Source organism: Chionomys nivalis, chromosome 8, assembly GCF_950005125.1.
Source record: "Chionomys nivalis chromosome 8, mChiNiv1.1, whole genome shotgun sequence".
In the NCBI taxonomy this organism is placed as follows: domain Eukaryota; kingdom Metazoa; phylum Chordata; class Mammalia; order Rodentia; family Cricetidae; genus Chionomys; species Chionomys nivalis.
Window position 1 is genome coordinate 12,872,861 of NC_080093.1, and position 109,640 is coordinate 12,982,500.

General features: G+C 44.1%; 3 protein-coding genes across 5 annotated transcripts; 2 read left to right on the forward strand and 1 right to left on the reverse strand.

Annotated features, from left to right (window-relative positions):
- The first annotated feature begins 2,438 nt into the window (after positions 1–2,438).
- On the forward strand, positions 2,439–41,919 carry Col17a1 (collagen type XVII alpha 1 chain). Of its 2 annotated transcripts, XM_057777887.1 has the most exons (53): positions 2,439–2,490; positions 5,537–5,581; positions 6,746–6,850; positions 7,984–8,115; positions 9,233–9,280; positions 10,178–10,213; positions 11,116–11,163; positions 11,682–11,825; positions 13,023–13,181; positions 13,844–13,915; positions 15,208–15,279; positions 15,977–16,045; positions 17,030–17,191; positions 17,557–17,637; positions 18,006–18,050; positions 19,031–19,264; positions 19,815–20,030; positions 20,262–20,291; positions 20,631–20,657; positions 22,073–22,099; positions 22,207–22,269; positions 22,808–22,912; positions 23,703–23,765; positions 24,356–24,391; positions 24,541–24,594; positions 24,809–24,844; positions 25,396–25,431; positions 25,946–26,008; positions 26,933–26,968; positions 27,185–27,256; positions 28,446–28,472; positions 29,288–29,323; positions 31,007–31,042; positions 31,338–31,418; positions 32,319–32,354; positions 32,656–32,733; positions 33,477–33,530; positions 33,648–33,689; positions 33,867–33,920; positions 34,576–34,635; positions 35,307–35,357; positions 35,844–35,966; positions 36,666–36,803; positions 37,290–37,352; positions 37,681–37,821; positions 38,234–38,323; positions 38,421–38,531; positions 39,050–39,196; positions 39,423–39,761; positions 40,291–40,428; positions 40,661–40,723; positions 40,848–40,928; positions 41,236–41,919. In XM_057777887.1, exons 1-53 carry the CDS (start codon positions 2,439–2,441, stop codon positions 41,286–41,288), a joined length of 4,410 nt encoding a protein of 1,469 aa, XP_057633870.1. In that variant the 3' UTR covers positions 41,289–41,919. The 2 variants fall into 2 exon arrangements, with proteins under 2 accessions (XP_057633870.1, XP_057633871.1); XM_057777888.1 differs by lacking the exon at positions 38,421–38,531.
- On the forward strand, positions 21,186–21,736 carry LOC130879400 (ATP synthase F(0) complex subunit C1, mitochondrial). The gene has a single exon (XM_057777890.1). The coding sequence runs from the start codon at positions 21,215–21,217 to the stop codon at positions 21,632–21,634; it is 420 nt and encodes a 139-aa protein (XP_057633873.1). The 5' UTR covers positions 21,186–21,214; the 3' UTR covers positions 21,635–21,736.
- Positions 41,920–43,407: 1,488 nt separating the features above from the next.
- Slk (STE20 like kinase) lies at positions 43,408–97,361 on the reverse strand. 2 transcript variants are annotated; one of them, XM_057777663.1, is made up of 19 exons: positions 96,646–97,361; positions 77,993–78,157; positions 75,470–75,518; positions 74,634–74,783; positions 73,553–73,625; positions 73,218–73,412; positions 71,618–71,699; positions 70,212–70,340; positions 68,572–69,888; positions 66,882–67,012; positions 66,548–66,671; positions 61,692–61,871; positions 59,446–59,538; positions 53,100–53,229; positions 52,312–52,436; positions 51,673–51,861; positions 51,036–51,161; positions 50,090–50,203; positions 43,408–47,181 (listed from the first exon to the last, which is right to left on the reverse strand). In XM_057777663.1, exons 1-19 carry the CDS (start codon positions 96,793–96,795, stop codon positions 47,035–47,037), a joined length of 3,669 nt encoding a protein of 1,222 aa, XP_057633646.1. In that variant the 5' UTR covers positions 96,796–97,361; the 3' UTR covers positions 43,408–47,034. The 2 variants fall into 2 exon arrangements, with proteins under 2 accessions (XP_057633646.1, XP_057633645.1); XM_057777662.1 differs by lacking the exon at positions 59,446–59,538 and having other exon boundaries at positions 96,646–97,360.
- Positions 97,362–109,640: the final 12,279 nt, after the last annotated feature.

The window sequence follows — 109,640 nt, forward strand, 5'->3', positions numbered from 1 at the left end:
GGAAATTGGTACAATTTTGGAGTTAAGAACTTGAGCTACAAACTCTGCCTTCGTGCTAGTGAAGCAGCCCATACATCGAGGAAGTTAAGAATTATGTTAGACGACAAAGCTCCCATTAAGTGGTACTTTGGGAACTCCAGAGCCCAGCCAAGGACTGCCAGGGATGGCAGGCTCGGGCACGAACCTGACCAAACTTTCTTTTCCCTGATGTTACACTTTAAAAAACAACTACCAGCTTGGAATGATTCAAACAGAAGTTCTGTGAGGAAAACCTCTCTCCCGTGGGACAATGCTAACCCAGGTCTGTGCCTACCACAGCACACTTCCTCAGAGGAACTCAGAGGAAGTGCTAAGAAATGGCTCAAAATCACAAAAGTCAGGAAGCCACAAAAAGATCTGCTTTCATAGCAGGGTGTCTACCTCTTTGTGCCTCTGGACGATGGGGAACCTGTGGCTTTCTGCTATAGAAACAGAAAGTTCTTCCTTAGAAGAAGCCACAGGGCCTGGGAAAGCCTGTTACTGTGTGGATACAGAAACCCCAGCAGAATTGAGGCCTTTGTCGCTCAGGAGACTGAACCCTCACAGAGCTGTTACCCACCTGCCTTCAGTCAGTTCCATCAGTACCACTCTGGAAGTATCAAAATGATACCTCAGAGAGTAAAAGATTCAGACATTTTAGTAATGTGTAAATGATCTCAGGGTAATATTTCCTATTGATCAAGTACCATTCTAGACAGCCAGTCACTGCCCCAGCCAGCATCTGGCTCTACTGAAATGTTTAATCTCCTCAAATCCACCCCCCACCCCGGCTCTTGGTAATGGTCAATTCGAAGAAAAATAATGATGATGGCAGTGATAATAACACAAGAGAGAATGCCAGTGGTCCTGAGATGATTAATTCTTAAGCTAAGGATTTCAAAGAGGGTGTCCAGGTCCACACAGACTGGCATGCACAGTCCTATAGGGCACAGCCAGCCTTCTGGCGTGGTCACCAGCCAGGTTTGGCCTTTAATGAGGCTAGATTTCCTTATTAAGCTGTTTCTGGAGCTATTCCTCTTAGTCCCAGAAAAGACATTTGATGGCATCCCAGATGCAGCTACGTTTTTTCCATGACGCCACATTCCTTTTCTAGAGCTAGGTTTAAGAAACACCCGTGAACAAGGAGCTGGCATATCCAGTCAGGCCCTGAAGCGAACTCTCGCCAGTCTTGGCTAAGTCCAACAAACTGCTGATCTGGTCTTATTTCGTCAGTGTCTCACCAAGGAAGTCACCTCAGGCTATATTACGACTTGCATGGATGAGTCTTAGACATGTTTACATTTGTTCGTTCCTTCCTCCATTACAAACAAAACCAAAAACCTCCTAAGAAAAATATAATCCAGATTAAAGTGTATTTATTTCCCTTCTGATTTTAAAAGAAATTAAAATAACTTTATGATTCCCAATCAACACACACGCACACACACACATACACACACACACACCACAAACAAACAAACCAAAACCATGGTGTGAGGCTGGGAAGACAGTTCATCAGTTAAGAGCATTGGCTGCTCTTCCAGAGGACCCAGGTTTGTTTCCCAGCACCCACATGGCAACTCACAGGCATCTGTAACTCCAGTTCCAAGGGATCTGATGTCCTCTTCTGACCTTCACGGGCACCGGGCATGCATATATGCACACACATATATGCAGATAAAATACCCATCCACAACGTTAAAAATAAACAAGCAAACACATCGTAGATGTAGTCCGCCGTCCATGTGCCAAATCAGTAGGACAGCAGCATGAAGCCCAAAGGCTGATGAAGCGTGCAGGAGAAGGCTCTGTAGGGGGCACCTGGGCAGAAATGGCCTCGCGTCTACAATCAAGACAGCACTGCACCAAAAGATAACACTGAGAAGGGAAGGTTAGCAGAAGAGAGGCCCAGGGAAAAGCCTGGCTCTGAGTCCTCCCACAGTAGCCCCTAGTCCACCACCATATCTGTCAGCTCTGCCTGGCTTTTATAAGGGCTCTGGGGGAATCTACCCTCTGGTCCTTACAATTGTCTCACCAGTATTTGATCCGTGGAGCCATCTCCCAGCCCTAGAACACAGTACACTACAAGGCTCATTAAAATGCCATAGTCAATACGACTTCAGCACACATGCTGTGGTCCCCCATCACCCTACCATATAGTTAGACAAAGGTCAGGGTGACTAGGCTGCTGAAGCCGAGGGCAGGCTGTCCTACCAGATTCTAAAAGGGATAGACTGTACTGGGGAACTGTTGGATTTTGTCTGTTACAATCGATGACCAGATGGGGACTGGTGCCTGTACAAGGTATACAGTTAGGCTTTGAGTGCTAAAGACGGGTTTTTGGCTATTAGCTTGAACGTGTGTCGTCCGGGCTAGGCATGCTAAAAGCAGTGACTTCTGTTCCTGCAGGTGGCTATGGGATGGATGTGACCAAGAAAAACAAGCGCGAAGGCACTGAAGTCACTGAAAGACGTAAGACTCTTTGGATTTCTTTTACTCAGAACTGTTTTAGCTCATTTGGGAACAGCAGCTCTAAGTCCCCTGCCACCGTGGTCTCTCCAAAGGTCTCAGCAGGCAGACTCCACTCCTTCGCCTGGGAGCCATCTTCTCGATTTTTGCTTTCATGTGCTTGTAACCAAAGGAGTTCTGTATCTTGTTCCAGGATGAAAATCTCCATTTCTGAGCCAGGCTCAGGGCACTATCCCCAGTCCGACAGAAAACAAAAGAGAAATAAAGAAAGGAAAGGAGGAAGGGGAGGGAGAAGGGAGGAGGGAAAGAAGGGTTTTCTTTTCCCCATAGTTTCCATGAGCAGAATTTCAACAACTGCCCAGGACTCTGTGATGACTACCTGATTCTCTGTGGTCTGTTTAACTCCTTTATTTAACCCTTCTCTACGCAGGGGTATAGGACAACAGACATCTAAAAGTAGAATGTCTTACTTATTTGGGGGACTAGGTTGAAATAACACTGGTGTCATGCTCCAAATCCAACCTAAAACTTGAAATCACATGCATTTACTCTGTGGAACTGTCTAAATGATAAATTCGGGGGCGTTTAGACTGTCTCTCCAGCAACTCTAATTTAGGAAACTTTTTCATTTATTGTGTGACTTCCATTTATTTCCAACAACAATGAAAAATTCTGGCTCCACAGACTTAGAACTTTAGGCTAGAAATAATTTATTTTTATGCATCAGAAAATCCCTAAGGTCGGTGCAGCAAGAGGTTACTGGGAGCTCAAGGACCATTATTCAAATGGAGCTGTCACCTTCCTATGACAAGCCCTTCCCTTTAATGTCCGGAGTGCGGTCTCCACAGCATTCATAACCCTGTGCTCCTGGGAGGGTGAGAGAACTAATTAGAAACACGCCATGTGACGGACAGGGATGATGGGCAGCAAGGCTGGAATCCCAGCAGCAGCTGACTCCATGCGGCACACAGTGGTCTGGATCATCTCCTTCCACCTGCTCTTTCACCCCTCTTTCCGACAAGCATGCATGCACGCACTCCTGCAAGCTGTTCTCTGATTTCCATACACATGCCATGGCACACGCATGCCCACACACACGTGCCATGACACACACATGCCCTCACACACATGCCCTCACACACATGCCCCACACACACGCCATGGCACACACATGCCCACACACACGTGCAATGGCACACACATGCCCTCACACACATGCCCTCACACACATGCCCCCCACACACGCCATGGCACATACATGCCCTCACACACATGCCCACACACATGCCCACACACACATGCCCCCCACGTGCCATGACACATGCATGCCCTCACACACATGCCCTCACACACATGTCCCCCCACATGCCATGGCACATGCATGCCCCCACATACATCCCCCACACACATGCCCCACACACATGCCATAGCACACGCATGCCCCCACACACGGTCCATGGCACATGCATGCCCCCACATACATCCCCCACACACATGCCCTCACACACATGCCATGGCACACACATGCCCCCACACACAGGGGCTCCAGCCAGATGAGGCCGAAAGTGAGGGAAGCAGTGTGTTGATAGCCACAGTCAGACAAAAAGTTGACCCTGTTATGGCTTTGGGAATCCACCCAAGCCTCATGCTACTTCAGGGGACTGACTTCTAAAGAAAGAGTCCTACTTCTGAACAGTGTTTTCCCAGATGCAGGAAGCTGTTAGTGTCTCCGTAAGCTTGCCACTGGAGAAACTCGTGGTTGTGTGGTATAAGGGGATGTTCCTCAAAGTCTACCTCTGGGGTTCGTTGATGGCTCATTTTACTGACCTCCCAAAGTGGCTTACTCAGGCTTCCTTCCTCTCTCTGCCCTCCATACTCACACACATCCTTGAGGGTTCCAGAATGAATCATGGTATACCAGAGACACCTCCAACTTCATCAGGGCAAAAAGAGTGAGATCAGCCAGGGTGCTGGCCCCAGCTGACCCAGGCATCTCTGGGAAGGGACAGAGCAGGGGTAGTGTATGTGACTGTAAGAAAGGAGAGCTGGCCTTCTTCCAGACTCAGACTCGGGCCTGGACTGGAGTGGTCAGTGAGAGGCCTTGGTGCCAAGACAACCCATTCTAACAATTGGGGGGGAACTTCTTTTGGTGCTGTCTTAGTTAGGGTTTTCGTGCTGTGAAGAGACGCCATGACCACAGTAACTCTTACAGAGGAAACATTTAATTGAATGGCTTACAGTTCAGAGGTTTAGTCCATTGTCACCATGGTGAGGAGCCTAGCAGCACGCAGGCAGACACGGTGCTGGAGATGGCGTTGTAAGTTCTACATCTGGATCTGCAGACAGCAGGAAAAGAATGCCACACTGGGCATGACTTGAGCATCTGAGACGTTAAAGCCCACCCTCAGTGACGCAATTCCTCCAACAAGGCCACACCTACTCCAACAAGGCCACACCTACTCCAACAAGGCCACACCTACTCCAACAAGGCCACACCTACTCCAACAAGGCCACACCTACTCCAACAAGGCCACACCTACTCCAACAAGGCCACACCTACTCCAACAAGGCCACACCTACTCCAACAATGCCACACCTACTCCAACAAGGCCACACCTACTCCAACATGGCCACACCTATTCCAACAATGCCACACCTACTCCAACATGGCCACACCTACTCCAACAAGGCCACACCTACTCCAACAAGGCCACATCTACTCCAATAAGGCCACACCTACTCCAACAAGGCCACACCTACTCCAATAAGGCCACACCTACTCCAACAAGGCCGAATAATCCTACTCCCTATGGGCCTATGGGAGGCCATTTTTATTCAAACCACCATAGGCACCAAAGAGAAAATTTATAGTCTAGGTACATTGACCCTCATTGTTACTGCTCAGATTTCTTTTCATAAAACACAGCTACGTAAAAAAGCTTTGTTGAGCCCAACAATGGGCTTAATGTATGACAGACACCAGGCCCTGCCAAAACCCAGTAATGTCAGTAAAAGCTACAGCATCTCCTCTTTTCCTTGTCTTTTCCAGTTATCACGGAAACAGTAACTACAAGACTCACATCTTTACCACCAAGTAAGTAGCTTTGTCCCAGTAGGTCCCATGTGAAGGCTCCGTGCTGTGATCTTGAACACAATAGTGTTCCCACTGAGAAAATCCAAACTTTCTGGAATATATTCTTGTGGGGGGGTGGGGGGAGTGGATTGAGACAGGATTTCTCTGTGTGGCCCTAGCTGTCCTGGAACTAATTCTGTCTGTTGACCAGGCTGGCCTTGAACTCACAGAGATGCACCTGCCTCTGCCCCCTAGTGCTGGGATTGAAGGTGTGCGCCTCCACCGCCTGGCTTGGGAGATGGCCTTTTGCTAGCAGTTAGGCTGATGTTGGATTAAACACCACAACTGCTACCAGCCCGAGTCATGTGATTCGCTGCGGAAGTGCGCAGCAACTGCTTGTTTCTGTCTAATTTGAGGACATTCCTATCACTCCCTGCAATAAACCTCCTTGTGTATTGGTAGTTACGTCCCACTCCCCTCTGCTCCCCCTGGCCCCTAGGAACTCCGTCTGCCGGGAATCGTGTCTGCGTCTGTCTTTATGGATTTGCTAGTATAGTCAGTAAAATATGGGGAATCCTATACTCCCTGAGCATTTGGTTTCACTCCACTTTTGTTCGGGAGCTCTTAAGTGGATTCTAATCTTCCTGGTGGATTCTAACAACAGAGATCCCAACACTACCCCTGAGCCCTCGTGGGCCGTCGGATGGGGAGAACCCACCCATCCGTGGCCAAGCCCACGTGGGTTGTGGGGTGGGGAGAACCCACCCATCCATGGCCACAGCAGGGTGACAGAAGCAAGTCAAGTGGAACCCAGAGCCACCCCTCATCCTCCTAGCACCTCTCGCGGCTGCGGCTGCTGAGTCTGGGTCCCAGCTTCCAACTGAGATGGGGGCGGGGCTTCGCGTCACTCAGCGGCCTGGTCTGTCTGGTCTATTTTTCCTGCGGGATAACTTTCCGTGCTCCACCAGAAAGCTCTCCTTCACATCAAGCAGGTTATTCTTTCCAGACCTCTGTACTGAAAATGAGGAGTGGGGAAAGGGCCGCTTGGAATTTGGAGCGTGGTAGGCGAGGCATCCCAACCAGCGGGAGCCTGACGAGAAAGGGGGCGGGGAAGGCTCCACAGAGCAGAGGATGAGGAGACCCTCTGGATTGGCTCCACCTTGAGACTGCCACCTGCTTTGACAGAAGGGAGCACCAGCAATGGATACGCTAAGACTGGCTCTCTCGGTGGAGGAAGTCGGCTAGAGAAACAAAGTCTGACTCACGGCAGCAGCGGCTACATCAACTCAAGTAAGTGGCGCCTGGCCTGAGGGTCAGGGTGATAAGCCGAGATGAGAAACAGTGGAAATCCACGGTCTGCAGTCATTGCATGAGGGGGACCATTGCCCTCTCTGTCGTTCATTCCACATGCCCCAAGAGTCACCCAAATGACAAGGGAGGGCTTGGCTCTCAAATCACCAGCTTTGGACACCTACAGCAAATGGATTCGATTTTCACTAAGTCTCCAGGGCAGGTGTCACTCACCAGTTAGGAAGCCTGCGAGGGAGGTTGTCGCTTCCGGATTGAGTCCCTCTACCTAAGCTGCATCATATAGCAAAGGCTGTGTGTGTTTGAGGTTTACAGTCGGACTAACAAGGAGTGAAAGGTGAAGTCTGATTTGCTCTGCTGAGAAACTCGAATGCAGTTCCCAACCTGTGGGTCACAACCCCCTCTAGAGACTGAATGACCCTTTCACAGGGTCACATATCAGATATCCTGCCTATCAGGTATCAATGTGATAATTCATGACAGTAGCAAATTATAGTTATGAAGTAACAATGAGAATAATTTTATGTTGGGGTCATCACAACATGAAGAACTGTATTAAGGGGTCTCGGCATTAGGAAGGCTGAGAACTGCCGCCCTAATGACACACAGCTCCGAGCTGCAGTATCCTGCTGGGTAAGCACCCACTGTGACCCTCTCGCTCCCTGTGAGGCCATCTTCCATGTGAAAACAAAATACAGCAAAAGTATGACAAACAAACAAACAAACAAACAAACCACATAACCAACGCTGGAAGCCATTAAGAGGTGGCAGGGGAAATGAAAAGGAAACCTAACACTCAGGAGAGCCTGCCCTCGTCCCTCTGAGCAGGAGTCTGTGGTCCAGCATCAAGTCCTCAAGAAAACTCTAAGCATCCTTACAACCCCCACGCACTCTGTGTCTGAGGGCATCCTTACCTCTCAGTGTCTGCCCGAAAAGGCAGGAACAGCAACCCTGCCTTCCTTCTCCTGTGTCCCCTGGAGTCCCCCTGCCCCTCTCTCAGGGTCCTCGCTTAGTAGCCTGGAGATTATTTGGCTGATAGAACCGTGTTTGGATGTTGAGGAAGCATCTCTGGTGAGGTGGTGCCACTAGCATTTACAAACATTTCCCCATGGCAGGCGGGAGCATCCGGGGCAACGCTTCCACCTCCAGCTACAGGAGAGCTCACTCGCCCGCCTCTACCCTGCCCAACTCTCCCGGCTCCACCTTTGAGAGGAAAACTCACATGACCCGCCATGGAACTTACGAAGGTATCTGCAGAAGAGAGCGGCTCTCTTCCTGGTGTAAAGCCGCTCATCCTCGGCATGTTGGCTTCTTGGCTTCTCTTGTGTCCACACTCCACCCATCTTCCTCCTCACTGCATGGCTGCTCTTACTGATCGCATTATTGGAATAGCCTTGCATTCATTTATCTCTCTCATTCTTTTTTTTTTTTATTTACCTAATCGCTTTCCAACTAACATGTTACCGTGTTTTACGCTACGCGAAATGCCTTACGGATCTTGTCTTCAGGGGACCTATAGTCTATAGACGACCTAAGATGACAGGAAGAAGCAGTAATACCGAGTAGAAGGAGGTTCCTACTTTCCACTGAGGAAATCAAGGATGACTCCATGAAGGTGGTCTTGGCCTTGGCCTCGTGGTTACACTCATAGATGGAAGGACAAGACAAGGACGGTCCAGGGCTAAAGAGGGATTGGGAGGCCCAGATTCTGTACTAGGCTTAGATTTTAGTCTCTGCATAAGAACACACAGAGGTTTTTGAGGCAAACAGATGATCAAATTTGAGGCCCAGAAAGCCATGAACAGGTGACAGTTTTTTTGTTTTTTGTTTTTTTTTTTTCTTTTGGTTTTTCAAGACAGGGTTTCTCTGTGGCTTTGGAGCCTGTCCTGGAACTAGCTCTTGTAGACCAGGCTGGTCTCGAACTCACAGAGATCCACCTGCCTCTGCCTCCCGAGTGCTGGGATTAAAGGCGTGTGCCACCAAGTGACAGTTTAAAAGGAAATCTTCAATGGTTGAGAAGAGAGAAATCTGGGCTACGAGTGGCTTCTAGCAGTGAAAGGGGGCTGGGAGGTGCGAGATAAAAGAGACAGAATTGGCAGGCTTTGCCACCAATGTGAAATGTAAGAACCTGGAAACAGCTGTGCCCCTGAGGTTCCAAATACAGACTGGGCACAAAGTGATGCCAACAGTTTGGACAGGAAAGCAGGAGGAAGGCCCCTGCTTGAGTGAATTCTGCTACGAGAATGACCCATTGCCTCCTGAAACACCTCCAGCTATGGGACATAGTAGCTGGCACCCCTGTCCTGTAGGAAGCCTTGTGGAGGTAAGCAGCCTTTTGTACTAAGTGTCCCATCTTCTCTCCAGGTAGCTCCAGCGGCAACTCCTCCCCTGAGTACCCACGGAAGGAACTTGGTAAGTCGTCTCCTTATTTGCTGGCGAAATGCTCTAACAGGGCACCGGGGAAATGCCTGAATGATGGATACTGGCCAGGGGATACCAGGAGCCAAATGGTTTCTTCTCAGAGTTTGGCTTCCGTTGACTTGCTTCCCATTCACCCTGATGCATCCTTGCCAGTTTATTAACTTATGTCGTCAGCATTTGCTCATGACACTGATAAGATGGTAACCTGTGTACACGGTTCATGCTAGGACACATGAGCCCCCAAGGCCAAGCAACAGCTGTAGGGATTCTTCTTTCCACGGTCTTCACAGAGACCTGCCACCAAGGAGGAGCACCAGTCGCAATGTTCAAATGCTGGACGTCTCTCTACAGCTCCCTCCCAAGGGCCACGTCAGACACCTGTGCCACACTGAGCTGTGTGTTCACTTGACCTTAAGTGTTTCTCTTGACCTTAAGTCTTTGGTCTGTATTCTTAGAATCTCAATGTACAAATGAACTGAGGTTAGGACCAGTGGTTCCATAATGATTATAATTTTCTATATTTGCTTATGTTGGGAAAGCCAAGGCAGGCCTTAATAAACTTAAAGATTTAGCAGTCTTTTGGTCCATTTGACAGTGTTTCCACTTGTCCAAATGCATCATGCAAACACACACACACACACACACACACACCTCCGACACAATGCTCTAAGCATCAGCTAGCTCAACATTTGCTCAACTAAATTGCATAAAGGTGTTGCAAGAACATTACTTGCCCTTCAGCCTCCGGGCATTGTTTATTTAGCATCTTCTATACAGTAAAAAATACATACATCTGGATTTAGACACTGTGAAAATATCCCCGAGTTCAAAAATATTCAGCATACCAAATCTTATCTGTGCCTGAGGTTACTTTTCTCTCTTCCTCAGCATCTTCTGCAACCAGAGGACGAAGCCAAACGCGAGGTGAGTACCATCACTAAATCCGGTTCAATTCACTCTGAGGAAATAGTGCTTGTCAACCTGTAGCCAGGAAGCAGAGCACAGAAGCTCCTCATCTTGAGGAGCCTGGAGCACTGCAGAGTCTCAGACAACTCCGTGAGCATAGGAGTGGGCATCTGAGAACGACCCACAAAGCTCCATGGGCAGGAACCAAACACAGTGGCAATCTGAGGGATACGGATGCCACATTTGTCTTCACAGATGGTCTCCCAGATGCACTCTGATTTCCTTTGTAAATCAAGACAAGCAAAAGCCCTTCTTTGACAAATTATTGCAAGGGACAGTTCTTTAAACTCGTCATCTAAAAAGATAGAGGAGAAAAAGACTCTAGAAAAGCCACCCTAGCAGAGGCCTGCGCAACCGTGGGAGTCTTGTGTCAGGCTGCACTGAAGGCAGAGTCCTCCGCAGGCTCCACGTGTTCTTCGTGACCAGGCTAGGCTCCCACCGTGTGTCATTGGGAGCTGTATCAGCCACCCGCAGCTTTAGGAAGAGAGTTAAAAGTCTCCCACTCCCTAGCTGAAGCTAGCTCTACGCTGCCATCTTACCGACTTCCTGTTAGATGACAAAGTGAACATCAGAGGTTTTCGAGTTCTCCTGTCCCCATCTCGGGGGCTCTCAGAGGCAGAAAGATGCTGGCAGCAGTGAGGTGGGTGGTGAAAAGCGGGGCCTCCTTGCTCAGCCTGGGATTTGTGAAGTCTCAGGTACCTAGGAGTCAGCTGGCAAGTGCTGAGGCAGAGAGGACATCCCTTCTGTAGCCACACAGAGTAGCCCCAATAAGTCACACTCTTCTCAGAACTCGGGGTGCAGGACAGTGATGCAGACTCCTTCATCCGCAGCCTCTCCTTCTCTTCTCTCCCCTTGTACAGAGAGTGAAATTCGGGTTCGACTGCAGAGTGCATCGCCATCCACCAGATGTAAGTGGTCACTGTCCTTCTTCAATGGCAGCACCCAGGAAAGTCTCAGAATAAATCAGAAGCAGAGGAACAGCAGAGCTGAGGAGTTAGGGGATAACGTGTGCTACCCTGAATCTCTTTCAACACTGGCAGGCATACCAGGTCACCCATATTCAAGGGAAAGCCAATTGTCAAGCCAGTTTCTTAAAAGAGCCTAACCCTCTATCTGCCCTATCCCAGATGACGGTGTCTTCCAGGCGCAGTCACCCCAATGAGTCTGGGGAGGAAATACCTCCAAGGACTCTGAGTTGTGTGTCTGAAGCCCTGTACTTATAAGGCTATCCCAGCAGCAAACTGGCAGGTTCATAGGAGCTGCATATTGTCAAAATTCAAAAACTACAGCGCTAATGGGAAATGTCCCCACTTATGGGGCAGATACCAACTTCTCTGTTATCAGAATGCCATCGGCATTCCTTCCCTGAACTTTGGACTTAGGAAAGGGTCCAGGGCCTGATGGGAAAGTCTGGGGTTCTTCGCAGGGACAGAACTGGATGAAGTCAAGCGTTTGCTTAAGGGGAGCCGATCTGCAAGCGCAAGTCCCACCAGGAACACCTCCAACACGCTCCCCATCCCCAAGAAAGGCACCGTAGAGACCAAAACAGTGACTGCGAGCTCCCACTCAGGTAAGCGCAACAGCCCAGGCTGTCACGGGGAGTTGGGGACAATGTGAAAGATATGCCTCTTCAGCTTTACCAAAGTTGGGAAAGCACCAAGTGTCTGCTCTTCCACACCGTGAATGTCTGAGCGGGGCTTTCTAATCCTCAGCTGTCTTCCGAGGATGTGGTACCCAGATAAATTTCTAAGAGTCTCCCCAGAGAGTTCTGAGAGCTCTGGATGTGTGGTCCACGAGAAGAGTGGGGGCAAAGTTGAAGTGCTTTCACCATCACAGATGAAGTATTTATTTTATGCTGCTCTGTGTCAAGCCCTGAGAAAAAAATGGACAAGGGAGGCATAGCCAATGCCCTGGTCGGGGAGGGTCGCTGGGGGAATTGAGCAGGAAACCAAGAGACATAGAACGAGTGGAACTCAGCAGCCTCGTGGAGCGTGTCATGTGTCTTCCATGAGGGAAATACTTCTTCAGGTGACAGGAAGAGAAGTTAGCAGGGACATAGGCAGAGGGAAGAGGCCACATCTATGGATGAACATCTCCTGCTGTTTCTGGAAAGTCTTGATACCATGACCTTCCTCATGTGACTTCCGTGTAAAGCCAAGCCTCCAAGCACGCTAGCAGCTGTTGGCCAGCACCCTCTCATGGAGTGCATGACATCAGATTGGAAGAGGCATGAAAAGCCCTGTTAGGACAGAATGCCTGACTGACTGAGTCTGGTTGACTCGCAGAGATGATTTAGTGAGGGTCTAACTAAGAAGGCTGCTGTGTCCAAGGGGTTATTACATCTGAGCACTCCTCCTCTGATGCATACCCCGCATTTGCTAGGGCGACCAAAAGCAGCTCCTGACTGAACTACCCCTGGGCATCTTTAAAAAAGGCAGAGCAATAAAGGATTGTCCTCATTGGTGGGGAGAGGCCTGAAAGATATAGAAAGAAATGCTAAGAAGATACAACTAGTGGACACTAAAGTAAAATTATTTTCATATTTCACCAAGAACTAGCAAGAATTTTGTGATCGAAGAAATCAATGACTTCTGTCAAAAAAATGGAATGACTAAGTGCCTTAGGCTATCCCGAACTGAGGGAGTTCCTGGGATAGGGACCTTCAGTACTAAGTTCAGGGAAGCTCCAGGGAGCCAAGCAACCAAGCTCCCCCAGCAGGAGCGTCCATCTCTCTCGTGGTGAGGTACACGTGTGTTTCTCTTTCCAGTATCAGGAACCTATGACGCGACAGCACTGGGCACCAACCTCCCCTCCCACATGTGGTCGTCCACCTTGCCCGCAGGGTCCTCCATGGGGACCTATCACAACAACATGACAGCCCAGAGCTCCTCCCTTCTCAACACCAACGCCTACTCAGCAGGATCGGGTAAGGTGTGGGCTGCACCTGGCTTCTCCCTCCCCGAATGGGGACCAATGGGGACCAATGGGGACCGCTGCAGCTCTACTCAGTCACTGAAGAGCTCCCTCGGTGGGCGCCATCCCCAGGGCCTCCTGGGAAGGTTTTGTTTTTGTTTTGTTTTTTTATGCCCAAATGTCCAAAGCATTTCCCACTGGAACATTGTTCATTTCAATTTAACCCAGAAGGTATTTTTTTTATAGAATGAACATATAAGACTTAGTATCAGAAGAAATATAATGTAAAAGAACACTAAAAATAGATGCAGACGCCATATATCAATGAGTGTGAATTGACAGGGGGACCCTTGAGCCATCAAATAATTTTTAGAGACCCCACTCTATAAAATGGGGACACTAAGAAGAGAACCTTTAACTGGACTCACTTGTCTACTCCGGGTCTAGCTACCCAAGATCGCCTTTGGCGAGGACCTAGGGTGCCACAAGCTGATGTCTGGTTCTCTGCAGCAAAGAGAAAGAATTGAATAGTAAGGGTTTTTTTTTTCCCCAAAACCAAAAATGTAACAGAATGCTGGAGCCAGCTTCCAGCATTTGTTCTGGCGTATGCACAGCATGTGGGCTTCCGCCTTGCCTGGGCCTTGCTGTCAACTGTCTTCTCTTTCCCCACTGTAGTCTTTGGAGTGCCGAATAACATGGCATCATGCTCCCCCACCCTGCTCCCCGGACTCAGCAGCTGCTCCTCAGGTCAGTGCCACCACCTTGTCACCTCTTCCTCTTTTTGGAATTTATTTTTTTATTTTTCTATTGCGTGAGCGAGCATTCTGTCTGCATGGATGTTTGTTCATCATGAGTGTGAAGCGCCTGCAGGGGGCAGAAGAGGGCATGGGATCACCTGGAACCGAAGTTTTCGCATAGGCTCTGGGAACCACATCAGTAAGGCAATCTTCCACAGACATGTCAGCAGGCCAGCTCAAGGGAGACAATCCCTCACTGAGAGCCTTCCCAGATGATTCTAGGCTATGTCAAGTTGACATTTAAGTCAACAATCACAAGCCTAGGAATCAAAATTGGGGCAAGGATTTAGCAGGTGCACACCTTTAACCCCAGAATTCCAGAGGTAGAGATGGGTAGCTCTCTGGGTTCGAGACCATACTGATCTGTGTGGTGAGTTGCAGGGTTGCACAGAGGTGTGCTGTCTCAAAAGGGGATCTTCAAATAAACCACTTCAAACAGAGCTCAGTGGTTATTTTATGTTGTACTGCCCAGGCCACTGTGCCTGCGCAGACCTCGGGGTTAGAGCAGGGGAAGGGGCGTGATGATGCTCGGCTCAGCATTCAACCTGCCAACCTTAGTCAGAGCAGAACACCCAACCCACAGGAAGCAATAAGGATCCAGTAAAACAGCAGGGATTAAGTGAAGAGCGAGGTCAAAGAGGACTTCCTGAAGGAAGTGGGTCGAGGAACTAGGAAAAGACACAGGAAAGTAAGCCCTCCACCCCCACTGCTGGAGAGAGCTGATTTCCTGTGTCCAGCTGATCACAGGGCTCCCGAGCCGTGGAAGCCATCTTCACATGCTGGCCCAGCTCATTGGTGCTTTCTCTCCTGCAGCATATGGCTTGAAGAAGATACGCTGCCTCAAAGGAAGGGGAGACCAGGGAGTTTATGTGTTAGTGTCAGAAGAAAGAGTTCAAAAGAAAGGGAGAGAAATGCTGTGTTCGCGCTTCTAGGCTCAGTGTGTCTGCATCCGGTCTCCACACAGCGAACCTACTAGCCTAGAGGGCAACAGGGACAGGATATTCAGGGGAGGCGGTAGTGTTTGTCAGCCCTATGTGACATACTGCTATTTAGTCACATGGCCCTTACTCTGAAACAATCATAGATAAAGTTTATTCTGGTGGAAGATGACTGCATTTCTAAGAGCATGCCCCTGGTAAAAGCAGTTTTCCGGGAAATGATCCGGCAGCTTCAGGATGCTTGCGGCATCCCGAGGGCGTCCTCCCACTCACGACTCTCGCCCGTTCTCGGTTTCTCTCGCAGTGTTTGGCATGCAGAACAATCTGGCCCCCAGCTCTTCTGTCCTAGCCCACGGCACAACCACCACTTCCACAGGTTGGTAGCCCACGTGTGGGGCTCAGGAACTGGGAATGGGCACCCCTTAGACGCTACAACTCACGACACACCTTTTCACAAAGAGTTAAAAGGACCAAAAGAACTTTCCCACCAGTAAACCAGCCCCCACCCCACCCCCACCCCCACAGCCTAAGATGTCAACCCTCATCCCTTACTGTCTCCCTCTGTGAGTTAACTACACAGGGGAGCCTGTAAAGTCAGCACGTCCACCCTGAGACAACTCGTTCCCATGTGTCTCTCAGCCCAGCTGGTCAGGTGGTCTCTCCAGCTCATTAGTCAATCTTTTGCAGCCCCTGTCACTTCAGATAAAGCTCCATGGTTGTTTTTATGTTGTTCCTCCCAAGCTGTTGTGCCTGTGCAGACCTGGGGGTTAGAGCAGGGGAAGGGATCGCGGTGATGCTCTGCTCCTACGTTCAACCTGCCTACTCCTTAGCTGGAGTAGAACGCCCAACCCACGGGAAGCTATAACAATCCTGTAAAACAGCAGGGATTAAGTGAAGAGTGAGGCCAAAGAGGAAGTGGGCTTACGAACTAGGAAGAGACACAGCAAATTAAGCCACCCCACCACACCCCCGCTGGAGAGAATTGATTCCATGTGCTTTCTCTCAGCTGATCAGACGGCTCCCACGCCACCGTACCACATTAGCCCAACTCCTTGGCTCTTTCTCTCTTGCAGCGTATGGTGTGAAGAAAAACGTACCGCAGCCCCCCACGGTCACCAGCACCGGTGTGTCCACCTCTGCTAGTGAGTGCTATTACCAACATCTAGGGCCCCGGTTGGCGCATGGGAGAGGTGCCATTACGACACACGGTGTCCTGGGAAAGATCTCAACCCGTGCATGGGTGATCTGAGACCCACAAACACAGCTCCTCTCGAAGGTCTCAGGGATGTTTCTACGGGGATGAGCTGGCTTGATCTTCCTCCCTGGAGCAGAAAGTTCCACCCACCCCCCTTACACCTACCTGCTGTTATCTTCCAGCCACCATACTTATCTGGAAACTCTTGGCTTTCTGTTACCTGGGATCTCTGAGAAGCTGGGAGCCCCTCTGAAGCTACTTCCTATAGACTCTAGGGATGTGGGTTCACCCCATGCAATGAGCTATTTCCTCCAGTGCTTAGGTCCTGCTGTGTCTCCTTCCAGTCAGCAATTCATTCATTTAAAATAAAACGTTACCAAGCACCCATTTAGTATCAGACAGGCAGTTTGGTTTTCCAGGTGAACAAGAGAGGGCAGAGTCGTGTAGTGTCGCGGTGAGAGCAAGACAGTGCCAATGGGGCAGCGGGTGACAATCACAAAGACAAAGTGCACCAGACAATGTCAGAAAATGACATGATTCCTAAGCAAGCAAGCCATGTGGTGGACATGGGGCCTGTGTATGAGAGGGCAGAGCTTTAGGGGGGCGGTCAGAAAAAGCCTCCCCAGTATGGTAAAACCAATTTATTATTATAGTTAAGTAAGGGCCTGGCTGATGAAAGAGACCTTGGCAAGGTCAATGAAGACCCTGTGTCTTCAGATAGAGGTGGCCCCATAGACCAGTTCCCAATACGTCCATCATTGTCCCAACCTCGTGATGGCCAGACCTAGCCGGTCCCCAAGGTACTTCACAGCACTGCTGTCTAAAAGAGGAGCCCCCCCAACACACTGGGGAACCCTCTTTCCTTCCTCCGGCTTCCTCTCCTTTCCTTGGCATCCTTCCCTTCCCCCTCACCCATGGCTTTCCTCTACAGCCTGCACCACCAGTGTCCAGAGTGATGACCTCCTGCATAAAGACTGCAAGTTCCTGATTCTGGAGAAAGACAATGTACCTGCCAAGAAGGAGATGGAGCTCTTGATCATGACCAAGGACAGTGGGAAGGTCTTCACTGCCTCCCCTGCCAGCATCTCTTCAAGTAAGTCAGAGCTCGGGTGCCATGGGCTTCAGAAGGGCAGACTGTACAGGAGGCCCAGGGCCCTCACAAGGTGGTTGGAGCCGAGTTAGTGAGTTAGTCATAAGCCACCGGGATTCCATTTTGATGAAAAATACCTGCTTGGACCTGCCTTGAATGCAGATAAGCTAGGAAAACCGGGAGTCTGTGCACAGTGGGAGTCTAGCCACAGCCCCAGAGAAGGAGATTAGCCCAGCAACACCGGACTAGCTTCCTATCAGGCTAACCTGGGTCTTCCCAGGATGGAGGGGATACGAGCAGGCAGGGAGAGTGAAGAGACAGGCAGGGGGTGGGGGGTTAGACCAGGTTATCACTGGTTCTGCGCACAGCTTCTTTTTCAGAGGACACCCTGAAAAAAGAAAAGCAAGCTGCATATGTGGCTGACACCTGCCTAAAGGCAGATATAAATGGTAAGAGAAATCCGACCCTGCCCACCTAGCGAAATAAAACCACACCTCATTTTTCCGTCTTCTGGGACCACAATGCTCAGAGTCCACTGGCAGCCCCAAGAATGTGTTAGGAACATAGGATCCAGCCTTCCTCGGACTTGCTGGGTGGGAGGTTGCAGCTTTTATGTGGAAGTGTGTGTGGTATACCATGTGGGGTACACTGTGTGGGTTCATGTGTGGAGGGTGCATGTGTGGGGGTGCCGTGTGTGGGGATTCACATGTGTGTGGGTGCACACGTATGGTTGCATGTGTGTGGGAGTACATGTATGTGTGCTTGTGTGCTTTTCCAGTCCTCAAGTCCAACTCCCAACTTGTGTTTGTACTTTTAGGAGACCTAAATGCTGCATCCACAAAGAGCAAGGTCACCTCAGTAGGTGAGTAAGATTGGGGGACCCTGCTGTGAAAGATCCGCGTGGTTGGCCATAGTTAGCGGGACAGAGATGGCCCTTGCCGGAGCCTGTACACACACGAGCTACCCAGATCTGGCCTCCTACAGGCTCGAAAGGGAGAAAGATGGAAAATGGGAGTGACAGGCTGGGGTCACAAAGATGATGCTCCAGGGCCCCCCAGCTCCTAATGGCCAGCCGCCACGCTCTCTGAGGCCCAGAGTCTCCCACCAGGGCGGGCACAGCACGACAGGCCCAGGATGATCATCCCGTGATTGCTCCAGCCCTCCGCCCCTTCCTCCCCTCCTCCCCCGCCTTGTGAGAGAAGTGCATGACGTCCCCACCTCCAAGACAACTGCCGGCCCTTACCTTTAAAATACAATTTTAGGTTTGGGTAATAAGTGAGAACCACCAAAGGTGAGCTGTGTCAAGTGAGGCTTAGTGACCCGATATGGGGGTTTAGGCCTAATCAGAGGTAGGCATCGTGCGTGCATGCATGCGACACCCCTAACAATGAAGATGTTTTAAAGCCCGCTGGGGTCTGCGTCCTCCACTCCTTAAGAATCTCATTTCACAGCCGGGCGGTGGTGGCGCACACCTTTAATCCCAGCACTCGGGAGGCAGAGGCAGGCGGATCTCTGTGAGTTCGAGACCAGCCTGGTCTACAGAGCTAGTTCCAGGACAGGCTCCAAAGCCACAGAGAAACCCTGTCTCGAAAAAAAAAAAAAGAATCTCATTTCACTGTTTAAGGAAGCAGTTTGACCTCATTTTATAAAAACTCTTGTCAAGAGTCACACAGCCAAATCCCGGGGTTTTCAGACTTCCTTTTTAGTCATATCTCTATGCTCATGAAAAGCCTCACACAAACTCAAACCCTCTGGAACTGACCGACCTGACGTCACCAATTTTGAAGGGAGACAGACAGGAGGCCTCCTGAATTCAACTCATCCTCCTTATTTTTTCCACAGAAAACCACAGCTATGACCGAGGTGGCGGTGGTGGTGGAGGCAAAGGCGGCGGTGGAGGCGCCATACATGGTGGTGGTGGTGGCGGCGGTGGTGGCGCCGGTGGCGGAGGAACATGGGGGGCTGCGCCTGCCTGGTGCCCCTGTGGCTCCTGCTGCAGCTGGTGGAAGTGGCTGCTGGGCCTGCTGCTTACCTGGCTGCTGTTGCTGGGTCTGCTCTTCGGCCTCATCGCTCTGGGTACGTGCCAAGGCCACAGAGCCTGAACGAAGTGCCCAGCCCTCCTCCCCCTTCTTAGAGTTAGGAAATCACAAGCAGCCCTGAGTGTTAGGGCCCAGGAGCTGACGGTTGCTAGCCAGTGCAAAGGCTGTTTTTCTACAGAGAGGAAACAGCCCCTGGAGGCATCTGGTCCAAGTCTCAAGCAGGACACTGGGAATCTAAGGTCCTGGCTCCTCCCTAGGCTCCTGCACTGATGGCCTTTAGGGCCTCACTGCCTCAGGGTCCTTTCAACCTTTATCTTTCCTGAGCATCTACCTCCTTTTCCCTGTTTTTTCTCTCTCTCCACCTCCCAGAAGAAGGAGAGCCACCCTTGTATTCAGCTTGGGTAGTGACAGAGCCAGGCTTCTGGAAGCTCAGGGGATGTTAGCTCCTATTGGCCACAGGATTATCTCTGCATGAGTATTCTTGAATTGTGTGCCCCGGAGTGTGCAGAAGCCCCTTCCCCAGCCCAGGGCCCCAGGGCAAGAGGCAGACCCAGTCCTCACGGACGGTCCCCGTGTGTCCATCACAGCGGAGGAGGTGAGGAAGCTCAAAGCCCGGGTGGATGAGCTGGAGAAGATCAGGGTGCAATATTCTGAAGACAAGGTGGAGAGAAGTAGCAAGGACCGCCTTCTGAGTGAGGCGCCTGGCCTGGGACCTGGGTTAGGCAAAGCTGAGCTGGATGGCCGCAGCCAGGAGGTGATCTGGCTCTTCGTGAGGGACAAGCTGATGAAAGAACAGGAAAACGGTGAGAGCAGGCCAGAAACAAGGCCAGCAAGCCCAGAACTGGGGGCCTGGGTGGCCTTACACCTGTCCCGGGGACACTCCTCAGCCTTTCTTCTCCTCCCATCCTATCCTCCATCACCCTAAGAGACAAGATGGAGCTGGGCTGGGATCCCCACTTTCGTTTGGGTGGTGGTGGTGTGTGTGTGTGTGTGTGTGACTGACTGACTGACTCAAGGTCTGTTCTTTTTTGTAGGAAATCTCAGAGGAAATCCCGGTCCAAAAGGTATTGGGGTGACCCAAACTTTCCCTTGCCCTCATATCTGCAGGGAAGGCATGATTCCCTGGGACTGGAATCCTTTTCTCTTTGTGCAAATGGGAGAATGCAGATACCACCTGTCTGTCAGGAAGCTGGGAGTTAACTTTCCAGTCAGACATCACAGCAGGGTTGGGAGCCTGGGCACTGTCCAGGAGAAGCCTAGTGGTCTGCCCCGAGGGCCCTAACAGGGCCCCATCTTCTTACCATGATATGTGGTTCCCATGTTGGAAATGACTGTGAAACACGGGTGAGAAAGCAGGTCTTGGTTAATATACCATCTCACAGTGTCTGTCTTTCTGGTTTTAGGTGACATGGGAAGTCAAGGCCCTAAAGGTAACTATTCCAAAGACGATTTACCTTAAGCCCTGGGGAGGGGGCAGTTAAAGCAAGCAGGAAAACCCTCAGGCTGAGAAAGGCCTTTTAATAAACGGTAGTCCGCACCTGTCTGAGGAGGAGCCTGCCTGTCCTGTTGCCCCTGGCTGGACCCAAAGCAACTTTCCCTGAATCACATCACTGAGCGTCTTGTTACCTCTAGAGTGGGAAGGAACTACATAAAGACCCTGGCCCCTCCCAGAGCCTCTGATTAAGTGGATATGGAGGCTCAGGAACCTTCCGTCTTCATCACCCCAAGGGATCCTGCACCCAGGGGTACCTTCCCTATGAAAGGCTCACCTCCATCCTTGGCTCCGTTCTAACTCACTTGAATAGATGAGACCCCAGGCAGGAAGTGGGTTCCTCCATTTGCCTGCCTTTCTCCCCTGCGTATCTCCTTCATGCTTCCCACACTCTTCCAACCTCAGCACACACACCCCTGGATCCCTACCTAAGTCCACCTTCCAAGATTTACAATTCGAGGCTGAGACCAAGGGCTAAAGCTGGGAGATTGAAAAATGCAGACCACCAAGGCACTGCTCGTTACTCCAGTTCTGATCCGCTCCTGTACCAGGGGTCTAATCAGGCCTGTGTCTGCCTCCCTCTTGAGTAGACCAGAGGCCCCATCTAAACAGGTTAAACAGCCTTCCTGCAGCAGCTCCCCTCTCCAGGTGGCCAGACGGGAATTCCAGACCAGTGTTGTTTCCCGGGACATTGACACAGCTGCCAAGTTTATTGGTGCTGGGGCTGCCACAGTTGGTGTGGCCGGATCCGGGGCTGGCATCGGAACAGTGTTTGGTAGCTTGATTATTGGCTATGCCAGGAACCCGTCTCTCAAGCAACAGCTCTTCTCCTATGCCATTCTGGGCTTTGCCCTGTCTGAGGCCATGGGGCTCTTCTGTTTGATGGTCGCCTTCCTCATCCTCTTCGCCATGTGAGGCTCCATGGGGTCACCCAGCCGTCCCTGCTGCTTCGACTCCATGCCGGTCCTGGTGCTGGAGTGTGCTGAGCTTTACCATTAAACAACAACGTTTCTCTAACAAAAAAAAAAAAAAAAAAGATTTACAATTCGACACCCGTCCTGATCCTGTTTAGGATGGGAGCTGGTGGTTCTGGAGCCCCAGCCTGATGAGTCAGGTAACGTATAGGACTTCCGCATACCGCAGAACTCAGGAAAACATTGTATTTCCACTCTAATTATGTCCCAAACAACTCACGGAGACTAATGATGGAAAAATGTATTTGTGGGTTTAGCAACGATTTGAACGTAACTGGATGCATTTGCTCCCTGGAAGGCCAACTGAACCTTCTAGCGGCTCCTTAGGGGACCAGGCCGCGTTCTCTATCTGATGTGTCCTTTTCTTTCATCCCAACAGGAGACCGAGGCCTCCCTGGGTTGCCAGGTAGGTAACCTGCAGTGATTACACACCTCTCATGTTGGGTTGGGTATGTTCAGTCGTAGCTGCCAACTCTGGAGGAAATACACACTGGGGTCTTCTTATATCCGCAGGTATTTCTGGGCCCCTAGGCCACCCAGGCCCAGAAGGACCAAAGGGACAAAAGGGCAGCATTGGTGAGAGCTCCATTTCTAGTTGTTTGTTTCCTCTTCGTCCTTTTTTTAAGTATTAAGGAGATCTTGTTTTAGAAGTCAACAATGACCACAACAGAGAAAGGAGGGAAGTTAAATAGGGAATTTGAAGAGGTAGAGGCTATGGCCGGCATAAGACCTAAGGACACATTCTGAGCAGAGGGGGTAGCCAAAGCCAAGGCCCCAACAGCAAGTTCAAAGAACACCGGGTGAATAAGGAAGCTGGATGCTAAAGAGGCAGAGGGGCAGCCTCAGGCAGCAAGTCACGCGGGGCCTCAGGGCAAAGCCCACATAAAGATGGCTTTTACTCCTGGTGTACTGAGGAGCTGCTTGCAGATTCGGGACAAAGGCAGGGGAATTTTATGTACTCACTGGGTCACTCTGGTCCTGGGTTAAGCGAGGCTGCAGGGAGACAAGCAACAGAGGCCTAGAAGAGGCTCTGGGCCATCCCTCGGCTGCGGAGGGGCTGTCCGTGGCCCTGGCATGGGATTCTAACTGTGAGGCTGGCCATGTCCATCTTTAGGAGATCCTGGCATGGAAGGACCCATAGGCCAGAGAGGACTAGAAGGCCCCATGGGACCTCGTGGTGAACCTGGGCCTCCAGGGTCTGGAGAGAAAGGGGACCGAGGTAAGAGGTGACACCTTCGCCTAGAGGACCAGCTGCAACCTTCCTTCCTTCTGCACGCATTGGGGTGGCATGGGCCAAGCACCTGCAGAGGTGGATGGTGGAGAAGCTCTGTACTAAACCCTGTCGAGACATCACTAACAATGAAGTATGGCCAGGCTAAGAAACAGGCTGTGGTCTGGGGACTTAACCAGAGAAAGAGGTCTCAGGGATGTGACCTTTCCAGAGAGGGTGAGGAGCAGAGCCAAGTCAAGGCAGAGAACAGAGGGCAGCAGAGCCGGGAGCATAGCCAGGTGTGGGTGAAGGTGAAGCTCCCTGGCCTCTGAGGGCCGAGACTCAGCGGCCAAAGGCAGAAGGCCTGAGTCAGAAGCCTAGCACCTCAGAGGGCTGGGGAGGTTTGGAACTCAGCTCCTTAATCATAAGATTGACTTTATGGGGAAACTGAGAAGGGCACCAGGAGTTGTTTGGTGCCAGAACGCTGAAGGGAAGCTTTCAGAGTCACATTCTCCTAAAAGAAATAAAAGGGTCGCTCAAGTAAAGTCACTGCTGGATCCTCTAATGTGCAGTCCTGGCAAAGACCCAAACGGCCCTTAGAATGAGCCAGTATTTGTTGAGCGCTCGCTATGTGCGAAACTTCTCTGGGCGGGAAATGAAGGTTGTGACTGAAGAGTGACCTCACAGAGGTACCAAATGGTCCCCAGCTCATTGGCAGAGTGGGAAATCTCGCTTCCAAACCTGACTGCCAAACTGGGGGTTGGGGCTTTCTCAACAAGTTTCTTCTATCTCTCCTCAGGAATTGCTGGAGAACAAGGCCCTCGGGGCCTTCCGGGTGTCCCAGGTTCTGTGGGTCCCAGAGGTATGTCAGAAAGACCACCCCAAGCTTGCAGGGAGGGTCCACATTCAGAGGAACAGGTCCTGGGCTCTCCAAGAGTGCTGCTTGACAGCCCCAGATTTGTACAGGATAGCCACAAAGTTTTCTTCCAAAAGGGACTTCTGAGTGTCAAGACTCTGGACTACGATTCTGACTTTATAGTGGAGCTTGGGACACATTTCTGTTTCTGTTCAGTGGCCACATTAAGTGGTGTCTAAGCAACTGGACAGATTATACCAGGGCCCAGAACCAGATGATGCCCTGCTGACTGGGACCCAGATACACACACAAAATGCAGCAAGGGCTTGATGGCCAGCTGCGGCCCTTCTCTTCACCTCGGATCTCCCCTCAGGATCTTAGGAAGAAGTGAAGGTCTCTGGACCCTGCCAGGCTCTGGCCTCCCCTAAAGGGAGAACATGGTACTAGCGTTAGCACCGAACCCTCTGGTGTACTGCCCTAGCAAGGACCCCCAAGGCCCTTAGAATGAGTTCCTCATACTTCACCTGCCCTTGACACTAGGGTAAGTTGTCCCAGCCAGTCCTTGGCCTTCTGATCATCTCTCCCCTGTTTCTCAGGTCCCAATGGCTCTCCTGGTCCCCAGGGACCCCCAGGTAAGTGTGCTGCTTCTTGTGAAAATCCTCTGCTTCTGTGGTAAAGAAAGGGCTGTGCATCTGTGTGTGCACGCACAAGTATACATGTGTGTCCATCCCTTCCAAAGATGGGACACTCATCTGATTGTCTGTTTTCCTCTGTGGGGCAGGCTCTGTGGGTCCCCAAGGACTCCGAGGTGAAGTGGGACTCCCTGGTGTCAAAGGTAAGCTGGGGGAGGGGCAGGGAGTCAAAGGACTCTATAGAGAAGTCGGGGTTCAGGGCTCAGAAAGATCTGATGGACATGACCCACAATCTACGAAGTGCAAGAGGGGAGGAGAAACCAAGATGGACGGGAAACTGTCCTCAGAGTCAGGCACTGACCCTTCCTGGTCATCCCCACACGAACTTCGCCACCAAGGTATCTGTTTCCCTTGCAGGTGACAAAGGACTTATGGGACCACCAGGCACCAAAGGTATACTGTTCCCACTGCTGCTCACTCTGCTCCCAGACACCCAGACACAACCTGTGCACAGGATCCAAGAGCACACATGACTCTGGCTCCTGGGCCCTGGGGATGAGAGGGAGCTGAGAGTTCATTCTTCTCCTCAGAAAAGGAAACTGAGGCACAAAGAGGGGAAACACAGTACCCATATCACATAGGCAGGGTTGGGTGCTCTCCACGGTGGTGAGGCGGCACATTGCCAGGTGTCTGCCCTCTGGTCTTGTCCTCCTTGTGCCCAGGACACCTGTGTGTGCCCACAGCAGAGGTTGTGGGGAAATCAGTTGGTGGATGGAGGGTGGGTGGAGGGTAGGTGGATGGAAGGTGGGGGGCGGGTGGTGGGTGGGTGGAGGGTGGGTGGAGGGTGGGTGGGTGGAGGGTGGATGGCTCCTCCAGCTCCGTCAGTGCAGGGACTTCAAACCAGCAGCCTGCTGCAGCTGCCTCACAGGGCCCCAGTCATGGGGGAAGATGGCTTCCGTTGCTTTCAGCTAATTCTTCCTCTCTCATCCCCACATTTGTTTTAGGTGACCAGGGTGAGAAAGGACCCAGAGGCCTCACAGGTCAGTACAACCCAGGAATTTAACTCATCCGCGATCTGTTAAGGTCTAGCAGTCACCAGAAGTGGGACAAATACAAAAAGAAGGGGGTTGAGTATGAACCCAGATGGACTCCATCCGCCTCGATCCGTGTCTGTTTGGTGCAGGGGTTATACCTGTCTTAGGTTCTTTGGAAATCTAACTGGGAAAACTAAGAATCAATTCCCAAAGCAGCACAAAGCGTACCCCGCTCACCCCCTCAACTGCTCACCTCCTGTCCACTGCATGGAAGTCATAATACTTTCACCACAAGGGGTAGCTTGCTGTTTCCAGGGATATCAGACTTATACATGAGCTTCTGAACCAGTCTGAGCCTGCTGCCCACGGGGTGGAGGAGATAGGTGGTCCCGACCACGGCATCAAGGCGAGGGTGCCTCTCTCAGCTCCTCTGGAGGAGAAGCCGGCATATGCATTCTACCAAAGGTGGAAGCACGCATAGCTTGTTAGCCTCCAGCAGCAGCTCCTTTGTCCTTTGCAGGGGAACCTGGCATGCGAGGTTTGCCTGGAGCCGTGGGTGAGCCCGGAGCCAAAGGCGCAATGGGTAAGTTCCACAAAGGCGGCTGACAGTTTTGAGCTGGACACCCTGCTGGGCTCTCTAGCCATAGTTTTCTGGGAATTTCTCCCCGCTCTGGAATAAGCAAGGTCCTTCCTTCCTGGTGACTTTCTGTCTGCTAAGAACTGACAGGGGCCGAAGTTTGGTGAACCCCCCAGTAGCCCACCTCAGGGGTAGTGTCAAAGCCAGATCCAGACCGCCACCTTTTGACTAGCCATTACTGAGGTCCCTATGCCAGGAGAGGGAAGCACCAGGAAGCCTGACCCCAGGCTTGAATCCTAGGGAAGCTCAAGCCCCGCCAATGAGGATGTGGCCCTCACACCTCCATTCACTTAAGGAGACATTAGTAAGTGCTTACTGTCCACAGGACAAGTAAACTACTAGCAAGGGGCACAGCTCGCCCCCTCAAGTTACCACAAAGCTTGTGATGGGTGACAGGGACCGTGAGAGGCACAGAGAACGAGGATACAATCAGAAAAGAGATTATGGAAGACAAAGGAATGGCATTTCAGATGTTCCTAAACATTTAGGAAGCATTTCATTGTGGCCACTTTGGAAAACTATCCCTGCGGAGGAGACAGAGGTGTGGCTAATGAGACCAGTCTCAGAGGGCTCTACTTTAGAAGGTCAACGGTTAGAACTATGCTTAGAGCAGGGATGACAAGGGCCTAAAGGACCCCGGGTAACAGGGCCAGGGTGTCCTGGACCACTCCCAGCAGGGGAATGCTGTGAGGAGGAGGCTGTACCCGGCGGACCCCACAACAAAGCTTCTGAGATTGACAGCCACAGTGATAGCTGCATAAGCCTTCCAGCTAGGAGACCGTGTGCTCCAGGCTTACTGGGACAGGAGAGAGAGGGTCGCAGAACTACCCCCAAGAGTGCCTGACAGACTTTGCTTTTCTGCTTTACCAGGTCCTTCTGGCCCTGATGGACAGCAAGGCCCCAGAGGTTAGTCCCTGCTCGGTGGTCTTCAGTCTCACCAGCCGCCCATGTCTGCCCCTCCCTGCCCTGCCTTTACCCCCACATGCATAGCTGGGCCCTCCATCCTAATAACAAAGAGGCATGCACCATGTGGAGATGAACACAGTCTTGGTCACCATGTCTCCTCCTGCCTATCTGCCAGCATGTCACTCAGGAAAACCCGCTGACTCATGCTCTCTGCAGGTGAGCAAGGCCTGACAGGGATGCCTGGGACCCGAGGCCCACCAGGACCCTCTGGAGACCCAGGAAAGCCAGGTAACGGGGCAGAAAATGGAAGCCACAGTCTTTTGAGTGTGTGTGTGCAACTCAGGCATGCTCGGGTGTGTATGTGCACTCTCGAGGATGCGGTAGGCTCATGGGTGCTTCATCGCGCGTGTGTGCATAAGCCTTATCCCATCACCCTCCGCAGCTCAGCAGAGGACTCTAACAGCAAGTTATGCTAACTGATGTGGGCCCAGCATCAGTCACTGAGTCTGGACATTTGGAAAAAAGAGACTAGCAGATGAAAGGGGTGGGGGCTCTAGGAAGGGACGAGGGTGCGCTTAAAGTTGCAGACTTGAGCAGCCGGGCAGTGGTGGCGCACACCTTTAATCCCAGCACTCGGAAGGTAGAGGCAGGCCTATTTCTGTGAGTTCAAGGGAAGCCTGATCTACAAAACAAGTTCCAGGACAACCAGAACTGTTACGCAGAGAAACCCTGTCTCAAAATACAAAAAACAAACAAACAAAAAATTGCAGACTTGAACTCATCCTCATATCTTGCCCAAGCTTTTCCCTGTCTCCTCTCCTGGGACTGTGCCTAGGCCTTCACCAGTATCTATCAATCGAGAGAAGCCTTCTTAGTGTCTCCACTGAGCGTCAGACAGCAGGATTCTCAGGTCTGTGGGAAGAGCAAATCAGAAGCAGGCAAGGCAACCATTTCCCCAGGCTCTGAAAACACAGGACCCCTGACTCCTTGGCTGGTGCCTAGGTGAACTGTAATGGAGGGGATGGTGGTGTGTGTGTGTGTGTGTGTGTGTGTGTGTGTGTGTGTGTATGTGTGTGCAGCTTTCTAGGTTCCTGGCTCTCTATATTCCTGAAACAATCTATGAACCCAAATGGGCTTATATCAGATATTTACATGACGATTCATAGCAGTAGTAAAATTACAGTTATGAAGTAGCAGCGGAAATAGTTTTGCGGTTGGGGGTCAGCACGGCATGAGGAGCTGTGTTAAAGGGATGCAGCGTTAGGAAGGTTGAGAACCGCTGGCTTAGGAGCATTTCACAGCAAAACTCACAGAGTTGCTCTCTGCCAAGTGACGAGGAGTCTGGATTATACCACTGTGAGGCTTGTCCTCCTGTGTCCTCTGTCCCCTTTGGCTGTCATGCCCACCAGCTCCTGCGGGCAAGGCTGTGACTCCTGGGGGCACTCCTAACCCTTCGGCCCTGGCTTCTTTTCTGCAGGTCTCACAGGACCCCAAGGACCCCAGGGTGAGTCATGCAGGCCCCCCCCCAGCTGCCACCTCCCCCCAGGCCAGACACTTTGGCCAGTGCCTCTAGTCACGTGAGCCTGGCTTCCCGCTCACAACTCCAGCAACACAGGCTCAGGTTCTGTCATAGTGAGTTCTGAGAAGCACCATAAAGAGAAAAGCACACAGAGAACAATCTAGACGGCTTCTGGTGTAGTGATGTCAGATCCTGTTCGTGCTGGGTTCTGTTCCCATCTGGTGCAGAAATGCCCAGGAGAAGACCCAAGCCTCAAGGACCCTGCTGGCCAGGAATTCTGTTAGCACTGGCTCCCGGGGTTCCCTTGGGGACGATGACTGTGTTAAAGCCCCTGCTGTAAAACCTGCTTGGTTTTTATTATCTTCAACACGCCCAGGCCCTAATTTTCTAAAGGCAACTGGACAAAGATTCACAGTGAAATCGAGTCCAGGCTACCCAAAGGCCCTCAGCTGCTGCTGCTCTGCACAGCATGGGTCCTGCCCCAGACAGGGAGAGGGACAGTGGCAGCTTTGTAACCCAGGGGGTCGGAATCCCCCAGAGCTTATGCCTGCTTCAACCCATGCCTGCTGTGCCTCCATTGCCCAGACACAGACAGGGCTCTGGGTGAGAGGCCCTCACTCTCACTCTGGGTGACTCAAAGCAAGACCTGAGTCCCGCTGCCCCGATCAGGCAGCCGGGGTGGCCTGGCTGAGATGCAGAACGCTGGCTACTGCCAGAGAGAAGAGAGGGAGGAGGGCAGACACTCACATCTGCCTGCCAGGCTTTGGTCATCCTGACTGACTTGTGTTTAATCACATTAGGACTTCCTGGTAGCCCTGGCCGACCGGGGACTAAAGGTATGTGACTTTTCCCAAGAAGGTTTTTTTTGGGGGGGAGGGGGGAGTTTCTTTTCATCAGCCATTTTAACAGCAGGGAGGGGTTGGCAAGAGGGAGGGCTGCTCTGACCAGAGCCTGGACCAACAGTGGCATCTAGTGGCTCCTACTGAAGGCAGGACGGTGGGAGCTCTGAGATTTGTGCAGAGTCCTCCAGGCCCTGAGTCCTCAGGCGCCTGCTCTAGCCAGCTAGCCATTCTCAGACTAAGACTCATCTCTGTGTTCCCAGGCCCTTGTGGCAGGAAGATAGGACAGGAAGCTGCTGGTCCCCAAGTTTTCCAAGCCCTTGTTTGCCGCTAAAATACCCTGTCACCTAGGCTCCATCCCCACTGACCTGATGTTTTCTGAGACTAGAGCCTCCATTGGTCTCATCCTCCACCCTGTGCCAGGTGTGGCCAAGGACATCAGATCTGAAGAAACAGCTGTCTACACAGGAAGGAAGGACTGACAGGGGTCTGGTTAGCGCAGTGCAGTACCGGGCACATGGTGACACTCTGCCCATCAGACCCCAGCCCTGAGCAAGGCCAGGCATGCAGGGACTCAGGGACACAAACTGTCTCCACGCTCCTGAACCCTGACACTCTGGCCACAAGCACTCATGGTCACCTTAGAAAAAAAAAAATTAAAAACACTATTATTTCCAATGAGCAGTTGAACCAAAAAGTCATTTTGAGGATAAATGAATGTAACCCAAGAAAAATGACAGTTGAGTTCATACTTCCTAGGACAATAAGTTTCTGGTGGCTCCAGTAGACCTCATAGGTTTAGGGATGGCACCACGGACTTCCTCGGTAACTTCCTGTCCAGGGGGGCTTCAGGGCCTCTTTGAAGGAGATGCAGAACAGAGAAAGTTATCAATCGCTAGGCTGTGTTCTCAGAACAAACTCAAGTACTTTCTCCTGCTGTGACCTTGACACCCTGCTGGAGGACATCAGCAAAGCACTGAGAGGAGACCAAAGCCACTAAGAGTCCCTGGGAGGACCCTGGTCAATGGAGCTACATTCTTTAGCTCTTTGAGTAAAACTTGAGACCTCTCACACTAAGCCTGGCTCCAGCCCCAGGATCTCTCCCGCGCCCTACCTACTCCTCTGCTGTCTCCAGTCGAGAGGGGCACGAGTGGTGGACATGCTTGGGGACACAGAATCCCATGTCCTGTCCCTGAAAGACCTTCACTCGCACTTACATTTTCTTCACCTTGTATGTAACTCGGGATCACCCAGTGGGCCAATCGCCAGAACCCTTCTCATGCTGCCCAGTCCATCCCCTCGTCCCAGGCCAGTCCGTCCCCTCGCTCCAGGAACTAGAATGTACATACGAGATCATGGCTTTTATGTACCCTTTGACCTTTAGAAAAATTCTCCACCTATGGCCATTCCAGGAAGAAAAGGTGGGCAGAGGTGTTGAGAATGAGTCTCCTGTTAGCCCCATGCCAGCCTCATGGAAGGGTGAATTCTCCATAGCCTCTCAGGAGACTCTTCTCTGAGAGACAAGTGATGCTCTGGACCCTGGGCTCCCATCACTATTAAAATCCTGTTAGCCTGAGAGCCAGAGGACCACAGGTGGCTCTCCAACACAATCAGGAACTTGGAGAGTGATTTATCAAGCCACTGATTGATCCTCTTGTCTACTCTTCTCGTCCTCCCCAGGTGAACCCGGCGCTCCAGGCAGAGTCATGACTGCAGGTAAGCAGCCCTGGAGAGCCCCTCCCTGAGTTTTATTTGCCTGGCCTACCTGGGCCATCCGGCCTAGTTGGGCCCCCATGTCAGCCACCAGCAGGTGGGTGGTGTTTAGGAAGGGACAGAGGTGAGCTCTGTGGGTTAACATGAGGAAGCAGGGGGGAGGGAGGGAGAGGCGGAGGGGGGGTGCCAGAGGGGTGAGAGGCAGAGTCTGGCCTGCCACACCTGCCCCCCACTGGGGTGCTGGCACTGCTGAAGGGCAGGAATGGGGCTCAGTGTTCCATGTCCCTTCTGTTTCCAGAGGGCTCATCAACAATCACTGTCCCTGGACCTCCCGGACCTCCCGGTGCCATGGGACCCCCAGGACCTCCAGGGACTCCAGGTCAGTCTGTCTTCTTGCTCTGTCCCCAGTCAACAGCAGGTTATAGATGCAATGGATTCTAGCCACATTTGTTCAAATCCTGACAGCAAGGGCAGGACTAGGGGAAGAGAGAAAAGGGGGCTCCAGAAAGCCCATGCTCATAACCCGGGGACCCTGATGCTACAGCATCTGCAGATGAGAAGCTGAGACCAGAGTGGGTGAATTACATGCCTAAGGTCACACAGCAACCAACAGCAGCGGAGGGTGTCTGCCCCAGAGCTTGGACCAATCAGAAGGAAGGCTCTTGAACTCTTTGTTTCTTAGAAACACAAATGCCAGTGCTCTGTGAGGGGGAAGTACCCCCAAATCCTCCATCAGCATGAGACGGCTGCAGAAATGTGGGGAAAGCCGTGAGGGGTGGCAGCATTATTGGAGAGTCCCGCTGTCAGGGGCCTGTGAGAGCGCGTGGTTACAGCTACATAATCTTATAAAATAGATGATTAAAAACCCTGCGGAAATGAAACAAAGCAAAATGCTTGGGAGCCAAGCACTTGAGATTCGTTTCTGTTTTCCCAAAACCCTTGCTATCTTGTTATGTGTCTTAATTATTTAAAATACTCATATCTAAATTAAGTACATGATTCATACCCAATGCAAGTATGCTCCAGTGAGCGGGGGGCATTTGAGATAATGTCCCCAGCCAATAAAGAGACAGCTCTGCCCACCTCAGGGTCCCCTTCCTGTCATATAGTCTTACAGGACTGACCTGGGGTCACTGATCCATCCCAACACAGCCAGCTAGTCCACGCTCCTGGAGGATGCCTGTGGATCCCCAAATCCCTGCCCCTTCCTCCACTTCTCCTGTGACCCCCAGAGTGGGGGTGGGATTTAGCATTTTTTGTAATTCATAACTGTTTCCAGGTCCCGCTGGCCCTGCTGGTCTCCCAGGACAACAAGGTATGTCCCATCCTGTAAAATCACAGGCTGTGGGCTGAGTCACAGGGACATTCTTCCCAGGTGGGGTTGAGGCCCCTGAATGTTAGATAAAGAGGGAGATGTGTGCTTTGGAAGAAATAGCAGGGCCTTTCAGGCTCTTCACCGTGGCGGAAGCAGGGCCTCCACCATGGTGGAAGCCACTCCTCTCATCTCTCCCCATTTCTCTGAGAGGGTCTGCACTTCCTTGACTAGGCTCTACCCTGTATCTGGTCCCACCCCGGAGGAGGGCAGTGGGCACCCTAACTCTGTGTCCTCCCCACAGGCCCACGAGGGGAGCCAGGACTTGCTGGTGACTCATTCATAAGCAGTGGTAGCTCCATCTCCGAGGTCCTCTCTGCCCGTGAGTGCAACCGCTGTCCAGGGCAGGTGTCGTGGGGGAGGGGATGGAAGAGATGACAGTGGTGTCAGGGCCTGGGCAGCTGCACAGTGAAGTCATTGCAAAGTCTCATGTCACAATGATCATGTTCCCTGCTCTGCCATGGAAGCTGGGAAGAACGGCAGGGTCTGTCTGGCGTGAGAGGCACAGTCACACGGATAGGGCAGCTGACAGGCTCTGGGCTTCCAGCAGGACCAGGGTCAGATCAGCCAGACCTCGGGAGTGAGTATGGTTGGCAGGAGTCACCTGACTCAGAGAACTATGATGAGGAGACTTGGGTTCTCAGTCACAGGAGGTCTGACACTTATGGCCTCCCGTCCACAAAGCTCTTTCAAGAGCCCAAGGGGGATTGCAGCTGCGCCACCCCCTGAACACTTATGTTGTCGATACACAAGGGGCTCAGTGTTTGGTGGCATCTTGCTGACCTGCGGTGCAGGTCTCAGTGACCCTGGTTTCTGGGGGAAACAGACTGAGAGAGAGTGACAAGTTGCCTGAGGTTGCCAGCTGGCTCGACAGAAGTGGGGCCTGAGCTCTGGTTGGCTGATATAGAAGTCCACTCCCCTGCTTCTACCTGGGGGCGTCTCAGCAGATGGGGTCCTAGGGGTGTTGTGCAGCCAGGGCCTGGGCGGCAGCCCCAAGACTCGCCATCCTGGCGAGAGATCAAGCATGGTGAAGAGCCTTTGGTTTCTATCCGCCTCCCTCTACAGAAGGTGTTGACTTACGGGGTCCCCCCGGTCCACCTGGCCCACGAGGGCCACCAGGTAAGATCTTGTTGATCTTTGGGAGGGGGGGACATGAACATTTTATGAGGAAGCTCAGACCCTGCTATTAGGAGTTAAGCAGCCCTCTAAGGCCAGCACTTTCTCTGCCTTCTACAGGGCCTTCCATCCCAGGCCCACCAGGACCCAGAGGCCCTCCGGGTGAGAACTGAAGCCCTTGTTGGGAGGGGACAAGGACAGGGGAAGTGGGAGACAAGGAGACCCAGACAGAGCCTTGCCCTTCTGGCTCTCAGGAAGAGCGTCCCTGCCTCCTCCCCCAGACAGAGGGCAGCTGACTCACCCCCTGGCTCTACTGAGTCTTGGGCTTCTTTTCCCTAGGGGAAGGTGTGCCAGGCCCACCGGGACCACCAGGATCTTTCCTGGCTGATTCAGGTAAGTTTGGGACATCCAGTCACACCCATTCGTCCCTCAGACACAGCCTGACTGTGGTCTCAGCAGTGCGACCGACCTTCCTGACTGGCTCCCCAGGCTGCCCCATTCTGAATTTTGAGGGGAGAATCAATACAGACTCCCCCCCTCTATCTGCTGCATGTAGGAAATATGTTCCGTCAGCGCAGCTACACTGGGAACTTGATTAGCAGGGAGAGCCAGGACTACTCTTGGGAGACCCTGGGGTGAGCAGGAGGCCTGGTTCCTGCCCTCAGAGAGTAGAGAGTTGATAAAGCAGGAAAGGTGCCCACACACAAATATGAGCAACAATATTAACAAAGATGTATGGAAATAACCTAAGATTAAGCACTAGGTCAGAACAAGACCCCCGGAGAAGATCCGTCCACCCAGAACATCCACTAGGCCAGAACAAGGCCCCGGAGAAGATCCATCCACCCATCATCCCCTCCTACCCGCCTGTCTACCTAGTCATCTTTTCATCCATTCGCATGCCAACCTTTTGAGCATGCAAATATATTACAAACCCACACACGTAGGACAGGGGTTGACTGAGCATCTACGGCGTGCCCAGTACTGTGCCAGCTGCTGCTTCCCCAGAAGCGCCTCATCCACATTCCTACTATTTCTTTCCTCGCAGAAACCCTCTTCTCTGGCCGTCCGGGTCCACCTGGCCCCCCGGGTCCCAAGGGAGACCAAGGTAAGATCAGTGTCTCAGGGATCCCAGAGACCAGTGGGATCTGCTCATCTGCCTGGTGGCCAAAGCATTTAGACGAGGCTGGACAGGCAAGGGCACTTCTGCCAGGCTCAGCATCCTGCAGTGTGGGATGGGAGTAGGAGAGTGGCAGGGTGGTCAAAAACTCTGCCAGCAGTCTCCACCCGATGGAGATACCCCAGGTTGTCTACTCCAACGCCAGCCTCCATCCCTTCTCACAGTGTCTGGTGTCCTTCTGCAAGACCCTCCAGGCCTCAGAGGACATCAGCAAACATCAAACACAACCTGGGGTGGGGGCGAGGTAACCAGAGCTGAACCCCGAGAATTCTGAGCTTCTTCAGAGTGCATTTGGTCCACACAAGTAGATCAGAGTCCCTGTGAATAGCTAAGTATGTACAAGCCTGAATGCAGTGCTGGTGTGTGTACAAGTGTGTGTGCATGCGTGCGTGATGCGTGTATGTGTGTGTTACTACTCAGGGAGGGAGGCAGGCCCAGCAACTGTGGATTTTAGGGTGCCTCCCCATAGGGAAAAATGGTATTTTTGCAAGTAAGATTGTAGTAGACAAGGAATGATTGCTGAGCCACCCACGAAGGGTGCTGAACTTACTAGGCCTGGAGGAGGTGGTACAAACAGGGCTTCTCGGTTTGGATTGCAGGTGATCCTGGTGTCCCAGGTACTCCTGGCATCCCTGGTGGTCACTCTCATGGTAAGAACTAAAAGAGAATAAAGTTCTTCCATCTCCAAGTGAGACTGGGGGTCCCAGTGAGGATGTTGATCCCTCCGTTCATCTCCTCGTCTCTGATTTCCATGGTAACTCGGTAGCTCCTCAGAGGCTCTACATGAGCTACCTTTAAGGAGGCCACAAGCTTGTGGGGGATGGAAGAAAAGGTGCATGCGCATCTGTAGGTAGCGGACTGTGCCTGGGGACCAAAGCTGAGAATGCAGCAGGCCCTGAGAGCTACAGGTGGTCTGAGAGAAGGGAGACTGTGAGGCGGTGAGAGACTGCGGAAGGAAAGGGCAGGTCTGCCCTGGGTCAGCACCCAGCTCTGCACCCTTAAAGATGTGGCCCTTCTGTTTGCTAGTCTCCTGTCTTCTCTCCAGAGAAAGCCCAAGGCCAGGCAGGGACACAATGCCTGGACCCAACCAATGCCGAGTAAAGAAACCTAGTCAGAACCCTTTCTCCTCCCCGCAGGTGGATCATCCAGTACTACGTACATGCAGGGCCCGCCTGGGCCTCCTGGGCCCCCTGGGCCTCCAGGCTCCCTCCGTAGCTCTGGCCAGGACATCCAGCACTACATCGCAGAGTACATGCAGAGTGAGTACCCGACACCCACCTTGGGAAGGAGACTGAGGGAGAAGGAGAAGGGGTGTTTGGGTAGTCATCTATGTGGCAGGCCCATGTCTTCCACCCGTGAAGACTTGCCTGCAGGTCCGAGAGCTGGCCAACATACCTGTCCATAAACATGCTGCGTCTTCATCCTATCTGGAGATCTATATACGCATACTACACAATGCACGGAAGTGATACACATATGCACGTGCACACATTTTCAAAAGTGCTCATGCCCCTCCCATCGCTGTGTTTGAGCGATATATCACATGGATGGCTGACTATAGAGTCTTGTCAGCCCAAACCCTTATGGACAGCACAGGCCTCAGCCTCAGGTTCTCTATCAATAGCAAAGCAGTCCAGGCCACTAGGAGAGACTTACATAGATCTAATCTACATGGGAAGTAGAAAGTAGAAAAGGACAAGATCTCCTGAGGAAATTGGGAGCATGGGGACCTTGGGGGAGGGTTGGAGGGTGCGGGAGAGGCAGGGAGGGGAGCAGAGAAAAAATGTAGAACTCAATAAATACCAATTAAAAAAAAAAAAACAAGCAGTCCAGGCTCCCTGCTGGCCATGGCTCAGGCCCTATGTGGACCAGGACAGACTTTCTCTCCTCCGCCTGTGACCACAGGGAGACCGGATGCTCTTGGCCGCAAACTAGACTGTTCGTTCCTTTGTTGGCAGGTGACAGCATCAGGTCTTATCTCTCTGGAGTTCAGGGTCCTCCAGGCCCACCAGGGCCTCCAGGGCCTGCCATCACCGTCACAGGAGAGACTTTCGACTACTCCCAGCTGGCAAGCCAGGTGGTGAGCTACTTGCGAAGTAAGTGTCAGCCTTCAGTGCTCTGATACCCTCCTCCTAAAGCGTCCCCCGGATCCCCAGAACCTCATCTCTCAATTCACTGGCTGTCGCACCCCTCCCCTGACTATATAACCTTTGATTTCACATTCGTCATAGTTGGGTCACAGGGCCCAGCTTCAGCAAACATTGTATTGCTGGGAACAGGCATGATGGGGCAGGCATGAAACGCATTTGACTAGCATGCTCCCAAGTACAGGCCCATCTCTGCTCACAAGAAGAGACCCTTGCTTGACAGAGTCAAGTAGGAGTCAGGCTAAAGCATATTCTAGAACATGGCATTCCCTACAAAAAGCCAGAGTCTCCACCCGGCCTCTTCTGGCCTCCCAAGTAGCCTGAAATGCTGTTCATTTTGCAAAGACCACAACAAGCTGACTTGACTTTCAGAGTTTGGACATTAGGGGGTCAGCTCTGAGACCAAGGGGGTAACCTGAGGTCTTCTTCCCACAGCGTCTGGCTATGGAGTCAGCTTGTCCTCTGCCTCCTCCGAAGAGATCCTGGCCATGCTGCGACGTGAGTCACCCACCGTGGGCTAGAGTGGGGCCTCTTTATTCTATTCTGACCTCACTTGGTGGGCACCAGTCCCAGGCTGAGCTCTGTAAGGCCTGCAAGTCCTTAGTGACACTCACTGTCCCACCTCACGTGCTGGGTCACAAATGCATCATGGGAAAGTGAATCTCCCATCTTCCTCCACTGCAGACACCCAGAAGTAGGCTGATTACCCCCAGCCTGTGTGTGTGTGTGTCCCAAGGACCAAGATCCAATACTGGGAGCCAGGCAGAGCAGGTGGACCTGACTGGGCTTCTGGGTTGATCCATAAAGCATACCCTCTCCTTTCCAGGGAATGATGTGTGGCAGTTCCTACGTCAGCACCTGGCGGGTCCCCCGGGTCCCCCCGGGCCACCAGGAGTCCGCGGAGATGGGTCCCTCCTGTCCTTGGACTATGGAGAACTTAGCAGACACATTCTCAACTATATGTCAAGTGAGTGGTCAGAAGGGTACAGGATGAGGACTAGGGTATCCAGTGTCACTAAGACACTGACCCCTCCTCACCCCCATGCCAGCTGCACTGACCCCTGCAGGGACTGCAGTCTCCAGGGTTGCTCAGAGCAAGTCTGAGCCACGAGCACACTTGTTTATGCGTGAACATTCCACACCCAGCAGCCATCAAGCAGTGTGGCCCTATGCTCTGCTCAGTGCCCTCCCCATTGGGCGTCACTGCCCAGACTGTCTGCATCTCTCTCCTATTCATCTTCTTTCCGACCCCCTTCTCTCCCTTCCTCAGACCCCACTTCAGTCCAGATTGCTATCTGCTCTCCTCCCCGACAGGCCATTTGTATCTGAGCTCCCCTGTCCCACATGAGTCCCCAACAACTTGAGACCTTGTTCCCCAGGTTCTGGAATCAGTTTTGGGCATCCTGGCCCACCAGGTCCCCCTGGCCTTCCAGGGACATCCTATGAGGAGCTACTCACCATGCTCCGAGGTAAGGCCAAACAGGGACTCCATCTATAGGTTTGGGATGGAAACTGAACCTTTGGCTCAGGCTGTGACTGACTCCTTACTGCCCATCGATGTCCCAGGGTCTGACTATAGGGACATCATTGGGCCTCCAGGACCACCCGGGCCACCAGGGATGCCAGGCAGCGCGTGGTCCAGCATCAGCGTGGAGGACCTCTCATCCTACTTGCACAGTAGGACACTGGGGAGCAGGGGGAGGAGGGCAGAGGGCTGCGGCCTGACCCCGCGGGCATCCCTAATCCTCGCTAGGGCCACCATAGAGAACTGAATCAATGTGCCATTCCCCGAAGGAGCATGCTCAGGGATGGAGCCTGGGGCTTGAGGGGGGCCATGAGCCATGGCAGGGGGAAGAAAAAGGGCTCTTAACTGTAGCCCTTGCAGAACTCATGAGCCGTGTGATCAGTCAAGGAATAAGGGTTCTAACGCCTGGTAGTGAAGGTCTAGGAGAACAGGATGTGGGTTGTGGGGTAGAAGGGCCCCTTGGAAGCAGCTATCCCCAAATGATGTCAGAAAGGGGCCACCTGGTCCTTTCTCCTCCTGCATACAAGGGGCCCAGTAAGCATCCCCCACCCTCCACTTCCCATCTCCTTCCCTCCATCCATGGAGGGCCCACAGTAGGCCAAGGGAACTGAGCATCTAGTTGTCTCTGCCCAGGATCCTGACCTTCCTCATTCCCTCTCCTCCCACCCAGCTGCTGGCTTGTCCTCCATCGCAGGCCCTCCAGGCCCTCCTGGACCCCCAGGTCCTCGAGGGCCCCCAGGTGTCTCAGCAGCTCTGGCTACCTATGCAGCTGAAAACAGCGATAACTTCCGCAGCGAGCTGATTAACTACCTCACAAGTAGGTGCCTTGACACTGGTCGCCTCCTGTCCCCCCATCTCTACACTTCATTACTCCTGTAAGTGGCGCAGTAGGCACAAGATTGTCAACCAGTTTCTCTACTCAACTGTATTCTTCTGTACATGTACTCTGTCACTAAGGGATTTTATTCAAACCCCAGAGACCCCCTAGCTCCCAAGTCTTTTGTCCATCGCAATCCGGGCTAATGCATCTTTCTACCCAACAGGTCCTGATGTCCGTAGCTTCATCGTTGGCCCTCCAGGCCCTCCAGGCCCCCAGGGACCACCTGGAAATGGTCACTTAAGAGAGAACTACAGCTGGGGTAGCAGCTCCTCTGACAGACGAGGCACTTCCTACAGCTCTTCCACAGGAGGCTCCCTGGGTGAAGGCGGAGCCTTTGGTGCAGGAGATGGGGGTCCCTATGGTACTGATATCGGACCAGGCGGAGGTTATGGGGCAGCTGCAGGTGGCTTATATGGCACCAATGGCGATTCGCTCCGGGCTGGCTTCACTGGAGACCTGGATTATAACAAGCTGGCAGTGCGGGTGTCGGAGAGCATGCAGCGTAAGTCAGAACCCTTGGACCTCAGAGGGGGAGGAGCATGGGTGTTTCTTGGCACATAGTTCTCACAAACTGGCCCTTGTTTTTAATGAATGTGAAGATAGAAACTCTAGAATCAGATGAGCAGGGATCGAAAGAGAGGAGACTTCATCCTAAGTCTCCACCATCTCAGTGCAAGGAAGCCCAGTATTGACACCGAGCTGTGGGGGAACAGGGAACACCAAAGGGCTTGGTATTCTGCTCAGAGCAAGTCTGACAGTAACAGAGATGCAACTTGTCAGTTGTTAGCCAAGAAGTCCTTTCTCCCTCTAGTTATCAGCACAGGTCTGTGGCCAAATGCCCCCGAGGAATGTCACAACAGGCTAGGCCAGTCTTGAAGAACAGAGAAGGAAGCTGCAGGGCTTCTTCCTCAGGGCAGCTTCCTCAGGTTTAGCTGCTTTGAGCGAGGCTGTCTGAGGATACTACCCTTCTGCTGCAGCTTACCACTGTGAGTGGTATCTGCTTCCTATACCTGCATCCTGGTGTTCTGCAGGTCAAGGCCTGCTACAAGGGATGGCCTACACTGTCCAGGGCCCACCAGGCGTGCCTGGGCCCCAGGGCCCTCCTGGCATCAGCAAGGTCTTCTCTGCCTACAGCAATGTGACACAGGACCTCATGGACTTCTTCCGGAGTAAGCATGCCCTCACGGCTTCCCCAGCCCTAGCCTGCTGCTTAGTCTCACAAGGGACCTGACACACAAATGCCTCCTTCTCCCTGTAGCTGAGATTCCAGAACCATGAAGCCAGCTCCACTTCCCTCTACATGCCCAGATTCCACTCTCTGTGTCGCTCTGAACAAACCGCTCGACCTCCCAAACCTCCGGCAACCTCTAGTCTAAAACCAGATTCTTTCCTTCCTTGCAGCTTATGGAGCTATTCCAGGCCCACCTGGGCAAAAGGGAGAGGCGGGCGCCCCAGGACCCAAAGGTAAGTGGCAATGGGAATCGTGTGTAATGACCACCTCTTACTGAAAAGTAGTAGCACCTTTGCTGGTACCACACTGTGCCACACCATACATGTCATACATGTTACATCTTCTCTGTGCTTCTAGGTGACAGGGGCCTTGCTGGACAACGAGGTCCTCCTGGGCCACCTGGCCCTCGAGGGCAAAAAGGAGAGAAAGGAGACAAGGGTAAGTCCGAATCTTGTGGCTTCTGAGGTTCTGGGGCTCAGCAGAGAAACAGTAATTTGCTTCCAAGCTAGTCTGAGAAATTCAAACAAAAACTTATGCATAAAAAGGTATTTAGCACAGATGAGGAGGAAGACCAGAGCTGCTGCAGAGTGAGAAAGAACCTGGCAACAAAATAGGGCAAATAACTTGAAAATAAGTTGTTTTACAAAGGATTAACTATTCAAGCCACTTTTAGCCATCATTGTTGGTATCACTGGTCCTCATAGGTCATGACATACTTAACTCCTACTCATCTTTGGACTTTCAGGCGACCAAGTCTACACTGGGAGGAGGAGGAGAAGTATTGCCGTCAAGCCATAAGTTGCACTTGGCAGAACCACCGAGTTCTTGGACCAGTTCTTGAAATATGCTCAGGTGTCTGTGTCCAAGTATCCCCTGTGGGTGAAAACTAGAACTGGTTCACATCTTGTTGAGACCAAGTCACCTAGCAACACTTGTTCTAGTTGGAACAAAATATATACATACAGAAAGTTCAACGACACACAGTTGGAAACAGCTTCATTGATTGGGTGGGCCTTCAGAATAGCTGCAAAATTTAATATGAGATTTAACCTCTCTGCTATATAGATCTGAGCTCCCTGGCTTCTTTAGCTCCCTGGCTTCTTAACTCAGGCCTAAACCTCAGAAGCCAGGTACATAAATGTTGGGTGGGGAGTCTTGGCGCTTTGCCTAAAAAATGAGCCCAGAAAAATGGAGAACGGGAATGGGGGCCTTGGCGGGGGTGACACTTGATGGTTTCTGGTCACTGTTCCAAGGCTGTGCTTCCAGTTCCTTCCCTGATCACTCTGCACTCTCCAGAAGTTCCCCTCCTTCGAGGATAGTTATCACAGCAGAGATGCCAACCACCTCCCACTGGAGCTATGGCCTGTGTTCCTGTGCATGCCGGAAGTCACGATATGACACCACACTAGACTACAGCGGACAGCACAGGAGGGGCAGCAGACAAGGAAAGGAAACATGGCCTCCATACCCCATTCTGCACATAGGAAAGGGCATGGGTGCAGCTGGTTTTTAAGCACTTTTCACTGTCTAAAAGTATTTGTATGTAAGCTGTAAGATGAAAAATAATTTCAATTGTAAAATTTTCAATTAAAGGTTTTTTTTCCTTTTTTAGTATGTTTACTATGAATCATGTGAAAAAGAAAGTTTAAAAAAAAAGAATTTGGGTTACCTGGGTCTGACTCTAATGCTGTTTATTACAAACATTAGCAGAGAAGACTGGTTACATTTTAGGCCCTGCCTTTTAACATTTTATCCCTGAGAGCTCTAAAGCAGAATTTTATCTGAAGCTACTAGCTCAACCTGGACACACCGGACAAAGAAGTTTGTTTTTTCTAAGTTCCTTGAAATAGAAACACTTACACAACAAATTAGCAAGTTTCTTTGCAATTAATGCATGACTGGAGGCCAAATATATAAACCACAAAAATGTCTACTAAGGAAAATGTGCACATATCAGAGACCCCAAAGAAATGCATGGTAAGATCAGAAGAGCCTGCACTTGGGCAACGGCCATTTGTTAATTTGTTACAAGCTGTGTCTCTCAATTGCTGGGTAGTCAAGCATGGGATTAACATAAATTCACTTCTGCATCTCTGTGTAGACCAGGCTGTCCTCAAACTCAGAGATCTGCCTGCCTCTGCCTCCTAAGTTCTGGGATGACTTTCCTTACTTTTCTATGCTCTCTCCTGAATATCTTACATATCCTAGAGAAAGGACACGATTTAGTTTCACTCCCACAAGCAGCTGCAGCAGCACCAATGCAAGCACATCATCAGAACATTGTGTGGTCTTCTGGCCTGGATGTTATAACCTGATGGCTACCCGTAAAAATCAACATGGGGATCTCTGCACATGAATTCATATAGCCTTCACAATTTCAGATAACTTGCTTTATCACCCACAGGGAACAATACCCACTGTGGATAACAATGATTGCAATGTATCTTTTAAAGAATTTATCAGTTTCATAATGAAAACCTTTTGAAACAGTACTTTTTACTTTGGGGCTCAAGTATTACATGTTAATGATTGCTACCGTGATTAATCAGACCTAGGAAATGTCCCCTTGTTATTAGACTTTACGAAGACACCCAAGTCTTCACAGAGTTCTGCACTCAGAAGAAATGGGAGGGAAGTCCCAACTGTGCAGCTTTCTTCAGACAAAACCCAGAGAGGATAGACACACACAAGCCACACTTCAGCTGGACAGCTGTGTATCTGAGCCTCTTTTGTTTCACTGGGAAAGGGGGGCAGTGGTTCAGGAATGAGCTCAGTAGTGCACAGCACTCTGAGATTAGAAAATGACATCACAGCCTCCCTCTAGCCAAGCTGCACACCTGCCAAGCAGGGTTGCCAATGTCCACTGAGTGGTGTTGAACAAATCAATTGACAATAACAAGAAGGCTTTTTAGCATATGATTTTTCATTGGATTTGAAACACTTGGTGAAACAAATACTCCATCCCAATAAGAGGAAATTAAAGCACACACACACTTTATGTGAACACAGACATTGGAAGTTCCTCCCAGAGGAGTCTGCATATTGGAAGGTACTTATCAGCAAGTCAAAAATTACATTTGTCAGGAGGGAGAGATTACCACAGATGACTAGGATCGATGATAAACACAGAATGTCAGAAGACTAAGAAAAGTGCAAGTTTAAAAAATGTAAGTAGGACCAAAAGGGCAGGGGGGACAGACCTGCAAAGTGTCTCAGCAGGACAATCTCATTCCTAAGATTTTCTTTTAATTTAAAAAAATGTTTCCCAAAATAGATTAAGAAATAACTTTATTGTTTGACAATCCCGTGATTGAAAAGGCATGTTTCTAATCCCAAGTATACAAGAAGCATAACGTGAAATGAAATTCTCTTCAAAAATTTAGCTTGTGAACTTATTACACTGCAAAGAATCAAATTTTTAAGCTGCAGCCAACATTTGAAACTGGTCAACTCTATTCCAAGCTTTGTAGCAGAAATTTTAAAGCATTATTAAAACTACGTCAGCCAAAGAACAGCAACAGCAGAGGCAATAACTGCTGCCTCTGACGTAAGAGAACACTGAAAATATCACCCGTGTCCTACAAGACCGTTCCCCGAAAGGACCAGAAGGCCATTAAAGCTGACACCTCTTCAGCTGCAGTTCCCGTGCCGGGCGGTCTGCAGTATCTCTAGCTATGAATTTGGCCAAGTTTGGCTTCTTAGAAGAGTCTCTGTCTTATAATTAGCACAGTGTGGAATGGGGAAAGTATGAGGGTACAGGGGACCTGGAAGAGCACAAAAAAAAGTTACTTCTGAGACGTGCTGATGCTCAAGAAATCAGAGAAGCCTCTACGGGGAAGGTCTCACGTGCCTGAGAGCGTGTGCTTGAGAAACACTGCTTAGAGGTAGCTCCGGTTCTGCTTCTTACTTAGTTACAATCTGCCATGTCCTGGCATGTGGGAAGGTTCCAATATTTTCAACAAAATAAAAGCACTCTAAATTTGCTCCTCACCCACAGAAAAGGGTAAGAAAGAGCTTACTGTGACTCCAACTAAAACAGCAGCTAATTCAGCGACCCACAGCCTGGGGGTCAACAGGTCTGCGGAAACCCTGCGCTTGAGCTCTAGGAGCTGGACCTGAAGAAGTGTGGTGGGTGGAGGTGTGGTGTGGCCAAAGCATGCAGGGAAAGGGGAGGTGACTGCATGGAGAATTTCCTTTATGCACTGAATGGGGCATTCTGCCACAGCAACCAAACAACTTCATCAGCAGATGGACTGACTGCACTCTCAGATTCAAAGAAGGCAATGCCCTTAGCCACTCCCCACCTATACTTCACCCAGCAAAGAATGATCACTGTTATCTACTGGCATATGGTCTTAAAGGAAGCACAAGTTTAGAAACAGCATGTTCTGTAACAAAACACTTTCTATATATAACCTGAAGTGTGGAGAGGAGTGTCCCCTCTACAAGTGTACCACAGGGCAGTCCCTGCACCCACAGGAATAAACTCAAGGAGGAGCGGGGAATCCAAAGAGCAGGCTTCAGGTAGACAACCCCTCCAGCCTGCATTCCAGATACAATGCTCTAAATGTCAAGCTGAATAGAAACAGAAAGGAAAGATACTCAGACTAAATCGTGTCTACAATTACCTAAATGATACTGAAAATAAAGCCCACTGACTGGAGTATTCATTTGTAAAAATCCAATAAGCTGAAAAATTCAAAGGAGAAAGTGGTGTATAAGAGCTTTCCTCCCCTCTCCCTCTTCAAATAAATCATTAAATACACTGGGCAACATAATTCTGTCTTTTATCATAACAATATAAACAATCTCCATCATCATCCTGAATATTACTTTATAAAGATATATTTAAAGGCTTTCAAACAGTTTTCAACCCAGCATCTGAAAATAAAGCATTAAGAATTCTGTATACAGTAACACATTCATGTGCTAAGTGTATGAATTTACAACCATACATTATAATATATACGTATATATATTTATATAAAAAACAAAATTGGCTGAAAGTTAAGGCTACCTACAAGGTTGTCCAAGAAAATTAAGCTTGTCAAAATAATTATAAAGTTAAAATTACACATGCATTTTTAAACCAGATAAAATCCAGCATCCAAAGTTTTCAAATAAACGTCAACAAAGTACTACAGACGTCTGCATTTCCTTAACATGAACTGGTGTTTCCACATTACACTGACAGTTCTACTTTTCCACCAACCTCAAAATATAACTAAAAACTGAAACGTTTACAGTTTGGTACCTAGCACTCTTAGAAGAGAACAGGTTGCCAATGGCAGGCAGCAAGCATCATTCACAAATGTGCTGTTTATAATACTGTTGACCTGACGCGGCTGAGATTCTGAGCTTCAGAAGGAACCAAAAGTGAACACTTCATTAATGAGCACATGTACCAGCAACCACATGATAAAGGTTTCAGGCTTTTCCGACTCAAAGAAATTAATTTAAACATGGAACAAAATAAAACCGAAATGCACTTGAATAACCTCATTCGAAACTTTACAATGTCACTTTGCATGTGTGTCTGATACTGAATGAAAATCCTTTGCGGACAACGCTTCTTCTAAGACTAGCTTCAGAACTGTAGCTGTGACTGCAGCTAGGGGCACAGAGGCCCTTAAGCATCACTCAGAAATAGAACTTCTGAGATGGAGGCTTCTGATGTGGGCGAGCTCAGTCTGTGATATGACAGTGTGGTGAGCTCTGTTAAGTTCAATCTGCACATTTTAAAGCTAGTTCATTCATCTTTCCATACTTTGTACAACCTTTGTTTTAGGATGAATATTAAATGGCAATATAAACACGTTTTTAAAACAGTAATGTCCACCAATGAGAAGGGTATTTTGTTCCTGCTGATCAAAACGAAAACCCCATTTTATATATGATTAAAATTTAGTGTTTTAGGCACTATCTTAATAAAATTAGCACCTCAATTATTGTTCCTGCCCACACAGGCTAATGTTTGTGACAAATTACTGAAATAACCTTTCTCTTTTAAAAGACTTTGATCCTGCTTAATGATAAAAAATATATCTATGTATTGAATCAATAAACATATTTCTGTAGCTCATGGCTTTTTAATAATAGTTGGTTTACCAAAAGAAAATCACTCCAATTCTACAGCATAATCTTAACTATAGAATTTAGCATCATTGAGAAATCAAGTAAAACAATATTTATTAATACTTACTGATGTAACAGGTTTGGTTTTTTTTTATCCCCCAAATAACTTTAAACATTTCTCTGGCAGTTTTTCAGTACTATGTCTAAAGAATACAATATTTAAGGTCAATATACAAAATCACCTTAGGGAATTACTGCAAGATGCCAACATGGCCTAGCATCTGTCTTAGTTCATTTGCCCTTCATCTTTGCTTAACAACAACAAAAAAAAAATCCAAGGAACCAATTTTCAAAACCACCGAGAAGATGGACAGGTGATTGTCTTTGTGAGTCACATGTGCTGTGGAAGATGAAGAGAACATAAGGATGCACTTAGAAGCCAAATCCAGACAGAGAATGCTTGCTGTCGCTATGACCCAGTGGAATGCAAGGTGGGAATAGGGTAGAATTTGGAGATACGGCTCTGTGCTGATGGATTAAGACATTCGGACTCCCCAGTCATTTTAAAAAACACTTCCTGCTCCTGCAGTTTCCTGGCAAACTCTTCTTCCAGTGTCTTAAAAAAGAAGAGATAAACAATTATGCACCGCTTTACACTGTACATGGAAATCAGGATTTACTCTGATAGCCAAGATTAAACCTACTAACCCCAAACATTTTATTCAATAGTTAAGACCACATACTTCCCACGGTCACAGGTTCTAGACTCAGTTCAGTTAGTCCTCTGCTATAGAAGAAGGGCACTGCCTAACTTATCTTGTTAGCATGCTATGTGAACATCAAACATAACAAGTGACAACTATTAGTAACTGTCACCTACTTTTTGTGTCAAGTTACTGACATAGTTTTTTTCTGCACTGAACTACAAGCCATATAAACCTCAGATCTAAACTATACTCATCTTATAGCCCTACAATACGCAGCAAAAATACTTGCTGTGGAATTCCCCTCTGTACACTATGAATATGTTTTATTACCATTGGTTAATAAAGAAGTTGCTTCAGCCTATGGCAGGGTAGAATAAAGCCAGGCAGAAAATCCAAACAGAGATATATGAAGAGAGTAGGCAGAGTCAAAGAGACACCATGTTAGTTGCTGAAGGACACAGATGCGAGCACCTTGCCCAGTAAGCCACAGCCTTGTGGTGATACAGAGATTAATAGAAATGGGTTAATGTAAGATATAAGAGTTGGCTAGAAATCCAACTAAGATATTGGCCAAACAGTGTTGTAATTAATATAGTTTCTGTGTGATTATTCAGGTCTGGGCGGCCGGGAAAGCAACGAGTAGTCTGAATTTATTGAAACCTAACCCTGATAGTTTCCTGAGGTTAATCTTTTGAGTGGTGATTAGGGTCACAAGACGGGAGCCCTCTAAATGGGACTACTATTCTTTTAAGGGACATGCAGAGAGTTCTTTCCTAAAGAAGGTGGTCCTCGCCAGAACCTGACCATGACAGAACTCTGGACATGGCCTCCTCAGGCCTCCATTTTATAATATTTTGTTTTAATGAACTGAATGGACAGGCATCAGCGATTATAGATAAGTCATTTAAAGTGCTATTGCTTAGGTTGAAACAAAGCACAAGACGGTTTCTCAGAAATAAAACATGAACTTAACCATGAAGCAGTGTCAGGAACTGACAGGCAAGACAGAGCAGGTAAAACTGACACAAAGAAGGAACAGTTACCCTACCCACACGGCAGCACATGAGAACGAAGTGTCTAGTGGGTGGGAAAGTCAGAAAGGCTACAGCCCATGTGTATCACTGTGAAGGCTTCAGAGTCAAATCGCAGGATTTATGTTATACTTGATGGAACTGAAACTTATCAACACCTCTATGACATCTTCAGATGTTCATGAGGATAACTGGCAACAGCCAGCAAGTAAGAATAAGGAGGGAACTAGGGTCAGTAGATACATGAGGACATGGTTGAGCAAGCTCGGCAATAGGAAAGAGAACACACTAAAAATGAGTCACAATTAATATCTGGTTGAATGCTGAGTGCCACAGATTAAGGTTCTAACCTGGATGTCAATTAAGAGAGAGGATGTGGGAACACGTCATGCTGGTGGGGCTACTGGAGAAAGGAAAGGTGACATCAATACTGAGTTCACTCTGAAGTCTGCTGAGCTGACGTTCTCCATCAGCTTCAACGGCTGTGCACTAGTCACTCAGAGCATTCCAAGAACTCCCCTAACACCAAGATACAGATCAGCGAACAAAGAGAGAAATTCCCTGCTTTCTAAGCAGTTTATATTCTCATGAAATAAGACAAGAAATATATCTGGTGATGAAGACTATAACAACGAAAAATAAAATAAGCCAGGATAAAGAATATTTGAGATGGGAATCAAGTGAAGAAACAAGGACCTCAGAGATACAACGACACTGGAAAAGAGGCCTAGATGAAATGAGGAAGACTAGAACACCTAGAAAATGAAATGAGTGAAAAGTTCAAACTGACAGTAAGGAAACCAATGAGCTGGATGTAATGGGCATGCCTGTAGTCTCAGTGCCCGGGAGCATAAGGCAGGAACACAGCAAGCTTGAAGCCAGCATGGGATACAAGCAAACCCTGATTCAGAATAGCAACAGTCATGGCACTAATGAACAGCCATGGCAACATAACCACCTATGGCCTCACGTGCCAAGACCCTGCTATATGAACATCACCTCTTTTAACTTGTTTTTTCTCCTTCTTTTTGAGACTGGGTTTCATGTAGCCCAGGCTAACCTCAAATTCATCATGTAACTGAGGAGGACCTTGGACTTAAGGCATGTACCACCATCACTGAGATGTACAGCAGGAAGAAAGCTCACAAAAAGAAATGTTGATGTCTTAAGGGTTAACAAAGGGAAGTGGACAATAGAGTAACAGCCAGAGATACAGTGGTTAATTCATGAAATCAGGCCAGCAGGGAAACTGGTTACAAACAAGAGAAATGGGAGAAAAGATGAAATAAGCCATTCCTATGCTTAATTCAAGAGTCATGTTACTGTAACTTCAGCTGCACCGGATAGACTCAGCCCTCACTGCACTCCTCCCTGACTACTCTGCAAGGGGAAAGAACTATTCATAATTTTCCACATGCAGTATTTTTGCTCATTCTACTTTCTCTGCTTGTCCTATTCCTTTCCAATCTACCCACCTGCCAGCAAGTTATTATTAATCATAGCCCACCCAGTTTTTACCTCTTTAGCCTCCTCACAGAGATTTTAGCCCTCCTTCTCCTGTGTGCTCATGCACTCTGCTCCCCTGCGTCATGCTCTAACCTATTCCCCAGCAAGGGTCCCCCCAACTCGCAATCACTTCTCACAGATACTGGACTTTGGGAATAGGGATATTGTCTTTTCATCTCCGTATCCATCAGGTCACTGCACCTGATACAAAGAAAGTACAGAACAGTAGGCAGGGAATGGGTGAACCACACACAGAGCTGTAGGACAGTTTTTAAGTCACCTTCTTCCTCGGTCTCAGTCTCTCTCTCCACTCCTTTAACTCTTGGCTGTGCTCCTCATCCAACTCCTTCAGTTTCTGAGTCTCATGTTCAACCAACAGGTGGCATTTTTCATTCTGAAAATAAAGTTGGTAATAAAGTTTTTTTCGGGTCAATGGAGCAATTTTTAACAGATATATGTTCCTCCAAAGTAGCAAATTATTGATTAGATACCATGCTGTTATGGAAGTTCAAATTCTCCTTTAAAAACTAAGTGCCAAGAGTTATGAAATCATCTGTTTTATAAGTGTATAAATACCTTCACTGTTTTTGAAACTTTTATATCTTCTTGCAAAAAAAAAAAAAAAACTAAACATCATATATAAAAAAAAAAAACTTAAGTAGAAATACATTGGGTTTTTGCTTTTCCAGTTGGTAAAAGATTTGGAATTAGTAAGTATTCTACTCCAGTAAATTAACCAAGTATACAGAACATCAAAGTTACCTCTGAAAGTGTAAACATTTCGGGCACTCACTAGATGGACTGTGCATTTCAAATGAATTCCAAGAACAGTCCTCTCTAAGGTCTAATTTCCTACTGAAAAAGTTTCCCAATGTTTACCTTTTTTTTCTCAAAACCAGAAAAAAAAAATCAGCCAAATTCTTTTAAATTAAAAAATAAATAAAGTCAGAATCTTAAACACACCATGATTTAATAATAAAAAGGATATTTGATGATGCTTTCTCAGGTTTTAATTTAGCTCATGCTTACATTCACCTTAATCACATGGAATAAAAACAAGGGTCCACGGCACTGCACGGCTTTCCCTTGAGCCCATGCAGCAGCCAGGTATTCAATGCTCTGTCCCTTTCCTACGCAGCAAATTCTTGTTGGTCTTATTTTCTCCACATCAGTGGAATAAGCTACCCGGCCACCATGCATTCCGTTGTCAGGCTCCAGAACCTAACCTGCAGCTGATGTAGTTCTCGGACATTGGCTTCACACTGCAACTGGAGATCCCGCATTTGGCTCTCATGTTTTTGATGCTGAGCCATTCTCTCATTTTTCTGCCTCTTTTCTTCTTGTGCAGCAAACTATAAATAAGAAAAACAAAAAATTAGATAGGAAGCAGGGTAATCTGTACATACTCTAGAGGTATCATTAATCGATTTAACAAAGCTTAAAAAACAGTAAACTAAAGCTGTAATCCTACACTGTAACTCAAACCTCTAAGACCTAGGTAAAGGGAGAGGAAATGACCTCTGGTCTAAGGCCTCCGTGCGCTAATGGCTTAATGATCTCCAGTGGCAGAAGATCATTTGCTGCCGCAGAAGTGCCACAGCCGGACATGGTTCCTACTTCAAAGATGTCCAAGTTATCTCACTCCCATGGTCTAAGATCTGTCAAGGGAGAGATGACTTTGCCCTCTATGGTCCCAAACAGGGAAGACTAAGTTGGTACATAACAAGTACCCTGCCCCATCTCAGAAAGTTAAAATAACAATCCCGAGGTGAGACTAAATGTTTAAACCCAATTATGAGGTACTTTTAAAGGTCATTCAACTTTGTTAAACCCTGAAAAAGAAGAGAATTATCTCTTAAGTACCTGTTTAATTTTTTCACGATCCTGATCTGGTGTGGCTGTTGAGTTAATTCTTAGACTTTTCTTAAACATGGCCATTCGTGTCTTGGCTTCACTTCGTTGAATCTTGGGCAGTCTCGCTCGTTCCTGAGTCTGTCTGTTTTTCAATTCCTCAATAAGCCGTTGATTATAACGTTGCATTTGTTCTGTTTCCTAAGAAGATTTAAACAGACTTGGACAGTTGCAGATACAACCTAACTCTCAGCACCCACAGACATGTTCCAAGATGGCATCTGTTACTGTTTCTCATAGGTACCCTCTAGCTGTACAATGAACAACAAAATATTAGGCAAAAATAATTTATAAGAAAAGTTATTAATGACAGCAGTGTTCAGGAAAGAAATGTTACTAAGATACTTGAATCACATTGGAACCAGAAAAACACAAGATGAATATGACAATTTATAAGGTCTTAAAAACACTGTAATTGATAGAAAAGTTTACAATCAACATAAAGATTATAATCAAGTACTCAAACTCAAAAAAATTTAAGGTAAAAAAAATAAAGCAAAGAATCTATTCTCTAAAAAATTAAGCTACAAAACTGAATAACTTTGTAAAGTAAAACGAACAAACAACTGAAGAAATTTCCCTTTCGTTCACCTTCTCATGGCGTTTAAGCAGCTGGTGTCTCTGCATGAAATACTGATCCTTAAGCTGCTGTTTAAGCAGCTGGTGCTTTTCCTGTAAGTGTCGCTCTTCAAGCTCCCAAATCGCAGCTTCTCGAGCTACAAGGAAGTGGTTTTCAAAATGTCACTTAGCTCTTTTAACTAATGTCCAATGCTCTTCATTTTAATGCTTACAGCAAAGCGTTTTATGTATTAATTTACACAAATAGATATTCTAAGGTATAAATAAAAGGTTACCAATGCAAAATAGCATTTATTATCATTTTTGTTTTAATGCCCTAAACTAAGAATGTCCTACCAGGAATGCCAAAATCCCACCTTAAAAAGAAAGAAATAAATTAATCTGTTAGGAGGAATAAGGGCTTAAAATCCCATCCTATCATCTTCTCACTATGTTATTATATTCAGATAGATTAAATATTTTAATTTTTAGGTAGGGTTATTTGTTTTTTTTTTTTTTAAGGGGGGGGGAGTTTTGTTTTTGAAGTGCTGAGAATTGAGCCAGGCCCCTATATCCGGGGCTCCATGTACACACTAAGTACATATTCTACCACTAAGCTGCGTCTCCAGTCCATGTTTAAGTGTACTTTTAGAGACACTTCTGCTATATCTCACAGTATTTCTCAACTTTAAAAAAGAGAACCTCTTATTTTATCTTTTCCTTGGCCACCCCAGCAAAGAAAAAGCACTCTGCAATGCACACCTCAGGCAATGTTTGAGGCATTTTTGTTATGTACACACACAGTGTGGACTCTCACATACCTCTCATGAGCTGTTGCTTGTTATTCAAGCACTCTCTCTCGATATTAGCCAACTCTGCCTTCTGTTGTTGGATGATCTTTTTCAGAGAGCCATCTAATTCTTGTTGCTGCTTCTGAACAAATTCTTGTTCCTAACAGACACAGTTAACCATCTGTTAATACATATCTACTAAATTAAATATTCAGTTATCTAGTGCTTATGTATTAGTGGTTAGTGAAGCTTCTTCCTCTCTGCAGGGGAAGAGTGATGGAGACTGAACCAGGGCCTTGTACCTGCAGGACAAGTACTCTAGCACTGAACTGCATCTCTGGTACTTATGAAGATTGCTAAGTGAAGTTTATAAAGCTGGTGTGGTTTTAAAAAAATCACTAAAATTATATTGTACAGATACAGCACAAATGTACTGGTCACCCAAATCTAGAAATGTGTTAGAATGTACAACATCTATTCACTATTAAGAATGATACACATAAAAAGTACACATCCATTCACAATTAAAATGTCCTTTTTCATTAACAGCTTTGGAAAAATAACAAATTATAACTTCTGAAGCTGACCATTTGTTCCACTATGGTATAACTAAAACAAAAGTAAATAAGAACTTCCTTTTAAGAATAGAGGCAACTAAAAAAAAAGAGATCATCACAATGTTTAACCCTAATTTTCTAAGAAACAGACAGGTAGAAAGACTTTGCCTGAACTAACAGTGGAGGACAGTGCTCATCGTCTATAGCATGTGCCTAAAAAACACCAGTCTGGAGACGTAGTGAGAAACAATGCACGGCTAGAGAGATTTAAGTTAGGGCTGGGAAAGTGACACTATGAATCTACACACAAAATTCATACAATGAAGGCATTCTATCAACACATTTGAGACTCACTAATTCACTTAATAAATATTTGTTGAATGCCTACCATTTGCCAAATTTGTGCTTTTAAAAAGGAACAAATTATATTAAATTAAAAATGTATGCATCTCTATCCCCCTTTGGCAGTAACAGAAGAAAGTGTTTAGTTCAAAGGATATACAAATAAAAACTTTAGGTTTACATTTTAGGGCTGAAACAACACTTAACCTACAGTCCTTTTCTCTTATGATCCAGTGGACAGTCAAGTCCGAGCTCTATTTCAAAACTGTTCCTTGGGATTTGAACAGAGTCAGACAAGATCTGGACCACTTCCAGCCTGGTCCTTAGTGCACACAGGCCAAGAAAGCTCCTCTAAGAGTTGACCTATGGCAGTGCCTCTGGAGTTGGTCATTTCAGGCTGTTGTGAGGGAGTAATGTGGAGCTGCAAATGTTACCATCATTTCATCTGCATAATCATGTATGTTTTACTATAAATCCAAATACACAGAGCAGAAAGAAAGGCCAGTGAACAGTCACTATAAAATACAGCTAGTAGTAGGCAGTAGTAGCATACACATTTAATCCCAGTAACTGGGAGGCAGAGGCAGGGAGATCTCGGTGGGTTTGGGGACAGCCTGGTCTACAGAATGAATTCCAGGACAGCCAGGGTTGCTATACATAGAAACCATATCTCAAAAACAAACCAACAAAAACCTACTTATTTATTCATCTAGAATAAAGAAGTCTTTTATATTTTACTCAAGAGATGCAAAATCTCCATGCCACCTTTTAAGCAGTTAAATAAGGCGACATACACTCCTCTTTTTCCTACAGCAAATATTTGTAATAAAAATATTGTTCCTTTTAACCTCAGATACAAAGTTTCTATTTGAAACGTTGTTCAATAAATGTTTAACCTGGAGATACAGTTAAGAGTTTCTTGTGGTTAACAATTTTATCATTGGGTTACATCATAGATTTTTAAAATATCTGTGCAAACAGCTTAACTAGTATATATGTCGACTTTATATTTAGACTCAGAAGTCAAATATCAATAGTATAAACTCAAGTCAATAAATATGTGAAACAAAAAAAGGTAAATAGAAGCTATGCCACTAAGTACATATGATTTCTGTCCATGCCATCTGTGGGTATGTCACTGTCCTTAAGATCTGGATTACACAAGGTGGGAGTTCAGTTCAAAGAGAAGTTTCTTGAGGTACTCAGTACATGCCGGGACTGCTAGATACAGTGCCACTAAAATCAATAAAAACAGCCCCAGAAGACAAACTAGGCATCGACAAATCAGAGTCAGTAGGCAGTGATAGACTAGTGTGGGAATGCTTCCTGACAGGAGCTAGCAAGGAACACGGTTGCCACACAGCTGAACAAGCAAGCAGAGTTTAAATGACTATATAATTGGTGGGCACCACACAAATAGTTTATATTAAAGTTAAATTAATATATATTAATTACCTGAAAAAGACTCTTATACACAAATTAGTATACTTTTTTACTTCAAATGAATGTGATTTTAATATTATTGCCCATTCATTAAATTTCTCAACTTCAAAAGGCAAATACAATATGTTCACAATGGAATTTGTTAGTAGAAATTGCTCTTAGGAACAGAAACTAAGAGAAATTTCACGTTCTAAAAAGTCTGCATGGATTACATTCTGCCTTTAAAAAACCTATGTGCTTATCAGAAGACGTCACAAAAATGAACAACGAAAGAACCCAAACTAAGAAAGCCAAAAGTCATTTTTAAAAATGGCCTCATACTCTATGAAGTCAATGACCTTTAAAAGTACAAATTCAAATTCTGGTAAGTAATTTTATCATATCAGTTAACTAACTGTAAGTATTAAAACTGCAGATTTGCATTCAAAAAACTATCAGAAAAGGTTATGACAAGTTGAACTATTTGTATGAAAATTGATCACTTACTCAACAGATTTATTCAACAATGGTAATGATCAGAAAAGATTATAAATCATAATTTCTTGTTTAAAAAAAGTATCTGCCAATTGCTTTTTAAATCTAATTTGGAAATGTGGGAACCAGAAATGGCTGAAATCAAGTAGTTTATATCAAATATCACAAACAAAAATTACCATGTTATATTGGCTAGCTGTTTCTATGGGAACTGTGAGAAGGAATACAGTTTGGAATTTCAGACATAATTTCAAACTACAATGGAAATAACAACACCTCAATATTTACTACTGACAATTTAAATAAACGGGGACAAATTAAACCAAAGTAAAATCACTACTTTTACCATGGCTTTTCTGACCATATCCATAATTAAGACATCTAAAATTATATGTAATCAAAATGTCACTTCACACACAGGTAAAAATCTAATCACAGCATTCAATTTCTCACATGTGCAAAGTTTATAAAACTCTACCAGGAAGATATTTTACTTTTCTTAAAAATCATGAAAATTTCAAGTTAAAAATCTATGGTGGGGAGGCAGAAAAATAGAGCCTTCCACTACAAGTGTTCTGCTTCCAGCTCTTCTGCTGATGCCACAGAGACCACGGGTCTGGAGCAGATCACAAGCCTCCTGTGCCCACATACTGCATCTGGAGAAAGAATATACTCCATCCCTATGTGAGGATGGTGCCAGTGAGAACCAGATGTAAAAACTCTGAAGAACACTGTTAATACTAAGTTTGTGCCAAACTATTATTACTGTTATTATTGGCATCAGCTCTCAATATTCTATAATTGAGTCAATGAAGTTAACAATGAAAGGCACATGTGAGTCAAAGAAGGCACAAGTAAAACAGAAGGCACCTCCCACAGCACGCGGACTTACGTCCTGCATTTGGGCGTTGAACACTGCACAAGATGACAACTGAAAAGACTGAATCATGACCTGAGCAACACCCTGTGGATCAGAATACAATGCACCTCCCAGGTGAGAAAAGAGACATCTGATGACTTTGTGTAAATGGAAACAATAACTGCACAAGGTCAAGTCAAGTAACAGAGGGACCTATTGCCCATCTGCAGAACAAAAGGTGAGAATTAGGTCAGTGATTTCCAAATTCTAATGTGTTACTTACTTCTAAATCAGTGGAACTCCTTTTTAAAAGCCTATCCATGATGGATGGATGGAAGGATGGATGGATGAACGGAGGGACAGATGATAGATAGACAGACAGATTTTAGACTACAAGGAGACTTGAGTGGGTACAACACCTGCTTAAGCCCCACGTGTTTGGAAAGAGGAAAGACTCTCAAAAAATGCTGCCCTCTAACAAACCACGGACAAATGACATATGAAAGAAACAAAGGGAGGGAAGGAGAGAGGAAAAAAGGGAAGAAAAAGAGAGGAGGGCAAAGGTGGAACAGGAGGAAAAGAAAAAGTCCTCTTTTCCGCACAGAAGTAACACCTCCAGCCCCATAGCCCTTGCCTGGAATAAGAGCTCCTAGGGAGACAGTCTGAAAGCCTGAGGACTAGGTGTCAAATATGTACAAGCTCCATGGCTACACAGTCTAAGACAAACTGTAAAATTATCAAATTTTAGCAAATTTATCAAAGGAATAAATACTTTTGAAGTGTGACATCTAAATTTACAAAAAGAATTTACCAGTAATTTTAACTTTTATGGGAAAACAAAAAACTCCTCCAAATTACATGGAGTCATTTTTTAAAAAAAAAAAGTAAACTAAATTTATAGTATAGGATCACTCAATTCATTCAACAATAAATTCTTATTCTCAACTCTTATGTTTAATATACTTTTGAAACTAAAAACCATCTGTTACAGTCCTTAAGGTAAAACTATATTGCTATTACTTAGTATCTAGTTTGAAATCTAAACTAACCAAAAGCAAAGGTGGAGCCGGGAAAGACTCCCTTTCACTTGTTCACAATGAACGGTAGGCCAGATGACGAGCACCCAGACCAGGCAGAGTGAGCAGTCTTGACACGAGGCAGCATGGTATGCTGTCTGGCAATCCAGTATTTGAATGTGAAGCTGAAACTGTCTGGGCAACAATTCTGATTTTACATTTCCCTTTCTGTGCTTGTTCCCACACTGCTAAGACAGGGGTGATGCTCAGTGTGAGGCTGAGCTGTGATATGTGGAGCATCAGAAAAAGAGATAGCCACACAGCAAATGCTCTGTCACCATGTCTTCAACTAGTCATTCCCACACCAGGACAAGACACAATGTCTCAGTGCCTTACAGCAAGAAAAATACTAATTTTATTCAATTAAACTGGAATGAATTAAAACTGGAAATTCTAGATCAGTTTCCTTCTTTTTCATAGTACTAAAATGTTATCAGCTCTGAAATAACAATAGGCAAACAGTTTTAAAATATATTTACTGCACGCGTGCACATACACACAAACACACACACACACTTCAATTGCAGTAAATGCCATGGTCCCTAATGGATTTTTGTTACTTCTGTTTCTTTTCAGAGCCTATAAGCCTAAAAGTTTAGGAATCATTTTTTGTTATTACATAAAAATCACATTAAAAGGATAATACATTGCAGTAACTGGAAAATTCTGTTAAAATATTCATTTATCTAGTTAATTCATTCTTCTTGTAAAAATATTCTGTTCATTTAGCTGTTGGATTCTAAATAAAAAAATGAATATATGAAAAATTTGTCTTTGAAGTTGATTATGTTTTTGATCTTAAAAGTAATTAAATGATGCCAGATGGTAGTGGCACGCCTTTAATCCCAGCATGTGGGAGATAAAGACAGGCAGATCTCTGTGAGTTCGAGACCAGCCTGATCTACAGCGCAAGTTCCAGGACAAGCTCCAAAGCTACACAGAGAAACCTTGTCCCAAAAAACCTAAAAACAGTAATTAAAAGTATGATCTACCATTGAATAATAAAATTTACCATTTTTATTCTAAATGGTTTCTTAATAGGCATTCTTTATCTAAGCACAAACTTATATATCTATCCCCAACTCTGCCCTAAAGGTCTTCCAGCAAGCATTGGCACCATTTCTTAAAAACATGGGCTTCCAAGTCAGGCGGTAGTGGTGGTGCATGCCTTTAATCCCAGCACTCAGGAAGCAGAGACAGGAGGATCTCTGTGAGTTCAAGGCTAGTCTGGTCTACAGAAAGAGTTCCAGGACAAGCTCTAAAGCTACACAGAGAAACCCGGTCTTGGAAAAAAAAAAAAAAGACAAAAACCAAAAACATAGCCTTCCATCATGATAAAAATCAGATAACAGTAGCCATTATATTAAGACGTTTGTTTCTTTTATCTGGAATCAACTTTCTAAACATTTCATCTACTTTCATTATTAGCAATTTAAACATCATCAAGTATAAATACAACATTATTTAAAAACAAAACAAAACAAAGATCCTGGGTATCTATAGATGGGGAAAAGTTTAACATTAAATAATAATTACAATTATAATCTCCTCTTTCAACCATGGCTTCCTGAGCCAAGAGAAAAGTCAGCTTTCTGGTTTTAGTAGCATTACGCTGCTGCTGTTACCTGAGCATGCTGGCTTTGTGCAAGCTCCTCTTTCCTGCGTTTCATAAACTCTTTTCTCAGCTCTTTGGGTGCTTTCTCCACTTCATTCATAACCTAAGTGTATGAGCATGCAGGAGGTGGGGAAATAATACTTTCTCCACAGAAAGCATATGCATATGTGAGCAGAAAGCTACAAGTCAAAATTAAAGTTGTTAAGATTCCTTTCAACATGCATTAGCACAAGCGTGGATAAAGAGAGAGCAAGCAGAAAGGGAAACACAGCATGCAAAGGCTCACTCATTGCTTGACTATCCCCACGTACCAATCAGTGAAGGAATGCTCAGAGCATTCAACTGCCTTCTTGAGGGGTCAAAAATTACAAACATACCTATCGATAGTCTTTGAAATGCTAAACACATAAAAAGCTAACTCCATTTATAAAGTGCAAACTTTACAACTGACTTGACGACACCAAAGGAACAGTTCCAGATGAGTCACTTCATGACAACAGAGGAGGAAAGGGAAGGGAAGTGGGACTTCAAATGGGCAAGAGAAAAATAAATAAACACTAAACTTTTTTCATAAAGCATGCCATTTTATATATGGTGTGATAAAAACGAATATAGCTGATGACCTACTATAGGATTGGGTAATATTCTCTTTGGTGAAAATTGAAGCCAAGCTGGACAACTTTCAAATCAGTAATCTAAGCACTCTTTAAAATTTAGTAAACTATGATTTCTTACATTAAACAAAGTATGTTTTTAAATGAAGTATATCTTTAAATTCCTTTTTTTTTTAAACCAAAAGTCTAAATATGACCTTCACCCACCAAAAGATCTATAGTCCAGATCTGAAAAACAAGCATGTGTATACAAGTAAAAGCACCAAAAGAGCCCGGATTCCAAATCACCACATGCCACTGGCACCCAAGAAAGAGACTGATTTTGATTTAACAGTGTCCTTAGTTCCCATCAGTAACTCCTCATGAAACCAAATCACCAGTAAAAGCAAGAAACTCCCCCAAATGCAAGAAGTTTAGCAGTAAGGAAAAAATACACAATAAGATTATTCAATACAAACACATCATGATCTCAAACGTAACTAGATAAAATTCAAAACAGTAACTACAGACTTATTCATCTAGAATTAAATCTTTTAATTTAATCTAATACAAAGATTAGTTTCTCAACAATCAGAATTTTTTAAAAAATTGACAAAGATCTTTATCATAGTATATGAAGCAACTCTATAAAAGACATAACAACAATAAAAACAACCCTCTAGAAATGGTGGCTATAGGAAATAAAGCTAGCTGCACACCAGTATGCACATCTGACCTAAGGAAAACATCAAGTACTTGCTATTATTGTTTAGTCCTACTTGAACACATCCTTAAGATTCAATAATATGATGTTCTGTTTTCTTCCTAATTAAATACTAAACTCAAATGCTAAAATAATGGTAACTGAAATATGTAACAAAAGTGAAACTACATTTCCCAATCTGGCTGAGATATTTTCTTCCAATCCTAATAGAACTGATCATAATTATTTTTCCCCTGGGGTTGTTTATTTATTTTCTGAAAATGTAACTCCTTCTCCTGCACTGAAGATAAGAACAAGTTGTAAATTATCACTGAGAATTGCTTGGATGTATTTTATTTTACGCTAGGTACAAAAAGACAACATATGGGAAGCCTCTTTATGAGATGATGACAATCAGCTCTATAGCAACATGGAAGCAGCGCAGAAAAGCCAAACCTTTTTATAATCACATGGTTTGTGCTATTTTGCATATCAAGCTATTCAATTCCTGCTTGGCAAAATGTCTAAGAAAACGAATAAATCTAATTGAGAAAAATTCAAACATCAAGTAATTCATAAATGATAATTCTTGTTGCTACTAGTAAATACCAATGATGTTAAGTTCTCTTGAAAAAATACTTCTAAATAAAGCCCTAAATAGTTCATTAATAAGAAGTAAATGGCAGAATGAAATACAGCTTGGATTTTATTTGAAGATTTGGCTCAAAGTTAAGGGAGACAGGCCACTGAAACCTCTTTTATTCCCTGTTTTCTTGGCAGTAAAATGAGGATAATATCTGAAGTCATTAACTGCCAGCCTATCACTGTTTGGAATAAAGAACAAAGGCATGAATGAATGAGTGCTATTCAGTTACTAGCTATTATTCCTGATTCCTCAGACAGTCTTCAATTTGTATTTTAAAAACATCTGTGATAATTAACAACCGTAGCTACATTTACCTCCTTCTTGCGGTTTCTTAGCATATTCTGGAATTTGGACAGCTCCTTCTCTTGCTCTCCTTTGATTCGTTTGGCTTCATCTCTCAAGCGGTTTGTATGCTCTTGTTCTAATCGTTCAATTGTCTGTTTCTGCTGCTTCTCTAGATTCTCAATTTCTTGGTCATATTGTCGCTTCTTACTCTGTAAAACAATGCAGTCTATTACTATGCTAATTCATCAAATAGTCAAGTAATTATGTAATTCTGAATACAGAAATACATATTATAAAGTATGAAAGGAAGAAAAGAAAGAGGTTAGAGCTAGGTATAACAACAGCACATGCCTATAATTCTACCACCTGAGAAATGAAGGTTGGAATGTATAGAGGGAGACTATAAGGGAGACACTGTCTCAAAACAACAACAACAAACCCTTAAAAATAAAAGAATTTGAAAAGGGAAACATTTCAGATAAATCTATGGAAAGCAAAGACACAATTTCTAAAATTCTGGAAAACAGAATGAAAAGAATGCAAAAGCAGTCAGTGAGAGCATCCCTCTCGGTTTCCTTGGGAACCTGTGGTAGTGACTGAACACAAAATCAACAACGCCACACAATGCATACAACAGTCCTCAACACTTGCATTACAAAACTGCAAAGGATTATAATTTAAACTTCAATATTATTTTAAATTATCCTTTTTTTCTAACATACTTTAAGCTAGATATTCAACTTAAATTTTGTAATACATTCCTAAATTCCCTTCCCAACAGTGGACATAAGTGAAAACTGAAGGCCTCAGACTTAACCGCAAAAGCCAGTGAAGAAAGTAACCTGTGAAAAGCCGCCAACAAGTTCTAACATTCAGTCAGGTGATGTGGGATTCCCCTCTGTATGCTGTGAATACTATTAGTTAATAAAGAAACTGCCTTGGGCCTGCGCAAGGAATAGAGGTAGGTGGGGAAAACTAAACTGAAAGGAGGTGGAATAAAAGAGAGAAGCCAAGGCGCTGCCACCGGAGACAGATGCGCTGAAACTTTGCTGGTAAGCCATGACCTCGTGGTAATGCAGAAATTAATGGAGATGGGTTAAATTAAGATGTAAGAGCCAATAAGAAGCTAGAGCTAATGGGCCAAGCAATGATTTAAATAATATAGTTTCTGTGTGATTATCTTGGGGCTGAGCAGCTGAGAACAAAATAAGCAGCCTCCTCCAACAGTCAGGCTTGGAAACAACTGTTCTAGATGACCTGGAAACTTCAGAATCTAGATAACACAGGCAGTGTGTTCTCGAGAAAGGGTGTGGGGAAGGACTTTCTGAGAAGGACCCCATTTGCCCACAAATTAAGGCCAACAATTGACTAGTGGGATTTCATAAAACTAAAAAGCCTCTGAACAGCTAAAGAAACAATCAACCAGCTGAAGAAGCAGCCCACGGAATGGGAAGAATCCTTGCCAGTTCTAACTTTGACAGAGGATTAATATACAGAATATATAAAGAACTCAAAAGAAAAGAGTTAAAATAACAAACAACCCATTCAAATGAGAGCCTGAGACCAGAGTTCTCAAAAAAAAAAAAAAATAGCTAAAATATTTCAAAAAATGTTCATCAGCCCTAGCAATTAAGAGAATGCAACTCAAAACAATTTTGAGATATTTCATCTTACCCCAATCAGAATGGAAAAGACCAATGGAATAACTGGCAACAAATGCTGGAAGGAATGCGAAGGAAAAGGAAACCCTCATTCACTGTGGATGGGACTGCAAACTACTGCAGCTACTATGGAAATAAGTGTGGAGAATCCTCAAAAAGCTACAATAATCACCCAGAGGACTCAGCTCCACCACTCCACTTGATAGATCCTACCCAGATACTTGCTCAGCCACGTTCATTGCTGCTCTACTCACAACTGCTAGGAATGGAACCATCCTAAATGTCCTTCAGCTGAGAAATGAATAATGAAAATGTGGTACATATACACTATAGAATACTATACAGCTATAAAGAAAAGTGAAATCATAGAATTTGCAGGAAAATGGATGGAAATAGAAAATACTGTATGAGTGAGTTAACCCAGTCCCAGAAAAAGAAACACAAAATGTTTTTTTTTTCTTTTCTTTTCTGTTTCATTATGGCTTTTAACTTCAAATCTTCAGATTTGAGTGAAGCCAGGAAAGTATTAAGGGACCATGGGAAAAGGAAAGATGTTACAGAGAGAAGAATAGCAGTGCAAATGTAATTGGAATGGGAAATGGGAGAAATGGGGCTGAGGAAGGATTGGGAGGTGGGAGAAAGGTCAACACAGAAGAGGGAGGATAACAGTAAGAATGTCTCAAAAAGCTGTAAGAAATCATTATTACCTATTTACCTAAAATTACACATATAATACATCTAAACCTATGTATATACATATACATATATAGTCTAAAAGAAATTTTCCCACGTGGGTTGACAAAGTTTGCTGCAAAAGTAACAGACAATCTAGCAAAAACCCCCAATACCAGGTCTCAGAAACCCCCTGATAAGCTGTTGGTAAAGGGAGGCCAAGAGACTCCCAAAACATTATAGGTTATTGCTGTTGCCTTTGGTTACCTCTAGAGACTGAAGATGAGCTCCTGCTGTTGAAGACCAAGAAAATCCAAGCTGGATCTAACTAAAAGCCTCCTCCCTAAGAGACTAACTTTCATAGTACCAGAAGGGTCCATGCAAGCTTATTCCCTGTCCTATCAAGCTATGACACCTATGAACCACAACAACCAGCATGGCAAAATAACCACAGTGGCACTCATATTTTGGTGGTAAACAACAACTCTATAATTGGATTTAAGACTCACTCAACAAGAGAAAAACCATGCCTAATTCTAGAAACTTGGACAACCTACCTAGTCATGGATCTTGGAGGACCTATAACCACCACTTTACAAACATAATTCCAGGTTACACACTAAATATTTATATTTATACCTACATGTAACTTTAGCTCTCACCCCTCAGCAACAACAAACACACAAACAAAAATCTCTTTGCAACAGATGGAGACCACTACAAAAAATAAACAATTAATTAAAACGCAGAGAATAAGGAATCATGTGATCCCAGCCCCAAGTGAGACATCTATAACACAACTCCTCCACCTAAGGCTCAGAGAACACTGCAGAAGAGGGGCAGAAAGATGGTAAAATCCAGAGGACTAAGATGTCTTCTGTGAGACTGAGTCTTGCAGAAATGTTGGGAAAACTACACCCACAAAGTCTCAACAATACAGTTGCCGGGCTGGAGAGATGGCTCAGGGGTTAAGAGCACTGACTGCTCTTCCAGAGGTCCTGAGTTCATTTCCCAGCAGCCACATGGTGGCTCACAGCCATCTGTAATGAGGTCTGGTGTCCTCTTCTGGCCTGCAGGCATACATGCAGGCAGAACACCGTATACATAATAAATAAATAAATAAATAAATAAATAAATAAATAAATAAGCAATACAGTTGCCAAAACAATTCCTGAAGGACCACAACATCAATAGATAATGCTAACACGGAAGGGAAAATCTCATAGGGCCCCAACCCTAAACAAAGAACTACAGGCAATGAAGAAATGCTGAGAGTGGGAGAAACAGTCTTTCCCAGGGATAAGCCCTCCAATTAGTTATCTACAAAAATAGTTAGACCTGAAATCATATACATATAAGCAACATTATACAAACTGAACATGCTGTATTTATATATTTAGGAATACACACACAAATCAGCAATTAAAGAAAAATTAAGTGAGGCCATAAATTGCTGTGGGACAATGGTCTGTACCCTGTCACTTGTATTTTACATAAACGCTGACTGGCCAGTAAGCCAGGCATAAAGTATAGGTGGGGCAATCAGGCAGGCAGTAGATGTGAGGCAAGGAGAATTATGGGAGGAGGGAAGTTTCAGTTTGCAGTCATCACCCAGAGAGAGAGAGAGAAAGCCATACACAGAGCAAGCAAGATATGACTGCCTCGCCAAAAAAGGTACCAAGCCACGTGGCTAACACAGACAAGAATTATGGGCTAACATAAGTTATAAAATTAATAAGAAGCCTGAGATACTAGGCCAATCAGTTTATAATTAATGTAGACCTCTGTGTGATTTCTTTGGGAACCAGGCAGGACAGAAACCTCAATCAACAATGAATATAAAGGGGGAGAAGGGTGCATGGGAGGAGGACTTGGAAAGAAGAAAGGGAAAAAGGGAAATTATGTAATATTTTAATCATAATATTTAAAAAAAACTCTTAATATTGTAAGCTGAAAGATGAAACTCCAACACTGAAGCAGCTTTCAGTGACGGAAATATCTAAAAACCTGGTAAACAATCTACCAGTCTCCTAATACTAACTTCTCATGACAGATTTCAAATGAAACTATAAAATCGGTAATAAGACTGGGATTGGAGATCCCTTTCAACAAGTTTTTGCTTATAAGAAGCACCCAAAACACCCCAGAAACAGTGGCTACAGTAATAGACCACAAAACCATGAAAAATCTTATCATCAGAGAGAAAATTTAATAGCCTACTCCAGGGCTGTTTCTTTCTTTCTTTCTTTCTTTCTTTCTTTCTTTCTTTCTTTCTTTCTTTCTTTCTTTCTTTCTTTTCTTTCTTAAAGATTCATCTCTTTATTATGTATAAAACATTCTGCCTCCATGTATGCCTACTGAACAGAAGAGGGCGCCAGATCTCACTACAGATGGCTGTGAACCACTATGTGGTTGCTGGGAATTGAACTCAGGACCTCTGGAAGAGCAGCAGTGCTCTTAACCTCTGAGCCATCTCTTCAGCCCTCCAGGACTGTTTCTAAAACACTAGATTTCATTTATTGACAAAAATAACACAAAATCAAAGACTTCACCATCATTTCTTGCTCAAAGCGCCTGAAAATCTGCTCTCGCTGCTGCTGAAGTTTCCCATTGAGCTGCTGCTGGGCCCTCTGCTCTTCTTTCTGAAGAAATCTCAGCTCTCGAAGTTCCTGACGCCTGACAAAGTATAACAAAAAGAAGCAAATTATACTCTGGAGTAATACTTTTAAATAAGCTTTAGCCATAAGATTTTAAACTTTAAAAACAAATTTTCAAATAATCCAAAATTAACCAAGAATTTACTCTTGTTTCTCTATTCTACATAATTTTCAGAAACAGCAATAAACTCAATTAAACTCACAATAATTACACAGTTTCTCTACTCACCTGAGAAACCGCAATTCCTCAGTTTTGGAGTCACTATCTGTAACTATCTTTGACGTTGTTACACTCACTTCTACGCCATCAACAATAAATTTGCGTGTTTTCTTCAATGTTTTCTTCTGTCTTCTTGTTTCCTGAATAAGATTTCATTTGGGTTAGGTTTTGTATACTATATGTGGAAGACATTTTCCTCTTTAAAAATAAAAATGCCTGGACAGCCATCAAGACCGCACATATAAAGCAGCAGGAGTCATCTGTACATCAGTTATATCATAGTTAACGCTGAGAACGCAAGTTTACAGGTGAAAAAAAAAAACAAACATCTTTTTAAAGTGAAATTAGGCATTCTGGCCATGAGCATACACAATCTTTGTGACACTAATAATTAGGTACATCAGTAATAAAATTCCATAGATGACTTTTACTATTAAGCTTCTCTTCATCTTTTACTGTTGTGGGTTCTCACCACTACGCTTTATACCAGTAAACAGATTAAATAGGGAGACAATTACTTGGTTTACTGGGCGACAGGGTGGAGGTGCAGAAAACCAAGGGAGCCCAGCATTCAGAAGTTTGGGGACTCTACAACTAGACTCTGGGAAGTAAGGAAGGGAATGGGGGAGAGAAAAAGTGTGAAAGAAGGGAGGATGAAGGGGAAGGGAAACAGGGAAGAGCAGGGGACCAAGGAAAAAGAGAAAAGGAATACAGAAAATACGAAGTCCAAGAAAAGGCACTAAACTAAAAATGTGTTAGAATTCAAGTTTGCTCTGGCACCTGTGAGCATCCCCTTACTTCCCCATCCTCCAGCTCCAGGGTCCTCATGTTCGCCTAAACCTGAACCATGGCTGCTTCCCTAGCATTTCTCTAAAGTCTAACACTGACATGGTTTTATATATATACCTTCCTTAACCTACAAACGTCACAAATTTCTTCAGCTTCTACAATAAGGTATCTACAATTAACATTCCCTTAGCTGTCACAGAAGCACTTACCATGGAAGAAAGGAACTCACTCCCACAAGTTACCTCTAACCTCCAGACGCTTGCTATGGCACACATGAGTCCCTACACATAAACTTTCAAAGTAATAAATAAAATATAATTTAAAAAAATACTACCTTTTACTACATTACTGACCCGCAGGAGCCTCCTAGGTTTCTACAAAACTGCCCATGTGAATCCTAAGTACCCAAGATTTGAGAATTATGCTCTAATGGCTCCAAGTGCAGAGTGATATTTTGGGGTTTGATTTCCCCATCATGGCAGTATTAATTACTAGGAATAAAGAAACAAAGGTGGACATCTACAGGAGCCAGTGGTTAAGGATTACTCATACCTTAAAACACTTTTCAAAAGGAGACAATTCTTTCAGCTTCTCGTTCTTTGGTATAGCAGTAATGCTTGCTAAGATTGCATCCAGATATGTGCAAGAAACACTAAATGAGACCAAGAAACTATCCTGTCCTGTTTATCTACCCATGTACCCATATTTGCAAAATTGAGTAGGTACTATCAAAAATCTTTAAAGATAAATCCCAGAATCTCTCTCTCCAGTTCTTTTTGATTACCTTATAATCCCAAAAGAATTCATATGGTTAATATTATACAGATTTAATAGTGTTTTAAGATAGCAATGAACTAGAAATTACCAAAATGGGAAAGCAAAACCCAAGCAAGGCCCCAGGCACACTTACTTGTAGAGACATTGACCCACTATCTTTCGTTTTGCTTAGGAAGCTGGAGATGGACAAATTCAAGTCACTGCTGCTGTTCTCCACAGTGGACCCAGTCCCTGAGTCAGTGTCATTTTCCTTTTCATTGTCAGGCTCATGTGACAGTATGGTTTCAGTTTTTGGGAAAGCATTCATTTCTCCTTTATTTTCTGTGTTTTCAGAGTTAATATTGATACTAGGTATTAGGACAGGATGAGGCTCGTTGGGCTGCGAGGTTGCAGGGGCTTGGGGCTCTGTTTTAACCAGCACTTCCTGTACAGTTTCTTTTCTCTCCAATTCTACCTCAGTAGCAGTGGCCTCAGCTTCACTTCCGAGAGCCGGTTCCTCAGCACCACCAGTCAAGGCACTCCTCTCTGTCTCCTCAATGCTACGTGACTCACTGACTTGCTCAACCTCATCTGTCCCTGGTTCCTCAATGGTTGCCTGTGTGGTGTCTGACACTTCAGACTGTTGACCTAGCTCCTTCTCCTCAACTCTTTCTTGAACAGAAGGCTTTTCCTTAGCACCATCAGCCTCAGGGCCCTCCGTGGGCTTCCCTGCTGACTTGGGGGCTCCTTCCACTACGCCCTTCCCATCAGCACTCTGTACATCCTGGTTGCCGCCTTCAGCAGCCGTCTCGGCAGCATCTAGTGCCTCGTTTGTCCCTGCCTTGCTGACCACAACTCTTTGAGCTTTATCATCTTCTCCCCATTTCTCTTGGGTGTCTTCTGTCAACCCAACTGCATTGTCAATGGCCCGAAAATCAGCCTCTGTTTCTCCAGTCTCTTGAGACACCAAGTCCATTGTTTGAATATGCATATCTTTAATTACTTCAGGCTGTGTAAGTTTATTCTCAGGTATCTCCTGGTTTTCTTTACTCCTGTCGTCCTCTGGTTTCAGATGGTTAGTATTAACTTCTGAAGTTACCCTATCACCCTCATTTCCTCCACAAATTGAATTAACACCCACAGTTTGTTGGTCTTCTGTGTCAGGTAGATTTTCCAGCTTGGGTCTCTTCTCTCTCCCATTCTCATGGATTCCTACTGTCTGATCACTGAGTTCAGCCATCGTCTCTATGGTAGAATCACCTGCATGCTCATTAACATCCTCCACAGCCTTCTCAGGTTCCTCAATGGCAGGTCTTTCATTAACAACTCTGCTGCTAAATTTATCACCAGGAGTACTGTGTTCTACTCTTTCTGATACAGATTCCAAAATACAAGCATTCTGTGAAAGTTTATCTTCTTCAGAGCTGGCAATACTGAGGTCAGAGGAGGCACGTTTATTTGCAGGTATTGGCTAAAAAAGATTTTATACATCATTAGTATTAAAACGTGACCACAAGATGATCATCAAAATGGCTTTATATATCTATACTCACATGTGTAAAATTTAATTGCTATATTCTATAAAACTTGAAATTATGAAAGTAACTTTAAAAAGTGACAATCTTCAATAATAAAGAGAATGAAAATAGGTGACAAGATAAACTTAGTTACCCACTTCACTTCTAAAGCTGAAGGTTTTGTACTGCCTCATTTGTTCCCCTCGGACACATGTGCAACCACATCTCAAACCTATCTCTAAAACTCTACTAAGGAAACACCCTTAGTGACACTAACCAGAGCATTTTCTGTTTCCTCATCATCATCTTCCTCTTTGCCATCTTCAACTTCTTCTGTTACTTCAGCCTTTGCCTCAGCAATCAATTCTCGAACTGGTTTGTTGGAATCAACAGTAACAAAGGGATGCTGTTAATCACACAAAAAAAGCATGTTCAATGACAACTGAAATGCTTGTAAATTTGAACACATAAATAGATCCTTCTGTGTCAAAAAATGAATTGTGGATATGAAAAACATACACAAGAAAAAGGGAGAGGAAAGTGAGCAAAAGTAAAGACTATTCGAACTGGATTTTATTTTGTTTTGTACAATTTAGCTTTTAGTTATTCAGTGTGTGTAAGTGTGCATGTGGAGTCAGACTTTGGCAGTCAGTTTTCTCTACTCTGTGGATCGTGGAGATCAAACTCAGTTTACCAAGCTTGTTTGCAGGTCCCTTTACTGAGCCCTCTTGAAGAAGCTATATTTTGTCTCATTTTAGTAATTTGAAGGAATTTGTCAAAAATTAAAGCAACTTATTATGGCTGAGTAGAAATTACAATTTGGTTTTTCTGTATGTTTGAAAAGTTTCACAAATAATTTTTAAATTAAAATTTAAAGCAAGTTGTAAGTTTAAGCATCACTTCATTAAAAATAACTAAAAAAGGCCAATGGAGATGGCTCTGTGGGTAAAGGTGCTTGCTGCCAAACTAAAGACCTGAGTTCAGTCAGCACCCACATAGTGGAAGGAGAAAACCAACTTCTGAAAGTCACCCCAGGCCCATTCCTTCACTAGCATTAAAGTCTACTTCTGGGAGATTCTAGCACACACTGAAGACAGCTGAGACACCCAGCCTTGTGGACTGAACAACTACTTGATTCTTGGACATGCCATCAGGAGACAACCGTTGATGGAATAGTCAGACCACTCTAGCAAAAGCTGTTTATATATACAGAGATTAGTTCTATTAATTTGATTTCTCTAGAGAACCCTGACTAACAGTCTGTTATAGGCTAAGATCTTCAACTACAGGAGTAAGGAAATAACTGGGAAAAGTGTTTTAGGGACATAGAGATATACTTGTTGAACAAAGAAAGGCAATTTTCCCCACAACTTCTCCTTAGATAAACACATCAGCTTAAAACACTACCATACTGGCATTACACAACACACACCCTTACAGCAACTACCCTAAGATTTGTTATTTTATTTACTTATAATATGATGTGACACATTTTTATTTCAAATATAAGGAACAGACCCTGTTTTAAAGTAAAATCAAATTTATCTAACCACCTTATATCATTTGTGTGCATGCGTGTGTAGTGTTCGCGTATGTGCAGTGCACATGTGCATGCAGAGGTTTTCTTTTAGACACAATGTTAAAACAGTCTGACCTGCTGGTGTCACACTCTCCTCATCTTACCTCTAATAGCTGAGCTGTGGTCCACCGGGCATCTACATTCTTTTCCAAGCACTTCTTTAAAAAGTCCTTAAAATTTGAAGACCTGAAGAATAAAATGTGAACAATGGCATTTTATTTTACTTTATAATTATTAAAAAAAATCAAACTAAATTCTTTAATAGATCATGCTTAGTAGCCAGGCAGTGGTAGCGTATGCCTTTAATCCCAGCACTCAAGAGGCAGGCAGATACCTGTAAATTTGAGGCCAGCCTGGTCTACAGAGCGAGTTCCAGGACACACTCCAAAGCTACACAGAGAAACCCTGTCTTGAAAACCCTCCCTCCCGCCAAAAGAAGATTATGTTTAGCTTCATTATGCTTAGTATAGATTTAGTATAATGATAAGAGAACTAATGAGAGTAAGATTTTTACGCAAAGTATTCTGTAAATACATGTTAGACATACATGTAATAAGGCACACAGCTGATTGGAGGCAGAGTTTTCCTGTCCTGACCGCTTGCTCCCAAATAACTGACAACTGCTTCACAAACAACTGACTTGGAGGCTTAATATAAATTATAAATGATTGGTCAATAACTCAGGGTTATTACTAACTAACTAGCTCTTACAACTCAACCCATTTCTATTAATCTATGTGTTGCCCCAAGGTTCATGGCTTTTACCACTATCCCATTTTGTGTGTCTGACTTGTTCTCCATTGGGGTGGCAACTCTTCTGACTCTGCCCTCCTTCATCCCACCATTCTCAGTTTGGCTTTCCCACCTAACTTTATTCTGTTCAGCTATTGGCCAGTCAGCTTGTTTATTAAACCAACCATAGCAACATATATTCATACAGTGTACATGATTATTCCACAGCAGGTAATCAATGAGAGGCAGCCATATCTTTACAAGTTATCAAAATGTTACAATAATTGTTACACTAAGTTCCACAAATGCACATCACCTGAACATGGCCTGACTGTTTATAGTACAGAAAACGTCTTCTCCACGCAGACCCAGTTCACTCACACTGTCTAACACAGGGAAAATAATTTACAATAGTTTCCATGATCCTCAAGTCTTGTATTTGTACTTTATGTACAGATGTGAGCACCTGCCATTTATATATCAAGTGTGTGCCTAGTACTCACAGAGGCCAGAAGAGGGCATAAGCTCCCAAGAGACCGGAAGTATGGCCAGCTGTGAGTCATCATGTGGGTGCTGGTAACTGAACCCTGGTCCTCACAAGCAGTAGAGGTGCCAGTGCTCTTAATCACCAAGCCACCTCCCCAGGTCCTTAAATCTTGGGAACACACCTACCTCAGTTTCCTCATTCAGTCTTCATGCCTCATCTCCAAACTTAAACTTACCCTTAGCAAACTAAAAGAACAGAACAGCAAGCTGGGCAATGGTGCCGCACGCTTTTAATCCCAGCACTTGGGAGGCAGAGGCAGGCAGATTTCTGTGAGTTCAAGGCCAGCCTGGTCTACAAGAGCTAGTTCCAGGACAGGCTCCAAAGCTACACAGAAACCCTGTAAACAAAACAAAACAAAACGAACAAACAAACAAAAACAAAATATCAAGCTTTGGTTCTTTAAAAACTTTGTTAAAAGAGCTTACCATTTTGATGGCTGTGCTAATGTTGGGGGCTCAGATTTTGCTATTTTTAGCAATACTCGCATTGGATTTAACTCATGGTGAGGTGGCTCTATCTCAGCCATTTCTATTAAAGTAATACCCAGGGACCAAACATCAGCTTTATAGTCATAAGGTCTGTCCTTTGATGTCTCACACATGACTACTTCAGGAGCCATCCTATGAAGATAGAAAAATGAAAAGTTAAGATGTTTAATTAACAGTTATTGTAAACTATAGTCAGTATAATGAATATGTGTGGACAAAGTAATAACTGCAGACCCAACTAATAATATAGATTCATAAAAATGAATACCTACCAATATGGAGTGCCAATAAAGGAATCCCTCCTTTGAATTGTCCTGGTATTTTTAGCCGATACTCCAAAATCCGCTTGAAATAAATAATCATACAATAACATTAATGACAGCTTTTAAGCATGGCAAATTGTGTTTAATGGAGTGGGAGAAGGGAGCATTTCAAGTCTTTAGTAAGGTCAACCTTATTAAAAGTTAAGCACATCAGAAAGAGAAATGATTTCTCTGTCATTCTAATTATTTTTTAATGTTTGTGTGTACTGTGTAGTACATACATGTGTTCATGTGTGCATGGCGGGGGTTGTGAATATAAGCTCATGGACTTCAGAGGTCAATGTCAGGTGTCTTCCTCTACTGCTCTTAACTTTTTGAGACATTACGTCTTAGTGAACTTGGAGCTTACCATGTTGGCAAGACTAGCTAGCTAGGGAACAATAGAATTCCTCCTGTCTCTGGCAAGCCAGAACTAGGGTGACAAGCATCCATCACCAAGCCCAGCTTTTACACAGGTTCTTGGGAACCAAAATCAGGGCCCCATGTCAGCAGGCACTTCACTCACTGAGCCATCTCTCCAGCCCCTACCATGCTAATCTTAACCATCATCCTTCTACCATCTTTCAAAAAAGTGGCCAACATTTTATCACAAATACACTGACCACCATCTAGATACATCTTAAATTACAGTAAAAATGACAAATCCTCAGTGACAAAAAAACTGTCACTTTAAATTAAAATCTTATATACACTTCAAAATAAATGCCAAACATTGTATGCTGCAATTAACTCAAAAGAATCAGCCGGGTGGTGGTGGCGCACGCCTTTAATCCCAGCACTTGGGAGGCAGAGGCAGGCGGATCTCTGTGAGTTCAAGACCAGCCTGGTCTACAAGAGCTAGTTCCAGGACAGGCTCCAAAACCACAGAGAAACCCTGTCTCGAAAAATAAAAAAAATAAATAAAATAAATACAAGTGCAGCTGGGAGTAATTCTCCCTGTTTTACATGTTTGTGTAGGCCAAAACAGCATCAAGTCACTACATTCCACAGTAAATCCCAGAGCACAAATTCAAATGTTTGAATAACTTACCCAACTTAATGTCTCCATCTAAGGTAAAAAGAATATTGCCAGCTTTTAGATCTCTGTGGATGATTTTATTGTCATGTAAGTAGCTCAACGCTTCTAAAGTCTGCTTGCAAACTACTTGGATTTGGGACTCAGTTAACGGTCTCTCAAGTTCTATAAGGAGAAAGTGAAAAATATATACATGTATGTATTTTTATGCAATGAAAACATAAAGCTAATTAAATATTTTCAGTACAGTCTACCACTGTGATCTTATCAAAGATCATTTACTGTAAAAGAGCTAAATTTCTACAAAGATTAATTTCTTGACATAGAATATTCAACATTACATCTCAGAACTATACTTATCTAAAATACAATTGATTTCTTAATGCACTAGACTCTAATATTACATATGTACACATATAGTTGAGATTCTTTGGTGTGGGAGGTCCTTCTGTCTATGTATTGCTTCTATTGGTTAATGAATAAAGAAACTGCCTTGGCCTGATAGGGCAGAACTTAGGTAGGTGGGGAAGGCAGAATTGAATACTGGGAGGAAGAAGAGAGGCGGAGAGACACCATGGATCCTCAGCCTGAGATGGACGCTGGTAAGAATCTTGCCAGTAAGCCACAGTCACATGGCGATACACAGATTAATGAAAATGGGTTAAATTAAGATGCAAGAGTTAGCAAATAAGAAGTTAGAGCTAATGGGCCAAGAGTGACTTAATTAATACAGTTTCTGTGTGGTTATTTCGGTTCTGGGGGGCGGGGGGCCGGGATGAACAAGCAGCTCCTTCTACAATCCTTCTATCTGAGACAATCTAAGAAGCAAACACAGGAACAGAAGTACTTACCAAGCATCACAGCATCTACTGCTCCCCCTGCACAAAATTCAATGAGGATCTGCACATAAACAAAAACATGTATCTGTAATTACACCAACTGTCAGAAACTTAGCAAGACAGATAAATGAAAAGCTACTGGTTTATCTAGGCTCTAGGAACAGTGTCATGCTAAACAAGGATTCCCTGCCGTCAGTTACAAGTCTTAAGTGATGTTCTTCTGCACACACGCAGATGATAGAAGTACATACTATTTCCCCTTTTCCTTTTCTTCATTTTTTTTTTTTTTTGAGTCAGGTTTTCCTTTAGAACAAGATAGATTCAAATCTGCAATCCTCCTGCCTCCACCTCCCAAATGCTGATGACAGGTATGTTTCACCACACCTAACCATGCCCAATTTTATAAATAACAATTTTTAGTAACCTTTTCTAAAATTACCAAATATAGGTTGTTCAATTATTACAATATTTACACATTTAAAAGATTTTATTACTGAAATATCTTACTACCTTCATCTTTCAAGTAACTATTGCAATGTTAAGTGACCAAATATATTGTTTAACTTTCAATAAAAAAAACTTAAAAAAAAAGAAGGTTTATTTTAAAGACTCATTTTATTTTTAATTATGCTAATGTTCATGTACTTCTGCAGTGGTATGTGCACATGAGTGCAAGTGCTCTCGAAGGCCAGAAGAGAGTGTCAGGTCACCAGGAGCTACGGTTACAAGCACATTATTACCTAATGTGGTGTTTAAAACCAAACGGGTCCTCTGCAAGAGCAGTACATGCTTTTAAGCACTAAGCCACCTCTCCAGCCATTTTAATTTAAAAAAGAGAGAGAGAGAAAAGAAGGGAGAAGCAGGCAGACAGGCAAGCAAAATAACACACAGATTCAAACTCAATTATCACCATCATGTACCCATTCTTCTTCACTTTACTGTTATAATTTTGTACTATGATTATTCTATTTATATCTATGTCTCCCATTAAATTGTACCTCATAGTAAACCAAATTTTTATTTTGCAACAGTGTCAAGTAAAGGCATATCTGTTAATGTCGAGGAGTTTTTCTTATAGTTCAGACTAGAGCCCTGAACAATTATTTTAAGAGACATTAGACCAATAATAACTATACTTTTAAAAAATAATATTTTAATAAGTAGTGTAATTCTATACATCTTCCCTCTTGCTAAAAAATTTTTTGTTTTGTTTTGTTTTTGTTTTTACTTTTCGAGACAGGATCTCTCTATATACCACTGGCTGTTCTGGAACTCACTATGCAGACCAAACTGGTCTCAAACTCACTGAAATCCGCCTGTCTCTGCCTCCTGAGGGCTTCAATTAAGGTGTGTATCACCACACCAGGCTACTACAATATTTTTATAAGTGTTTGCTGATTACAATTTATTTTCAAGTGAAAAATAATTCGGGAGCTAATTCTTTTTTCATCCTTCAGAGAAACAAAGGCTCGAGAATGAGCTTACTCAACCAAGGTCCTAACTGGCAGCAGCCACATCTCAAAGAACAGACTTTTGATTTCAAGCCAGATAGTCATTATTTTAAGAAAAACATCTAAAACTCTATTTTATAAGAAGCTGTCAGCTTTCTTGAGAGGCTGGAGAGACCACGCAACAGTTAAAAGCACTCACTGACTGCTCTTCCAGAGGACCCAGGTTCAATTCCCAAGACCCACATGAAAGTTCACACCCATCTGTAACTCCAGTCCCAGATCTGATATCCTCTTCCAGCCTCCACAGGAACCAGGAATGCACATGGTATACAGATATACATACAGATAAAACACACACATAAATCACTATTTTTTAATTTATAAAAAAGCTCTTGATAAAACTGTTAGTTCAAGTAAAAATTAAAATATTATTGCTTTACCTATTTATTCCTATTTTCTTAAAAATAAACAAAATGTATACAATTTTAACCATTTCATCATGCAGGAAGGCTGAGCCTAATGTGAAATTTAACATTCTCACAGTTTATAGTATTGCATGATTTATAAAAACTTTAGGATAAAAATTATAAATAACACAGAAAAAAGAACCGTCAGTGGGCAATGGTGGCACACTCCTTTAATCTTAGCACTCAGGAGGCAGGACAAGTGGTCTCTGAGTTCGAGGCAAGCCTGGTTCACAGAGTGAGTTCTAAGCCAGTCAGGGCTTGACAGAGAAACCGTCTCAAAAAACCAAGAAGAAAAAAAAAAGAAAGAAAAATAATCCTTCAAAAATATTTAATACTTAGATTACTGAAATTACAAACACAGACATATTTTAGAAATTTATCTCTCCCACCTAGATCCAGTGTCAAACAATGGTATGAAATGGTATAATCTGAAACTAAAGCTGAACATCCATTGAAGTGAGAATCGTTATCTTGTTACTGACTCTCATTAGCAGATCAACCCTCAATCAAGTTTGCAAGTAACTAAATAGAAGGGGTAATGTACAAAATATGTTTTCACGACCTTTTAGTACAATTAACTCATTTCGGCTACCAGTAAAGGAACAAAAAGTACGTACCCAAAGATTGTTCTCGTAATAGAAGGCATCTAGAAGCTTGACTATGTTTGGGTGATCACAAGATGCTAATATGTCGATCTCAACCATATAATCTTCAAGTTCTTCTTCAGATTTGGTGTCAATCACCTTTGCAGCAGCTAAAACATTGGTCTCTTTATTCTGGGCCTGAAAATAAAAGTATCAGAAATGTCTGTCGCACTTTAAATGCTTACTTTTAATTTTTTTAAAAAAAGAAAATGTTTAGGTTCAAAACAATATTGAGCAGAAGCACAAAGTTCCTTTGTATCCCCCAGAGCTCCACCTCACAGTCTACACCAGCCTGGCACATTTGCTGGAACCAAAGAGCCTACATTAACATACCACTACCACTTCTACACACAGCTTACATTATGGTTCAGTCCTGGTGCTTCACATTCTAAGGGATCTAACAAATGTGTAATGAAATGTAGCCACCATTTGATCATACAGACAGGTTTTATTGCCCTAAAAATACTATGTACCCAGCTATTCTTCTCTATCTCCCCTGACAACCACTTATCTTTTGCTACCTTTTCTTTTAACCTTTTCCAGAATAACATAGAATTACAGACTTTTTTTGTGATGATTTCAATTTTTTATTACTTTATAAATGAATTACAGACTTTTCAGATTGGCTTTTATTTAGTTATATATATATGTAATGTTCCAGTAGCTCTTCTCAGGGTTTGAGAGTTCATTTCTTTTCAGTACTAAATACTCTTCCACTCAGGAAGTACCAGTTTGTTTACTCTCTCACCTAATTAATGATATATGCTGTTTCCAAGTTTGGAAACTATGAATTACCCATGTGGGTAAAGACACCAGTATAGATAGTTTTCAACTTATTGAGTAAAGACCAAACAGCCTAGCTGCTGGAACAGTTGGCTGAGTTTTGCAGAAAACCACCACACTGGATTCCAAAGTGGCTGTGTCATTTTGCATCCCTACTAGCAATGAATGAGAATACTGCTCCACATCCCAGAGCTGCCTGTGTAATTACCAAAAGACTTATGGGTGTGCTTCAAATCATAATTCCCTTTAGACATATGTGGGACATCTCTATATATCCTCTTTGGTGAGGCAGCTGTTCATGTTTTGTTTTGGTTTTTGTAATTTCTAAATATTGGGTTTTAAGAGTTTTCAAACCGTTAGCTTATGTTCTCCCAGTCTGTGGTTTCTCATTCTCTTAAACACTATTTTTAAAAAGTAACTTAAACATAAATATTAACTATGCAGGCTGGGTGAGGTAGTTCTCATCTGCAATTCTAGCAGTTGGAAGGCAAAGATAGGAGAAACAACACTAGTTTGAGGCCAGTTCAGTCTACACAGTTAATTCCAAGCCAGTCAGAGCTACAAAGCAAGACTGTCTCAAAAAATAAATAAATCGCACTTGCTATGCAAAGGACTAATGCTTCTGTGCTTTCCATGCCAGGAGGACAGTACTCATTGCCCAGCACTGGTTCAACTGCTAGGGGCTCACAAACTGCGATGTCACTTCCAAGCTGTGTTGCTTACAGCAACTTTTTAAAAAATCTGTTTTAGTTCCATTACCATTGATGTTTACCTACACCTTGCAAGTTTGTGAGAACTAGATAATACATATTAACTAGGCTTAAAATGCATACAAGCATTTACTATAGCTGACATATATAGTAAGAATTCAAAAGTATTAGCTATAATTATTACTATGTTATTTAATCCTTTGAACACCAGATATTTTATTACCTCCCCTTCAACAGAGAATATAAACAAACAGGAGTGGTGGTCTAAATGAAAACCACCCCCATAGGTTCATAGGGCGTGGCATTATTAGGCAGTGTGGCTTTGCTGGAGGAAGTGTGTCACTGGGGGTCAGCTTTAAGATTTTCAAATGCTCAAGACAGGTCCAGTGTTGCTCTCTTCCTACTGTCTGTGGATCCAGATATAAAACTCACAGCTCCTTCTCCAGCACCATGTATGCCTGTGTGCAGCCACGTTTCCTGCCATGTTTCCCACCATGATGATAATGAATTAAACCTCTATATCTGTTAAGTCAGCCCCAATTAAATGTTTTCCTTATTAAGAGTTTCCCTGGCCGTGGTGTCCCCTCACAGAAATAGAACACACACACACTCTCTGAAATTGGTGAAGCGGGAGATGTTTTTGTCAGTGTCATTTTATAATGGCTGTTGGCCAGGACTGTGTCACCATGTAGCCATTCCTGCATCACAAATTCATGTGTCCTTAGTGTCAAATAATTACAATTCCTTGGTCTCTCAGACTCTAAACTTTTTTAAGGATCTCATGAAGAAGCAATGTGAGTCCTACATAATTAAAACTTTTCTATTATGTGGAACATTCAAGAGAGCATCAGTGTGGTGATCTTTTGTTTGTGTTTTAGCAAATAAAGTTTGCCTAAAGATCTAAGACACTAGAGTTTAGGCAGTGGTAGCACACACCTTTAATCCCACCTCTTGGGGGACAGATGGACCTCTGTGAGTTCAAGGCCATGCAGGGCTACACAAAATTGATCCAGTTTAAAAGAGAAACAGTGGGGCAATGGTGGCTGCCACCTTTAATCCCAGTACTTGGGAGGTGGAGACAGTGAGGATATGGCTTGGCAGAGAGGGGAATATAAGGCAGGAGGAGACAGGAGCTCATGCAGTCTGAGGCAGCAGTCTGAGGACAGGATCGCCCCTTTGGTATGAGCACTGGTAGAGTGGTTGGTTGCTCTGCTTCTCTGATCTTTCAGCTTTTACCTCCAAGATTTTTTTTAAAGAACAATTAGAATTTGTGCTACACATCAGCATTATCACGTGCAAAATGAGAATTATTATCTTCCAAGATCTTAGCGAGGATTTGGGAGTACTTGTTAAGAAATGCTGGACCTCAGTGTGGCATTGTCAGGCTAGCCTAGAATACAGCAGCAAGATCCCATCAAAAAGCCAACCAATCACCCACCCACCCAGCCAGCCAATTGACCACAATGCCTCATTACTAATGTTTTTAATGATTAGAGGATGACAGTACATGGAAAACACAAACATCAAATAATGATCATTCAAATGTAATTCAGAGGAGTCAAATTTAAATTTTCATATATTCACAGAGATAACAGATACAAAATAGCAACTTGGATGAAATACTCAGGATTCTTGGCAAAATTTAATTAGTATTTTCTTCTTTTGTCCAGAATAAAAATAGCATATCTTTTTATTTGGCTTTTATTTTGAAGATAGGGTATAGCTTGGGTTGTCACTCATCCTGGACTCCAACTTGGAAGAATCCTCCTGCCTCAGTTCCCTAAGTGCAAGGAATTCAGGCATGTACTAGTATACTCAACTTTATTTCTTCAAATAATGATATATCTTAAAGCAATCACAGATTGAATAAAATTTGATGGACTATGCTAGCTAGAGTGGCAGAGTAGTAAAGTTGACCTGCGTTGCAATCTTTTTATCTAAAACATATTCTCTGAACCCTAAACCTTAGTAGTAAGTAGTATCTGTTTTTTTCTAAAGGAAATAAAACTTGGCCCAACATAAAGACTTCATGAAATAACTAAGCAAACGTTCATCAAAAATAAGAGCAAGTTAATAAGTAACAAAAATTAACTTAAAATGTGACTTCATTTGACAAAAGGTTTCAAGGATCAACCATGGACATTCAATGTTGCTGTATTTTTATTTTCATATCAATATGGCATAGCTACTTTACATAAACAAACAGAGGACTGTGGGAAAGTTTAGTTTACCTGAGTTCTCTACTGATTTTATGTTCTAAATGAAGGAGGGCCAAAACTAAACTCTCCTACACTACTGTTTTAACAACTGTGACCCTTCCTGGGTGGTGAGAAATTTTTTTAAATCCCATTTTATTTCCAAGGTCTACATTTTCTGAGACTACATAATATATTTATAACAGGCAAATTTTAGTAAGAATCTCAACTGGAAGTTAAAAAACCTAAAAAAGGAGAAAAGAAATTTTAAAGACCTATAAAGAAAATCAAGTGGAATCCAGCCCCACAAAGGTATCAATCTAAAGAGAAAGGTTAAAACCCATCCAGGATAAATATGAAAGAAATCATAAACAACAAGTTTATAAAAAGAAAAATGAACTCAGTCTCTTCACTAATCCTAATACTGATCCTGCTAATGTGGCCACCTCTGGGTCTAGGGGTTGAAAGGCAAAGGGTTTTCTTCTACCACCCAAACAAGGAGTAAGACCCCAACTGTCCAGAGCATAAGGACATTTAAAATGTCTACCGAGTCTCAGATTACATCACTGTCCCACTTACTTCACAGACTGCTGACTCTGAGTGGCCTGAACATGCTAAAAGCAACACTGAGAGCTATCAAATGGAAAACGGAAACTACAAAGAGTTTCAAGATACATACTTAACAATAAGACAAACGTAAATTACCTTCTAGAATTAATTCAATAAAAATGCTTTTAAATTTTAAGGATCTTAGTTACATTTTCAACTTCATCATACACAAAAAAATTTCTAAATTAATCAAAAAGACAGAAAGCTTGTACAGTGAAAACAACCGAACATTACTGAAAAGAAATGAAGACAAAAAAAAAGGAAAAGAAAAAGGAAACACGTATGTTCATGGAGTAGAATCAGAATTGTTAAAATGTTAATACTGCCCACAGCATTCTATATATTCAATGTAAACTCTACCAAAATCTCAAGGTTTCTGCAGAAATAAAAAAGGTCATGATAAAATATGAAATTTCGAATAACCCTAAATAGCCAAAACCTTTAAAGAACAAACCTCAAGAATTCATAATTTCTCATTTCAAAATTTACTACAAAACTGCAGTAATCAAAATAATGAAGCACAGACATAAAGACAGACACGGATAAATGGGATCTCAGAGAAAAGCTTGGCATGTGTGGTCATGACCTTCAACAAGGGTGTCAGCAGGTCAGAAAATTGTTTCTATAAACATACTAGGAAAATTAGTATCCATGTGCAAAAAATTAAGTTGGTACCTTGGTATGGGAAGTCCTTCTGTATATGTGTGGCTTTTATTGGTTAATGAATAAAGCTGTTTCAGCCAATGGCTTAGCAGAATAGGGCAAGGTGGGATTTCCAAGCAGATAGAGGAGGAGAGAGTAGGCAGAGTAGCGGCTGCAGGAGACAGACACATCCGCTGGAGCCCACTGAAACTTTGCCAGTAGGCCATGACCTCATGGTGATGCATAGATTAATGGAGATGGGTAAATTTAGGATGTAAAAGCTAGCTAAAAAAATACGCTTAAGCTATTGGTCAAATAGTATTGCAAATAATATAGTTTCTGTGTGATTATTTCAGGGCTGAGCAGCTGGGAACGAATGAACAGCCTCTGGCAACAGTACCTTATCCAATATCACAAATAAAAATTAATTCAAAACATAAAAAAATCTAAATATGAGACCTAAAACTATAAAACTTTGAAAATAATATATTAAGGATGCCAAAGAGATGGCTTAGCATGTAAAGTACCTGCTACCAAGACAAACTACCTGAGTTTGAACCCCTGGACCTACATAGTAAAAGAGACTCCATTCCTACAAGCAGTCCTCTGACCTCCACATATGTGCCACAGCATGCAAATCCACACGTGCATACTCATACAAAATAAATAAATACAAAATAATTGTTTTTTAAGAATACATGTGGCAAAATACTTAATATTTGAAGATCACTGTCGACTGCTCAGTAGTTAAGAACATGTACTGCTCTTGCAAAAGACACAAGTTCAGTTCCCAAGTACCCACATCAGGAAGCTCACAACAGTCTCTAACTTTAGTTCCAAATAATTGAACACCTCTGGCCTCCACAAACATCTGCACTTTTGTGCTCATACCCCATATGAACACATAACTAAAATCTTTTAAAACAAAAATATAATTCAAGCCGGGCGGTGGTGGCGCACGCCTTTAATCCCAGCACTCGGGAGGCAGAGGCAGGCGGATCTCTGTGAGTTCGAGACCAGCCTGGTCTACAGAGGGAGTTCCAGGATAGGCTCCAAAGCTACAGAGAAACCCTGTCTCGAAAAACCAAAAAAAAAAATATATATATATAATTCAAGATGAGCAAAGGAGGAATTGGGGAGTGGTTCAGACAGTAAAATGCTTGCCGTGCAAGGATGAGGACCTAAGTTCAGATCCCCAGGACCTATATAGTCTGTAACTGCAGATCTGTAACTGCAAGGCTGGAGAGGGAGAGACACAGGATGACCCCAGGGTCTTGCTGGCCAGACAATCTAGACCAGTGGTTCTCAATTTTCCTTGTGCTGTGACCTTCCTCCTATGGTAACCACCTCCATCATAAAATTATTTTCGATGCTATTTCATAACTGCAATTTTGCTACTGTTATGAATCAAAGTGTAAATATCAATGTTCTCCAATGGCCTTAGGTGACCACTGTGAAAGGTCACTTGACCTCCCAAAAGAGGTTGCAACCCGCAGGTTGAGAACCACTGATTTAAACAAATCTGTAAGCTCCAGGTTCAGCGAGAGACTGTGTCTTACGTAAGGTGGAAAGCAATTGAAGGATGCACCAGACAATGACTTCTGGCCTCCACACGCATGTATGAACACATATGCACGCAAACAGCAACCATATACATATAAATAAAATATATATGAAATAAGCAAAGGACTAGAACAAAATTCCTTCAAAGAAGATAAGGGAATGGCCCATAAGTATATGATAGATGCTAAGCACCACTAATCATTAGAAAAAATGCAAATAGAAACTACAATAAAATATTACCTCATTCATTAGAGTGGTTACCCTTTAAAAGAAACAATATTGGCAAAGAAGAGGAGAAAGCTGAACCACTGGGCACAGTTGGGAGGAATGTAAGATTGCATGGCCACTGTGGGAAATAGAAGTTTCTCAAAAAGGTTAAAATGAGATTACATTTGGTCCAACATCTCCATGGGTTTCAAAGAGGTAATGATACACTATGCTCATACAAGCTTTATTTACAATAGCTAAAATGCAGAAATGACCTAAAATCCCATCAACAAAGGGATGGCTAAGAGAAATATGGTGAAGATAAGCAAAGGAACATTATTCAGCTTTTTAAAAAGTAGAGATGCTGATAAGCTACAAATAGCTGAACCAAAGGACAAGGCAAATGAAACAAGCCAACCACAAAATGATAAATACTATAAGATGCAAATACAGTAATCAAAATCATAAAGAAGGTAAAATAATGGCTGCCAAGAACTGTAAAAAGGATAGGAAGTCATTATTTAATGGGTAGAGTGTTAGCTTCACAAGAGGAAGAGAGCCAGGTGGTAGTAGTGGTTGAACATTTTTGTCAGATTTAATCTCAGGTAACAGTACATAAAAAAAACAGTCAAGGTGTACCAGGAATAGTAGTGATGCATGCCTATAATCCCAGCATTAGGTAGGTGGAGGAAGGAAGACTAAGAGGGCAAGACTAGCCTGTGATACACAGGAAGATCCATGCCAGACTGGGCTATGTAGCAAGATTCTGTCTCAAAATTCACCCCACATCGCCCCTGCAAAACAAAACAAACAAACAAACAAAATCTGTGTCTAATACTGAAAGGGGGGGTGGTAACTATTATATATATTTTACCACAATAAAAAAATAGAAAAAAGCCAGGAAAGAGTCCATAACTATAACCGCAGCACTCACAAGGACTGCAAGTTTAAGATCAGCCTCAGCTACTTCACAAGAGCCTATCTCAAAGAGAAAAAGAAAGGAAAAAATCTTGGGAAAATGTAAATAATGTATAGAACTTTTCAAAAGTAATTCTGTAGTAAGCATTAATAATCATCTTATCATAAAAGTTTTCTCTTACTAGGAATTTATCAGAAAGAAATAATGAATGTCATAGAAATGAACCTTACGCAGACAGACATGTGATGCATGATTAAAACAATGTGAAAAAAGGAGAGGGTGAGCTACACAAAAACCATGCTGTGATAACAGTGTGTCTACACAGAAAAAGTGAATCTGGATTCCCACCTCACACTAGGAACAAAAATCAACACGTTTAAATATACACCTAGTGAAGAAGGCTACACTACTAATTTGAAGAAAACAATAAAAGGACATTTTCATTGTATTAGGTTGGGAGGAATTTCTCCATACAGAAGCATTAGTATATAGAAAAAAAGTTAGCAGATTGAGCATTAAAAATGTAAATGTCTATTTCAAAAAAAAAAAAAAGCATGTTAAAGAGAATAGACAACCCAGAGGCAAAGGAAATGTGTAGACAACATACAACACATAACAATGACTCCCGTAAACCTGTGAGAAATAGAAAGAACTCAGCACTTCTGGGAAGAAATGCAAATGGCCAATCAACATAGGAAAAGGAGCTGGTCTCACTGAAAAGGAAAGGTAAAACTTCATAGCCATCAAATCATAGACTAGAAAAAAGGGCCAACAAATCTAAAGGCTCTTTCAAGCCAATTTAAAGATACAAAATTAGATATGGTCTATTACTTTTCAGTCATCCTTTATAAAATTTTGGCAGGCTATTTTGAAATAAATTAGTCATTACTTGTCAATAAATACTAATTAACTATATATAGTCAGACCTTTAAATTTTTAAATTACTTTATAAATCTCACATTATACAAAACATCAACAGGAAATTTACAAATAAAACTAAAACAAGTTATATTGGTTTCTAGTATATTTCTTTAAAACTGTAAAAATGACAACATACATAGAGAAATAAAATGTATGGTCCACATTTTTCAAGCCATAATGTTAAAAAAAAAAGCAAGAGAAAAGAGAAGCAATGGAGGGAAGAAAGAAGTTAGAGAGGAAGGGAAAGTTAGAGGGAGAGAAGAGAGATGGGGAGAAGGAAGAATGTGAAAAGAGAGGAAGAACTGATTCAAATATTTTTCCACACAAAAAAAAAGGCATTCTTGCTGGGCGGTGGTGGCGTACGCCTATAATCCCAGCACTCGGGAGGCAGAGGCAGGCGGATCTCTGTGAGTTCGAGACCAGCCTGGTCTACAAGAGCTAGTTCCAGGACAGGCTCCAAAACCACAGAGAAACCCTGTCTCAAAAAACCAAAAAAAAAAAAAAAAAAAAGCATTCTTACCAACATTCCCCCACTAATTTATAGGAAGACATGTTGTGGGATATCGGTACACTGTGTGAAGATGTGTTACTATGATTGGTAATAAAAAGCTGAACGGCCAATAGCTAGGCAGAAGAGACAGATGGGACTTCCAGGGAGAGAGAAGAGAGGGAGAAAATCAAGGCACAGGAGGAATGAGTCAAACACCTAGAATTGGGAAGGTAAAAGCCACGTGGTAGAACGCAAATTAATCAAAAGTATGGGTTAACTTAAGTTATAAGAGCTAGTGGGACAAGCCTAAGCTAAGACTGAGCTTTCATAATTAATAAGTGTCTGTGTAGTTATTTGTAGGTTGATGGTCCTGATGAAAACCATATTACAAAGACACGCGAGTCAATACAAGAATAAACTGGCAAAGCTGATTATCTTATAGATTAAAAGAAGAAAAGGCTAAATATGTTTTACTCCTTGTATGTTCACTGAGTAATTAATTATATCCACATAGAAAAGCAGAAATCGAATAAGAAAATGGAGGGGTAGAAAGCAAGCTGTTCTGCTTTTGACATTTTTTCTTTCCATAATCTTGAAATAAATTATTAACTTAAAACCTTCTAAAATAGAGTTTTAGGAAAGAAAATAAATTCAACAGGGTTCAGATTAGTATTAACTATTAAAAATTTGTTTTGAAGCCAGGGGGTGGTGGCCCTCCCCTTTAATCCCAGCACTCAGGAGACACAGACAGGCAGATCTCTCAGTTCAAGACCAGCATGGTCTACATAGTGAGTTCCTGGAAAGTCAAGACTACACTGAAAAAACATTTCTGGGGTTGGGGGGGGATGTATTCTGAATTGGAAAAATAAAAACCTTTCCACTCCCATTTTAACATATAACAACACCAATTTTTATAATGAAGATACAACTTTTAAATAGCAGCAGCAGCACCTTACACCCAAACACCTTGGCCAAAAAAAAAAAAAAAAGTTTCTCTTACTGACTTATGAAAAATCTGGGTAAAGGGATGTGTCTATCTGTGTGTGTGTATGTGTGTGTGTGTGTACCCATAAGTGAGTATGGGTACATAAATGCATGTGTCTGTAGGTGGAGACAAGCAGACAACCTCACTGATGTCCCTCAGGCACTGTTGATCTGTCTGCTGCTCCTTGCCAGCACTGGGATCACAGTGTGCCCAGTTGTTTGACATGGGTTCTCAGAGACTGTAGTCCAGTCCTTGCAAGCATTTTACTGTCTGAGTTTTATCATCTTAAGCCTAAGGACACAGGACAGCCTGGGAAAGTCTGAACATATTCCCTGCAAACTTCCTATGCTAGAAACTCAATCCCCAGATTTACACATTAATGGTGTTTGAAGGTGGGACTGTAGGGTGACAACAGGGTCATGAAGGCCATTCTGTCTATCTAAGAAGCTCCCTTGTACACACTGCAGTCAGCACCTGCTTCCATAACCAGAGTACACTGATGGGTTAACGGATGACTGGAGAAATAGTTAGGCTATTAGGCAAATGTTGACATATTTACTGTCTCCATGTGATGGTTCTTGACATAAAAGAAGGCTTTCACCAGATGTTGAACAGACGTGCCAAGCTCTTGGATAATTCTAACTCCAGGATCACAAGCCAAATAAGCGTGGGGAGGAGGCAGAAATCTTAAATAAATTAATAAATAAATAAATAAATAAATAAATAAAAACAAGCCAAATAAGCCTCCATTCTTTATACTCCGCAGTTTATGATATTCAGTTATAATAATCAAAAACTTTGCTAAAATATTTCCACAGTATACTCCTGTTGGGAGTGCAAATTGTCATAACTACCTAAAAGCAAGAAAATCCATTGCTAAGTACACATTCAACAGAAATGAATGAAGGTATACACCAAAAAAACTACACAAGATTACTGACGATGCCAGGCTAGGTGGCCTAAGCCTGCACTCTCAACATGTGAGAATCAGAGACAGAAGACCACAAAGTCAAGGGCAACCTGGGCTACAAATTCTATGCTAGTCCGGACTACAGAGACCTCCTTTCTGAGGAGATGGCTCAGTGGTTAGAGAGCTTACCAGAAGCATGGAGATCTGATTTCAAATCCCCCAAACACCATTTCATGTGGGCAAAATGGCCTGTCTATAATTCCAGCTTTAGGAAAGGGTATACAAGACCCCTGGAGCAAGCTGGCTAGCCAGACTAGCTCAACCAGCAAGCTCAGAGTTCAACTAAGAGATCTCTGACTTTGCCTGTAGAGTGTAATCACTCCTTGAATCTCTGCACACTTGTGTACTTACACCCTAACACACAAGTCCCATAATAGGCAAAATTGCATATATGTGCATACATGAATAAAACATATATACATGGATTGATCTTACTATTAATATACAAAACGTAAAAACAATCCAAATGACTACCAACCAAAGAATAAACTGTAAACGGTGGCATTTCAAAAATTTTAATACTATAGAAAAAAGATCAAATGACTACTAAACATAAATGAATCACATTCATTATATCAAAAATACAGACTTACTCAAAAGAATACATTTATATCAAGCCCAAAACATATCAAAAAGATTCAGAAGAGTATATGTAAGACAGAGCTGTTCTGACTAAAAAATTAGAGGGAAAAGAGAGTATGTGTGTGTGTCAAGACATGTTTATTAAGAATAACTTACAAGTTTTTGGACCAGCCAGATGTCTCAGCAGGTAGCGAGGCCTGACAACTGGAGTTTGATCTCAAGGAGAATCAACTCCTAAGAGCTGTCATTTGACCTCCTCACAGGTCCTGTGGCATAAGGACCTACACACACACACACAAACACATACACAAATTAATCAGGTAATTAATTAAAATTAAAATGTACACAAGTTTTGGTGTTAGTAAACAACCAGTTGCTAAAGTAGAAGGGGAAAAGGGAAGATGAAGGTGCAAGAATGTGCAAAAGAAGCCGGGCGGTGGTGGCACACGCCTTTAATCCCAGCACTCGGGAGGCAGAGGCAGGCGGATCTCTGGGAGTTCGAGGCCAGCCTGGTCTACAAGAGCTAGTTCTGGGACTGACACCAAAGCTACAGAGAAACCCTGTCTCGAAAAACCAAGGAAAAAAAAAATGTGCAAAAGAGGAAGGTTGGCAGGGAGTCGGTCAAATCTAAGTGTTTATAAAATGCCATAGGGAAACCTGCTACTTTGTAAGCTAATTAAAAAATGAAATTAAAAATAGTAACTCTAGAAATTCTATGCCAGTAATCCCAGAACTTGCTGGAAGAAATGGTAAAATATATTGCCCCCATCTTAACAAGAGAAAACTTGTAGGTCTATGCAAGTGGTAGCCCCAGATAGTAAATACCAAACAGACCACAGAAATAAACTAGGGACCAACAATAAAGAACTCATATTCTGGACTCTGTTCAAAATATGTTAGACATCAACTTACTTATAAATTACTGCCAATCACATATATTACATCACCAAGTCTACAATCCCAGCATTCAGGAGGCTAAGGAGCCTAGACTACATTGCCAGTTCAAGGCCAACCATGGCTATAAAGCAAGACCTGTTTTGAAAAAAAAAAAAAAAAGACATGGCTACTGGACAGCTTGATGTATGGATCTAAATTTCAGGAGCAATCTTTGAGCACAGACATAAATTATCTTTAAGTGATAATTAAAGAATGGGGCCGGGCGGTGGTGGCGCACGCCTTTAATCCCAGCACTCGGGAGACAGAGGCAGGTGGATCTCTGTGAGTTCGAGGCCAGCCTGGTCTACAAAGGGAGTTCCAGGACAGGCTCCAAAGCTACAGAGAAACCCTGTCTTGAAAAACCAAAAAAAAAAAAAAAAGAATGGGTAAAAATAAGTTCTCATAAGCAAAGAAGAAAAGAGAACTTGAGGTGTACACATCTCAGAAGGCAGAAACATAGGGTTGCTGTAAATTTAAAGCCAGCCCCATTAACACAGGGAGTTCCAGACCACCTAGAGTTAGAAGGGGAGAAGGGGAGTGAGAAGGGAGAAAGAAAGAAAGAAAGAAAGAAAGAAAGAAAGAAAGAAAGAAAGAAAGAAAGAAAGAAAGAAAACAAAAATGATATACTCAAATCCTCAGAAATTCAACACTTAAATATCCTTTAGCAAAAGAGCTAGCAGAGGAGCCTGGAAAGGCGAAGACACAGGAGAAATGGGAAAATAAAAGCCAGTAGAAGGCTTTAAAAAGGAAAGAATGGTCAGGGGTATGTACCAAGAGCTCCTGAGAAGTCAAGTAGGATATTAAGTATCCACTGAATTTAGAAACAGAGGTCTCAAAACCATGAATGACAAGAGCTATTGGGGACAGGGGCAGAAACTGTCTAATAAATAATAGAAGAAAATGCCACAGAAGTGAAAGACATGAGCCTCTGCACTGAAAGAAATAAGTCCAGCAAACAGGGTTGCAGAGTGGGGAGTGGAGATCATAGTATCAGAAAACCATATAAAAAGAGAGTAATTCCTGAAAGCTATAAAGAGAAAAAGATCCCAAAGAATCAGAAAATAAACTGACATCAACTCTTCAACATCAACACTTGAAACCAAAAGACAATGAATGGAAAAAAGTCAGAAAATTCTCATTCTTAAAAAACCCAGGAAAACCTGTTTTGAAGCAGAATTTACACACTCTCTCTGCATTATAAAAAGATGGTACTTCAACAGGCAAAGTCTAAAAATATACTTTCCATGGATATTTTCTCTGAAGGCTACAAAAGGTTTCATACAAAATTAAGAAAAAAATCCTAAAAGTAAGAACACTTTTGAAGTAGTTTGTGCTCCAAGACTTCCAGGAAAAAAAAAAAAAGAACCCATTACTGAGGAAAGGCACGAACATAGATATAATGAATACACAGAAAGACGTCAATTTTCTCAACATTGATTCATAAAACTAATAAAATCTCTCAAAAATAATAAAATGGTTTGTGGGGTTTTTTTGAATTTCAATCAAGGTATTTCTAAAATATACATGAAAGGGATAAGAGCCAGGAATATCCTAGACTACTGAAAAAAGTAGGAGAATGTCTTACTGTCATAGGAACTTACTTTAATGCTTTTCTAATTAGGGTAACAGAATAGTGAGATAGGGATTGACTGATAAATTGAAAACTGCAGAAATCCAAAAGTTATATAGTAGATAAAACACCTCAGAGCAGTAAGACAGTCCCCTTAAGGGAAAGAACTTGAATGGTTCTGAACTTTATTCATGATAAAAAGAAGGGAACACATCTCACAGGACTGAATCCTAACCTCATATCACACACAAAAACTTAGTCTATACAAACTGTGAACTTGTTAAAGGCAAAATTTTGAAGCTTTTGGAAGACAAGTAGATTATCTTCATTATATTGGTTTAGGAAAGAATGCCTTAAAAATAAACATTAACCAGCACTCGGGAGGCAGAGGCAGGCGGATCTCTGTGAGTTCGAGACCAGCCTGGTCTACAAAAGCTAGTTCCAGGACAGGCTCCAAAGCCACAGAGAAACCCTGTCTCGAAAAACCAAAAAAAAAAAAATAAAATAAAATAAACATTAAAAGAAAAGAAAAAACTGAAAAATTCTACTATACTGACATAAAGAAGTCTCTTGGCCAAGACACTATAATGAAAATAAAGAGATAAGTCACAGAATGAAAAAGCATTTATGATACCATAACTGAGAAATAGCTAAAATTCAAATACATATATATAGATACATACACACATGTTTATAATACACACAAATATATTACAAGTACATATACTACATATAGGCAGAAAATGACATTTATAAGAAAATAAGCAAGAGAATGGAACACAAAGAAATTTAAACTATGATAAACATATTAAAAAGCATTTATTAATAATCAGATGGTCAAAAATTCTAATACCAAATGTCAATAAGAACAAAGAACAAAGACATCTTTATACACTCCAGTAGGACTATAAAATACCTTAATCAGTTTGACATCAGCTAGTAAAATTAAAGTCATACTGCTCTAGAAGCACAGCCATGCTACTCCTGAGTCAAGTCTTGATGAAATATCCCAGTGTTTTATGTCAGAGTCGAAAACTAGGAACAACCCATTTGCCCACTAACAGTAAAATGGCAAATGACTGTGATACAACCTGTGCAGGGTACTTGTACACTGTATGAAGATGTGTTGCTGTGACTGATGTAATAAAAAGCTTAACGGCCAATAGCTAGGCAAGAGACATAGGTGTGACTTCCTCACAGAAAGAAGACACCATCAGGAGGTGAAACAAGGAGGACACACAAAACAAGAGAGAGGTAAAAGCCATGTGACAGAACGTAGATTAATATAAATGGATTAACTTAAGTTATAAGAGCTAGTAGAACAAGCCTAAGCTAATGACGTCTCCGTGTCATTATCTGGGATCTGCCCAGCAGGACAGAGAAAGATTCGCTACAACAATCCTGTTACTAAATGCAATGCGACAATGAAAATCAACTAACTGCAGCAGTCAGTGATAACAAAGCCCATGTAACAAGCATAGTAACACACTAAATATGATTCTATTTTCATAATGCTGAAACACATACAACTAAGTTTATGTTTAGAGATGCACACCGAGATGCTAAACTATACAACAGATGAGTAACTTAAGGAGAGAGTCTGAGGTGCAGCAGAATTTCTTAACCCTGATACTGTCAACAGAAATCTACTTTGTTACCTGCTAAATACATATACATGTTTCAGTATTTCTTCAATACAAGAATTACATATTTCACTACTTTCTAAAAGACATGGCCCTGTTAGTTGCCACAGAGCATACAGTCAGGACTCAGCTTCAACTGCTTTAACAGGTTAAAAACAGACATGTCACTCAAAGCATATTTTTGTTACTATTTTTTGGTTTCTGATAAGATAATGCAAAGGATATTATGTATCTTCATTTACATCCAACCATACAACACTGAAAAGAAAACAAACTTAAACTAGTGCTGATTTTACAAGCATGTTAGTAACTCTGTGAGAGCTGTACAGCTCTGGACTGAGCGCAAGGACTGCAACTGTATGATGGGAAGCTGACTTAAATTAAGAACACAACATGATATCCTAGAAACAGTCTTGGCTGTCCTGGAACTCATTCTGTAGAGCAGGCTGGCCTCGAACTCACAGCAATCACCCTGCCTCAGCCTCCCAAGTGCTGGGATTAAAGGTGTGCACCACCACTGGCCAGTCAATTTAATATTTTAATAGTCCCCAATTTCCAAGTGGTAGCTGGAATCAAGCTTTAAAACAGCTGTCTACTGCACACTACCATAAACTTTAAGGTATGACAGCATTCACACCACAAAAATAACTTTAGTTTCCTTCATATAAATTTACAACTTCCAGAGAATCTTGAAAATTAAAAAATTTTTAGAAAAGGAAAAATGAGGCCAAAAAGTCAAGCAAGCTTAAATTTACATTTTTGTTAAAAAAAAACAAAAACAAAACTCATGCCTGATTCCTCAAGAGCAAATGCAAAGAATCTGTGTTCTTCAGTACCATTGTAAAAATAATCCCACAGGATGCTAGCCAGTTCGTAATGTTAAACTACACGAAGTCTCAAATTTTTCAGGAAATTTCACCTGACTTTGCAGTAAGATTATACATGGCCCTCTGCAGAGTAAAATCGCACAGTCTGCCTATGCCATAGAAAGAGGCCGTTCTCTTCTGGGTCCTTCTCCTCTCCCATACCACGTTTGGCTTCTATGACCCCATGGATAATGACAGTAATTTCTACTATTCATTGAACCCCTTCTAGATGCCTGACACTTTCTATATACCTACACCACAAATACAAGAAATAGGCCTTCCAGTGAGGGAAGTCCGGCACTGTCAGTCACCGAATTTACAGCAGGTAACTTGCCCAAGGTCACAGACTACTGTGTGGGAGAGCAAGAAATATTCCAGTATGAGCCCATGCTCTTAATCCTCTGCTGTTTCCTATTTGATGAAATGTCCTCACACCACGAGAAATACCCATGGTCACCTACCCTTCTCACTACAAGCTTCAGGTGCCTTATGGGTTTCTCTTGGCCTCTCCTCAGTAACTGCATATGCAGAGGACATTAACAAGAAAGAGCCAAAGAAACAAACACTCAAGGAAACCTATGGTTTTGCAACTAACAAAACATTAGTCGGAGGAGATGATTATTTTGCCCATGACCACCAAGCTGGCTCTGACAGCCAACACTAGTGTCCCCAGAATGATTTTCCAACCACACTAAATGCCCTTCCAACCATGCATCTTAGAGAGTAAGCTCTTGTTGAAACCATATTCTGTGCCAACTTTCAATAGCATTCTCTGAAGAGAACATTTCATTTCAACAAATAATGAGGAAATGCATAGCTGAGAAACAGATTCAAATATGAAACTTTGGACCTCAATTTTAAATATGAATGTCAATTATAATACATGACAAGTGCGACAGTAGCCATGTGAACAAGATGTTCCAAAAACACTCAGCGCAAAGAAAGTGTGTCTTTCAGACTGGAATTTTGACAGAATGCATTCAGTGCATGCATACATCACAAGATAAAAGTGTAGTATGCTTAACAACTAGGGGAAATGCTTTCTACTGAATGGACGTTAAAGTAAAAACACACTACTGCAATTAGGAACAGAAGATCTGAATTCAAGGTTAAACTGAATCACGTGGCCATGAACTACGGCTAAGCTTCAGGGTACCCAACCCTGGAAATGTGGACGCTACTACAGACCTGCCGCTTTCCGGAACTTTCACAGGGACCAAATTACATGAAGCGGAAAAGTGGGGTATGTAAGTGTTCACTTCTAGGCAACCCTGTGGGTCCTTCCCCTAAACTGTGGCTCATAAAAGCCTCACCCTTCAGGAAGTAAATATTCCAGTGACATCATTCATATACTTCCTAGGACAGTACAAACATTTAACATTCACACCTTCATTTTGAAACATCAAACCTCTACTGAAATAACTACGCGTGGAGTTTTTAATTCTTCAAGTGCTGGTACTGCCTTAGAGCCAATGCTTATTATATTTTGAAACTAGAATGAAATGCAGATTTTCTTCTGGAAGTTTTCTGTCAGAAATTCCATCCCATGTGGCCAAGCAACCAACTCAAGAACAGACAGACTGCAAGCTGGCAATCACTTTACTCTTGTTTTATTTGAACTACAGATACTGCCTGCTCTCTGTCCCTAGCTCCCAAAAGTTACCTGTTTTGGTACAAGCGTACATGCAAACGCCATTAGTAAACAAACATGCGCACACTGAAAAGCCTACTGAGTTTCCGATTTTACAATGAGGGCCACAACCGCCCGCTCCTCCCATGAAATTACACTCATTTCTTTCCAAGTTTGACAGGGTGGACTGCCCAACCATCACTCTTGAAACTGCATCCGGCCCCCCTGTATTCAGTAAACCCTACCGTCGGAGCCACTGCTTTGATGCTGAGCTGAACTTTCAACGCTCAAAGCCCAGCGAGGGTGGGCAAGATACGGGAGGGGTGTAGGGGTGAAGTCCTCGTACCACCCTGGACAGGCGACCGTTTCAGCTCCAAAGCCAACTTCCCGTTTTCTCCCTCTTACCTTATACACTTTCCCAAAGGCTCCGTCGCCCAGTTCCCCTATAATCTCCCAAAACTCTTCGGGGTTCAGGTCTCTCTTCACGTGTTCGTACTGCTTCTTCTTCTTCTCGCTCCCCAACTTGAAGATCTTACGGAAATTGAAGAAGGACATTTTTCCTGCCCGGCAGAGTCCCTGGCACTTAAAGAGCTAGGAACAATAAAAGGCAAAGTTTGTGGCGCGTCCTCTCCCGCGCGAGCCCGGGGTCCGGGCCGCTCCCGCCTGGCGCTCCCCGGAGAAGGCGGGGCAGCGACCGGGCTCCGGCCGCCGAGGGGGGCGCGCGGCCCGCAGGGCCGGGACGGGCCGAGCGGCGCCGTGGACACCTCTCTCGAGAGCCCCGGGGGCTGCACCTGCCCCGGCACTGGTCCCCGCCCCGCCGCGCACCGGGCCGCCCGGGTCCGAGCGGTGCGGACGCCCGCGGCGCCTCGCCTTAGGCCCGTGTCACGGTGCGTCTCCCGGGGCGGCGGCCACTCCGGGCCCGGGAAGTGACCGGCGCCCGTGAGGCACACAGCGGCGAGGCCGAGCTGTCCCGCCGGGGCCCCCGCGTCCGCTCTGAAGCCGTCCGTTCCCGCTGCGCGAGGCCCGCGCGAACCCTCGGCTCTGGGGCGCCGCCGCTTCGCTTGCTGCTTCAGCCCACACAGCCTCGGCCCGCAGCGCGCGCGGACGCCGACGCCGACTCGCAGCGCGCCCGCGCCCTCCGGCCGCGCGCATGCGCGCGTCCCGGTCACGCGCCCGGCTCCCCGCGCGCTCGCGAGGGCGTGCCCTCTGGCCCCGCGCACGCGCACTAGAGCCGCCGGACTGGCTGGCGGGCGGCTTGCTGGCGCCTGCGGCGGGAGGTGTGGTGGGTACAAGAGCGCTTCCAGCCGCCACCGGAGCTTCGAGTTGACCTCCGGGAGCCGGATCCGGGTGGTTCTCCGGCGAGGATGAGGAGGTCTCCACCCGCACGACCCTGTTGATTGCGCTGGCGGATGTTGCCTCATTCTGCACAGGGGGGAGCGGGAAAGCAGGCTGTGCTGGTTGGTGCCTGAAAATGGGGTGTTTTCTGCTCCAGAACCGGTACCAGAAGACTGTGAGGGGAGAACCGGGAACCTGGGCTTTCAGCCACAGTTCAGTGACTTTAAATAGAGCATCAGATTCTGCATTGCGATAATCTCGATAGTCCTTACTGCTGGTGGCAGAAGGTTTAGATCAAAAGAGACAATAGATGGGAACCCTTTGCACGGTGCCTGCACCAGAAATGCTCAATCTTGACCTCTGCTAAGTATGGAGGCAGTGCAGACATAGGTTGTAAAACGGTTTAAAAGATACATGTGGTGGAGCCCAGGGGAGGCTGAGGAAGAAAGATCACAAATTCGAGAGTAGTCTCGGCTACATTAAAGAAACCGTGTCTCAAAAAAGTGAAAAGGAAATTGTTTAAGACCGCTTCTGGAGTGGTGGCACTCCCATAAGAGTAACCTCTGGGCCACCTCCACAGCCAGAAAACTGGTACCGCCCTTGGTGACTCTTACCTCTGCTAATAAGTCCCGAGATTCCAGATTTGCTGAGGCTTTGTGGGTGTTGCCCCGGAGTTTGTGAAATGATTTACCTTCCTCCTCCTCCCCCTGACAGAAGCCCTTTCAGGGCAGAAGCGGGGTCGCCCATCAAGGTGTTCAAGGGCTGGACCACATTCCAGGGTACGAATAGAAAACAGACCTGGTGACTAGAACGAAGAATGGGTGAATGGGTCTCATGAAACCGTTTTAAAATGAAAATAAGGGGCATGGCCAAAAGATGAAGCCAGTAAGTGTAAAGTGATCCGAAGAGGGGATAATTAATAACAAGCTCTAAAATTCGGTCCTGGAGAGATGCCCAAATCCGCAGTTAAGAGCATTTGTTCTTAACCACTTTTTGCTCCGGCCCCAAAATGTAGCAAAATCATTTTTTCAGTAAAGGACTTAAGATTGGTTTTTGAGGATCCTTCTAATTGTTTTAAGTGTTTTATGTATAATTGATTTACAATGAACTGCATACATTAAAATGTACACTTTAATGTATTTACAGATATGAACACCCTGAAAATGACCGAGTCAATTTTAATTATGGTCATTTATGGACAAATTAAGAGAGGTATAAAGAATAAAATAAAAAGTATTATAGTCCCACTAGCCAAACTACTGATAAGATTTTCTTGTATTTTTACATGTACTAACATTATTTTTTGCATAAATTAGATTATACGCCATATAAAGCTCTGCATCTAGGACTTGTAGGTTCTAGTATAGTCTGTAATTATTCTCTGCTGTACTGAGATATTTGGATTATTTATGATTTTTTGTTTAAAATAAAACACTGTTAAGAGCTAGTTCCAGGACAGGCTCCAAAATCACAGAGAAACCCTGTCTCGAAAAACCAAAAAAAAAAAAAAAAAAAAAAAAAAAAAAAAAAAGTACCTTTGTATACAAATCCTTTCTCATATTCTCTCATATTTGATGATTTCCTCTGTGTGAACCACCAGAATTAGACTTAGGCCAAAGAGTAGATCTGTTTTCTTTTTTGGTGTTGTTCATTTAAGAGTGGCTTTATTGTCTTCCCAAAAAAGGATATACATATTTGTTAAATTTTAAGAAATAACCTGGACATGATGGTTCATTCACACCTGTAATCTCAGCACTCGTGAGGCTGAGGCAGGATGCTTACAATGACTTCTAGAACAACCTGTAACATATAATGTGTTTAAAAAATATTTAAAAATACAGAAATTATATTCTAGGAAGCTCCTCATTCAAATTCATTCCTGTTAAAGCTAAAGCTGGGCTGGGGAGATGGCAGCGGGAAAAGTACTGGCGTGCGTGCTTGAGGAGCTGAGCTCAACCCCGAGGACCCGGCAAGCGTCTGAGGAGCACATTTATGAGCCCAGGGCTGGGGGTCGGGGCGGGCTGACTCCAGGGCTCTCTGGCCAGCCAACCTAAAACTCAAACTCCAGGTTCAGTGAGATAGTCTATCCCAAAAAGCTAAGGTAGAGAGTAATAAAAGACGTTTGACATTTGTGTACACACACACACACACACACACACACACACAGCTGAGACTATGTTGATAGATATGTGCTTGGCATAGACTATGATTATAGCTTCATGAACATTTCTTATCTCCAAACTGTTCATTAGCTATGAGCATATTTGTATGTGTCAATCATACTTCAGTAAACTCTTTTTAAAAAAGAGAAAGAAAGAAAGAAAGAAAGAAAGAAAGAAAGAAAGAAAGAAAGAAAGAAAGAGAAAGGAAGAAAGAAAGAAAGGAAGAAAGAAAGATTAATTGAAAAAGAGCCAGTGTAGTAGAGCAGACAGCTGTGTTCCTGGGGGCAGGGGGAAGATCAAAGTCCAGAAAGGCAAATAAGTCTCATCTGTGGCTTGGTGTAATAAAGGTGTCTGTTGTTCTGTGTTTAAAAGTAGAAAGCATTTAGCAGAGGAAAAACTCAGACATCTTCAACAATTACAAATATTCTCGTAGTTTTTTCCATAAGTTATGGAAAAATAAGTGGACCTCTTATGGAAATGTTTAAAATTAAAGTAATAGGTATGACCAGAAGATGCTAAGTGTATGGATATGAAGTAACTTGAGGCAGGGATAATCAAAAGCTCTAAGATTTGGGACTGGCGAGATGGCCTCTCAGTTAAGAACATTTGTTCTTGCAGAAGACCCAGGTTGGGTTCCCAGCTCTCTCCTAGTAACTCACAATGACCCCTAACTCCAGTTCCTGGAGGTCCAGCGCCCTCTCCCGGCCTCCATATGCTCAAAGTGCACATGGTACATGATACTTGCAGGCAAAATACTCATCACAAAATAAACCTAAGTTTAAAAAAGTTATAAGATGCCATTGCAAAGCCAAGGGGAGGACAGTTAAAAACATAAAAGTGTTGGGCAGTGGTGGCACACTCCTTTAATCCCAGCACTAAGGAAGCAAAGGCAGGTTAATCTCTGTGAGTTCGAGGCCAACTTGCTCTCTCTCTCTCTCTCTCTCTCTCTTTCACACACACACACACACACACACACAGAGAGAGAGAGAGAGAGAGAGAGAGAGAGAGAGAGAGACGCAGAAAGAGAAAGAGATACACAAAAATTCAAGAGCAGCCAGAATTACATAGTGGAACCCTGATACCGCCATCCAAAAAAGCCACCAAAATCATTGGTGTGCACTGGATAAATTTACTACATCATTGGACTATGCTTTACAGAAAAGGAATTTTATGGTATGTAAATTATACTTCCCTAAAGTTGTCTTAACTAGGAATGCTTTTTCTATGCAGATGTACTAACTATATTTTGAGAAATTGTAAAAATGGCATCATCCTGTATTGATACCATAGCACCATGTTTGTATTATTTATTTATTTTTATTTATTTATTTATTTTTGGATTTTTCGAGACAGAGTTTCTCTGTAGCTTTTGGTTCCTGTCCTGGAACTAGCTCTTGTAGACCAGGCTGGCCTCGAACTCACAGAGATCCGCCTGCCTCTGCCTCCTGAGTGCTGGGATTAAAGGCGTGCGCCACCACCGCCTGGCTGTATTATTTATAATTAAAGTTTGACTTTCCTGAACTTTAATTTGGTGTGTGTGTGTGTGTGTGTGTGTGTGTGATTGTGTGTGTGATTGTGTGTGTATGACACATATGTGTGGGTGCCCACAGAGACCCGAACTCACGTCCTCTGGAAGAAGTGCTCATGTTCCTAACCACTGGGCCATCCCTCCAGCCCCTTTCCTAAATTTTTAGAACTTTAAAAGTCAGTTTTAACTAGTGACAGGTATTCACTCAATTCATGGTGGGACCTTATTTACACGAAAGACAATCTCATCAAAGACACACGTGTGGTGCTCCCTTCACAGCTTCCCTAGCCCCTCCCTCTAATAAGAGAAGCTAAAAATAGATGCTTAGGGCAGGGAAATGTGGCAGTCAAATGACTCCTGGTGACGTTCTGCTGTGCTCATAGATCGTGTGCAGCCATCACCAGAGAAGCCTCCTCCTGCAGCAGATGGGAGCACAAACAGGGACCCACACTCAGACATTGTGCAGAGAATGGCACCTTGGAACACTCGGCCCTAAATGTGATGTCTCCATCGAATTCCTCACCTCAGAGCCCAGGGAACCCAGTGGAAGAGCTGGAGAGGGGCAGAAGGACACCCAGGAATCAAGGCCTCTAGACATAACAGGGATGGCACACATGAACTCTCAGAGACTGAGGCATCGTGTACAGACCTTCCAGGATCTGCACCAGCTGGGGTCCTAGAGCTGAAAGGAGAATCCAGAAGCTGTCTCCAGTTGATATCACATGCAAATGAAAATGTAGTTTCTTCCAAAGGAGTCTGACTGGGGACAAACTACCCTTAGGGGTAGGCTGCATGCCCAGCAGTAGATGGTCAAGAGAAAATGAAGTCCAAGGGCATCTTTGAAGGTTCCCTGTCCCATAATGTGGTGTTGGGGCTCTTTGTTTTTTGTTTTGGGGGTTATTTTATCTTACTCCTTTCAATTTTTTTTATTTTATTTGTATTTCTTCCTCCTCTCTTTTTACCCTACAGGTCCTTTGTGCACCTATGATAGCTGACAGGTTAGTGTTTCTGTGGGATTCCTGTGTGTGCAGGTGAGTGGCTCTCTGTTTCTTGTGCCTTCTTGGGCTCTTTTGCTTCTGTTTGTTTTGTCCAATTCTGGTGTGTTAGTTTCTGTTTTGTCTTATTATATTTTATATTATTATTATCCCATAGAAGGCTGTTTATTTTCAAATGAGAGACAGAAAGGAAATTAATCCAGACGGGAGGGGAGCAGGGAGGAACTGGAAGGAATAGAGGGAGAAAAAAAATCACAATCATAATATATTTTTTAAGAAAAAATATTTTCAATAAAAAGAAAAAATAAAAATAAATTTTAAAATAAACATAGCATATTATGAGTACTCACTGCACAGCAGGCCTTAAGAAGTTTGTAACATCATTTTTGAATGCTGGCATTAGTCAGTCTCTAACCCTTTCCAGCGGCTGGCTAGAGTCCCACTGTCTACTTAGGTCATAATGGATTGGAGCATTTCTTTGTTGCAAGCATTCAGGTGGTTTCCAGTGTTTTGTCATGAACACTACTACAGTAAGCATGCAGATAAAAGTTTTTCTGTGTGTTTGTCTACTTGTGTTCCCTTAAGGTACAATCCAAGAAGTAGATTTGATAAGACAAACTGTATTAAAAGTTTTTGCCTATGCTGTCAAACCAGCTTCAAAAAGTATGACCTATTCCAATTCATATTCCAACAACAATCTATGAGCAGGCCAACTGCACCACACCCTCCACAGTACACCAAGGTCCCAGGCATCCTTCCTTTGATCTTTGCCAGGCTGACAGCCCCAAAATAACCTTTTATTTAATTCACAATTCTCAGATCATTGATGAGATTATGCCTTTTCAGATGCATTTTGGCCATTTTTATTTCCGATTTTATAAATGATCTCTTATGAATGAAGAATACCAAATGATTTTGTTAGAATTCCATTAATGAGATTATAAAGTTTGGCATACTTATGTGATATGTTCCTGGAGTTAACTAATAGTTCATACATTTCCACCTTGAAGTTGTGAGACGTCATTTAGACTGATTTAGATTTTCTATTACTAAACTATTCTAGCTACATGTTTGTGTTATTTATAACCAAAGTTTGACTTTCCTGAAATTTTGGAAATTTAAAAGTAAATTTAACAGCATGTATTCATCTAATATACAATTTTTGCTCCATTCTAACCTCACTGGAGAGGTTGGTAATTTACTGGTAGCTCTCTCTCTCTCTCTCTGACAATAGGGATATCATTAAAAACAGACACTTAGCATATAGTGCTTACTACACAGCTGGCAATTGCTAAGTGGTTTGTGGATGTCACCTCATTTTCACCTCCTACCAAAGCTGAGAGGTGCTGTGATAATCCCAGCATGAAGGACGGGAAACCGAAGCAGAGAGCTCGGTTCCCTGCTTATGGCCTCCTGGATAAGAATGGCAATCCACATTTATAGAGATCTTGGCAAACCTAATTATCTAATACTTAACAACTCCACGAAGATACGCCCCTTGACCTCACCAAGCTTTTATGGTAACTTTCTCTGATTATTCTTTTTTTTTTTTTTTTTTTTTGGTTTTTTTGAGACAGGGTTTCTCTGTGGTTTTGGAGCCTGTCCTGGAACTAGCTCTTGTAGACCAGGCTGGTCTCGAACTCACCACAGAGATCTGCCTGCCTCTGCCTCCCGAGTGCTGGGATTAAAGGCGTGCGCCACCACCGCCCGGCTCTCTGATTATTCTTATAGCTTGCTCTCTCCTCCCTTTCTTAACTTATAAAAACATGCTCCATTCACTACCTACCTCTATGTGCTGATAACTTCTATGCTTGGGTGCATAGAAGCTTGTGAGTGTGTGTATACAAGGATACGTATGTTTTATGTGCTTATATGCACATATGTATGCGTATGTAAAAGTGTGTATGTGTATTGATATGTGTGTATCGTATGAGCATGTGTTTATGTGTGAATACAGCTGTGCATGGGTGTGTGCACATGAGCTTTGTGTGTCTGTGCACACGTGTGAGGGTATACATATGTTTCTGTGTTCAGGCTGGAAGTGCTTTGAGAGTAGGGACTGAGTCACCACTCTCATCCTGGTACTCCTAAATCTAGCCCAGTGTCTTCCTACTCCATAAACTTTTGTTCAATGAATATATTAAAGTGAAAAATATATACATATATAGTAAAAGAAGCACACATTTGTTCCTTTCTGCGTCCACGATTCCAGTTTAGACAGTGAGCTTCCTAGTAGGTTGTCTAGCTGCTGTGTACAGTAGGCAGGACTAGCGAATTTCTTTGATGGACTCAGTAGTATAAATACATTTTTCTATCTTTGGGTATTGTATTTTTAGAAAGGAATTTTACAAGTATTTTAAGAAAGATACCTGCAGTTACGACAATTATTCTCCTGAAATAGATGTGTGTGTCACTCAGAATATTCCAGGTGGGAAATTTGGTCGTGTTCCCCATTTCAAAAGTGAAAGAGAAGTAAGCAATCACCTGCTTTTAGCTTCCTTTTGTTTTAAAAAAGGATTCTAAAAATATCCTCAGTTCCGATTCATCTCTCTGCGTCACGGGGAATTGTTACACCCCCACCCACTTCTCATTCCTAGTTACCTCTGCTAGAATGAATCATGAACATTTGGCAGTGTAACGAGGAGGCTTACCATCTTAAAACCTCGGGAAAATAGAAAAGGGAAACAATATGGTCCAGATTGATGTATAAGTAACGTTCAAATTATGTTTAAAAAAAAACAAAACAACCTAGATCCACTGTCTTAGCTAGGATTTCTATTGCTGCACTATGACGAAAAAGTGAGTTGGAGAGGAAAGGACTTATTTGGCTCACACTTCAGCACTGCGATTCATCATTGAAGAAGTCAGGACAGGAACTCAAACAGGGCAGGATCCCAGAGGCAGGAGCTGATGAAGGGGGGCTATTTACTGGCTTGTTTCTTATGGCTTGCTCAGTTTGATTTCTTATAGAACCCAGGACCAGCATTCCAGGGATGCCATCAACCACCATGGGCTGGGCAGTCCACCATTGATCACTAGTTGAGAAAAGTCCTCCCAGCTGGATCTCATGGAGGCATTTCCTGAGCTGAGGCTCCTTCCTCTGATGACTCTCGCTTATGTCAAGTTAACACACAAAACCACCTGATACACCCACCCCATCCTGAACTCCTTCTGAACTTAAATATGGATATTCAATATTGAGTTTTCTTTATTCTGACACTGGCTATGTGGGAGTAACCCAGGAGCAGAAACACGAGCAACCAGTTCTTATAGAGCTGACAAAGTGGCTGTGAAGCTAGGTGTGTGACTCAGTGGTAGAGCACTTGCCCGGAACAGTGAGTTCAGGATCAACTTAACAAAAGGAGAAGGAGGAAAGGGAGGGTGTTCGTGTTAGTTCTCTTTCAGACTGATTTATTTTATTTTAGGGGCACAGTTGTTTTACCTGCACACATATGTGTGCACCCCATGTGTTCCATACCTGGCCGCTGCAGAGGTTGGAAGAGGGCATCTGATGCCCTGGAGCTGGAGTTGTGGGTGGTTGTGAGCCACCACATGGGTGCCGGTATCTGAACCGGGTTCTTCTCTGCTCAGCCACCTCTCCAGCCCGTCACTCTCATTTGTGTGTAGTATATTTGTTCTGTGTTCCGTAAGCTGTATCTTAGATGTGATTGTTCAATCATCATTTCAAAATTATTTGTCTTCAAAGATAAAGAGGATCGAGACCAGCCTGGTCTACAAGAGCTAGTTCCAGGATAGGCTCCAAAACCACAGAGAAACCCTGTCTCGAAAAACCAAAAAAAAAAAAAAAAAAAAAAAAACAAAAGATAAAGGAGTGACCCTACGAGGAATTGGGGGAAGTTTGATATAAAAATGATGAAAATATATTGTATGAAATGCTCAAAGAATTAATTTTAAATTTTATTTTGGAGACAGGTCCTTACTGTGTAGCACTAGTGTATTGGGACTTGGATTCATTTAGCCAATGACTTTTGGGGCAGCAAGCCCTAGGAGGTGGTCTTATCTGCATATGTGACCACTTAAGAGAAGGGTTACACTCTTCATTTGCGTTCTCTCTCTCTCTCTCTCTCTCTCTCTCTCTCTCTCTTTGGTGATCAGAGACAGGAGCAGTTGGTCCCCTTCTCCCAGGGTAGAACAGCAGGATGCAACAGCTGGATTGCAGCAACATCTATTCTATTCTGCACCAGTGAGTATTTATCCTCATTTTGTATCTAAATAAATTTTTGAGACCCTTTAATAGACCCTTGTGGGTTCATATAACAAATGGCACCCAATGTGGAGCACAAACCCATGACCTGAGATTTAGAGTCTCCTATTCTACTGAGAAAGGGGGAAATGATGTGGGATGTCCTTCTGTATGCTGAAAGTATGTTATTTTTATTGATAGATGAATAAAGCTCATTTAGCCTATGGCAGGGCAGAATATAGCTAGCCAGAAAGCCAAACTAAAGACAGGGAGAAACAAGGCAGAGTCGAGAGAGATGCCAGCAGCCATGAGGGAAGCAAGATGTGAGGTAACAAGCCATGAGCCTTGTTATAAAATATAGCCTAATAGAAATGGGTTAATTTAAATGTAAAAGATAACCAGAAATAAGCCTGAGCCATCGGCCAAACAATTATAATTAATATTAAGCCTCTGGGTGGTTATCCAGGAATTGACAGGTTGGGGAGAAACATCCAGTTATACCCTGGCTAGCCTGAAACTCACTATAGACCAGGCAGGCCTCAAACTCATAGAGGTACTCCTGCCTCTGCCTCCCAAGTCCAGAGATTAAAGGAACACATCAAAACAAAACAAATGTAATGGCATGCACCACCACGGCTGCCTAACAAAAACAGTTTTTAAAGTATTTGTCCCTTCACTAAGCAGCTATGAGCCACCAGGCAGAGTTGGGCCCCTCCTCCCTCAAGGCTTGCACATTTAGCTCACTTGGCTTCAAGGAGCTGAAAGAATGACAGAACAGGATCACTTTTAAGGTCAGATCTTTGCAGCAGGCACCACATTAAATGACCACATGATCTCCAAGGGCTTTTGCGGTTCTACAATTCTATTTACGTCCTGCCCCGATGTTTGATTGCTTTATGCATTAGAAAGGCAATCATGTCCGTTTTCCTGACATAATTATAGCTGGGCAGTGAATAAAAACAGTGTGACTTTCAAAAAGGACAGCTGTCAAAACTTGCAGAGAATCCCATCCCCCACCAGGAAAAGTATTTTGGGGTAACCCTTAATAAATTTGCATAGTGAAATGTCCAAACCTATTTTGGACACTGGGGGAAGAGGAGGAGATTTTCCAAGAAATATCAGTGATTATCTTCCAAAAGGGGTGTTTTGAGTTTCTACAGATTGTATAAATTTCCTCCTGGATTGAAACAGTCCATCCTTCCAGGAAGCTCCTAAGCAAAAAGGTAAATAGCTCAAAATAGCTTTAGTAAGTCCCTAAAACTGACAAGATTCAGTAGAACCTTCCCACCATAGTAAACAATAAAAGCAGAGACACTCCCTCAGACAGTGAAGCTGAACTATAAGGAGACTCCAAGCCAGGCGGTGGTGGCGCACGCCTTTAATCCCAGTACTTGGGAGGCAGATGCAGACAAATCTCTGTGAGTTCCAGGAAAGTCTGGTCTACAAAGTGAGTTCCAGGATAGTCAGAACTGTGGACTGTTTATACAGAGAAACCCTGTCTCGAAAGAGCCCCCCACCCCCACCAAAAAAAAAAAAAAAAAAAAAAGATGAAGACTCTGAAGTAAGACCAGCTGGCTGGTAGAGGTTTAGACCAACTGAGGCACCTGGAGAGGACACACTCCAACCTGTTGAGCTGCCCACAGGCCTTACAGTGTGCTCCAGGTCCCCAGCTTTGTGAGCTGTCACCCATGCTGGGGTGGGTTTTGGTGAGGCCGCTGTCTTTCAGTCATTTCTGACCCTATACGGAATCTCTCACCCAAACTTCTGTAAATGATGCCAATAAAACTCATGGGGTTCACCAAGTTAGCTTTGCCGATGTCTTGTACTGTGGTCTGTGGGATCCCTATCTGGGGTGAGGAGTCATGGGTTGTGTCTTCCTGGGAAGAGTTTTGTCACACAGCTCCATTGTTGAGAGAGCTTCCTAAATCTTCCCTGCCGCAGCCCTCTTCCCCGTCCCTCCCCTGGCCTAGGGTCCAGCACCTTCTCTACAGTCCCTGTTTTACAGCTGCCATGACAGTGACGAGCCGGCTGAGCCCGGTAGCACTGGGTGATTCTCACAGTCATGAGACAGTGTCCATGTGTCTGGAAAATCACAATCTTTTCTGTCTCCACGGCTACATGAAAAGGTGGCTTCCTGTCAGAGGCCAATGTATTTTATATCAGTGCCAACTCCATAAAATGGACATCGCTAATTATAACGAGCCAAATGGTTAGTGATTAAGGATACAGATGACTAAAAACTACGGATTTCAGAGTTGGCTATTTCAAATTGCTTGCAATTTATTCATTCATTCATCAAACAGGTAGTCATCAACTTTTCGTGGTATGCCAGTGTCCTAGGAGTCATTCAAAATCAAAATAGACCAAAAAAAAAAAAAAAAGTTCTTACATTCGCGTGAAACACATTCCAGCTGCTTACGTGGGATTTTACTGATGCTCGTCTGGGTGGGAATGGTTTCACTCGCTTTCATCATCCCTTGAACATCTGGTAATTTCCGGAGACAGTTTTAGTTGTCACAGCTGGGAGGCAGGGCACTAGTGGCATCTGCCAGGTACAGGCCAAGGACATTGTTAACCCTTCTACAAGCATAGAATAGCTCAAAAGGGTTCCTTGTAACAGTGTTTGAAGATGACAGTTACCCCTGGGGGAGCAGTGGCTGAAGGAGGGCTTAGGAGACTGCCTGGTGCCAATGGAAGGTGTGAGTTTAATATATTAAAACTTGCTAAACTCTGCGCTTGTGTTGTCTGTGTATTTTAGTGTATAGTCGCCTCGTTCTTTGAAAGTCCTTCCAGCAAAATGTAGGGTGTATGTGCCCTCCTCCTGCATCTGGGAACTAGACTATTTAACCAACAGAACGCAGCAGCAGCAATGTTGTGCCGGTTTCCAGAGCCAGGAGTTAAGCAACTAGCAGTTCTGAGCCAGTAAACTGGCTCAGGGGATAAAGAGGTTTGCTGCCAAGCCTGACAACCTGGTTTCAATCCCTCGAACCCACAAGGTGGAAGAAGAGGAAGGACTGACTCCCACAGTCATCATCTGACTTCCACACTCATGCTGTGGCACGTGCGTGAATGAACACACACACAGTCACAGACAGTAAATAAATGTTTTCTTTAAAAAAAATTAGCTGTTAGCTGGGCGATGGTGGTGCACGCCTTTAATCCCAGCACTCGGGAGG

Bases quoted from the DNA above. Each gene is read 5' to 3' on its own strand.
- Slk (XM_057777663.1), bottom strand. From the start codon at position 96,795: ATGTCCTTCTTCAATTTCCGTAAGATCTTCAAGTTGGGGAGCGAGAAG. The intron at 69,889-70,211 runs GTTAGTGTCACT...AATCTTTTTTAG, and splicing joins AGGAAACAGAAAATGCTCTG to CCAATACCTGCAAATAAACG. The intron at 59,539-61,691 runs GTAAATGTAGCT...TCATACACTTAG, and splicing joins TAAGAAACCGCAAGAAGGAG to GTTATGAATGAAGTGGAGAA.
- LOC130879400 (XM_057777890.1), top strand. From the start codon at position 21,215: ATGCAGACCACCAAGGCACTGCTCGTTACTCCAGTTCTGATCCGCTCC.
- Col17a1 (XM_057777887.1), top strand. From the start codon at position 2,439: ATGGATGTGACCAAGAAAAACAAGCGCGAAGGCACTGAAGTCACTGAA. The intron at 31,043-31,337 runs GTAAGCAGCCCT...TTCTGTTTCCAG, and splicing joins AGGCAGAGTCATGACTGCAG to AGGGCTCATCAACAATCACT. The intron at 40,429-40,660 runs GTAAGCATGCCC...CCTTCCTTGCAG, and splicing joins CCTCATGGACTTCTTCCGGA to CTTATGGAGCTATTCCAGGC.